General features: G+C 40.5%; 4 protein-coding genes across 5 annotated transcripts; 3 read left to right on the top strand and 1 right to left on the bottom strand.

The window, feature by feature from the left end:
- The first annotated feature begins 15,694 nt into the window (after positions 1–15,694).
- On the top strand, positions 15,695–79,881 carry LOC125902249 (sodium channel protein type 4 subunit alpha B-like). The gene is made up of 27 exons (XM_049598453.1): positions 15,695–15,961; positions 18,850–18,968; positions 21,147–21,236; positions 24,038–24,166; positions 25,591–25,682; positions 25,794–26,036; positions 26,142–26,205; positions 35,199–35,340; positions 37,181–37,382; positions 37,470–37,651; positions 37,742–38,113; positions 38,226–38,355; positions 40,105–40,343; positions 42,719–42,892; positions 44,802–45,158; positions 54,359–54,769; positions 57,497–57,512; positions 61,906–62,016; positions 62,165–62,319; positions 63,492–63,665; positions 69,631–69,753; positions 71,156–71,428; positions 73,333–73,386; positions 73,470–73,611; positions 76,010–76,110; positions 76,238–76,508; positions 77,067–79,881. Exons 1-27 carry the CDS (start codon positions 15,695–15,697, stop codon positions 78,296–78,298), a joined length of 5,865 nt encoding a protein of 1,954 aa, XP_049454410.1. The 3' UTR covers positions 78,299–79,881.
- Positions 79,882–89,058: 9,177 nt separating this feature from the next.
- Positions 89,059–93,646, bottom strand: LOC125902252 (zinc finger protein ZFMSA12A-like). The gene is made up of 7 exons (XM_049598458.1): positions 93,509–93,646; positions 91,866–92,068; positions 91,671–91,763; positions 91,493–91,585; positions 91,279–91,389; positions 91,053–91,185; positions 89,059–90,791 (listed from the first exon to the last, which is right to left on the bottom strand). The coding sequence occupies exons 1-7, from the start codon at positions 93,510–93,512 to the stop codon at positions 89,398–89,400; spliced, it is 2,031 nt and encodes a 676-aa protein (XP_049454415.1). The 5' UTR covers positions 93,513–93,646; the 3' UTR covers positions 89,059–89,397.
- Positions 93,647–93,724: 78 nt separating this feature from the next.
- Positions 93,725–99,413, top strand: LOC125902254 (zinc finger protein ZFMSA12A-like). 2 transcript variants are annotated; one of them, XM_049598459.1, is made up of 7 exons: positions 93,725–93,803; positions 96,255–96,457; positions 96,560–96,652; positions 96,738–96,830; positions 96,934–97,044; positions 97,138–97,270; positions 97,800–99,413. In XM_049598459.1, the coding sequence occupies exons 1-7, from the start codon at positions 93,731–93,733 to the stop codon at positions 99,092–99,094; spliced, it is 2,001 nt and encodes a 666-aa protein (XP_049454416.1). In that variant the 5' UTR covers positions 93,725–93,730; the 3' UTR covers positions 99,095–99,413. The 2 variants fall into 2 exon arrangements, with proteins under 2 accessions (XP_049454416.1, XP_049454417.1); XM_049598460.1 differs by having other exon boundaries at positions 93,743–93,904.
- Positions 99,414–102,182: 2,769 nt separating this feature from the next.
- LOC125902251 (zinc finger protein 665-like) lies at positions 102,183–112,753 on the top strand. Its single transcript, XM_049598457.1, has 7 exons — positions 102,183–102,362; positions 104,428–104,630; positions 104,859–104,951; positions 105,991–106,086; positions 106,213–106,323; positions 106,416–106,545; positions 107,417–112,753. Exons 1-7 carry the CDS (start codon positions 102,350–102,352, stop codon positions 109,285–109,287), a joined length of 2,517 nt encoding a protein of 838 aa, XP_049454414.1. The 5' UTR covers positions 102,183–102,349; the 3' UTR covers positions 109,288–112,753.
- Positions 112,754–118,300: the final 5,547 nt, after the last annotated feature.

A 118,300-nucleotide genomic window follows, 5' to 3' on the forward strand; every position in this document is an offset into this window, starting at 1 on the left:
ATTTTTTTCGTAGGTGTTTGACGCAAAAATCATTGACCAAGCAGCGGTATTTGATGAATTCATAAAGAGACCAAGCTGCTATGCCATGACAGATCTCAGTTTTAGCACTCTATTTTTTGGGATTTGGGAAAGTTATTTTTTACTAACATTTTTGGATTGTGTTAGACCATAGGACTAACCCCTTCTAATTTAAGAAAAAAGTGTTTTGTATTCAGTTTAAATGTCTCTGTGTGTACTGTATTTGTTTCATATTTTGTGCCATAGTCCAGTGGGTAAAACCTTTGTCTCTCATTCTGGGGATCCTGGTTTAAATTCCCAAGAGACAAAAATCTTCAGTGTATATGAATCAAAAGTTTTTATTTTATTCCATTTTAACAGTTTTGTCTCAATAATGCCATATTGGCTAAAAATCAATGTATTTTGCAACTATTTTTTATGGTATGTGAAAGTAGTAGCCTGCTATTGAATCTCAGATTGTAACCTGATTTGAGCCATTTCATTTTTACATGTCTTATAAAAGGGGCAATTGTAACATCTCAAATTGAACCAGTCAGAAACGAGATACAACCATGAAACGTACGTGCTCTGTGATAAAGTTACTTTATTTTTACACACATTTAACAAACAACACTGTGGTGATCCGTCTCTCCTGCCAACTGACAAACTGATGTCTTATACTTGATATGAACTAATTATACTGTTTTAATTAACCTTGAATTGATTGTTCAATGGATATTAAATTGTTTGAACTATATCGATAGTCTTGGAAGTTTATTCTAGTCACTGGTATTTATATGAAGGTATTGAATATGTTGTTACAGTCGCCCCTGCAGGTGAGGGCAGATGTAACATTTGGCTTCTAGTGTTCAAATCAATATTGTGACTAAATATTGCTTGTAAAAGCAGCTGACTGTCAACAAGTACAGCACAGACACAAGTTAAGTTTAGTCCAAATAGCTCAAGAGGTTTTTGAGCAATAATATTAAAACCTCGGTCTCCTCTGCATTTTTAATTGTACAGTAAAACACCAATCTATCGTCTCTCTGACAGGTTGGTCATGTAGCAGAGCACACAGCCTGCTGTATCTCCCAGACCAACCTATTCATGCAATGCCTATAGTTGGCCACTGGAGGGCGCAATAGGAGCCCAACACTGTAGTAGGCCTGAGCTGTATGGTCACCCTGAACCACCACCCTTCAGCTGATTGGAAACACCATGACAGTGCTGACAGCTTGTGTTGAACCACATCCTTTTCACAGTTCATTCAAGTGCAACAGATTTTAAATTCCAAATCAAGTTGACAGCACCTGATTTTATTCATTAATTCCTCTCTTGTTGAAAAAATCAGTTGTTGTAGGCCTTGTTAAGCACATGGCTTGTCTCTGAACTGCAACTCAAATGTGGTGTAAATGCAACATTAAATCCTGTGATCAAAGTCAGAACAGGTTCACATACTTACAGGAACAATACATGTTGTCCATATGCTAAATAACTCGATGCCGACATTAGATTACCTAAAATGTTGACTAAAATAACAGTTAGGAAAATAAAAGCACCTTTGTTTATGTTGGATGAAGTCAGATAGCTTGGTAGATTACCAAGAAAACCAACACTGAAATCTGAGGACTACTTTAAGTGTTACTTTTAGGACTTGTAATGTATCTCTGCTATATTTCTATAAAGAAAATATGTTGCCAGGCAAAATACTGTAGAAACATTGGGCCTTCGAACACATCATGAGCCCTGACATCACTCTGATTACATGTTCAGGTAAAGTGGGACAGTCAGGGGCATAAATACAGACAGTGCAGGCAGAGAGTGGGCCCTTGCAAGTGATCCAAATTGCCACCTTGGAAATCTCTATTTTCTCTAAGTCTCTATTTGTGTTAAGACAGTACATGCTTGATAGTGTGCATTGGGGCCCGTCATAACTTCCATCATAACTTAAGCCACTTGGGACAGTCATGTTTTTTAAACTGTTAAATCAGTTTATCAGTTGAGTCATTTAATGTAACCCGTGGCTATTCATTAAAAAAGATCCAACTGGCCCAACTTTTCAGCCTGAATGACAGTTTTTGTCAATGGAGTCTGGTGGCTTTGACGAGAGTAAAGATGGGGAACTGAAGCTTCCCCATTAGAACAGGCTGTCTAACAATTTAGATGGCTAAAAACATCAAAATTGCTTAGCTTCCATGTCAGACTCCAGCCTCCTTCTCCAAACTGGGGGGCGTGCAGACTGCTACATGCTGTGTGTAATACACTCACTGTTGATAAGCACCTCATACAACCCAGTTTCAAAAAATCTGAAAAATCCCCTCAAGTACTTACTCAAAACCTTTTTCCATAAAAAGTAAAGGATACTGGGAAGACATTTTGATTTTAAGTCAAACAGTTAATAAAATGCAACATCCTACAACCATTTTTGATGTTCTACCCTTAATGTTTTAGCTGCAGCACTCTTAAAAAACAAACAAAAAAGTCAACATGCCACTTGGCTTACCCTGCAAGTTCTGGGACCAGTGATCTTTTGAGTCTTCCACCTGGCCATCCTAGCTATCTCAGACTGGAGTTGTTATATTGGGGGGAAAGTGGGACCGATTACTTAGGGGCCCGATGGGAGGGGGTCAGGGTTTCAAAACAGAAAAGAAAGTAAGGAAAGGAAAAGAAAGCAACTTTGTAAAAAAAAAAAAATCGGAAGGGCCCAACAGAAGAAAGGAAGGGCGGGGGGCACTATGTTCAGGGCCCAGTGGGTATAGCCTATAAATTGGCCCCTGACTTTGGTGCTATTCCCCTGTCTCAGACCAATCATAATGGTTGTTTCATGTAAAGCACATCTGTAACAATGCAATGACATATCTGGTGACTGGCTGCTAACATTTAAAGAGTCCAGGATTTAAAACAATTTTACCTGGTGTCCCTCTTGACCTGACTTCACCCTACACCCATCAGTCTTTCTCGCACAGAATGCTGGGTAAACAAAGTTCAAGTTTCCTCTGATCTCCCTCACTTTTGTTTTGCTATGTGGTGATGCGGTGAAACTGTCATCTCTCTTCCTATAGCTGACATGTAGGAGCGGTAATCCCCTGTGGTCCAGCAGCAGCATCCTCCCTCCCTCATGCTCTTGCTCAAGGGCAAAGCGAGGTGCGCCTCTCCCGCCGCTGCGCAGCTGCTGAAGACAGGGCAGCATCCTCTCCACGCTCGGCGGCTCGGGACCTTTCCTCTGTGGGATGAAGACGGAAGGGCCTCTTGCATGGAAGGAAGGAGCGCAGCTTGCACGACGCACCTGTGGCAGGTTTCAAAATGTCCAACATAAGGTGATGAGACGCCTGGAGTTTGTCTAGAAGTCAGTGTTGTTCGCAAAACTTTGGATTGTGGCGGTGATAAGACGCACTTTTCTGTCCTGTTGGATTGGAGTTTCTGTCCACGATGAAGAGTAAACCTTGAGCAGAAGACATGGATTTTGCGCGGAGAGTTTGGCTGTACCTTCTTCTAAAAACCGAAGAACTCAACTCTGGAAATGATGCTGTAAATCTCAGAGTTTCATATGTAAGTATCCCTGCAAGGGTTTTTAGATTGTTTGTGGAATTAATACAGAGCATGGCCACACAGATAGAGATGCAAATCAGCTCCTAACACAACATAATTTCTTTGCTGCTTTGATGGGTTAATAGAGAACTTCTCCATACATAGAAAAAGGTCATAATTTCCTTTTTTTAAAGTCTTGTTTTAGGGTTAATCCACAAGTTAAAACATTACTAACATGGCATATTTAATGCAGAAAATATAAAAAGAAGATAAACTAGAAAATGCACAATGCAAAATATCAATTTAATGTTTTAATGTGCAGTGTTGAGCATTAAAGGCTTACCATACAGTCATGACATACATTTCCACTGCAAACTTCAGTGTCCCATTGCTTCTGTGACACATTACATAATGCTATGTGAGGCAGTGGGGACACATTTCAGATCCATTTTCCTCTTTTATTGACACTTGACACCTTCATCTTCTTGTCTAATGTAACTGATGTAACTCGTGATTGGTTTTAAGATTCCTCTGGTTTTGGAGAGGGATTCAGTTAAGAGAATCTGTTCGGTCTGAAACTGCAGAGCTCATGAAAATAATTGTCATCAATTTATGGTTATAATTTCACTGCCGTCTCATTTCGTAGGTCTATACCTTCTGTAACCTACGTGTTTAAGCTATCTGGTGCAATTACATTGAAAGGTTTTTGCAGGAGAAGTAGGTCATCAGTTCAGTCCACTGCACCTAGGAGCACAGACGCATAACATGTTGGCACAGTGCAGGTGATATGTGCTGGAACTTTGTTCAGTTAACATTAAGTTTGTTTGTTAATGTAATTTTTTTGTCATGCACAAGTAATCCGGTTGCTTAGTTTGATGGTAAACTTCTGTCAACAACTCCACATATTGATTTTACAGTATAAGATAGTACAGTAGATAGACAATAAAGAAAGCACAAAACTCTTTAAAGACCTGTAATCAAAAATTCAAATTTAAAACATGTGAATATGTGGAATCCTTGACCACTGCAGCATAAACAAAGCAGTCCTGAATGAAACCACTAATTTCAGATGCCATAATCAGTCACTATGAGTGAACAAAGAAATGCTTGTTGTGATAAATCCTGAAATTAACGTCTTTAGGATTCAACCCAATAAATCCTGAAAAACACATAACCCTCATATAAGTGTAAAGGTAAAGAAAAGCACAACAACAATCAGGATACACGCTGTTTGTTTGCATGAATACTCTTTATTACATTGCAAAAGTTTTAGTAGTGGCGCACAAACAAGGTGCTCACACTTCCTTTTCTAAGACACAATCTGTAATATTAAATGCAGGAAAACTCACCGGAAACACAGAGTATATTTTTTTATTCTGGCATTTCAAACATTATAACATTGACCCTGACACCATCAAAATGATGTCAGGCTTATCAGCAACATCAAAATAGATTTTATTCCCCCTAATAATCTAAGAAAAGGTGTTCTGTGTTCATATTAAATGTCTGTGTGTACTGTATTTATTTTATATTTTTTGCGGCATACTCTCATTCTGGGAATTCTGGTTAAATTCCCACAAAGACAATTTCTCATGTTCTCAAAATCTTCATATATTAATCAGACATTTAACTGTAATGTAACTGTATTAATACTGCCGCACTAGCTAAAAATCAATGTATTTTTTAAGTGTTAAACATTAAGAAAAGAGCATTTGGCAAAGACTTAGATAAGAAAAAAGCTAGAGCAACTAACGATTATTTTTAGTCATTCATCTGTCAGTTAGTTTCTTGATTAATCGATTAGTTGTTCTATAAAAGCGTGATAAATGTTGTAATACTCGTATTGGTTCAAGTTAACAATTTGATCATATTTCCCATCTTTGCTGAGCAACATGTTTGTGTAAAAGGAATGAAAGGCATGTCCCAAACATAGGCCTGTTGAGTTCAGCGATTTAAGCAAATATCAGCCACTAATTGAAGTTGTATGGTACACATGGGCTGAAGACCTTGATCACATGGTAATACACATGGGCGGGTTTCACTGTTTTCTGACATTTTACTGACAAAGAGATTAATTGAGAAAATAATGGGCACATTAATCAATAATGGAAATAATCCTAAATTAGGATTCTGTTATGGTTAAAGTAACACACCAATTTGCTGTAGACTCAGAGGAGTAATGCAGTGGTTCACTTCATTTCACATGTGGACCAAGATTATTACAGAAAATAATTAGCAGATGAATCAATAATGAAATGAATCATTAGTTGCAGCCTGAGAAGTGAAGCAGTGTGACATCATATGAGACCATAATCTTCTGTAAACTTGTTCAGTTACCTCATCTAGAGGAAACTGTTGAGCTATACAGCTCAAAATTACACAGTTTCCGTATGCATTTCTTTAACAGCTATTAAAATGTGTTAAGTGAGGTACATCCTGTTTTCGTTCAAATAAAGCATTTTTTTTCTTATCAGTAGCTGCTTCCATAAAATCATCTATTCATTTTGTTTTCATCTTTAATGGAAGTTTACATAGTTTTTTATATAACCAGTACATAAAGGGTCATGTCAGTAAAAGCTTAAAGCTAGAAAATGTTAATCCAGTCACATATACAGTAAAATGGGAGCTTGATGACAGACATAACACCACATGATTTATAAATCCCTCATTAGAGATGAATGCGCTCCTTCATCACAAGTTGAGCCCACTTTAGACATCTGTAGTTGAAACATATCATAATGTTGCACTTTAATGAGACAGAAAATGAAAAGAATCTTTAGAGAGTATAGGTCAGTCAGTGCAGAGCGTTTTATTACTTAAACAGCTACTATCCCCAAGGACAAAATAATGGTTTTACTTCAGCACGTTATAGTTTAATTTAGAGCTATTTCTACTTGCAGAGGCACATTGTGTGTAGGACTGTGCAGCAAAAATTAGCCTTCCTGACTCAAGATAAGATAAGATAAGATAAGATATGATGCGATACGCTACGATACGATATGATAAGACACAATAAGAAGGTTAAGATATGATATGGTAAGATAAGATAAGATGCGTTACAGTAAGATACGATAAGATACGTCACGGTAAGATAAGATAAGATACAATATAAAGATACGTTACGGTGGGATAAGATCAGATACGATATGATCAGACACAATAAGAAGATAAGATGCGATACAATAAGAAGATACATTACGGTAAGATAAGATAAGATACAATACGATCAGACGCAATAAGAAGATAAGATATGATATGATATGATATGATAAAAAGATACGTTACGGTAAGATAAGATCAGATACGCTACGATCAGACTCAATAAGAAGATAAGATATGATACAATAAGAAGATACATTACGATAAGATAAGATACAATACGATCAGACGCAATAAGAAAATAAGATACGATATGATAAGAAGATACGTTACGGTAAGATAAGATAAGTTACGATACGATCAGATGCAATAAGAAGATAAGATATGATATGATAAAAAAATACGTTACGGTAAGATAAGATCAGATACAATACGATCAGACTCAATAAGAAGATAAGATACGATCCAATAAGAAGATACGTTACAGTAAGATAAGATCAGATACGATACGATCAGACTCAATAAGAAGATAAGATACGATCCAATAAGAAGATACGTTACAGTAAGATAAGATCAGATACGATACGATCAGACTCAATAAGAAGATAAGATACGATACGATAAGAAGATACGTTACGGTAAGATAAGATAAGATACGATACGATCAGACTCAATAAGAAGATAAAATATGATACAATAAGAAGATACGTTACAGTAAGATAAGATAAGATACGATACGATCAGACTCAATAAGAAGATAAGATCCGATACGATAAGAAGATACGTTACGGTAAGATAAGATCAGATACGATACGATCAGACTCAATAAGAAGATAAGATATGATATGATAAGAAGATACGTTACGGTAAGATAAGATAAGTTATGATACGATCAGATGCAATAAGAAGATAAGATATGATATGATAAAAAAAACACGTTACGGTAAGATAAGATCAGATACGATACGATCAGACTCAATAAGAGATACGATATGATACAATAAGAAGATATGTTACAGTAAGATAAGATAAGATAAGTTACGATATGATCAGATGCAATAAGAAGATAAGATATGATATCATAATAAAATACGTTACAGTAAGATAAGATCAGATACGATACGATCAGACTCAATAAGAAGATAAGATATGATACAATAAGAAGATACGTTACGGTAAGATAAGATCAGATACGGTACGATCAGACTCAATAAGAAGATAAGATATGATACAATAAGAAGGTACGTTACGGTAAGATAAGATAAGATAAGATACAATACGATCAGACGCAATAAGAAGATAAAATACGATATGATAAGAAGATACGTTACAGTAAGATAAGATCAGATACGATACGATCAGACTCAATAAGAAGATAAGATACGATACAATAAGAAGATACGTTACAGTAAGATAAGATAAGATACGATACGATCAGACTCAATAAGAAGATAAGATACGATACGATAAGAAGATACGTTACGGTAAAATAAGATACGATACGATCAGATGCAATAAGAAGATAAGATACGATACGATAAGAAGATATGGTAAGATAAGATAAGATACAATACGATCAGATGCAATAAGAAGATAAGATACGATACGATAAGAAGATATGGTAAGATAAGATAAGATACAATACGATCAGACGCAATAAGAAGTTAAGATACGATACGATAAGAAGATACAATATGATGAGAAGATACAATAGAACTTTATTAATCCCAAAGGAAATTCTGAAAACCTGGTATGGCCAATGAAGCCCTTTGCCAGGATTGGGGTTTGCCGGCCTAAAGGAAGTATTCCATAGTGTGAAAACCAAAAAAAATATGTACAAAGCTAAATTGTTCTACTAGCCAAAAATTTAAGCAACCAGAGAACTAGAAAAAGTAAATACATATAGAAGAAAACTTTGAAAAAGACACCATATGATGAAGAGCAATTCTAGAAGGCTGATGGCCAGGACAGCACCAACAGTGAACTGTATATCTTTGATAAAAGACGAGGATCTGTCACTTTATTACAAACATTGTGTTGCCTTTTCCATCGTCCATAATGAGGTTTCACAGGTGAATCAGATGCAGTGCACATACAACAAGCCTCAGCAACAGATCCATGTGATTGTAAATGTTGTGTGGTCCACATGTGAAATGAATGTTTCCTTAGTGAACTGCCTTATATTCCTCCAAGTCAAGTGTGTTACTCAAAGTATTCTTTTTTAAGGCCCATAACAGAATCGTAACAATTATTTTCATTCTAGATTAATGTGCTCATTATTTTCTTGATTCATCATTTCATCTGTGCATCTTGAAATGGTATGTTTCATATAGCCAGCAGTCCAAAAATCCAGAACTATTCAGTTTATTATCATGTATGAGGCAGAAAAGCACCAAATTCTCACATTTGACAAGAAGGAAACCAGAAAATATTTGGCCTTCCAGCTTTAAAAATGAATCAAACTATTATTTGACAATCGAAATAATTGCTAATTAACTATATGTTGACTGACTAATCAACTAATGGACTAATCGTTGCAACTCTAATCCTGTCATCATCAGCTCGCCTGTTGGTCATCTAGTTGATTCCTGTCAATATATCTTACAGGCAGCTCTACTGTCTTGTTTATTTTAAGTGATGAAGAAGTGAAAGGTGTCATCAGTGGTGGGTTAATGCCTTTCTCACAGGGTCATTGTTGGTAGCTGAAAAGAAAGAGGAAAATATTTATCATTCATTTCTTTCAGCTGAGTCAGGGCCTCAAACTAGAGCCAGACCAAGGCTCAGCAATAAGGTTTGTCTGATTGCCCTGGGCAAGTAAAACACCACTTCAGGCAAGTAGATGTAGCATCTCACCTGTCCAATAATAAGAATTAAACATGTCGTTTTTTTCGGAGCTGATGATGGAACAGCCGAGGAATGAGCCATCTCGCTTCCATCTTATCTCTGTTGAGAGTTGCACATCTGCAGTAGGCTATCGATCAGGCACTCGAGAGAAAATGGTGGCAGGTTAAGACAAAGTTGATGAGCTGAAGCCCGATTAAGTATTTCAGGGTAGTGTTAGAGTATGTGGCCCAAACTCCAGCTATGTATTGTGCAGTTTGCTGTAAGTTTGAAGGCAAGGCAGATAAAACAACTTCTGGACTTCAACCCTAGAGACCTTTGTTTGTGTCCCATGTGAAATATGACATATGTCACCTGAACGTACATTGCATTAGTAACAGTACGGTACTTATTTCAAGCCAAACCATGATGTTGTTTTTCTAAACCTAACCCCATGCTTTTGTTGCCAAACCCAAGGAAATAAACCTAAACCTTGACTCTAAGTTTGAAAAGAGACAATATGCATTCAACAAGTGTTAACTGTACATTTCTTGGGAAAACACAATGACACAATGCATGTTATGTCATCCGTTAGCATGAAAAACTGCTCCTGGAAGGGTACGTAGAGTGTCATTCTTTGACGTGTAAGGCCACTGACCAAGCACTGATTTTTGACGAGACGGGAGTGAGAATGTGTTACTTGCACAGACCTCCGCTACCATCCAATTCACATTTAATTCCCAACCACTTTTCTCCCAGCTGTTCTTCAATGGTTTGTCCCCTTGTTCAGGCAAAGTAACATCATATAGATGTTCAAAATTCTGACCAGCTTGCATAACACCACCTTAAAACGTATTGTATTTTTTAAAATGTCTTCATCGTCCGTGTCTAGCTTCAACAATTGGCTACACTGCCCCCATGATTTACAGCGATAGTGCCCTATTTCATCCATATCTGTAAGCTTTCAGACAATGTGCGCAAATATGGACATCATGAACGCAGAGTATGGACAGAAGGCTCCGTCTGTGTCCATAGATACTTATCTTATCATGAGTGGATTATGAGACAAAGGGCACCAGGGCACAGATATGCAAAAGGCCCCACCAGCTCTAGTACATAGGGGTAAGAAACAAAGACTTTGCGATGGCTTTGCCTCTTTTTTTGTGGTTGTTTTGCATCTCTTTGTAGTCGTGAGACATCTTTTTGTAGCTTATGTCTCTTTGTGGTTGTTTTGTCACCTTTAGTAGTTGTTTTGTGTCTCTTTTCAGTTCCTGTGCATCTTTTTGTGGTCATTTTGAGTCTCTTCCTGGTCGGTATGTGTCGCAGTTCAAGGGGCATTTTGCAGGTTAAAGACAGAGGGGCTCCTGACCCTTCAGCCCCTGGGTCTGTGCCCAATGTGGGCCTGTTCAGTAATCCATCCATGCATTGAATGTTGAGCATAAATGAGCTTTAACTCTGAACTTTAGTGTTATTTGTTTGATTAATTGTTCAGCTCGCAGTTATGAGAATTTAAAAGGGTTGCAGAACGTGTGTGTATGTGTGTGTGTGTGTGTGTGTGTGTGTGTGTGCGTGCCAGTCCATGGCTCTGCTCTACTTTCAATCTAATTATCATAATTATTTGCAGTGATGATGACCGTATCACATCTGGCTGTTATGTGAATTAAATTTAATTCAACTAAAATACTTTTTCCCCCTCTCTGCATTCTCTAATTCTTAACCTTTATTTTCCAAATCTAAACTGTTCACAGAGACAGATATTCTCTCTCTTCAACCACACATCACATATAGTTTAATTATGTACACGGCAGAGTGTAGAGGTCATTGTCTTAGCTTCTCAGTGTTCTGTGGTGGTTGTTACCTTTCACAGAGGACATGCTGTGTCTGTGTTTCTGTGGATGATTCGTCACATCCTGACAGAAATATGCTTTGAACCTGTTTATCTGCTTTATGACGTTGCAAATGGACCTTAACCTATTTATTCTGATAGCACATGGGAAAGCGCTGGATTCAGTGTATGAGACGAGCTGATCTGAGATCAACCTGGGCCAAATAAGCAGATCAAGTGAAAGCAGATAACTAGCGTCTGGCTGGACGTGTGAAGGGATCAATGCATTTCAGGACAGGAGGAGATGGAGAACTCACGGAGCTTAGTCAATATGAAAAGGATACAATGGTATTTCTCTGTCAAAAGGGGAACAGAGAAATGTAATCCTCTCTTTGGAAAGCTTTTTCAGTTATTAAAATATCAGACTCTGTCACTGGCTAAAACGAGGGGGTGAATTTTTGGGAGTGGAAAGGCCTTTAGTATTGTCTTTATTTAGACAGTGGCTTTGGTCTCTGATCAGATTACCTCCAAACTGTCCTTATGCTTTATTTAAAGACGTAATATGTAACATTTCCGCATGTCTAAAAATCACTCGGACTATGTGTACTTTCATTATCCCAAATGTTTCCAGCAATGTTTAAACCCAGAGAAATCTGTAATTTTATTGAAGTTAACGATGCGTTTTATTTGGTCGTCTCTCAGTGGTGTCGGAAAACTCTTTACCCGCTCTAGTTGCTCCAAGCACAGGATCACTACATGATACGCCACTGAAAATCACACGTGACATCTTCATGTCACAGAATTTTCTCAATAATAGTGATATTGCTTTTTTTTCCCCTCAAAAACTGCAGTTCCTCTAATGGCCACTTGAGGCTGGCTCCAAGAGCAAGGCAATCCCCATACATGCCCATGTTAAAATACCAAACTTTAAGGCAGAAATAAACATGTTTACAGCTTGGTGCAGAAAAACAGTTTTGGTCACTAAAGCTAATTTCCCCATTCATGAAAACTTTCAGGGGGTGAATATTTTTATAACTCACCTGTTTAAATTGTATTAATACTTATGCATAATCAAGGGCGGGGCTGCTTGACTGACAGACTGTTTGCAAGGTGTCATCACAGTCTGAGTCAGATCCACCCCTTGCTCTTTATACAGCACCACTCTCTTGTCCAAATATGATCACTTCTGGCTCCAAAAATCCAAGACTGCAACAGCTGAAATGCCAAACTTGATTCTTCAGTTTGACCATGTAAAATAAATAAATTAAGATTTTAGACATCCACAGGTAGCATATCAAGCTCCTCAAATTATATTCATTAACGTCATTTTTTGAATCAGTCAAAGTTGGCTACAGCCAAGGTTTGACATTATTAACATGGTAGTTTACTGGAAGGTTCCTGGTTAATTACTGGGATAAACTGTCAGGCACCGCTTTAGATTTTCACTTTTCACACATGCACTACATTCAGGAACATTTCTGTCTACCACCTTTTCACACATGCCATGGCAATGCCAGAATAGATGAAGTAAGGGACAGTCCAGCGGAGGGTGGCAATGCAATGCTAATAGATGCCCACTACTATAATACTTAACAGAAGAAGAAGACGAAGACAGGGCAAGGCCAGATGTATGTGTATGTGGCAGGAGAGGAGCTGCTTATGTCTGGTGTCAGTCGTCTTGTAATGTTTTTAATATTTAATAAGTTTGCAAGACAAGAATTGTTTTTTCCAAAGCACTGGCATAAATGCTAAAGTGAACAAGTGAACAAGTCATAGATTCTAAGGCATCATCACTGGAGTCTTGTTACTGGTTCGCTCACTGCAAGTTAAAGTGTCTTCCATCAAAGGGACGTAACCTTTTACCTGCTTGTGCTTGTCCATGCAATGTTACTGCTTTTCCTTGAAATGCTACAAGCCTTGAGGTAGTACAGATTTCCCTGAATATTGAGCGCTGCTTCCGTTCACACATGATCCCAAGCAGGAAATGTCCCTGAACATGTTGAAGGGACTTAATGATCATTGCATATTAACTGTGGTCAATGTCCAGAGAATCAGGTCCAGACATTATCCAAAGTTATTGGAAATACTCTGTAGAGTTTAGATGAAGGGTGGCGTCTGGGTACAGTGTGCAGAAAGCACGCAGATTACACTACAGTCATGTAGAAAGTTCATAATTTGGTTCTAAACCATGGAGTCTCTTGTCATTTCTTGAATTAGTCTGACAATTTTGGCTTTGGCCCCTACCAACAGCAGTTCCAGAGTCTCGTCATCTCTCTAAGTAGACATTTTCATTGGTGTCTTTGTGTAAATGACCCTTCCTCTTCACCTTGGATGTTTGTCTTCTCCGGTTTAGTGCAAGCTGCGTGAGAGAAATGTCATCAACATGCCCACTTGCCCAGGGTGAATCTTCCAGACTATTACCTGTGCTATTCGAACATTGGCTCAATCAGACATTATACAGACTTTGTACGGGGTAGCAGGCAGGGTAAAGTCAATTTAATGTCCAATCCAACAGATTCAGACATGTGTGTTCTTTAATACATCTCTTCTTGGTAATGTCTAGATAATATCAGGTTTTCTGTGCATATGTGAGAGGGGCTTCAGTGATTTTGGTATAGTGCCCACCTCAATGTCAGTGTATGAAACTTGACACATTTTGGAAACATAGAGAGAGCTCGAGTGACATTTTGGCTTTTGGAGGTGCGTTTTTTGGTGTGAAGTTAAAAATGACAGAGTACGTCTTTAAGGTTGCTGGCAGGTCGATGTTCAGGCACAGGCACACAACGAGTGACCGCCATTCTAAATCAGAGCTGGTGAAAACCTCTGGACTTAATCCCTCTGACTCACAACTATGGCTGCCCTAGTTTGACAGAGGCAGTTGGATAACAGGGAGCTGGTGGTCAGTGGTAAGGCTGAAACATGTATCTCATGTCTCTGGACTTCCCCCAATACCATCATCCAATCAGAAAATCAGAGGCAAGCCAGTGACCTAGGCCTTTATACATATATTACACTTAAACACTGTTTAAAAAAGAGAAGAGCATCAGTTATGTACACATAATATGTTTACATAAAAATGTCTCTTAATATCATATATTCATTTTGAGTTTTAAGGCTTCCCACACAAAAGACAATATTGACTATTTCCTGTCACTTAACTGCTGTTTGAATGAATTATGTGTTTTTGACCTTTGACATTTTCATAAGATCCCATTCAGATAAATTTTTACAGAATCAGTTTTAATTGTAGGTACTTTTTTAATCAAAGTCCTTAAAGCTCTGTTTTTGGTCTCCGCCAACTCTTGAGGAAAATGTTTGGCACTTTAGCAGCTAAATGCTCCACTATGTTCATCAGATAGCTGCTAACATTGTCTGTCTGCTGTTTACTGCTGAGCAGGTGATGTACAGCCTTTGCACTGAAATTAGCTGCTGGTTGTGGTTGGAAATGGTGCTAACAAGAGACATATCCTTATACAGTGGTTCATATGATATGTTATGAGTTAGTGCCCCTGTTTGTTATGATAGGTGTAGAAAAAGGATTGTGGTTGGATGACGTAACGTGACAATGTGAGATTATGTACACACATAAAAGAACTGTTGACTTTTGTTTTCACATGGGACACAAACAGAGGTCTCCTGGGTCAAAGTCCTGTATTTGTTCGACCTGTCCATCACCCTGACTGCCTCCATACAGAAACATGTAGAGCAACAACGATACCTTCATTCAGTCCTTTTTGTACCCAGATCTAGAAAAACTTCAGGATGCAAAAAAGATTAATGCAACGGTTTGTAAGATACCCCATGAAAATGTACACACAACAGTTCAAATGATAGCCTGCTAATAAGCACCCCACAAAAGACATTGTGTTCTAAAGTAAAGTTACAGAGGTTAGGTTTAGGAAAAGGGACATGGTTGGGTAATATTAGGTTTAGGCAAGAAAATCTACTACTGAGTTACTACTAAAGTTACACAGTTCTGAACACTCATCTCCCCTGGAAAGTCCGTGGTTTTGTGGCCCATACACCAACCTTACTCCTTGCAAGTCTGCTCCCTGCAGTCGATACTTGGTGCCAACTGCCGATACCACCTGACTTCCTTCTTAGCTCCCATTGCAAGAGGGAGGACAGCCTGCAGCACACATGTCACATGATCAAAGCCTCCTGGTGCTCATTTATGTGGGTTCTTGTATGCATATTTGTTTAACCCTATCTGCATATTCTTGCTACATGTATGTTTTTATTTTGCCTGTGTATTAAGTGTCACATTCAAGAGGCCATGTTCATATATTTCAGAAACCTGTATGAATGAATTAGATGACTTATTCTTTCTATCCCTCTTCTGTCCCTGTTATTCCTGTCTTCACTCCCCTCTTCCTTGCCTTTAGCTGTAAGTAAATTCTAGTACAGGAGAATCAGGATGAAAAGATGGCAACCATGCTGTTACCAACGGGTCCTGATGGCTTGCGGCGGTTCACTCGCGAATCCTTGGCTGCGCTGGAGCAGCGGATTGCGGAGGAGCAGGCCAAGAACGCCAAGGATTGCCAGGAGGCTCACAGGAATGCAGAGCCACCCAAACCCAGGGCCGACCTTGAGGCAGGCAAACAGCTGCCGCGCATCTTCGGTGACATCCCTACAGAACTTATCGGGGTGCCACTGGAAGACATTGATCCGTTTTACTACAAGAACCAGAGGGTGAGAGCTTCTGTGTCTGTGTCTGTGTGTTTGAAAGAGGTGGTTGAGTGGTTGTTGTGGTGCCACATTCTGCACCATTTGGAAGGAACAGGGGCCAAACAAGAAGTCACTTAGAGTGCTTTCACACCTGCTCTGTTTGGTTCAGGTCAATCAACCCAAGTTTGTTTGCCCCCTAAGTGTGGTACATTTGGGCAGGTGTGAACACAGCAATCACACTCAGGTGTGCACCAAAACAACCAGAGTGAGACCTTCTTGAAGAGGTGGTCTTGGTCCGGTTACAAACAAACTCTGGTGCGGTTTGTTTGTCGTGAGAACATGTTCTGACCTCGATCTGAACCAACTGCAGTCACACACATTGTTTGGGTTAAACATGAGCATGTTACAGTCCTGGAGGATTATTAATGTGCACCTCCTCCTGTACTGCCTTAATATGCACATTCAGCACATCCAATGCATCAAAACATTGTTTTCTAGTTGGAGCCGCGCCTCGTTTTCAAACTGTATGGTTTGACTAAAATGAACAATGACAGCAATATAGTCCACGATGAGCAGCGCTAAAATCAACCTGCGTAGTTGTCCCTCCATTGTGACATTAGAAAGTGTCACATTTATCTTGCAAGTGTACTCTTCTTCAACGTTTTTTTACTTCCTGGATTTTTCCCGCATGGAAATTCTGACCAATCAAGAGCAGCTTCTCACACAAGGCATTTTATCTGGTCCGCCTGTTAAATGCTGCCGTAAGAACACAAACTCTAGGTAAAAAAGGCATTCTTACTGGGTCAGCTTAAAGGAATATTTCACCTTGTGTTATGTTGAATTTGTGACAAAAACTTTGTTTTTCTCACATGTCCCCACAGTGAACGATGCATCCAAAAATGCAGAAAAGTCCACATTTAACAACAGCAAAACTATAAATCAAAACATCCGTTTACAAACTCTCACACAACTCATGTAGTATAATCTAAGTCTTATTTATCCAGTTGTAATCTCAATACATATAATATTACTATCTAAAACACTTCTGTATGAACAATCTCATGCATGCATGAGTAATGCACCTGCACTCTTTGGGCAGAAGTGTTTTAAATATTGCATTTTTTGCATGTGTTTGGGAAATACTGAGCGTATGACAGGATAAATGAGACTTAGATTATACTGCATGAGCTTTGTGAGAGTTTGTAAACTGATGTTTTAATATAATTTTTCTGTTGCTTAACACAAACCCCTGTTACTTCAATTCATTAACAATTTTCTCCATTTTTCTATTCTTCAAGAACAAAATTTTCTTCACGTATTCAACCTAAAACATGATGAGTAAATAGCCCTTTTAACACAGGACTGCACTATAGAGCCGCTACAAAGTCCCTTGTTTATGCCATCTTTGCATTTTTACACAGAACCAAACAAAGATGGCATCATGCCGCTCCAGTGTGTGACTTTAGACAGCAAACCGACATTGCGTAATCAGAAGAGGCGTAATGGGTGTGAAATTTAACACAACAGCGTCAGCCTCTAGTGTGACATATGACGTGTGCGTCAGCAGCGCTTTATAAACAATAAGAATGTAATAATACGGGACTAACAATTATTTACTGTCCCTGTTATATGGCAGCTGATCTCGTCCTCTGTTTGGAGGGTAAGGAGCTTCCGGACCTCATTGTGTTCCTAATTTGCAGACATTTTCAACCACTGTTCATCTTCTTTGAGTTAGCTGCTAACTGCTACTTTTTAAATCTCCCGTGGTGGGTTACATACATACATGTAACATGTCACCAAAACGTCACACCTGTGCTGCCCATGATCCCGTCTTGGCAGCTGTCCCGTGTTATACATTTCAGCACGTTTTGGCACTGTTACTACCTCTGTTTTCAGCTCACAGACGAGACAACTCTATCCTTCCATTTGAACTGTTTATACAGAACGGTGAGGCGGCATAATGGCGTGAACTTCCTGGGGCTGTAGATAAACAGTCCCTTTAAGAAAGCTAGTATAAACAGGAGGAACAATTCAGCAAAAACTGTTTCCATGTTTATACCTTATGGGCACCTGACTGAGACAGACTTGAAATATTGTGGTCTTATTCTTCAGTACTAAGACTGATTTTTCATTTCCCACCAAACAGATAGAATATTTATGAGATTCTGCATCTTTAAACATTCGCTGACATGATTTCATCTCAAGAAGTGGTTTATGATGGTAAAAATGTTAACTGATGCTTAATCACTGGCACATGAGCAGTGTCAATGATGGCAATATTTTACTGATGCATGTTCCGGCATGTTACTCGTGAACACGATATGTCACTGATCCTCCTGATCAGCTGCAGGTCTGTGATGTTTTAGAGCTGCTTGTTAGGACCAGAACGACTGCATCTTTTGTGGATGCAGAAATAGGATTAGCAAGTTTTGATTTGCAGAGTTGGTAGATCAAGCTGCTGCCCATTAATGGGCCGCTTATGGAGAGATGAAAAAGGACGTGGCAGTCATTCTCAGGGTCTCTTTGTTTTGGCATGTGATGCGCTGCTGGATGGGAGGATTATCCAAAGACGAAAAAATATTTAAATAAATGCCACATCTGTTGGGGAAAGGTTCAACCCGCTTTGGAGTTGCCTCCATTATCTCAACTGGCCGCGCTGGCTGCGTGTATGTGCACTTGCTGCTTTCTCGGAAGCAGAAGTGCTCATGGTGAAAGTTAACACAGATGGTAGACTGAGCGGTTGACTCAACACTGCAACTATATCATTATTAATCCCTGCAGAGTAAATAAAAGAGCTGTACTCTCTGCAGAGCTGAAGGAAAAGGGGCCTGCTCCTGATGTTTGGGAAATGTTTTTACATTCTGTGATTTTTCTCACTAATGATTTCTGTTTTGTTTCTGTTTTCTCTGCAGACTTTTATAGTACTTAACAAAGGGAAGGCCATCTTCAGATTCAGTGCCACATCTGCAATTTACATATTTAGTCCATTTCACTTCATCAGATCGATCGCCATCAAAATTTTAGTCCATTCATATCCTTTTTTAAGACACTGTGCCTGTGTCTCTTTCAGCTCTGGACATTTAAAATAATCATACAAATGTCTGGTGGAGTGAACCAAGTTATTTCCTGTTGGGCCATATTACATGTCACTTGAATTAGACTGTTTAACCCTTTACAACCTGAGCAAATTGACTTGATTTCTTTGAAAAACACGGGAAGAAATTCAGATTACAAGAAAATTAACTGAAAATTAGCAAAAAGATACAAAAAAAAATACAGAAAAAAGGTAAAAATCCAAAACAAACAAGGAAATGACCTGAAAAATAGCAACAAAAAAAAAGGAAAATAAAATTTAAAAAAAGTTAAAACCCAATAACAAAAAAAGTAAAAATAAAAGATGGGTCACATGAATAACAAAAAAAATAGATAATAACACACACATCCCAAAGAAATATTGAAAGGGTGCTGGATCATCTTTTTACAAGTCTGAGAAAGAGCCTGCGTTGCTCGAAACGTCACTTGACAGAAAATAAATCGGGAGCTCTATCGGTGTGCGGATCATTTTTTCCTTTTTTGATCACATGAATAACACGTCATCAAAATGTTACACTCGTTCTGCCCATGATCCTGTCCTGCTGCCTGTCCAGTTTATACAGACATTTCGGCATGTTTTACTACTTCTGTTTCCAGCTCAGAGGCGAAGACAACTCTGTCGACCCATTTGTACCTTTTATACAGAATGGCGAGACGGTAGAACGGCGCAAACTTCCTGGGGCTGTAGATAAACATCCCTTTAAGAAGAGATTCCTTAATGGCAAGTATAAACAGGAGAAACGATTCAGCAAAAATACTGTTTTAATGTATACTGTATGGGCACCTGACTGAGACAGACTTGAGATATTGTAATCTTGATTTTTCATTTCCTGCCAAACAGATCCAACATTTATGAGTTCCTGCATCTTTAAACATTCGCTGACATGATTCCATCTCAAAAATTAAAAATGAAAGGAAATAACCTAAAAATTGGCACAAAAAAAGGAAAAGAAAAGAAAAAAAGGTAAATACCCCAGGTATTTATGAAAACATTTAAACTGTCATTAACTTTATGGATAAGCTGTTCAAAAGAAAATGTCCTCACCAGCCTATCTCTCCATTCTTGAAAGCTGATTTTCTTTTTTTGGCTTCCAATGTCTCAGCACTTTCCTGCCGCCCATGACGAGGGCTAGTTTCACCCAATAATATACCTGTGTGGACAGGTTAGCCTCGGTTGGCAAGATGCTCAATATGCATAATGCTGGACCCTGGTGACAAGTGCTAACGTCTTGACTTTTTTTGATACCGTGAAGATTAGAATGTGAATCAAAACAAACCAGTGTGAAAAGTTCCCTCCAAAATAATAACTTTAACACTGTAAAAAGTCTCAGTTCCGCTCCTTGCATCTCATACCAGCAGATAAGCCAATTTCCAATATTTACTGATTTCCCCCCGAAGGTTTCTATTGGATTTTTCCATAGTCCCATTTTTGAAACAGCTTTGTAATGGTCCTCTCTGGCATTGCAAAACAAATCCCCTCATATCCCTCTTTTAATCTCTGAAATGAAATAAGAGCAAGGAGATTTCATATCATGTGACGGCTGCCTGTTAGTTCTCAGACAGCCGATTGGTACTTTACATGCAGGAGGGGACATTTCCTCCGGCTCTCCTCTAGATGACACAACATCTATTGATCAAATTATATATTGAATAGTATCTATCAACTGAAACTGATTCTCTGCAGCTTTTTAATAAATAAATGGATAAAAAAAATAATGATTTAAAAAAAAACCAATTGATTTGTAATGAAATGTACATAAAATATTTTAGATTATTGAAAGACACTTAATTTTCAAATGATTTTTCTTTACTCTGATTTTTAAAAGGATTTTGTCTTTTAAAGTTAGCCACTAACAGATCTTTTTTTATTGTTTCATTCATTTGAAGCAAGAATGATACGACTCCCCTGCTTTTTTGTTAAATGGAATTTACTTACATTTTCCATAATCTGCATTTACTGTAGTGCCGTTGACACGCACATTAATGGTTTACCCTAATGGCTATATTTCATAGGATTACAGAGAAACACTGTGTGATACATTGTTGGCTTTATCACAAAAACTGTATTATTGTAAGTTTCTGTTTCACAGAATAGTTTCCTTAACGTCCTCTCCACGTTGTTCAGCTTGTTCATAATGTTCACCATTCTGACCAACTGTTTCTTCATGGCCATGTCCGACCCAGCACCATGGACAAAGTACCTGGAGTAAGTACTCACAGTATTTACACTCAGACTTAGTGACAGATATTGAAACTGTGCTACGTCATGTGTTCTAATGTGGAGCTTTGCTGCGGTTTGTTATTTCATCAGTGATGATTGAAGAGTCAGTTGACATGTAAGTATATGGTGCATGTGATATTTACTGCAGCCACATTTGTTGAAAGAGCATGAGGTGTGGAATGAAACAAGAAATATTGTGATGAGTATGATGTGGCCAAGTTGTCATCATCATCAATAGTGGGTCATGGTCATTTTTAGCATGCAGCATGCTATCTGCACTGACTTAGACTTTTTATTTTTTAATTTACTTTTGCAACTTTCCACGTTACTTTATAGTCAAAGTGAAAAAAGAAACAGTTTGCTTTGTTGATGAGAGTTCGATGAGAAAATCAATACTGCTCATACGTATATGTTCAAGAAACAGTTTTTAAGATTTAGGGGGATTTAGTGGTGTCTAGCAGTGAGTATTACAGATTGCAACCAGCTGAAACTTCTCCCGGTTAGAATTCCTTCATTGTTCATTGTTCAGGGGTTTTTTACTGAGAGCCGCAGAGGTCTCTTCCTCTCTCTCCCAGGAGTCTCATTTATAAAACAATGCGTAGGATCCATATAAAAAATGCACGTACACACAAAAGCCAAAAATTGTGTGTACCAAAAAATATTTGACATTTTCTACACTCAGGCTTCCACCTCACCATGTGCATCGCCAGTTTCCCTTCTCCAAAATGTTCATAAGCATGGGTCAGAGTTTGTCACATCAAGTCTGCTTTTATAGATCAACAACTTCAACAACTACAACTTCTGCTTGGGAAATGGTGTACGCCTCTTTCAGGCCTTGTTTTGTGCGTACACAATATTTATAAATGAGACCCCAGGTGATTTAAACCAGTAAAAACACTGAATAAAGCAGTTTAATGTAAAATAAAAATGTGTGTTTTTCCAGCACTGCTCATTGTGGAGCGGCTGCGAACAGTGGAGGCCGACACAAAAACGCAAAATGCCCTATCTAGAGCCAGTGTTTGGTTTGTCCGTTCTGGGCTACTGTAGAAACATGGCGATCTCTGTGGACAAGGACCCACTCCCTATTCCGTTGTCTGCCAATATATCCCCATAAATCCTACACACTGGAGCTACCTCTCATAGCTGATTAGCTTAGCTTAGCTTAGCTTAGTTTAGTTTAAAGATGGGGGTAACAAAATCTGAATTCTTCTCATTACTTGCAGTTGCCAGGTAAACAACAGAGACTTTAGGTAGTTACTGCTCCCAGCTAAGATAAAATAGTGTGGCATTAAAACTCTGACTGTATGAGATCTCTCTAACAAGCTTTAGAGGTGTTAGTATGCAGATTTTGTTAGGACGGAGCCAGGCTAGCAGTTGTCTTATTTCCAGTCCTTATGCTAACCTAAGCTAACCAGAGGCTGACCTTAGCTTCATGTGACAATCTTGGCTAATGTTACTGCCTTTAAGAGGCTGTGGTGCACTTTCTAAGCTAGGACAAAGGTAGTGGTATCACGTGAAACTGGACAACTTAAGGAATCCAATGGTATCAGCCATGTCATGCTAGTTTGTTGGGAAGGCGGCTAAATAAAGCTCCAAACTGAGGCTAAATTTTAGCAAAGGAAAAACTGGCATGGCCATTTTCACAGAGGTCTTCCTGACCTCCTTTATAGACATGCCCATTTTATGCCAGTCCCATGAAGTTTGGGGCTTAAAAGTGTACATTTCTTTGCATGCTACATAAATGTGTTCTTCCATCTATTCTCAAAATGGTGTGTTACTGCATACTGGGGTCCCTTAAACAGTCTAAATTGCATAAACTGTGTCTGACTGGAAAGCTGAGACTCTTGTGGACTCAAAGAGCCCAGTTTTATTAATGTATAATTATGTTAGCCCCAATTGTAGCCATTTCATTGCAGTGGGAACATTGGACATCACTGCATAAAATGACCTATAGTGACCTCTAGAATAATCACAGCCTTGTGAAACTTTACAGCCACAAACTAAAGACCTCAGGAATTCAGAGGATGTATGGCGTTCATAGGTATATTGACTATAAGGGTGTTTCTAAGCAGTTTCCAAAACAGAAGTGCTCGCCATCCATTTGCTGAAAAATGCAGTTCTTCAAATTTCCAAATGTCAGAAGTTTTTGATATCAAATCACAGCATGGATTTTTCTACAGTGTTTTGCAAGGTCTTGGTGTCTTAATGTGACATTTTAGAGGGGTTGCAACAATTTTTATTAAATCTTGAGTGGTAAAAAATGCTTAAATTTAGAACCAAATGGCGTCAACCCAAAAATTGCTGCAACAAATCATTAGACATAATTGAGCATGTGAATGGCCATCATAATGTTCAAATTGTATCTCAAATTAATCTTCAGGCTCCCAGGTTTCAGACGCTGTATACCACTTCTGTGTGGCATGTACTGTTGACCTGTGGTCTGCTCCTACATATTCCCTGTATCTCACCCCAAAAGAGACAAAAATGGGTCTATGGTGGTTTTCAGGGGTTTAATGCAGACTGTAATAAGGGCTCATTATGTTATTTTAAACACTTCCAGCATGTTACTTCATATGTTGCACACAATCTGTCAGTGACATCACTCCTTTATAGATCATCAGCTGCACAATATTCATTCCTTTATTTTTCAAACTTTGCTTTTTAGTTTTTGTCGCTACTGATTGTGGTTTATTTTAATGCAAACATCTATCCTGAACTTTAGATTTTGTGCAACACTAAAATGAGAGCTAACTGTATTTTCTTCCCCCTCCATGAATATTTTTCAGGTATACGTTCACTGGCATTTACACTTTCGAGTCAGCGATAAAGATATTAGCGAGAGGATTCTGTATAATGCCATTCACCTTCTTGAGAGATCCGTGGAACTGGCTGGACTTCTCCGTCATCGTCATGGCGTAAGTAACTATTTCATTCATATCGGCAATCACCTTACATAAGCAGTGGCTACATGGTGCAGAAACATCTAATTAAAAAGGTTCATCTTAATTCAGTGTTCACAGTCAGTTTTTGTGCAGACTGTAATAGTGATGCAGATTTATTTATTTATTTGTTTTTTTAAAAAAAGCATTTTGTCAAAGTGACTGACTGTAGTGAGTCCTGAGTGGTGACTTGAAACGCCATGAACGATAAGCCTATTGTAGAGGTCATAGATCTGTGTGCAGTGGCTCACAAACCATGATGCAGGTGGCAGATTAGACAGGTGACCTCCCGATGCAGCATTGTCCGAGACCAATCATCCTGATAGGACATGTGCTTTGTTTGAAAACAGCGAGACAAAATCCCTTTTACTGCGTGTAGACACACTGAAAGCTGTCATCACCTTCAGCTGTTAATTTGGTTTTGATTAATTATGGTTCAGTCAGCTAATTCATCTGTCATTTCCTCTCACAACACATGTTGTCCTGTTGTTTTAACTTATAGCTATAATCAGTGTTTTTAGATATATACAGTGGATCACATGACTACTTGTCGGTGAAAGGAGTTGGTTGTAGTGATTAACCCCCAGAGAGTAATCACCCGACTGCAGCTTCACTCAGCTTTAAGGAGTGTTTTAGAGTCTTTGTTCTTTTGGTTTTACCATAAATTTACTGTTTTAATTCACTCTCACAGCTCTCATAGCGTTGATTTTGGGTGATTTCAGCCTTAACAGTATGGCTGTGTGTTGGCAAGAATCTGGTGATATGATGAATATCAGGATGCAGGAATTACGATCATAGACTGTATAAATGATGGACGTAGTGTCCCCAATGTCATTGCCACCAATTGGTTTGTGGACTTCCATTTTGAAGCCTCAAGTTCCACATTTCAGCTGTCGTCACTGTGGTTTTTTGGAGCCAGCAGTGATCATATTTGGATGAGAGGGTGGAGCGAGTGAGGGGTGGATGTGACTCATAGACTGTGGTGACGCGTCGCAGACAGCCTGTCACTCAAGCGGCCCCGCCTTTAAATATGTGTAACTTTGGGCATGGCATGTTTTATTCAAACTTGGACACTGTTGAACTCTTAGCGCTCAGCAATATGTTGCTGGCATTTGTAGCGTTACAATATACACGGCACTCCCATTTCAAAGAATACAGTAGCCTCAGGAAAAAATACTTTGGTGGACATGACCCCTAAAGGATGCATGAATGAACCAAGATGCTACGCCAATAAAAAGACAAATGCACATGTGATTTGATTGAAATACATTTCTAAAGACATGACATACAAACTGTTAAGTATGTCTGAAGATTAATTATTAACCCCAGTGACCTGTATGATCACCAGGGTTAGGCTAAACCACTTGCAGAGGTTCATAACTCCTTGTATCAAATTGCAGATATGTGACAGAATTCGTAGACCTTGGAAACGTCTCAGCATTAAGAACCTTCAGAGTACTACGAGCACTGAAAACCATCTCAGTTATCCCGGGTAAGTCAACCATCAACCATCAGGTCAAACCTCAGATATCTGTGTCAGAATCTGCTTTTCCACATCAACGGAAAACATGTGTTGATATATTGTCTCCTCTCCTCCGTCAAGGTCTGAAGACCATCGTCGGCGCGTTGATCCAGTCCGTGAGGAAGCTGGCGGACGTGATGATCCTGACCGTCTTCTGTCTCAGCGTGTTCGCCCTCATCGGCCTGCAGCTCTTCATGGGGCTGCTGCGACAAAAGTGCATCCGCAGCCTCGCACACTGCATCAACTCCTCCTACAGCTCCAACGCGTCCTTCATCTGCAACAACAGAACCTGGAGCTCCAGGGCAGACTTCCTCAGCAGTGAAGGTCAGCCAGAAAATGCAAGAGAGACTGGTGCTGAGAAACATTTCACACATGCACAATGCTCTGAGAAAAGTTACTTCTTAAACTTGTTTTTTCCTTTTTCTTTAGATAATTTTTACAAAGTTGAAGGAGCAAAGGATGCCTTAATATGTGGATACGGAAGTGATGCAGGGTAAGTGAGTGTTTGCCCTGCTTACTGCTTGTTAATCATCTGCAGGCTGTTACATAACATCAAAATATTTAGTGTCTAATGGCTTTTGATCCCATGCAAGTCATGCGTATAATTGGATACAGTAGCTCGAAGCTCGGCGCAAACAGTTTTCACAGATCGAGAAAAAACAGACGGGACAATAGACAATGTGCTTTAGGCTTCATATTCAAATCTGTGACTTATAGGCATAATGTATGGAGGAATGATCCCATCAGAGGGAGGGGTGTAGCGTGAGAGGGGCTGTGCACAAGACGACATGTGGTGTGGATAATCACCCCGGCTCCACTGGAACCCTTTACAGAGAAACACAGAGTTGCCAGCTGGAGAGAGAGGGGGGGTCTTTGGAGATTTCATCATCTCAAAAGCTCTATGACATGATTAGATCAACCTGAGCGGACCGGATCACTTCGGATTGATATTGTTAAGGGGAGATACTGTACTGAAGTCCTGAAGAAGCATCTGCTTTTGTGTCTCTGTGGAAAGCATCTTTGATTTAATTTCTAACGTCGATATAAATGCGTAGATGACATTTTATCTGCTGACTTTGTTCCCAATCAAAGGCGCAGTGTGAAACCATCCAAATATTGCTACTCAGCCTACGCACTGAATAATCCTATAAATCCAAATGCTTTTGAAACAAGCACAACAGGATGACTCTGCCCATGCCAGGCCCAGTTCAAGGGTTATAGTGAACTAAATACCCATCTGTGTGAATCTGAAATCCTGCAGTTTCGACAAATGGCTTCCATTAGTTGCTCTTGTTAATGATACAAGATAATGGATGATAGCAAATAACAAAAACTGGGGATGATATTAAGCTTCAACAGTGAAGTGCTTCTGTATTGAAACTTTCTATATCTTGATACAGTTATGGTACCCTTAAAAAAATTAATTATACACCCATTTTAGTTAGTTGGTTATTTAATTGACACAAACTAATACCAGTACTGCAAGACGTGCATGTAGCATGACTAAAATTCTTCTATCAGTATCCATGAAGAGTGAGCTCAGGTCAGTGGAGTCACGTCTCAGTGATATCTTGTGTAAGAGGGCACACATTTCTTCATTTTGTATACCAGTCTTAAAGCAACACACATATTGATCGGGGGGCGTACGGCTCCACCTCCCCATTTCCATTCGCAGTCTCTGAGAAGACAATTGGAACAGTGTAAAAGTTATTCTCAGATGGTCTTCAGTGCAGGGTGTATTGCTGGTGAAAAGTTTGTGGACAGATCAGGGTTGATGGTTTGGTAGGTCTTGTATCTTGTTCCGTCTTTAGATCTTAATTTTTCAATTATCTTTCTACGGTCACTCAATATGATCTTGTTCCTCCATTATCTCAGACAAGTCTGAGTTCATGACTTGATTCTCTTTTCTCCTCATTTCTAGAACGTACCACAGGGTTCACCCTTGAGGTTCTTGAGAAATACAGAAAAACTGTTTCCATTTGGACAAATAATAATAATAACTTTATTTGTTTGATAAGGCAAAAATATTTAGGTAATTTACTGCAAGCAGGAAATCAAAATATTATAGGTAAACACACAGATACAGGCACATTGATACAAATATGTTGATTGAATGCAACAACTTTGATGGCTGATTTATTGTTAAAGTCATTTTTCAAGCAAAAATGTTCAACGTTCACTTGTTCCAGTTTCTCCAGTTTAGTGTTAAAGGTAACTTTTGTGTGTGGGGGGGTTGTTTTTTTACCTCTATGTTCCACGTTTTTCTGTCTAATAAGATTTTGTGAAATCGTTCCAGTGTTGAGCAAGACTGCTGCAGCCGGCAGTGGCAAAACATGCTGCAAAGTAACATTAATGGGCAACAGTGCACCATCAATTTATGTCCAATAAAAGTGTTTGTTTTTGCCACTGACAGGCTCAGGTTGTTACTCCAAGTGTCTGACAACATTATGGAAAGGATCCCTTCAGAGATAGACATTTTTGGTAAAGATAGACCCTTTTTGTTTAACCAGAAACAGTCCCTAAATTGCAATTGTGAATCCACCAGACTCACCAGATTTTAGCGTGTATAGAGACAGCATATTTTCACATCTAAATGGGTGAATTAAGGGTTTGTTTCAAACAAACCAAGTTGGCGAGTTTTGAACCAGTGGTAAGATGAACCACGATGGCTTTTGTGAGTTTTATTTTGTTACTGTTGACTTTTAATAAAGTGTGTTTAATGATGATAAAATTACTTATTATTTTAATGGAATCTGGTACGTTTGATGATGGCAATTTTGAGACTGTTTCTGGTTAAACAAAAAGGATCTTACACTTAAACGAGAAGGTCTATCTCTGTAGGGATCCTTTCCATAATGTTGTCAGACATTTCAAACAATAATCTGAGCCTATCAGTGACAAAAACATCACCTTTTAGTGGATATTTACGGTGTGCAGATGGCCTGAGTTGTCACATTGCAGCCTGTTTTGCTGCTACTAGCTGCAGCCCTCTTGCTCAATACTGGACCAAGACACATAAACATAAGAGCATATGATCAGCGTTGACAAATAACCAGCTTCCCTTGAACTGATAACTGTCATGTTCGTGCATCATTTGATTAAGACATAAAATGCTCATACTCAAGAGACTGAGATGGTTAAAGTGCAAAATAGAAAGTCTGAATAAAAATGACTTCTCCCAGCCCAGTTTTATTTGTACTGCACATTTTGGCAACAAGTCAAAGTGCCTCACATTATACAGACAAAAGAACATTTAAATACAATTAAAAATGCCATTAAAGAGCCAAGAGAATGGAAATTAAACAAACTAAAATATACTAAGACAGGCACAAAATACAAGAATGAAAGTTACAATACAGTCTAAGAAATATTTTGATTTAATAGGAGTCAGCCGCAAACAGAAAAGTCTTCAACCTTGGTTTAAAAGAACGTAGAGTTGCAGACTTTCACAGCACTGTAGCTCTGCTCTCCACCAATATGCAGGTCAAAGAAAATTATAAAAGATAGTCTCTTCTGTTCAAATGTATTATTTGCTTTTCATGATGAGACCCTGGACTCCTTTTAATGAGAGATTTAATGTGTGTATAAGACTTTTTTTGCATGAAGCTAATATTGATATTAATACAATATTTTAGACAAAGTATAGACACAATGTGGTTACACATTTTTTATTGGCATCAGCGTTCAGCCGACCCTTTAGCTTTAATCTCACTCTGTAACCTCTCCTCCAAAAACACAGGAGCTTAGTCTCCCAAGAAGTAAAATCTGATTCAGTAATTTGTGATCAAGTCAGAGCGAAAAGAGGATACATTTGAGGGCATTCAGAGGGAAATGACATCATTAAACTCCTATAAGTAGTAGGTCAGTAAGATCAGACTAGCACCAATATGATCTGTCCAGCTGTCCCAGAGTTTACCTACAAGTAACGGCGATTGGACTGTTTTTAGATTTGTTGTTGGTGTTCCTGCCATTTGTGGAGCTCTAATGGTGCACTACTGACACCCGGACTCGGTTTTAATCTTTTTTCTGTGTCTAATGGGAGTGTTAATGGCTCTTAAGACAATAAAAGAAACAGGAGCATTAGTCGTTTTGTTTTATTCTTTAAAGTTTTTGCTGCGTCAGCACCAAGAATGTGGTGTTTGTTGCATTTGTCATGTCTTCGCAGCTTGATTTTAAATTAAAAACAGAATGACCCAGGCCCGCGACACTCTTGACACGTCATAAGTTAAAGTTACCGTGTCTGTGTTGGCAAAATCATCGGCAGCCTTTTGCCTCATGTGACATTTTAGATGGAACTTTCTGAGGCTGCCTGTGGAGACGGGCAAGATATTAAGCAGGTCAGGATGGAGGACGTAAAACATAGAGGATGCTTAATCTTTTGAGTGTATTCCAACAAGTAATCCCTGAGTAGATTTCCAAATTAAAGCTTTGGATACGTTATGATGACACACACACACACACACACACACACACACACACACACACACAAGCAGGCAGGCATGCACACACACACACACACACACACACACACACACACACACACACACACACACACACGCGCGCGTATTCAACTGATATTTTCAGCCGAGATGGTTAACAAGTTTGTGATAAATGATTTGCTGTTTCTCATTGCGGCGCACACTATAGCGTTCAGGCAAACGCTTATCCCCTCACATCTTCAAGCCACTGTGCATCAAGGATTATGACTTTTGCCCTTGACCAGGCTCATGTGGGCATGGAAACCCACCGCCTCAGCCCCGCCCACCGTAGAGGGAAAACACTTTGCACCGATTGACAGATGTTCCTCTGCTGCTCTGTCACACCAACTGCACGACACTGACGGTTCACTCATAAATAATGTAAACATGTTAGCAGAGCTGTCACAGAGCACTAACACACACTGGACTCTGTCGCTTTGGTGGCATGAGATGACTCTTAGACCTTTATGAAAGTTTAAAGGACCATACCATAGTATTTCACAAGGGTTTGCTCCTTCACTACAGCAGTGAGGACTGTGGATTTCTATCAAGTGAAACTTCTCCCGGTTAGAATTTCTCAGTTGTCATTGTTCAGGAGGTTTTCACCAGGAGCTGAATTATCCACAGAGGTCTCTTCTTCTCCAAAACAAATGGATCAGGTGATTTAAACACTGAATTATCCAGTTTCGTGAAGGATATATCCAGGATGTCAAACTGACTCAGCAACAACAACAGGTTAAAAAGACAAAGATAGTTAGAAGCTAAAGCCGAACTATAGGCTACAGATCACAGTGTAAAAGTGAACCACCACATCACTGCTGATCGCCACACAAGACAATGAATATAAGGGAAACTTCACTGATATTGAACCAGCTGTGTGGCATCACAGTGTGTGCAGATGAACAGTGTTTGGCTTCACCCCCGTGCTGCTGCCAGCACCTGGACCTCTGCTGCCGGACGGGCAGGGCTCTACAGGGGAAGTCAAACAACATTCATCTGCACACACTGCGATGACACACAGCTGGTTGAATATCAGCAAAGTTTCCCTTCTTCCCTTCACTGGTTCCTGTACAGCAGGGTCGGTCTTTATTCACTGTTATAATCATTAAAAAGCAAAAGCAGCATGTGTATACATTCAGTAGGCTATAGCTTCAGTAGCTAGCTAGCTAACCCTACACTTTTCAGGGTTTGATTTTGGTTTTGGAACAGGGAAGAAACGTATATCTTTTTCCAACCTCTCCAGGTAACGAGTATCATTAATACACGACGAGCTCCAGACATTACATTTAGCTTGATGCTATGTTATGATTGGCCAGTCTGTGTCCCAGGGCGGGACTTACCGAAGGGTCAATTATCCACAGAGGTCTCTTCCTCTCCATAACAAATGAACCACAGTTTGCCATGATGACACACACCATACCAGCTCTGCTGTTGCGGCTCTTAACAACACATCCACAAATCTGGAAACTAAAAAACTGCCTAAAACAAAGCTCTGAAATCTAATTAATACCTCTCACCCCTGAGTAATACACTGTAGGATGTCCAGCCTCTTCCTAATGAGTACAAAGTAATACGATACAGGATGTACACAGAAAAAGAAGAACACTGGCATGACTACATGTTGTGGTCTCCCCTGAGCAAACCGCCGTCAGTGCCTCATGCTGGCTGTGGATGTAATCTGCGAGGAGGCAGATCAGCTCCCACAGCGAGGGCATGTGTGTAGCAGCCCTCCTTAAGGAGCACTAACTCTGGATAAACCCATGCAAGAGCAGTCTCTGGGGCAGTTACTATAGAAACCTCAGGGGCATTAGCCTGATGAGCGCCTTGTTTTTACATCAGTATCTAATTACAAGAGAACTCTCACATTCATATAGTTATTCGAGTGACAGTAGTATGAGAAAGAAGATGAGCAACCACAGCATTAGATGTAGTAGTCTGTTTGTGTGCGTTGCGTGTAAGGCAGTCAAACTTAAGCAATGAACCTTCACTTAGTATTAAAAGTTCTTGACATTCAACAGCTGCTCAGACCAGTTTTTATTCAGAAAATTAAAGATTAACTGTAGTATTTCTTAACCTGGACCCAATTTCCTATGTTTTTATGTGTTGAGTGACAAATGGGAACAGCTGTTTTTGAAACTGGGTGGCCAGTGATTGTTGGACCCATCCACCACTCCTTCCGCCAACCCTACTCGGACTTCTGCAGCCTTAACTTTTGTTCTTGTCCCGCCACATTTCCCTCTGACGCTACCAGGCACTGTTAAACAATAACAGTGACCGGCTGCATATTATGCCGACATGAAAGGACGGCTATATTTGTCTGTGTCTGACGCCAGAAGTCACTGACTAAGCATTGGATTTCAACGACTTCAGAGTGAGACTGGGTTGCTTTGGCATGTATAGAGCTAGCATACTTTCACATCTAACTGGGTGAATTAAAAGATCATTTCTACTAGGGCTGTCAAGAAATTAAAAAAAATAATCTATTGAATTACATGCTCCGTGGTTAATTAATCTAAATTAATTGCAAACATCAATTTTTGCAGTATTTTTAAAAAAAATTCAATTCAAATTAATTTTGGCAGATGTGTCACAGCAAAGCTGCTGGATTTTGGACACCATCATCCCCTTGTCCTCTTCCACCAAAACTAGTCTACAGTCCATTGCAGTCCATTTTGCAAGGGAGTTAGTTAGTCAGTCTCAGTTTGAACGCCTGGTCGAGTGTGGCTTGACGAGGCTGCCAGCTAGTGCTAGCATCAGAGGCTGTGCTAGCTTGTACCTCCAGGTTCGCTGCTAAATATTTTGCATTGAGGTGATATTTCAGGCTTTAATTATTACAATGGTATGAAAATTCCTTACTGCAGAAACTGCAGAGAACAGTGCTCCTATCAACAGTTCCATCTGGGCGTTTTTTTTTAATGTAAATGTTCCATTCACAGGGCCAAGCAGCTGTTTTGTCAGCCTCCATCATGTGACAAAGCCACTGTGGCCTTCAATGACGCACCAGGTAAAAGGGCACAGCATAACGCGATTTATCAGTGTTAATTTTTTTAACACGTTATTTTTTGCTGTTACTAATTAATCAAAATTAACGCGTTATTTTGACAGCCCTAATTTCTACCAAGTCTGGTGGGTTTTGACGATAGCAATTTCTGGGCTGTTTTTGGTGCAACAAAATAATCTTACACTGAACAAGAAGGTCTATCTCTGTAGGGATCCTTTCCATAATGTTTTCTGACACTTTGAAACTTAGAATAACAATCTGAGTAAAAATAAGCACAAACAGTGGACGTAAATGGTGTGCAAATGGTGTGCAAATGCCCCTGAGTGGTTACATTGCAGCCTGTTTTCCTGCTACTGGCTGCAGTGCTCTCGCTCAGTATTGGACCAGTTTTAAAAACTGTTGTTCCCATTAGTCACTTAGACACAAAACATGGGAAAATAGGGTCCAGTTTAAAAAGACATACCAAAGTTATCCTATAAAGTGGACATGACATTTTGCACAAATGGTAGATTAGTGATTAGAATAGGATGTGCTGAACAAGAGCATGTCACTTGGTATTAACTTGAATATTTGAAGTATTTTGACTGCATTCTTTTCCCCACACTTTATTGGCCTTTTTAGTAGCTTTTATTTCAGATTTATCTATTTATTAATTGAATAATTTTACTGCACTGTGAACTTGTTTTAGACGTGAAACAGTATTTCGTATATGTTTCACAATAAAAATGCTTTGACATTTATTTTCACTTAGAAATATATATATTTTTTCCTTTTATTTCTTATAGAACGATTCATACTTTCCATGCAGCCATTGTTCTCCATTAATTAGATTATAGTATGGAAATTAATAGAGTTGTAGTTTTCGTTATCAATTAATCTGCAGATTATTTCCAGATTCATACAGTTTAAAACGTATCTATAACATAGAAAATGGCTACAGACTACCGACCAATTGTTGACCGACCATCAGTCCTTAACCTTAGGATTTCCAAATTTGCAGAGAAGAAAAGCAGCACAATGTTTTGCCTTTTTGCTCGAAAGGTAACTGAAATAATTCATCTGTTGTAAAAATAGTTTCTCATTAATATTTCTCAATTAATCTACTCATCATTTCAGCTACACATAAAACATTAGAGACTTAAACCTTGGTTAGATGAATCATCCAACAAAGTGAACATATCATTCATTCTTTTATGTTAAAGGCTGACAAAGTGTCCTTGAATACGTAATTTTTTTCTAATTATTATTCCTGTTTATCTGTACCATGTGTTACGCTTTGAAAAGTGGTCGACTGCGATAAAACAACAAGGTACAGTTGAAATATGTCAAACCAAAATTGAGTGAAAGAGGCGCACAGATTGGTGGCAGGTTGAGCAGTGCGGCAGAGGGAAGGAACAGCCTGACAGGAAGATGTCGCTGGCCTCACGCAGCCTCCTCTGTCCTCGCTGCTGGATATTAGTGAGCATTCCTGCTTAGCTGGCTGGTTGGTGACATCTACAGCTGTTGCCGCCCAGCTGTTTCCCAGCCATTACGAAATTATTCTGCACTCAGATTGACGTGGCAGTCCAGCTTGTTCTCAGCTGCCGGACTTAAATATTTGCTGTAATGTCACTATGCTGACAATGAAGATCAGAGATGGAGGGAGGCAGGGAGCTGGAAAAAATTTTTGAACTGCAATTTGATATCCATCTGGCTCAGCGTAATCCCTTTTGCTGCAGTGCATTTTAGTGCTCCTCATGCCTGGAACGAATTTCAAGTGCCCTGTTGAGTTGAAATAATGGTGTTGATAGCAGTGTATGTACTTACTGACTCATCCGCTTCTCTCCCCTGTGGAGTCAAAGGCCACGAGGCTACATGTAGATACTGGAGATGTTTTTAGCTCTGGTAAAGCAGGCCGCACGCTATCTGCCCCATGCTGCCATTGATTTAAATGTGCAAGCCTTTCTGTTATTATCAGTGTTGTCCCATAATCGTCTGTTTTCATCCTTTCGACTGTTTGTTTTACAGGAAGTGTCCAGATGGATTTGACTGCCTAAAAGTAGGGAGGAATCCAAACTATGGCTACACCAGTTTTGATACCTTCGGCTGGGCTTTTCTGGCCCTCTTCAGACTCATGACACAAGACTACTGGGAGAAACTGTTTCACCAGGTGCAGATTTTTTTTTAAATCTCATTTTTAATTTCCCAATATTCTGTGATGATATGCTGTGATTTTGAAATTTCTATAGATCCACAAATACAGTTATACTCAATCAAATGTCAAATGATAATATTTAAAGGAACTCTCTTTTTTGTTTACAATCTGTTTTCTTAGACTGGCCACAGTTTCTGTTGGTTATGGTCAGTTTTTGGGCAGGAAGACATTACTAGTAACGTTATTACTGTACGTACTAGTAACGTGTTAATTTATGTAATAATGTTACTCATCCTGTTAGGGGTCACAGGGGGGCTGGAGCCTATCCCAGCTGACACTGGGCGAGAGGCGGGGTGCACCCTGGACAGGTTGTCAGACTTTCACAGAGCTGACACATAAGTCCCGTTTCCACCAAACAGTATGGTACCTTTGGAATCAAACATAACCCCTCAAACATGGTACCTAGACCCTAGTGTTTCCACTGCAAACCGTACCCTTACGTCACTCACTGCTCCGTCCAGCACTTGCTGTACTTCCTCCTTTATCAGTCTGCACCTCGTTTATCGTCCCCAGAACAAGGTTGCACAGAACAAAATAAAACAGGCTGCAGTGAGAGTCTCTTTCCATGGGATATTTAAAAATAGCGGGTTTGTGCATTTAGTCTTTCTGAAGTAAGCTCAGAGGTTTAGTGTGGCCGTAGCCCACAGGAACTACGCTCAGTGATGCTGTTTTTTCTCTGAGGGAGGATTATAATAAATGCAGTTCACATAATGCGGTCAAGATTAACATATATTTTTCAACGTTTGAATATCCACTCATTACTAAAAGTGTATGTCATCCAAGAGAGACAATAAAACTAAAGTGATGGTCAAAGTTGTCACAGTGAAATTTAAGGTGTGTTGATGGATTCAAGTTGTCACCTCATGCACTGAGTAACATTACTAGTTAACGTTCCACCTTAAAAGTCACCAGCAGTCGGCCCAGGGAATGGAGTTAGTTTTTTCTCAGACTCCAGCTGCTGCAAGAGCCAGCAAAGCATCCTTTCATTTTGTAGTTACAGTTTATTATATGTAAAACTCTCCACAGTATGAACAGTGGTTACATGAGCCGTCCACTACTGGCCAATCAACAGACTGCAGTATTCACAGCTCCATCTTTTGTACCAGATCTGGGTGCTCTGTACCCCAACAGAGGGGGTAACAAAAATGGGGACGGTACGAAACGGTTCCATCGGTACCATCCACAACTTTTTACAGTGGAAACGGGGAAAAAAGCGTATCTAACTGAACTGCTCGATGGTGACAGGGCTTTAGAGACAGAACAATTCATGCTCATATTCACACCTACGGCCAATTTAGAGTCACCAATTAACCTGACCCTGCCTCTCAGCCAGTGTCAGCTGAGATACACTCCAGCCCTCAAGTGGTTACGGAAAATGAATGAATGCATGTCTTTGGACTGCGGGAGGAAGCCATAGTAACCCACACTGACGCAGACAGAACATGCAAACTTGACACAGAAGGCTCTCCCAGTCTGGGGTTCAAATCCCCCATCACTGGGTTTGAACCAGGAACCCTCTTGCTGTTGGTGCTGACCACTAAAAACCACTAAAAAACAATCTGAATACAGACAGGAAGGTTTTTGTTGCCACTCAAAAAATATTTCCAATGTTTTTAAATACACAATGTCTGGAAATTTTAAGGTGTTGGACACTATAAACAATTGATGAGTGTCCTATTTAGCTGTGTAATGAGAACATTTGAGTCAAATGTTGTCCATAAGCGTACATTATGCCAATCTACAAAAACACGACTCTTAAACATGTGAATGACTGATTTCATATCTGCTCCCTCAGACGCTGCGCTCAGCAGGGAAGACCTACATGGTTTTCTTTGTGCTGGTAATCTTCTTGGGCTCCTTTTACCTGGTCAACCTCATCCTGGCTGTGGTGGCCATGGCCTACGAGGAGCAGAATCAGGCGACCATCGCTGAGGCCTGGCAGAAGGAGAGGGAGTTTCAGCTGGCTATGGAGCACCTTCGCAGAGAGCAAAGAGTGGGTGCAATGTAGATTTTTATATTTTCAATTGAAGTCAAGCAAAAAATGATCTCCTGTAACACCTTTTCTTTCTGTGTGAAGTTGGCAGTAAAAAGACAACAAGCACAGGATACAGACTCAGTGTTGTCCCCGGAGTTGTCTCCATTCTGTCTGAAGACAGGCAGCATACGTCGAAGCAGCAGCAGAAGGAGAAGATCGCACAGGACGTTGTCGGAGGAAACAGCAGAGGAAGCTGCTGAAGAGAAGTTTGACCCACTGGATGAACCAATGGTACATCACCCAACAATCACACTGTCCGCCCAGTCGTTGATGTTCTCATGAAAAGCCACAGGAGCTAATGTGTCCTCTGTGTCTTTGTAGCCTCCTCTGTCTCCCCTCCCAGTCCACCCTCTGCTGGCCACGCTCTCCTCTCACCCCCTGAGCACCAGGAGAGGAAGCCAGGTCAGCATCTTCAGCGCTTTCCGGGCGCGGAACAACTCAGAGGCTGAGTTTGGGGACGACGAGTTCAGCTTTCATGGGGACGCCATCAGGAGTCGCACCAGTTCCACAGCGACGCCCTGGAAGAGGAGGACAGGCAGCGTGCGGAGCCACTGCTCCCAGATTTTCACCCCCAGCCTCAACGTCAATGGCAGACTTAACATCTCCCTGGACCACAATGGAGTCACCACTCTGGGCCTGCACACTCCCACCTCCATGCCTGCCTACAGCATGGAGAGGATCAGGGAAGACGCTGTGAGTGATGGGTGTGATCAAAGAATCCTTTAACAGTGAAGAAGGTCTTAATTCGTTGCTAAAAGGGGAGCAAAATCATGTATTTCTTTTTGGGTGTATCTTTGTGTACCAGAAGCCCACCGCTGAAGAGGAGACAGCACCCAGACATCTCCTCCAGCCTTCCCCGACGGTGACTGATCCTCCTCCAGTGCAAAGGAAAAGAGGGCTGAGCTCTGTCAGCTTCCTCAGCGATGCCATGGGTGGTGAGTCCTTTTAGATATTAAAGAAATAGTTTGATTTTTTGGAAAATACATTTATTTGCTTTTTTGCTGAGAGTTAGATGAGAAGGTTCAGTGTTACATTTTGGCAGCTATTTTTGATGTAGTGTTAGTTTTTAGACAACATGCTAGTCATTGTAGTCATTCTTATGCCTCGTAGTTTGAGCCTGAGAAGTCATAATATTTGAGTCTAAATATTTTCTCCTTGTAAACTAATTAGTGCTAACAGGTGACATTGCTCTGGTGTGAGAAACATCCTGGCGCAGACTATTCACTGGCCTTTACCAGCCACTTGGAGCACTGATCTCATACCACTCATACGGCATTAGAAAATAATCGCAAGCACTGCCGTTCTCAGCTTCCTAGTTTAAAACATTTTCTAATGTTTCATGAAATAATTTTTCACTCAGTTTTCTTGTCTCATTGTGAATGTCTGATAGTCCACCACTAACATTTTTGTTAACAAAAGTCACACTGAGGAGGTCAATACTGTTCTTTGTCTGTATGATTTATATGAAGCTCTTACCAGACAACAAAACTGGGAACGGCTAGCCTGGCTCTGTCTAAAGGCATTAAATCAACCTCTTAAGTTAAATAAATCCTTTAAATTCTGTTTAATTGTTTGGAGTCTAAAATCAACACATTATGGTTTTTACAAGGGGTTGTGTGCTAGACTATTTCTTGGTTGGCTTAATTTACTTCCTGGAGTCTTGCCGTCACCATAAACCGTTGTAAGTACAAGGTACAGTAAGGTACAAGTACAACTTGTCATTTTTTACACTGCTGTTTTTGTACTGTTTTTTTTAAGCAAAATGATTTAATGTGTTAATTGGTGAACTTTAGGCGGTAGGTGGATTTTGTTACCTTTGGACGGGGTCACGCCAGCTGTTTGCCTCTGTTTCTAGTCTAATGCTAAGCTAAGCTAACTTTTTTTTTTAACTGTAAATTGTATTTATTTATTTATTATTTATTAATTAATATTTAATTAGAATTTTGTATTATTATTATTATTATTATTATTTATATTTATTCATATTAAATATTTCTATATTAATTTTATTTTTTTATTTTTTTATTTTATTAAATCTTTTTTACTCAATTTTAGGGTTATTACCAAGGCTGTATTTATTTTATTTTTATCTATTATTTTGTCTATTATTTCTATATCTATTTATTATCATTATAATAATTGTTATTATTGTTGTTATTATTATTATTATCTTCATTTATTAATTAAATAATGTATATAATTCATTTATTTAAGTATTTTTTTTACTTAATTTCTATCATCCCTATTACTATCTTTCCAACTCTCCAGGTATAGAGGTATTTACCTATGTATATTTTCTTGTCCAGAAATGAGCATTGAAACTTAAGCACTGAACTACTGATTCATGTATGCCCTGAAAATTTATATAAACAAAACTTAAAAAACAAAACAAAACAAAAAAAACGGGAAAAAAACCTTACAGACACAGGAGTGGTATCGATCTTCTCAACCAACTCTCAGCCAGAAAGCAAATGAGTGAATTTTCCAAAATGACCAATTATTTCTTTAAAGATATTGCCCTTATCTTTAGAGACCTATGACAGATTGAAGCATCACACTCTGAGCTGTACATGCTGGCTCTTTCAGGTTGTATCCTCAAGTGTTAGAAAAAGGAAAAGCAAGCACAGGTTTGATTTTAAGAAGAGGCCTGCACATAAATAGTTCACCTCGATGTCTCTTTGCAGAGCTGGAGGTGTCGAGGCAGAAGTGTCATCCATGCTGGTACACATTCGCCAAGAAGTACCTGATATGGGACTGCTGCCCCTGGTGGCTGAAGATGAAGGAGTGGGTGAAGTTAATGGTGATGGATCCTTTCCTGGATCTGGGTATCACCATATGCATTGTGCTGAACACCCTCTTCATGGCCCTGGAGCACTACCCCATGACTGACGAGTTCAACACCATGCTTTCAGTGGGCAATCTGGTAAGGGGCTTTCAATGATTCGGGTGGGCAGGTTTCCAACATTTAAGACACTTTAACCTGAGTGCTGTTGGGTCAGCAGTGGAGAGGACTGAAAGCTTCTCTAAGAAGACAGTAAAGAGGAAAGCATTCATTCAGATAATGTATTTCTATATCAGACAGCTGAGTTTTTTATAGCCGCTGCTGTGCTGGGCTTAAGGTCAAACAGGGCCCTGTTGATCCTTTGTCAAAGGTTTTGCTTTAGACTATTTGCGATTATCCTTGGTAAGAGGGAGTATTTTTAGCAGGAGGGGGGACTGATTCCCTCATTTGTATTTTGCCATCTCCCTCTACTGGTAAATTCTAGACTCTGCTGGTGTCTTCAGGTTTAAAAACCTACTTTAACAAAGAAAAATGGAAGTAATACTTGATATTTTCTCTTGAACTACATGGACATTTGGGTCCTAAAACAGTCACAGTGCAGAAGTAGCCACTCTAGTGTTTTCTAGTTTTTCATTTTGACCTTTACCTTAACTTTTTTGTTACGGTTTTCTGTCTCATATATGATGCTACAATATCAGATGTTCATGTTAAATGTGGCCTCAGGCTTTAGACCATTCTGAATACTCTGCTTCCAACAAACTGACGTCAGCTTGTGAAGGAATTCTTTATATGGTTACCGGCTCTGGGCACAGTACTGCAAGTGATTACATTACATACACTGCTACAAGTAGCCACATGTTAATGTCAGGGAATAATCTTGGTTGAGGATGTTGATCATTTCTTCTTTCTTTTTTGTTTAGAAGATTTTATGCGTGATTTTTAAAGGGAGAAAGTGCTCCTCCAGTCAGTCATTCCCCAGCTGCAAGGACACTGCTACATGTAGCTACATGTTAATGTCAGGGAAACTTGTAATCTTGGTGGCCGTTGTTAATGATTTCTCCCTGACTTTGGATCATATTCCTACTAGAACATATCTTGTGTTCAGGATATTTTATTGGGGATTTTTAACATGAGAACGTGCTGCTACAAGCAGTTATTCCCCAGCTGCAAATACACTGTTACATGTAGCTACATGCTAACATCAGGGAAACATGTAATCTTGGCTGCCAATGTTGATAATTTCTCCCTGATTTTGTATCATATTCCTACTGGAACATGTCTTGTGGTATTTAGAATACTATATTGGTGATTTTTGACAGGAGAAAGTGCTGATATAGGCGGTCATTCACTCAAGGTCAGTCAAGGACACTGCTACATACATGCTTATGTCAAGAAAACAATCTTCTTTGCTGAATTTGTTTATTTCTCCCTGATTTTGGATCATAATTCTACTGGAACATGTCCAGTTGTTTTTTTTTTTGTTTTGTTTTGGTTTTTTTTTAAAGATTATTTTTTGGGCTTTTGCCTTTAATGTACAGGACAGAGTGAAATGGGGTGAGAGACAGAGCAGGGGGTGACATGCAGCAAATGGTTGCAAGCCGGAGTCGAACCTGCGACAGCTGCAGCGAGGCGTTGTCTCTGTACGTGGGGCGCCGGCACTATCCACTACGCTACCGATGCCCCAAATTGTTTAGAAGCTTTTATGTGCAATTTCTTTATTGGAGAAAATGCCATTATACTCAGTCATTTCCCAGCTGCAACTTAACAGCTACATGTAGCTACATGCTTACATCAGGGATACATGGAATCTTGGTTGCCAATGTTGTAAATTTCTCCCTGATTTCAGATCAGATTCCTGATGGAACATGTATTCTGGTGTTTAGAATAGTATCTCGGTGATTTTTTAACAGGATAAAGTGCCCCTATGATGATTTGTCTAGTTTGTTGTCAAGATGTTAAAGCCACTCTGTGGGTGTGCTCTGCAATAGAAAAGTGTTTGTGTTCAAGCACAATGTTGCACGCAATGGGAAACAGCATACCCCTACTTTCATGTAGAATTTGAGAGAATCATCTTGCATGGTCTTTAGAAGTAACTTATGTTGGTAAACATGAGACATTCATGTCACAGGTCTGCATCTTCACAACCAGAAACAAGGAAGGGAGTTTGATGATGTTGATCGGTGAAACTCAAGGGAAACTACAATGTTTTGTGGTGCAGAGAAAATTGCAAGGTCCTGCTGCTGAAAACAAGGTTGATAAGAGCGGTGAGACTGAACCAAACAGTACTGTATATTTCTGGGCCATAAAATCAAAACAATGAGCTAAAAGACACTAAATGCACATGGAGGGGAACTGCAGAGTTGGGTGTAGATAATTCTGTGGGTCACTACAAGCAACATATTCCACATTCCCCATAGTCCTTATCCATTGTTACAAATATGAGTAAGTGCAACAAGAAAAGCTTTTGTTACTTTTCCACCTGTTACTCTTTTTATGTTCCTTTGTGTCCGCTATAGGTTTTCACAGGGATCTTTACAGCTGAGATGGTGCTGAAGCTGATTGCCATGGACCCCTACTACTACTTCCAACAGGGCTGGAATATCTTTGATGGCGTCATTGTTTGCCTCAGTCTGATGGAGTTGGGTCTGTCCAATGTGGAGGGGCTGTCTGTCCTGCGATCTTTCAGACTGGTAAAACTCTCACTCATGTACATTTTTTTTAAAAAAAATGTGCCTTTTCATTATAACATTTTGGCATTGTTTGCCTTTTTATTCTACCCTAGAAATCCAGAGTTCTCGCGAGAGCACAATTTGAATTTGCTCAGCGAGTCACTCTGGCAATCAGTAATGATGCTCATTACTAGGGATGAACCGAAATGAAAATTTGTGGCCGAAGCCGAATAAAATTAAATACCGAATAGCCGAATAGCCGAATACCGAATACCGTTGTTTAGTTTTTCATTAGTTTTTGCAGATGAACCCCCTCCAGATTAGTGTTGTCACGGTACCAAAATTGGATCCCACTGTACGATACCAGTGAAAATATCATGGTTCTGAGTAGTATCACGATACCACAGCGAAAATGAGGCAGATGTGCCTTTTGTCATTTATAAAAAGATAAATCACTTTTCTATAATACATCAATGATATTTCAATAGAATAAATTACTTATTGACTTATTCAAACTTCAAAAACAGCATCAATGAGTGATTAACATAGGGGGGATCAAAATAAAATAAATAAATAAAATAAAAATCAACCAGCCACCCTCCTCCCCTGACAAGTAAAGAACAGTCCCTTCATAAGTAATGAACAGTCCCTAAAGTGCGGTGAGGTTTGTGGACCGTTACCTGCCACAAAAAGAGAAATGTGAACAGCTCGTTTCTCCTCTGACACATCACATACCTGTGTGCTGCCACGGCTCGGCTGTCCAGGTACTTTTGGGCAGTCATGACGCCAAGAAGAGGACATTATTGGAGCCGGACTTCTCCGTCGTCGGTAAGCCTATGGCCGCTGTATTTGACAGGAATACATTCCTGTCTGTGTCTGTGACCCCTGTTCAACCCACAACCAGCGGGATTCGCCTTTTGTTTCTGCTGCTGGTTGAAATCTGTAGGCTGCTCGCACAGCGTGCTGAATGATTTATTTTGCTTGAACAAAACTATTTTTAGTCACAAATGCGAGTGCAGTGACAGACGGAGTAAAATATCGCCACGCTGCCGACATTTTGCTTCGTCCATCACCACATGCTGTGTGATTGTGTTAACACACACCGCTATTATTCGGCCTTGCTTTTCACTTATTCCACCGAATGCCAAATGTGTGTTTTTTTGCAATATTCGGCCGAATATATTCAGTTACCGAATATTCGGTGCATCCCTACTCATTACCTATGCCCATGAAACCGAGCTGTACCAATCACATCGGTGTATCTGATATAGGCGGGCCAGAGGCGAGCTAAACAAATGACAACAGCGCTGCAACGATGAAGTCCGGAATCAGTCAGTAAACATTGCAAGATGGCTACGGATGAACACTAGTTGTCTGAAACAGCTTTGGCCGCTACAATGAACGAGTTAGACTTGGCTTTTTTTTAAAAAGAGGAACAGAAGACGGCGCTCGAATCTTTCCTTTGCAAGAAGGACGTTTTTGCTGTTTTGCCGACCGGATACAGCAAGAGTCTAATCTACCAGTTAGCTCCACTGGTAGCTAAGCGTATACGTCACCCCGTATATTGTTCTGATTGGTCGTAGTGTTATCCAATTGCGTGCAGTGATATTTTCAAATGCATGCTTGGTGCCGCCCCTCGAGTTGGGCCATTTTCATTACTCATGGAATAAAAATAGCTATTTTTATTCCTTCTAAACATCTTATAATCCATCATCAAATTTAAAGTAACAGACTCCAAAACAAACAGACCAGGTGATTAAAACAGGTAAAAACACTGAATGAAGCAGTTTCACATTACAAATCAGTGTTTTTCCGATGCTGTTAAGCACATCAGTGATGGGCAGCTTTCTCACCGCACGCACAATCCTTTTATAAATTCCCCCAACAGTTTTTTTGGTAAAGATTCAGGATCATTTGTTCTCTTTCTCAGTTACGAGTCTTCAAGCTGGCAAAGTCCTGGCCCACCCTCAACACTCTCATCAAGATCATCGGCAACTCCGTGGGCGCCCTGGGAAACCTGACGCTGGTGTTGGCCATCATCGTCTTCATCTTCGCTGTGGTGGGCATGCAGCTGTTTGGCAAAAACTACCAGGACTGTGTGTGTAAGATCTCCATCGACTGTCAGCTGCCTCGTTGGCACATGAAGGACTTCTTCCACTCCTTCCTTATTGTGTTCCGCGTGCTGTGCGGCGAGTGGATCGAGACCATGTGGGATTGTATGGAAGTGGCCGGGCAGCCACTCTGCATCCTGGTGTTCATGTTGGTCATGGTCATAGGAAACCTGGTGGTGAGTATTATATTGGATTAAATTAGTATTAAACAGTTGCCAGTGGTGTGTGTGTTCATGCGTGTACACCTGATAACTAGTAACCAGCGTGCGTTAGGGCCTGTCACAAGAATGTGCCCTGGGGCTCATCGTAACTACCTTACACCACTGCTCTGTGCACATCCCATAACTAAAATCTACAAGGAACTGTGAAGATTTATCATTATTATGTAAAATATCTCAATAATCCCAGGAAGGTAATCTACAAAATCTATATTCACAAAAATAAATCTTACTTTACATTAACAGGTACTGACTCTGAAGCCAATCCTCTGTGTCAGAGACATCCATTATTGTAAAAAAACATCAGGGAGCTACACCGTTGCACTGAGTGATCCCAGTGATGGCAGTATCAGCAGCAGCCTCAATCGAACCAATTTATTTTGCCTGATTCTGTGGTGTGAGTCTCAGCCGATTCAGGCAACCAGATGTGGTCTGACTTATTTCTTCCAGCATGCCAATGCTGGGCCAGGTCATTTCGGCTACATCTGATGTGTTCCTTCATTAGGCCCTGATCACACAGAAACATGCGCTGCACTGCCACTAGTGGGGGGAAAAAAACGCTTGCTGCACCTTTTCATTGTCGCCAGGCAACCACAGACTCAACTCCTTAATCTAACCAACTAATGTAATCAAGCTACAGTTTATTTATTTTAGTTGTTTGACAGTAATCAGGATCTAGTTCCTAAAATGTTGAGGCAGAGGGAACTTGCTGTAGCTCTGGTTGAGGGTGAGATGCTGTCAGTAAATAGTTTGTTGGGCACAGGGAAACAGAGATCTGTGTGGGTACATGAGACCCTAAAAAAGAGGGTGGATCATGGGAGTTGGTCCAGGAGCTTTGCTTTCATGATGGCTGTTTCCAGGCATATTTTAGGATGACTTGGGGGCAGTTTGACAACCTGCTGTCTATTGTCGGGCCGTATATCTCTGGGTATCCAGCAACTGCTACCACTAGTTTCATGATCATGAAAAAGAGATGATGTGGGGCGCTTTTCTGCTTTGAGTTGAAGTTTTCTCAACTCGAGGAGTTCAGATCACTCCAGCAAAACACCAGGCACTTAGAGCGCAAAAACGCGAGCAAAAAGCTTCATTCTCATTAAAAACAACTTCAAAAAGTTGCTTCCAGCTGCTAAAACACGTTCTGTGTGATCAGGGCATTAGGATCAACATTAGCACTGTTGCTTATCTTGAGTCAGTACTAAGAAAAATACTTCCAAGCACTCAGAATCTGCAGCTGAAAATGTGCCATTAACTCCTGCTAGAGTAATGCTTGCAAAAAAAATACAGAGCCCTGCTGTTTAAGGGGATTATGTAGCCTTTTTTTTTTTTAAGTGAGTTTACATCTTTAAGAGGGACCAATGTCACTTTGGGTTGAGAGCCAAAGACAGACTGGAGATGTTGGAAAGTATTGAAAGACAAATACATTGTTGGGTTAGGTCTTTTAATTTATTGGATTTGACAATAACAAAAATACAGAATAAAACCAGCCTTAAAGGAATACTTCAACCAAACAATTACCATTTGTATATCAGTTACTCAGCATGTGTTCCGCTAAATTTGCGAAAACATTTTTTTCTCCGATGCCTTTACAGTGAACCGAGAATCCAAAAACTGAGTGAAGTCTTGATGAATTAAAGTCATAGGGGTCTGTGTTTAACAACAACAAAACTATATCAAAACATTCATATACAAACTCTCACACAAATCATGAAGTTTAATCCAAGTCTGATTTATCCAGTTGTGTGTCAGTACTTCCCAAACAGCCAGTCCTTTTTGATTAGGAACAAAACAGGAAGTAAAACTTATCTATGCTCACTTCAGTGCCAAACTCCATTGACAAAAACTGTCATTTTACCTCGTTGAACACAGGATCTGTTGGTCTACCACTGCCTCAATTGGTAGTTTGTTTGTGTTATTGTGTGTGACTTTGCTGTTATAAAGCGTTAGATCAAATTGACCAAAGTCAAACAATAAGACAAACTAACTAATCTAGGCAGGTGTAGACCAGCAGCTCCCATGTTCAGTGAGGTAAAATGTCTGTTTTTGTCAGTGGAGTCTGGCTTTAAAGAGAGCGTAGTAAAGTTCGACTTTTTCTTCAGTTTCCTAGCTGTCTGTTTAGAAAGTACTGAGCACACAACTGCATAAATGAGACTTGGATTAAACTGCACGACTTGTGCAAGAGTTTGTCATCGGATGTTTTGACATAGTTTAGCTGTTGTTAAACACGGACTCTTATGACTTCAACTCATCAAGACTCTTTTCCGTTTTTGGATTCTTTGTTCACCGTGGAGGCATGCATGAAAAACTTCTTCATGAATTCAGTGTAACACAGGGTGAGTAACTGATGTGCAAATGATCATTTTGCAGGTTGAAGTGTTCCTTTAAACAGTAAATGATAACAGGAAGTGCTTACAGAGAAATTCAATTGCACGCCACTGCAAACAACTGTAATCCAAATGATGATGTCATGAGTAATCAGGGATTACGTTGCACCAGTGAGGGTTGGTGATTTCCATATTATGAAGACGGGACATCCTCGTACAGTTGTTGGTGCCTTGTCCTGATATGTTTTGCAAACTCAGATATCTGTGTAGCCTCAACAGTTTGTGCATTTTTTTGTCAGCGCTCTTGAACGCACGCTGGTCACTGAGAATGCGGTTGTGTCACAGCATCATGCTAACTGTCTTGCAGATTAGCATTAGCAGACTTCAAAGCAGATCATGTCTGGACGACATAGTATAAACCATCTGTTCTCCCTCCTAAGCAAGATATGTATTATCTGCACATGCTGTCGTGCAAACTGTAGCCTCAACAGACACACTCTCCACTAGGAGCGGCTTTATCGCAGTCTCATGTCCAACAGGACTGAATGTTTTATCCACAGCTAATGAATTAAGCCTTATGGGTGAAATTGTGACCTAAGTACTGTACAAAGGATCAGCCAAGGCCACAGAGTGTTCTCTGTGTCGTTCCAGCCTTTGCAGCAGGTATTGAGTGTCACAAAGGATGAATCGCAGTGTGTACATTATCACATGCAGCTGTTTCTGTGAAAATAATAATCTGTACAACGGCTCTGTTTGTACACAACTGCTGTCGCTCTGTGCCACAGCAAGGATATGTACATTTGTTGGTCCATCCATATGGTGATGTGTTGTCCAGCTGTGTCCTGTAAGCTAACGTTAATGAGAATGGATAAAAAACAAAACCCAGAAGCACAGGCAGCAGTCGCAGCATTTATTTATGGTCAGATTTACTCTGAATGTGGTGTCATTGTAGTGCTGATTCTTGGAATATCTAAATCACACATTGCAGTGTTGTAGTCTGTTTCTGTGATTTTATATATGTATATATTGTACATGTATGTATTTTTAGTATTCAGTTGATTTGCTGTATTCAACCAGGAGTGTCCCATTGAGATTAAGAACCTCTTTTTTTTTTTATCACTTAGACAACTGATTGCTGAAGTCGTAGAAATCCTTCGCCTGGGCAGTGACTTGCAGTGTCAGAATCCAATGAAAAAAGGTGTCCTTTAACGTGAACATGACACATGGCTGGTTGCCGTTATAGTTTAACGGCACCTAGTGGCATCAGGGGGAAACGCGGCGGGACAAGGACGAAAGTTAAGGTGGCAAAAGTCCAACTGGGGCAGGTGGGAGGGGTGGTGGATGGGTCCAGCAAACACCGACCTTCACCTGAGAGAGTGGTGTTCACATCTCATAAGATGCCAAACCCTGTTCTTTTTTCCTAAACCCAACCATGTGTTGTTGTTGTTGAAGGGAAAAAAGTCAATTTGTGGTGTTGTACCAATGCAGTGAGTTTAATTTGAAAGAGACTGTATGTAAATGTTAAATTTCCTGTGAAAACAGAAGTGTATTTTGAAAGAAGACAATGCATGTAACAGGCTGAACGTGACATGGTGTCCCAGAACGTCAACAACCAACACACCCAGGGTACCTTGTACGTCGTATGTGGACGTGGAAAGTCCATGACCAAACGTCCAATATGTCGCAGGGTTGGAGTGAGAATGTGTTGGTTTAACTGAGCAGCAGCAAAAAAATTCCCCCCATGGGGTTCAGACCCTGGTGGTGGTGGCTGCTGACTCTGAGGCTCCTGACTGCTGAGGCATATGAGGCTGATGAATCAAATGGTTAGCACTGTCGTCTCACAGCAAGAGGGTTCCTGGTTCGAACCCAGAGTGGGGGAGCCCTTCTGTGCGGAGTTTGCGTGTTGTTCCCGTGTCAGCGTGGGTGTTCTCCGGGTACTCCAGCTTCCTCCCACAGTCCAAAGACATGCAGGTTAACTGGTGACTCTAAATTATAGTTTGATTGTGTTATTATTATCATGAAGTTTTGCCCTGATCCATTTTCAGCATTTGTTTCATCCTGAGTACATTAAGTCTCTCGGCCTGACCCTCACATAAATTAGCAGGAGATACAGTCTGTATTATGCAAGTTCAAACAAGAAAGAAATGTACTTCCAGCTTGTGGATTTTCCCTCTCATGCTAAGCACACGTTAGAAAAATATTATACAGAAATCAATTCAGTTGTCACATAACTGTTATAAAACCCTGTCATGCTTTTTAAAAAATGGAGCAAGGCTTTGAGTGTGGAGGCCTGCTGGATACGGTTCAAACACCTGTTCCCAGCATGCCCTCTGTTCCCTCTGCCATTAAACGCTAGTTTGTTCCTCACTTAATCCTACGCTCTGAAATGTATCTGTCTGTCGGAAGTGTTTTAAAACCTGTTTAGTTCACTCGAAAATATTTGTTACTCTTTGCCTGGGTGATGACCGACTCTGTTTTGCCTGCAGATCCATAGGTGATGCTTTTTAAACAGTTTCTGTAGATGCACAGTAGCACAGATATGCATTTCATGACACAGCGACCAAGTGTAGCCCCTTTTTTTAAAGGAGCTATATGTAAGAAATCTAAAGCAAATAGTTGTAAAATCATCCTAATATGTCACAGAGACTAAGGAATAATGTTCATATAACATACTGATCTCACCGACAACAACAGTACAGCCAGAATATTCGCATTTAAAAAGCATTTTTACAGTCCGCAAATCATGTTTATGTTTTGAATTTGTTTTGGCCTGTTGTGCCACCCACCGCCGTCTACCAGTCACACAGTCAGTAGAGTCTCAGCATCAGTTACAGTTACAACTGAGCTACAGCAGCACGGCAGCATTAGCAGCTGGCTCCTCCTCAGCTGTATCCCGGCAGCAGCGTTAGCAGTGTCCCGGTACATAGCATAAGCAGCCGGCTCCTCCTCAGCTGTATTCCGGCAGCAGTGTTAGCAGCAGAGAAGCCGGACTTGCTCGAACGGTCCGCTGGAAAACCGACGATCAAGGACGCGGCGACGCAGCCCTGCCACGGCAGCCGCCCACAGGCAGGCAAATCCATCTCCAGCGTGCAGCTGTCCAGCAACCTCGAATCTCTGTGTGTGTGTGTGTTTGGGGGGGGGGGGGTCACGACTTGTGGCAGTAATTTGAATTTGAGTGCAGTAACCGTTTTGGCCACATTCTTACATACAGCACCTTTAACTAAGTCATACTAATCAAGTCATTTTTTAATCACCTTTCCAAAACCAAAAACACAAGCAAAAGTGTAAGGAATGGATTTAACAGTGTGTTTATCTGCTCTTCAACTGCAAACATTAGTATGTTCATTGATCCAATTCTTAGAAATTATGCAATGCTATAATACTAGCTCAGAAAATTTTACCATCCACAACTCCTATCCTCCTCCTCCTCCTGCAACTCCACCTCCCTCCAAAGGCCTACTCCCCCTCCTCCATTACGCCCTCATTACGTCTATGATAGACGTAGGCGTTGGCAAGGTAATGTTAGATACATGGAAGAGGAGAGTGAGTGTAACGTTACAATCAAGACAGTCAAACGCAACCCTGGAGTTTTAAAACTCAACCGGAGTCAGTGATGAGTTTTAGAATAAGGTTACAGTGCTAACGTTAGGTAGTAGCGTTAACATTACTAGTGAGTGGAAACGCACAAGGAAGATAACGTTAATGTTTCAGAGGCTACGCTACAGTAGGCTAACGTTAGCCTATGCAACTGGATGCTGTGTTGTCATATATAATGTTATATTAGAAGCAAACTAAACATAACGTTACCTGTCCTGCACAGTCAAACACAACCCCGGAGTTTTGAAACTTATCCGGGGTCAGTGATGACTGATGAGTTTTATAATATAACGTAAACGCTAACGTTAGATAGTACTGGTGACTGGCAACAAACAAAGAGGCTCAGGCAACGTAAGGCTACAGTAGGCTAACTGTTAGCAACTGGATGCTGTGTTGTCATATATAACGTTGTAGCCTATATTACATAAGAGGTGATGTTACGCGAGCGGTTACGTCAGTCGGAGGCCTCCACATGGGGAAGACAAACAGGATGCTCGACCAATCATTGCATTCGGTCCGAATGCAATGATTGGTCAGAGTTTTCTTAGAACCATATGAGAATGGTATAATTATGAGTTTTTATTTCTGGTGGAATTCACTTATATTTCAGTGTGCCATCAGCTTATTAATAGCATTTTAACCTAAACAAAGAAAAGCGTAAAATTTCCAAGTGTCGCTTTAAATGTGCTTTCACACCTGTCCTGTTTGGTTTGGTTCAGTTAAACTCAAGCTTGTTTGCCCCTTAAGTGCTTTTTGTTTGGGCAGGTGTGAACACAGTGGTCTCACTCAGATGTGCACCAAAACAACCAGACTGAGACCTTCTTGAAGAGGTGGTCTCGGTCCGGTTACAAACAACTCTGGTGCAGTTCGTTTGTGGTGAGAACATGTTCTGACCTCTTCAATGGAAATTCTGACCAATCAAGAGCAGCTTTCTCACACAAGGCATTTTATCTGGTCTGCATGAAAATGCTGCTGTGAGAACACAAACCAACTCTAGGCAATTATGTAACTTTAACAAAATTAGTACCTGATCAGACCAAAGCAAGACAACTCTAGGTCTGAAAGCGCTCTAAATAACAAGCATGCTCACCTGGCTCATTCTAAATTACCTCAACTGTCTCTTACAAGACACGCATATTTAAAAAGAGACTTTCATCTGTTGAGCCTGGAGCACAGGGCAATCTCCTTTCACCTTAATCTTGGGAGCTATGGCAACCAAGCCATGTAGGCACCTTTATCTGGGCAGCTGTACTCCCTCCGCCAGAACTTGGAGACCAAAGATGGATTGCGTTCATAACAAAGGTTAAGTAGCCTGAGCTTAAGGCCTCTTTTAGGCCTTCTCCCATGTCCTTTACTGACTGAGGTTGAAGGCTGTAACACAATAAAATTCCTTCACAGTAACACTAAAGTTTTTAATTACAGTTGAGGAGATAACTGTGGAGAAAGTGAAACCTAGGATCAGTGTAATCAATAATGACTCTTATTCACCTTGGGCTCACTTCTTTAGTTATTAAATATTGAAAATAAACTATTCCCTATTTTTCTGTTGGCTCCCTGAAACTTTCTCACTGACCTCTGGGGGTCACCAGACCCTGGGTTGAGAACCACTGATCAAGCGACAGTTGTCTTTCAGCCTGTTTATTATTCACTTCTTTTTAAAATTTATAAAACATTAAGAATTTCAAGTGTTAGCTGCCATCATTCTATTTTTGTAAACTGCATTATGAGCCATGCCAGAATGCAAAGCTGTACAGGTGGCGAGGCTTAAAAAATGTGCAATCACAACATCAACCGTCTTCTCTCCCTCCAGCAGTAGTGGAAAGTAACTTAATACATTACTTGAATACTGTACTTGTACTACTTCTACTCTCTATTTTTAGGTACTTGTATTTTACTTGAGTATATTTTTTTTTTAAAGAGGAGCCTCTTGTTTGTAATTTCTGTACATTTATAGCAGTCTGCAATGCCAAGAAAGAGATAAAAACTCCCGTGGAGGTTAGGAGTGTGATTGACTACAAGACCCATAAGCCACTGGGCCAGTTGTTGGCTATTGTAGGCTGTGGAGAGGACATGAAAATTTTTAAATTTCTAAATACCCCGGTATACTGTAGATGTAATAATGTGTTTGGACTAAATATTTTACTGGATTTTGATCGTCTGGACATTTGGGAGTTTCTGAGGACTGTTTTTGTTGGTATGATATTGATCTGAAAATTACAGTAAGGCTCCATAGGTGAATTAAAACTGTTTATTTGTTTGATTTTTGTCCAACAAAATTTTTTATTGAACCTGCTGAAGGGGTTGTATCTTGAAATGGTCCACATCAATCAAACCGCAGGGAGTATAGCCTTCGAATGATAGGTTGCATAAGTAAATCACTAAGACACAGGAAATACAGGTGTTTACATATCGTAATCATCAAACAAAATCTTACAAAGCCCTGCGGACAGGCCATGGGACTGTTGCACTCTTTCTGCCCTTTCTGATAAAAGGTAAGAGGTTAAAGGGCTTGAGAGCATACGATGGATTGTCTTGTTTTACAGTAAGATACGGACACCTTCGGTGACCCTGTTGTCTCATTAGGGCAAAGCCCAGATCACAACAGTGCTTCTTATAGAGTTTAATGGACAGAAACCTCCCCTGCACATGAATCGTGGGAAAGCTGTTTATCCAAGGGATTATCCAGGATGCTTAGGGGCGAGAAGGTCGAAGGGCATTCATCACTAATCATCTGCTCATGCTCCCCATCTCTGACTGGCTCAGTGGCTAAAGATGATCCTTACCAACTGTGCACATCACATATGCACACAGGCAGTACACACGCCCATACACACCCACACCCACACGCACACACACACACACACACACACACACACACACACACACAAATGCTGCTGTGCAGAGATGTGCTTGATGCTGCTCTCTAAGCTAGTAGACAGATTACTTGGGAGTTGGATGCTTGGAAACTTGAGCTCAGTGAAGCTGAAAGCAGCTGAAGCCATATGTGCCATATCCTCCTGAGTTTACAATGCAGGATTTCCCAGTGTTGACAAAATATGAGAGAGGTCATGTCATCCACTAGGTGCTCTTATCCTTTAGCTTACAGACTAAACTGTGCTCTGTTGAATGTTGACATGAAGACAGCGTAAACAAATATCTGCCATATTCAGGCTATAAAATTATAACAACGTTCTGACATTTCTCCAAATCAAAAGTAACATGACATTTGTCTGTCTACAGGTGTTGAATCTTTTTCTGGCCCTGCTGCTCAGCTCCTTCAGCTCCGACAACCTCTCCGCTCCCGACGAAGACGGCGATTTGAACAACATCCAGATCGCCATTGCCCGCATCCACTCTGGTGGATCCTGGCTCATCACGAGCATTGTGGACCTCTTCAACCGCGGCATGAAGCGTCGGAAGGAGAAGGCCAAAGACGCCAGTCAGGCCATAAAGCTGGTCGGAAATCATGTGGAAAGCAATGGTGGGATTTTTGGACGTTATGGAGAGAAGTACATCATACCAGAGGGAGACAGCTATATGACGAACCCCAACTTGACTGTCATTGTTCCCATCGCGCCCGGAGAGTCAGACGTGGAGTTTCTCGAGGAGGAGGAGATTTCAGAGTCATCAGAGGATGAAGACAACAAACCGGTGAGTTTTTCAGCTCCAGATATGTGTGTTTTCATTGGACCTGTACCCTCATGGTTTACTGTGGCAGTGGTCTTTGGATGGTATCGTCTACCAGAATACTTTTTGTGATAAAATGATCGGCTAGTGGGAAAAGACTGCTACTGCTGTTTAGGGCTGGGTATTGTGGAAAAGTTAACATACCAGTTTCATTAGGCCCCGAACACATAGAAAGCGTTATGCAGGTTGCAAAACACAAGGTGCACCGCACTGCTTTTTGACGGGGATCTTGGGGAGTACCACCTGTTGGTCCAGGAGCTTCGCCTCCATGATGGATGTTTCCAAGCATATTTTAGGATGACTCGGGGGCAGTTTTACAACCTGCTATCTATCATCGGTCCCTATAGCTCTGGGTATCCAGCAACTGCTACTTTCTACTCCATTGTTTACCAACTGTAAACTTGTTGTCGTGACCACCACAGAAGGCCCGTCTCTCAAATCATCCAATTGGACAATGGAAAAAAATATGATGAAAAAAGAGATGATATGGGGCAGCTCAAGGAGTTTGGAGCGCTCCGCCAAAAACACCAGACACCTAGAGCGCAGAAACGCGAGGTGTCTAGCATCGCAAAAACCCCAAGAAAAAAGGCTCATTCTCATTAAGAACAATTACAAAAAGTTGCCTCCAGCTGCTGAAATGCTTTCTGTTTGATCAGGGGCTTAAAGTGATACGGATATCAATAGCTTGTTTGCAATCACATGACTACTATGGTGGGCAAAATTCAGATGGAGGGCAGCAAATGGACTCAGAAATCGAGGAAAGTGACTGCAGGAAAGGGTTGGATATTATGTAACTTGTTTGAGTGGCTAATGTGTGGGCTGTGAGTTCCAACAACCACACCGTGTGTCTTTAAAGCTTTACTTTGGAACAAATACAGTGCGTTTTCGTTCTTGTTTTTTTAACTTCATTAACATTGTTGTCATACTTCTTTTACAGTGTTAAGACTCTTACAGACATTTGATGTATGCAGACTGTAGGATGACAGCATCTACTGAATCGTAGGGCCACGACTTATGATGCAATAAGAACCGCTGTGTTCGCTGCTTAATGTTTTGCGTTGAGGTGATATTTCAGGCTCTAAGTACTCTACTTTAAGAGAAAGTTTTTTTAAACTGGTTGAACCTGTTGTCCCTGTTTGTGGACACTTTTTTGTGCCATCTAGTGGTAGTAAGACCACAATACATTAATCCATGTAAAAACAAGATGGCAGCCATCTCTGCCAAGTCAGTCTGCAGCTGAACCTGGCACGAAAGTGAACAAGGTCCAAAACCTGATCACATTTTATGGTTCAGACTTGTTTAGTTATGATTAATAGTGTTTGTAGTTTGATGTAGCAACAAATTGGACCAATTTTAGCAACAGGAACAAGATAAAATGCCGTTAATTAGAAAGTACTTGGTTGAAGACGCTGGGACTTTATTATCATCTCGTTTGAGGACATTGCGACTTTATTGTCGTTTTGTTTGAGGACATTGGGACTAAATTGTCATCTTGTATGAGGCCATTTGGACTTTATTGTTGTCTCTTTTGAGGACATCAGGACTTTATTATTGTCTCGTTTGAGAACATTGGGGCTTTATTATCGTCTCGTTTGAGGACATTGGGACTTTATTATCGTCTTGTTTGAGAACGCTGGGACTTAATTGTTGTCTTGTTTGAGGACATTGGGACTTCGTTGTCGTTTTGTTTGAGGACATTGAGACTTTGTTGTTGTTTTGTTTGAGGACATTGGGACTAAATTGTCGTCTCTTTTGAGGACATTGTGACTTAATTGTCATCTTGTATGAGGACATTTGGACTTTATTGTTGTCTCTTTTGAGGACATCAGGACTTTATTATTGTCTCGTTTGACAACATTGGGACTCAATTGTTGTCTTGTTTGAGGACATTGGGACTTAATTGTCGTTTTGTTTGAGGACATTGGGACTTTATTGTCGTCTCGTTTGAAGACATTGGGACTTTATTATGGTCTCATTTGAAGATGTTTGGACTTTATTATCATCTTGTTTGAGGACATAAGGACTTTATTACCATCTCATTTGAGGACAATGGGACGTAGTCTCATTTAAGGACATTGGGACTTCACAATCATATCGTTTGATGACTTGGGATGTTATTATCATCTCGTTTGAGGACAATGGGACGTAGTCTCATTTGAGGACATTGGGGCTTCATGTCGTCTCATTTAAGGACATTGGGACTTCACAATCATATCGTTTGATGACTTTGGGACATTATTATCGTCTTGTTTGAGGACAATGGGACGTAGTCTCTTTTGAGGACACTGGGACTTACTTATTGTTTACAGTGTTTAATTTTTTATGCCTATCAGGTCCTACTGATCCCAAATAGCTAGGAGAAATTGAAAATGCACACCAAACAAAAGTTCAGGTCTCAGGAGGTTATAGATAATTGTGTTGCTTAAACAGATACAGATTATCATGTACTGGCTCATCCCTCGTGAGTTGTAGACTGACTAAATCTCCATCAGATAACAAGCATGTGTGTCAGAGCTATTCAGTTTACCCATGACCATAAAAAAACTAATAAACTAATAAAATCTCTTAGGTACAGCAGCAAGGGCCGCATTGTAAATGGGGGATAAGTGGTGTTACAATGCGGCCCTTGCTGCTGTACCTAAGAGACTGAACAACAAAGACTGCCCGAAACTAACCTCAAGTGGCTCAAAGAAACACAACGACAGTGGTTCACTGGTAACCAGTCAGACCGATGCGTTGAGAACTGATGAAGCCGCTTGGATAAGAGGCGAAACGTCTTCTAGACAAAATCAAAGTCCAGTTGCTTACGATTTAATTGTTGCCAAAATGGAATTGACCTGGATAAATGAGAATATCCATAGACTTACAGAGAAATACAAAACCGTACTAATGAAGCTTCATTAATATAGGCTTATATTTTATCTACAAGTGCATGTCACACACTGAGCGAGCCGCCTGTTAATGATGCTGTCAGCAAAGCAGTAATGATTGTGCTAAGTGGCTAATGGGCATGTAGCTACTTCCATGTTTCAGATGATACGTCATGTTTGTAGTCGACCAATGAAGATGAGTTTGCATATCACCTTGGGTTCTTCACCTTCTCAAAATGATCCCACACTTTGGATTTCCTGCCCGACATGTTATTAACTAGCCTGTGGAATAACCACAGGTACCAGCCCTGGAAATTGGGGGCCGTACACATGCTGTGTCTTTAACCACCTGGAAAATGCAAGGTCGGATACTAAGCACTACTCTTGCGCCTTTTTTGTGCCAGCTTTCAAGAGCGCGGCTACAGGTTGCATCTGAGGTTGCTAAGCAACCTTAACAAGCACCATATAGCCTATTGACCTGAATCCTGAGTGCAGAGCTGATCTTCTTCCAGGTGTTGTTTATAAGTGTGTAGGCCTATCGTCCATGAGACAGATGTAAAGCTCTGGGTAGCCCTGCACTAACATGATCAACTTTTCTGTATTTATCAGACTGAATATTTACAGAAGAAGGGAAAGATATCTGTTGGCTGTGATTGGTTTGTAACATGACTCCTGTCTGACTGCTGAGCGTGGCCTCTTCCTGTGTCTGTCCTTTCAAATTAAATTCATACATGGTCCAGTCATATAGGTTTGGATTTATTTTGACAAGGCGCATGTTGAGTCAACCCTCCCTTTTTATCAGCCTCTCCTTATCAACCTTCCTGTTCCTTCCTCTTGTCTTCCTCTCATTCACCCGTCCTGTTTCTCCTGGACTCCTCTGTCAGTGTCCTGTGGGTCAGAGGTTTGTTGGGGTGGAGGGTGTGTCGCTCCTGTCCTCTCTGGCAGGCAGACAGCAGCAGGCCAGATGTGGAGCCAGGCCCTGCAGAGCAGATTAAAGTGACACATCTGAGCGGAGCCAGGCAGGGCCAGGCTGAGCTGAGCGGGCTGCAGTCTGGCGCTCTCTCTCCCTATTTCCCTGCCATGCTCCGCTCCACACCACACCAGAATTAGGCTTCAGGGAAATGGAAATGAAAAAAAAACAGCCCTCCATCAGCTTAGCTGGGCATCAGCAGCTGCTCAGCTGTAAAGATGGGTACATTTTACATGTGTAGAGCTTTGAATACACACTGAAAATGGCAAGATTGTGGTTTTTAATAAGTTAGTTATGAATAAAGTGTTACTTTACACACATCTGTAAATCTCCTTAATGAACAATTAGCTTGTGTGTGTGCATGTTTCACAACTACATACACTGTCCTATGCTTTTCTTTATTTTCTGTCACATATAAAATGTTAAAATGTCGAATATTCATGTTAAACATAGCCAAAGTTTCAAATAAATGTATGTGAAAGTAATCCCTCTGAGCAAAAACCCCAGGCTTCAGACCGTTCTGAATACTTTGTTTCCGACTTTGTTTTCCTACTTTATAAACAAGCTGATATCAGCTTGTCAGTTTTCTTTATATGGTCATTTGCTCCAAGCACTGTAAAGGTTTACCTTATATACACTGCTACATGCTAACATTAGGGAAACATATTATCTTGATTGCTGATGTTGTTACTTTCTCCACTATTTCAGATCATATTCCTGGTGGAACATATCCAGTTGTGATGAGAAGCTTGTGTTGGTAATTTTTTTAGGAGGAAGTGCGGCTTTATGCGGTCATTTCCTGACTGCAAGTAAACTGCTACATGTAGCTACATGCTAATGTCAGAGGAACATGCAATCTGGTTAGCTGATGTTGTTAATTTCTCCACAATTTCAGATCATGTTCTGTTGTGTTAAAAAACTTTTGTTGGTGATTTTTAACAGGTGGCTATACCCTGTTACAATCATTTCCTGGCTCCAAGTACACTGCTAACATACATGTAACTTCTTAATAAGGTCAGGGAAACATGTAATCTTAATTGCTCATGTTGTTAAATTCTCCCCATTTTTGGATCATATTATTGCTGGAACATGTCTTGTTGTATTTAGGAACTTTCATTGGTGACTTTTAAGAGGAGGAAGTGCTGCTATACGCAGTCATTTCCTGGTTCCAAGTAAACTGCTACATGTAGCTTCATGCTAGCATCAGAAAACTTTCTCCTTGTTTTTGGATCATATTCCTGCTTGGACATGTAATGTTTAGAAGCTTGTACTGATTATTTTTAATAGTAAAAAGCACAGATATATGCAGTTTTTCCTGCTCCAAGTAAACTGCTGATTTTTAATGGTAAGTGCTAACATCATGGAAACATAATTGTGGTGTATAATGTTGTACATTTCTCCCTGTTTTTGGATCATATTCCCACCTGAACATTTCCAGTTGTGTTTAGGCGCTTTTATTTGTGAATTGTAATGGGAGAAACGTTGTTACAAGCAGTCTTCACTGACTGCAAGAAAACTGCTACATGTAGCTCCATGCTAACATCAGGGAAACTATAATCTTGGTTGACAGTGTTGTTAATTTCTCCACAGTTTTGGGTCATATTCCTGCAAGAAAATGTCCTGTTGTGTTAAGATGCTTTTGGTGATTTTTAGCAGCAGAAAGTGCAAATATACACAGTCATTCCCCAGCTGCAAGTGCACTGCTACATGTAGTTATGTGCTAATGTCAGGGAAACGAAAAATTCATGCCGGAAATGTCCAGTTGTGTTGAGTAGTTTTTATCAGTGATTTTAGATGGGAGGAAGTGTCGCTATACTCTGTTACAGTTATGTAGTTAAGTGCTTACATCAGGGAAACAACTTGATGCTGATGTTAGTTTTGCACCCAATTTTGGAGCATATTCTTGCTGGAACAGCTTTTGTTGGTGATTTTTAACAGTAGAAAGTGCCGATGTACAGTCTTTCCCTGGCTGTATGTGAACTGTTACATGTAGCTATATGCTAACATCAGGGAATCATGTTATCTTGACTGCTGATGTTGTTAATTTCTCCTTTTTTTAAGATCATTTTCCTGCTTTAACATGTCTGGTTTTGTTTGTTTTATGGTTTTTGTTGGTGAGTTTTAACTTGAGAAAGTGTCGCTATACTCTAGAGTTATTGCCTGGCTACAAGTAAACTGCTACGTGTAGCTACATGCTAACATCAGGGAAACATGTAGTCTTTTGGTTGTTAATGTTGTAAATTTCTTCCAGATTTCAGATATTTTTGCTGAAAAACATGTCCAGTTGTGTTTAGAAGCTTTTATTAGTTATTATTCACTGACTGCAAGTACACTGCTACATGTAGCTGCATGCTAACACCAGGGAAACATGTTATCTTGGCTGCCAATGTTGTTAATTTCTCCTTGTTTTTGGATCCTATTCCTGGTTGTGTTTATGATCTTTCATTGGTCATTTTTCACAGTAGAAAGTGACATTCTTATCTTTAACAGTCATTCCCCGGTTGCAATGACGATGCAGAGACGTGAGATGCAGAAGACCTGGAAAAGCTGACCAATCAGGCAGACTGGGGAGGGGGGCTTAAAGAGACAGGCACTAAAACAGAGTGTCTTAGACAGAGAGTGAATACAGGTCCACCATGATAAAAAATAAAGTGTTTGTTTAACAGTAAAACACGTAGACATGTTCTATTAGAAGTGTGAACCTGAAAATGAGGACAATAGGTCCCCTTTAAGATGTCATCAGTGCCGTTCTCTCTTCTCTGTCTTTGAGCACGAACACTGGTAATCTGGTCTTCAGGTCCTGCGGATGCTCTTTAATGCTGGATTAGATTTTGTACCAGTTTAAAGGATTGATGCTGCACCTCTGTCCTATAAATCATGTTAAATATGTTGCTGTTACAACACGTGGAAATCTCATCAAAATTGTATTAAGGCTCAAAAGAGATTGAAAGGCAAGGCAGTACATCGAAGTGAGCTCGCTTTGATGGGATGAGTCCATGCTGAACACAGGGCAGGAAATGCTGCTAAACTGCTCTGTTTGGTGTAAACATATTGCACATAGGGCCACACACCCCAACTAGTGATGTCACAGCAGGTGTTTAGCCTTTAACAGCTGATGGAAAACGTCAAAATCCACCTGTCTATATTCTGTAACATAACTATGTGTAACTCAACTCATTATTGGTTCATGCACTGTTTAATAAAAGGATAAGTGAGAAAGGGGTCAGTAACAGTGGGATTTGTCACTACTCAGGAAAAAGTCAGCCTATCAGAGGGCAGCACGGTGGATCTGAGGAGGCCTGGAGAAGAAATAGACAACCTATCAGAACTAGCTGACGAGAGTATGGAGCCAGAGGACTGCTTCCCAGAATGTAAGAATCGAGTATAAAGTTGTGACCCTATAAAATGATTAACAGAAAATATGATCACGGTTTTTAAAACATTCATTTAATATGTTATGTGTTGTTTGTGTAGTCTAATTTCTTCATGTGTTGTAATCTGTGCTGGTTTGTTTGTCAGTGTGCATGAGGCACTGTCAGTGCTGTGAAATCGATACCAGCCGCGGTCTGGGCGAGTTCTGGTGGAGGCTGAGGAAGACCTGCTACCAGATTGTGGAACACAGCTGGTTTGAGACTTTCATCATCTTCATGATCCTGCTCAGCAGTGGAGCTTTGGTACGGCAAACTCTATTTATTATTTATTTATTAGAACACTTTTAATTTTGAAATGGATTTAAAGCACTTGTAGTTTTATAAACCAGTGATTCCCAACCGGTTGTACTTGTACCCCAGGGGTACTTCTGTAGTTGCCAGAGGGTACCTGGAAAAATTGAAGGGTAGCTCAGCTAATTAAAAAAATACAAACAGCTTTAAATTTGTAAATGTTGCAATTGAGAGTGTGTGAAATCTACTTAGCAAGCTGTTCCTGTTGTGCTGTTAAACAATCTACACTGTTTTGGGGTGAGATGCTGAGTGCTGGAGATATTGGCTGTAGAGATGTCTGCCTTCTCTCCAATATAATGGAACTAGATGGCACTCAGCTTGTGGTGCTCAAAGTGCCAAAAAATACATTTGAAAAACTCAACATCAATGTCTCTTTCCAGAAATCATGACCTGGTTACTCAAGATAATCCACAGACCTTGTTGTGAGCAGTTTCATGTAGGCTGTGTGGGTACTTCAGACAAAAAAAGGTTGGGAACCACTGACTCAATACTGAAACAACTGTAAGAGAGTAAAGAGTTAACAGTGAGACTGGATTACATACATGCATTGTTTTCTGCAAAAAATTAAGCGCATGAATGGCGGACTCCGCCACTAACAGTGAAAATACAGACAGGAATGTACTAAATGTAAACTCAAAAAAAGGGCCGTAAGACAGAAAACTTTTAGAAGTTGGAGTACAATTTCTGATTTCTTCTCGTCTGATCCCAGGTCTGTCTGGTGCCTGGTTACAGTATAATATTAAACCCACAGTACTGAAGCTCAGTGGTTGAACTTTAATTAACAACAACCTTTCTGCAGTGGTTGCCAGCAGCATGTTTTCTCAGAGTGGTAAACAAACTGTAATGCATGGTTTCTGAGTTATAATTGTGCCTTCAGAAACATTAAGGTTCAGCTGAAATGTTATTGTTTTGTGTGTTCAGCCAACAGTAGTGATGTGAAAGTGCCAGGCAACTATGGTTCAGGAATTAGACTGGGCCATCTACAAGTCTGCGGTTCAATTCAGGCGGCACTCTGTATTAGGTGAATGTGTCTTGAGTGGTCAGAAGACTACTCAAAGCGCTTTCACACTACAAGTCCATTTACCATTGTGTTTTCTCACACCGCTGTCCCTCCTCTGCTGCAGGCATTTGAAGATATCTACATCGAGAAGAGAAAAGTCGTAAAGGTGGTGCTGGAGTACGCCGACAAAGTCTTCTCCTACATCTTTGTGCTGGAGATGTTCCTCAAGTGGATTGCATACGGCTTTAAGAAATATTTCACTAACTACTGGTGCTGGCTTGATTTTCTCATCGTGGATGTAAGTAAACATTTTTGCGTATTTTTGTTGCACTACATGAAAGGATGCTGGTAATTAAAAATCATATGCTGAGAATTCAGTAACCCCTCTCATTGTAGCTGAATGTTGCTTTTCCTGTGTGTGGGATTTACAGCTCGGTGAGTGTCACATTATTTACAGGAAAGCACTTGACAATTCATAAATGCTGAACAACAACCGGCCACCTTCACAACTGAAACCGTGCTCATCAGTTACTCCTGTTTAAAGCAACAGTGTGTAAGATTTAGGGGGATTTAGTTGCTTATACTGGTGAGGACTGCAGATTGCAACCAGCTTAAACTTCTCCTGGTTAGGATTCCTTCAGTGTTCATTGTTCAGGAGGTTTTTACCAGGGGCTTTATTATCCACAGAGGTCTCTTCTTCTCCGAAACAGAGCAGGTGATTTAAACTGGTAAAAACACTGAATAAAGCAGTTTCATATTACAAATCAGTGTTTCTTCTACACTATTTGGCACGGCACAGACAGGCCGCTTGCCCAGCACCTGCTATGTGTGCTCACCTTTTTTCTCCTATAACTGAAGATCCAGACGTTGGGGAGATTTTTATCAGGAACTGAATTATCCTCAGAGGTCTCTTCCTCTCCAAAACAAATGGACTTGTTGATTTAAACTGCACTAAGCACTAGGGCTGCCCCCGACTGATCCTAGTCGACCAATAGTCGTCATTTATGGCTATTCGTCGACTAGTCGCTGCATGTTTACGATATTAATTTATTTATTAAATTATATGTTTTGGAGCGGGGCGACACAATGGTTTGAGTTGAAGGTGTGAGAAAGAATAGTATCAGTAACATTGTTAACACTGTGCTACATTACAGAGAAATACAAAACCGTCCTAATGAACCTTCATTAATATAGGCCTATATTTTATCTACAAGTGCACGTCACACACTGAGCGAGCCGCCTGTTAATGACGCTGTCTGCAAAGCAGTAATGATTGTGCTAAGTGGCTAATGGGCATGTAGCTACTTCCATGTTTCAGATGATACGTCGTGTTTGTAGTCGACCAATGAAGATGAGTTTACATATCACCTTGGGTTCGTCCTTCACCTTCTCAAAATGATCCCACACTTTGGATTTCCTGCCCGACATGTTATTAACTAGCCTGTGGAATAACCGCAGGTACCAGACCTGGAAATTAGCCTGACTCCTGTCTGACTGCTCAGCGTGGCCACTTCTGTGTCTGTCCTTTCAAATTAAAGACACACGTGGTCCAGTCATAGGTTTGGATTTATTTTGACAAGGCGCAGCTCCTAAAAGTTTCACATTTTGTTTGTTTTTTCTGCGACTAAGCGACCAATGAAATCTTGCTGACTAATGACCTTTCTGGTCGACTAACGTTGGGTCAACTATTTGGGGTAGCCTTAAAAAGCATGAAATAAAGCAGTTTCACATATAAGAAATAAGTGTTTCCCCCTCCTCTCGTCACAGAAGGGCTGACATGAAAACACAAACAGCCTTGTAGAAACATGGTGGTACAACATGGCGATCGCCCTATGTCGAAATAAACAGCGCATTCTAAGGTGACAAGACACATCAATTTTTATTTTCAGGTGATTATACACCAAAGAAAACGTAGTTATTATTATTACTATTTCTACCAATATATCCCCTAAATCCTACACACTGGACCTTTAAAACAAACTCCACACAAGTTTTTTACAACCTAGAATTTATTAGAAACAGATGGATAAATCACACACTAAATATCTGTACAGCTCTACATTTGCTGTAATGTCAGGATTTTGCCAGATAAATTAAAAGAGAGTGCTCCAGTGGAGTCATGTTACGCTTCATGAAAACTGTTGGGTAAAATGGGTGTGGCTCTGTAGTGGTGATCCAAAGTGGCCGTGGCGTGCAGCCCGAGGCCTGACTTGACTTCCTCTGATTTCACCTGCTGTTACACAGATTGCCACAGACCGCTCTATTGTTAGGGTAAGTTGTAGTTAGCAGGTCCCAGGTGAGTATGGGCTCTGGGATTGGAAACGTTACATCTGCATCACAAATGCCTCTGTGTTTCTTCACTCGTAAGTGCTTTCTGTTGCGATATCAAAAGCCACTGTCTTGTTTCCAAATGCACGTAAATTTTTTTTACTCAGCAGTCATTCTTTGAATCAGTTACTTCAGGACCTTGGCTTTTATATCAAGAATAAATGCAGTGCCATTTACGCTCAGGTTTATCTACAGAAGATGTACTTTATACAGCGTGTTAAACCTATAAAAATGTTGCTTAACAGACATTTAGTTGATGTAGAAATGCACCAGCCGAGGTCATGTCTAAACTGTCACGTCTAATTCTTGTACTAAGTGTTATTTGTTATGTCTGTTTACAAGAAAAGACAATTCCTGTTGATAAGTGCAACTACCTACCCTTCGTTTCTCGCTATGAAAGCTACCACCTTACTTTCTTTTACAGTATTTTTGTATTCTTTCCGTCTGCACTTCTTTTGGAGCCAAAAAATTCACAAGTCCAGAGAATAAATTCTGAGTATCTTCTTTAGATATATTGGACAAACACATGTGTAAATAGACTTTTATAAAGAAATTCAGATCATTGGGACCTTATTAGTCCTAAATTGTTTTTAATGAACTTATTGGATCTATTGGATGGAAATTGGGAAACAAATTTGGCAAAGATAGACATAAATTCTTTATAAAACTCACTCTATTTGATATATATACATATTTTATATGCATATATAGCTGAGTATGCATTCATGGACACCATTTGTCCATATGTGCATACTGGTCTGTGTTTTGTCATCATCAGTCATGACATGGATTTCTTTCATTTATATCACGCCATTCTCATTCACAGCTGTCATCCATGGGTCATTCAACAGCGGAATACCATTTTGTTTTGTCCGTTTTGGATGTAGAATAGAGTGGAAGTCTAAATTTGCTAAAAGATGACACAACAAACAAAACAAATGTAAACCTCCAAAATTAAGTAATTGTGTTCCTAACTGTGGAATGTCCCAAAATACACAAAAACTCTAAAAATGGCTCTTCAAATGTTTTCTTCCTGTCTTTGATGGTCCTTTATCATGTTTTTTTCCCCTTTTAAATTATAGAATTGCAACCCAATCACCAGAAAAAATGTTGGCAATGCATACTTCTGCAAACCACTGATATGTTACATTATGCTGTGGTTAGTGTGTGGTTAGGTTTAGGCACAAAAAAACACTTTGTTGTGGTTAGGAACAGATCATGTTTTAGCTAACATACCTGGTGTAGGGGGCCCAATCCTGCCTAGGAAAGTGACGATGTCTCGGTAAAAAACAACCGCTTTCATGCCACTATCCCAGCAGGAAAAGCAACATTGCCTCTGTAAAAGACAACAAATTTTTGTGCCACTATCCCGGCAAGAAAAGCAACAATGTCTCCGTAAAAGATAACCAATGTTTGTGCCACTATCCCGGCAAGAAAAGCAACAATGTCTCCATAAAAGACAACCAATGTTTGTGCCACTATCCTGGCAGAAAAAGCGATGATGTTTTGGTAAAAACAACCATATTTTGCGCCTAAAAAGCTGCTGGAAACTCAGCAGTGGCTTCCTAAATTACAATCACTACACACCACGGTAGCTGTGGCTCAGGAGGAAGGGGCACGCCGTTCACTACTAGGAAGATCAACGGTTCAATCCCTGGCTCCTCCAGTCCACATGTCGATATATCCTTGAGCAAGATACTGAACCCCAAATTACTCCTGATTCCGTCGGTGCGTGTGTGTGTGTGTGTGTGTGTGTGTGTGTGTGTGTGTGTGTGTGTTAAAAACTGAGTAGCAGGTGGCGCCTTGTATGGTAGCCTTGGCCACCAGTGTGTGAATGTGACTCGTAGCGTAAAAACTGGAGGTCCATTTATCATTTTGTTGGTCATTAGGGGCCGGGCAGCCTAAGCTGCCAGGACCCTATTGTTATCCTGCATGTTCTTCTTCTTCTTTCTTCTTCTTCTGAGGAAATCCTACTTCCCATGCGCGAAAAATCACCAAACTTTGCACAAAGGTCCAGTCCCATGCCAGATTGCCTCAGCTGCAAAAACAGGCCAATAGTCCTGATGGTGGCGCTACAGCAAGCCTCTAAAGTTCAAAATTTTGAAAATTCACAACAAATCAACCATGTGCTACAGATTTGCAACTTTCACCAAAATGTAGCCCCAATACTGAAGAAACTTTTATACATTTAAACCTATTGCAAATTATGAAGTCCATCACTCTTTTTCAAAAACTGTAAAACCTATTAAACCTATCTCCTCCCACAATTTTTGCTCAATTGAAACCAAACTTGCTACAGAGCATCTTCAGACCGTCCTACACAACGATCGACACAGATTTTTGATTTATCGAACATTGAGCCTACAGTGCATCACAAGGTTTGACTGTAAATGGTATTGTAAACATATACTTGCAAATTCTTGCTAAATACATTTTCAATGTTCATTAAAAAAATGACAAAATTTTGGAGTCATGGTAGATGATGTTTGGAAAATATCAGAATTTTATCTCAGAAACTGAATTTTTTTACAGCATTTTGAATTTCGCTCTCATGCGAACAATTGCAGTCAATGCAAAAATGGCATTTTAAACATCAGTTTTTCACTTATGGGGCCAATAAATCATTGTTAAAAACAAATTACCAACATCTCCATGCTGTCTAGATGCAATTTGTGTATTTTCAGATTTTTGTCTTAATAACTGAATTTTTGACAGCTGTTTGAAATCTGCCTTTACACACTAACAGCTGCTGTCTTGCACACAGGTGACTGGCTTAGTCAATTTGTGAAGCTACATGTGACATTTCTGTTTGCCAATTAGCTCAGTGAACTAGAGGATGGTTCTTGGTGTTGAAGATTGTGAGTTCAAGCCTCCGCTCGTGCAACATTTCCATATGAGAAATCTACCCAATCTTTTCATAAAGGTCCAGTCCCATACCAGATGTCCTCAACTGGAAACACAAGACAATAGTCCTGATGGTGGCGCTACAGCAAGCCTCTAAACTTCAAAACTTTGAGTTCAAGCCTCAGCTAAGGCAGAACGGACATTCTAATGTGAAAGTCCTATGTTCAGGTATCATGCTATGTGGATTAGAGACTACTAAGATTAAAATAATTATGATCCAGGCAGTTTAGTGGAGAGACAAATACTCATTATCAACACTTTTCCCTGTTATCCCTTGTCTCTTTTCCCTGTTTATTTGGCTTAGCTATCAGTCAATATGCAGAGTCTATCCAATAGCTACTTTTACATTTTAAAAAATGTTTTCATCTTTGTCACCATGGATAATGTTTAGCTTTAAGCTAGATCAGGCCAGTTTGTTCATAATTGCTAGCAGTTAATGTTATTCTTACTTTCTTGTTCTTGAGTTTTTTCTTTCCTTTGTATATTATGAGTCTGATCACTTCAGCCACTCATCCACAATTTGAAGGGCATGCCATAATTATATGATGTAACTTCTATGTTGTGACATGCTTTGTGTTAGTGTGTGTGTTGCTCAGAATTGCCTAATTTTGCCTAAAATTGCCTGGCCCCGACCATTGCTGCGCAGCAGCTATAATTAATATTAAGCGTCTTGCCTACTGTAGGTGACTCACCCTCCAGGTGACAAAGAAATGTTTATGTGATTCGTATGAAACGTCCAAATGTAACATATTCATGGTTTGCAGAAACGTACAATGCCAACATTTTCCTCAGGTGACTGGGCTGAGAATTGTTAAAAAAAAATATATGAAGTTTTTCGGCTAATGTGTTGATAAGACTAAGTATATGATTTTGCTTTAATTCAAAATATTATGTTCTTCCTCTATTATTAAAAAAGATACTGCTACTTTCCCTCCAGGTTTAAAGCTTTAAACATCAACAAGAATTGACGAATGTATTTGAATCCATTTTCTGATTCTCACAGTACACACGTCTCTCTGTTCTCCATGTAGGTGTCCTTGATAAGCCTGGTGGCTAATTCACTGGGATACTCCGACTTTGCTGCAATCAAGTCCCTGAGGACTCTGCGGGCTTTAAGACCTCTCAGAGCTCTGTCCAGATTTGAGGGCATGCGGGTGAGAAATGCGTTTTCTCAACTATACTGATGTCACATTTGCTTTTTGCAATATAGTTTCTTATGAATATTAACTTGCTGATAAATCTCAGGATTATTACCTCCACCATGGGGGGCCTGTTGTCACCATAGTTTGCTTATTACTCTGTAAGTGGACAAAATCCAAGATTATAAAGATTGCATTAGATATTGTTCAAACTTTACGTACGTGCTATTTGAGACAACAACAAAAAAACACAATTATTTGTGTAAAATATTTGGGCTGAATTTTGAGAACTGCATATTGTTTTGCTCCTGGAAATGTTATTTTTGCCCTTTGAAAAACATCTTACTCTGGAAACACATCAAGCAGTGGTGAAATAATTTCTGTTTCTGCATGTTCACGTGTTTCAGGAGGAAAAAATTCTATATATCATAGGTCAACATGTCACAGGAGTCACAGGGCTGTCTGTTTACTGATTGGCTTCGGGTATTCTCTGGTTGCAATTTGCTGCTAAAAGTTCAAATATCCCCAACTTTTAGTTTGGCCGCACTTTGACGCAGAATCAAACAGCCGCGCTTGAACCTTGTACCTAATATGATGTGCAGACACAGGGTGTTCAGGAGTCAAAGAGCTTGAGGAAAGAAGCTGTTACAGAACATTGTGGACCTTGTCTTGATGCTGCAAAACCCTCTACCTGATGGCAAGAGGGCAAACAGACTGTGGGAGGGGTGGGAGGAGTCCTTCACAACGGAGGAGGCTCTGTATGTGCAGCATCTCTGAAAAATGTCCTAAATGGAAGGGAGGGAGACTCATTCTTAGGATCAGGAAAATTTGTCTAAAAAGGGGTCTATATGTGGGCATTTTGTGTTTAAAGTTAAAAGGACCTTTCATGCTGTCTTGCTGATGTTAAAATTGAGCAAGATATGAAGCTTATTATGTTAGCTTATCAGTCATGGAAAATATGAAATCTGTTTGGCTTTTTAATCATTTGGATCTGTTGTGCACCATTTTGTCTGTACCCCGACCAAATTTCATGGCTCTAGGAGTTATATTTCGGAAGATATTGAACCCTAAAAATGACAACATTCCCAGGGGCCAAAAACCATGCAATTCTTAAATTTCAGTCAAAATATCGTACAGAACTTATTCAACCCAATTGCCAGAGGAAATGTTGACATTGTACATTTTTTCAAGTCACAGATATGTTACATTTCAAGTTTTGGTTAACGAGTGGTTATGTTTAAGCACAAAAACCACCTGGTTATGGTTAGGAAAGATGTTTTGGCTTAGAATACCCAGTTCTGGGCTGTATGCTCTGGACTGAAATTGCGTATTTATAAGGTTTGAATGACATCTAAAACACAAACAAAAACCTTCAACTGTCTGTCATTACGTGTCTCTGTCACCTGTTGTTCATCAGGTGGTCGTGAACGCACTCATCGGAGCCATCCCCTCCATTATGAATGTGCTGCTGGTGTGTCTCATCTTCTGGCTCATCTTCAGCATCATGGGGGTCAACCTGTTCGCTGGCAAGTTCGGGAAGTGCGTGAACAGAACAGGCTTCATCCACAGTGTCTCTCTAGTAAACAACAGGACAGAGTGCCTCATGATGAACGACACCCAGTTCTACTGGACAAAGGTGAAGGTCAACTTCGACAACGTGGGACTTGGCTACCTTTCCCTTCTGCAAGTGGTGAGGTTTTTTTCTGCTCTCAGATCCTTAAAACACACTTTTATTTTAGGAATTATGTTGAAGAATAAAAGGAACACTTCATCCACAAAATTACCATTTATATATCAACTACTCACCCCGTGTTACATGGAATTTGGGAAGAAAGAAAATATTGTTTTACTCGCATGCCTCCACAGTGAACATAGAATCCAAAAACCAAAAGTCAGACTCAATTGACAAAAATAGTCATTTTACTTTGCCGAACACTGGAACTTCTGGCCTACCATTGCCTCGATCAGTTAAGCCCCTTTCCCACTGTACAAAGTAAACCTCTAACGCCCACTTACATCTGGCTTTTGTATTTAATGGGAAAGGTTACAGTCGGAATCACTCCTGGGACAAATGACTCTGCAGCACTCACAGCTTTTTATCGGCTCTAGCTCCGATCGGCCATGATGGAAATAAAACTCCCAGGTAGATGTGCTGATTTTAGCCCCTTCACCAGTGCAGTGCAATGACTGGCCACCACAAAATACCGTCTGTCTCCAACCAAGCAGCACTCGAACATCATTCTAAATTTAGTCTGCACTGCGTTTGAAAGACTTCGTTTTTTGAAAGTAACCACTGTAACATTCTCACTGGCCTCCATGCTGCTTTACTGTTTTCTGGCCTGCCCCTTCATGTCGAACATGACACACCAGTAAAAAAACAGAAGGGCATTCTCATCTGCTGCAGAGCTGTGTACATGGCTCTAATCTACTGCCAATGGGAAAGAAGTCTGTAGCCTATTTTTTGCAGATGCCTTTAGAAAATGTGCATACACGCACTAATTTTGGTGGAAAAGGGGCATCATCCAGTCCGCAAGGGGCCTCAAGCAGAGTTTATGAAGCCTTCTAGAGAATCTGCCTGAGGTGCAGACCCCAGCAGACTTCACCACAGTAACCCACAATTCATTGCAATACGACCGTGACGTTGTGGGGTTTTTTTATGTGCTGAAAAATTGGCCAAAAAACAACAAAAGAAGGTCTTCTAATGTCAGTAATGCTCAATTTAGTGAGTTATAGTCCTGTTCCTACTTAGAAACATTTCTGTTTTTGAATGTGTGTAGCCTGTATGTTATATAGAGATGTATTAATACATTTTTGTTTAGTCACAAAAAAGGTTATACATGTGATTTATATCTTGTTATCTCTAGGTAAAGATGAGTAGGCACTGTTCATCAACTTATATATGACATTAATATGACGGCAGTGATAGCTGAACGCTTCCACGGCAACGAGTAAAACAGTCGAGGACTGTCTATCAGCTGCTTGCAGTCTCTGCCTTCGCAGACTTTATGTGATGACAGTAAATACATCACACTACGTACAACTGAAGTCCGGGAGGGCTCAGTCCGCAAGTCCAGAGGGTGGACATTTGGATTCAGCCAAAGCAACAGCATCAAGTGCTCAGGGTTGTGTTTGCCATGACAATAGACAAGTTTCACTATCAGTTCAGTTCCCCGTCTGAGTGGGTTGTCCGTTTGGGAAGTACAGAGCAAACGACTGGATAAATGAGACTTGGACTATACTGTACGAGTTGTGTGAGATTTGATAATTGGATGGTTTGATATAGTTTTTCTGCTGTTGAATGTGGACCCTATGGCTTCAATTAATATAAAAATGTTCTGCGTTTTTGGATTCTTCGTTCACCATGGAGGTATGCAAGAAAAAACACTATTTTCTTCACAAATTCAATATAATACAGGGTGAGTAATTGATATACAAATGAACATTTTGTGGGGTGAAGTATTCCTTTAATGTGACCATAATATAAGTTGAGGCCATTTTTGCAATGTTTCTAGTATTCAGTAGATAAAGTCCATGATTCACAATGCAATTCAGTGCCTGCGCAGTAATGTTGTGTGATATGTTGTTGTATTTCAGGCGACATTTAAAGGATGGATGGAAATAATGCATGCAGCTGTTGACTCAAGAGGAGTGAGTATGTTTATCTATTTCCAGGCCCAACATCATAAACATGTTACAGTAACCAGCTGATCTATAAAACTGTTTGGTTTCAGGTGGAGGAACAACCCATCCGAGAAATCAACCTCTACATGTACCTCTACTTTGTCGTCTTCATCATATTCGGCTCCTTCTTCACCCTCAACCTCTTCATTGGCGTCATTATTGACAATTTCAATCAGCAGAAAAGAAAGATGAGTATTGAAAATACTGACTTCAGGCATGAAACATTTGGTAAAACCAGGAGGGTGGGCTGAAAAGTGCATAGGCGGACCATGAAACAATGGTCGAATTTGACCAAATGTGATTTATTTTTCAACACGGTCTCCCCTGTGGTCTGCATTCTTCCATTGGTGTTGCAATGCTGGGATCCCCTTGGTATAGAAGCTCTCATCCAAGTCCTCAACAGCAGATATGACCTCATCTTCAGTCCGATAGTGCTTCCCAGCCAAGTGTTACTTCATGTTGGGGAACTAGAAAATAGTCAGAATGGTGCCAAATCAGGAAAATATGGGGGGCGATCAACCAGTTCAAAGCCACAGTCATGCACAGCAGCCGTTGCACCCACAGACATGTGTGCTGGAGCATTTTCCTGATGAAACAAGACCCCCTTTGTCAGTTTCCTGGCCGTTTTGTCTTGATTGCCTTTCGCAGCTGCCTCAGCAAGTCGGTGTGGTACTGTCCGTTATTGTTTGGCCCTTCTGGAGGTAGTCAATAAACACCATGGGCTCTAGTTTCCCGGCGCAGCGCAGGTGGCACAGGGTGGCGAACCCTGCACAGAGCTAGTTTCGAGCAGCGCAACCCGAGGCGCGCTTAGTTTGGTAGTTTGGCAGACTGAGGTGCACTGAGATGGGTGTGGCAGCACAGCAGGGGGAGGTGTCGACAGATCCAGCTTGGTGCAGTGACAGTTTCGTGCCAAAAGGCTTCACCAAAGGTGTGCTAAAAGCTCGCCATCTGAAACCAGGTCAGCACAGGGGGAGCGTAGCCAATGTAAGCCGAAGTTTGGCTGACCGGCGGACAGTGCGCACACATCACCAAAACCTCACAGGCAGGTTTCCAGAATATCAGGCACATTAACAATGCTATAAATACCCACAAAACACTATTCAATGCAACTATCTGCAATCAGCACATAAATGTATCTCTATATCGACTGTCCCATCACATCTGATGTCAGATCAAAGGGGATTGGCACCGTTTGGCATGCGCAATGGAAGCCGAACCTGATTTGATTAACACAGTTGCAAACTGAGTTTACATCCCTCTCAGCCAACCACAAACAGCCACAGCATCAGATAGGGAGTATATATTCAGCATCTGTCATCTTAGAAAAGTCAAAAGAAAAGAAACAGAGTGAGACTGCGAGAGAGAAAGAGAGAGTGCGCGCACACGAGAGAAACGCAACATTGATTTACGATTGTGGTGACCTCCTCCCAGGCTACCTTTGCATCATCAGCCCGTGGAGGTCTGTTCGCAGTTCCGTATATTCGGACACTGCGAGCTTGGACCTCCCGGACCAAAACATAAGTTTCCTCCTGGGAGAAGTTTGGCCGTCTGACGCTGCTGCTCTCTTCTGCCATGGCGAATTGAGTAAACTCTCATTACGCTCATTAAGGGCGAGAAGAGGGGCTCATTTGATTGGTGTGATGTGTGTAAAACCCACTCCACGCCTTCTCTCCTCCCTCTTTCCGACTTGTGCCAGTAGGAGGGATGGAGGTGGGAAAGAGGAGTGGCTGCGCCAGGCGCACAGTGTGCTAAACTTACAAAATCCACCTGGCCACACCCAGTTGGCGAAGCGCAGGTGCGCTGCGCCCCTGCCGCCCGGTTTGCGAAACTAGAGCCCAATGCCCTTTGCATCCCAGAGAATTCAAGCCATCACCTTCTCTGCCGATGACACCAACTTGGCCTTCTTTGGAGGGGGTGAAGAGGGTGTTTCCACTGCATGGATTCCCTTTTGTCTCTGGCTCAAAGTAGTGGACTGGGTTGGGAAATTTGGGCTGCAACATGACCAGCCTGGTGTGCTTTTGATCAGGGGTCAAAAGCTGTGGCACCTACTAAGCGGAAACCTTCGGCATGCCAAGTTTGTTGTGCAGAATGTTCTCTACTCTCATCACCATGTGGTGAACACGATCAGTGTTTTCTTGGTCGGTGGCTGTGGCAAGACGTCCAGACCTTGGGTCATCTTCAAGGCTCTCCCTACCCCTCTTGAATTCAGCTGCCCACTTTTGCACTGTTGAGAAAGGTGGAGCATCATCCCCTTATGTAGCAACCATGTCAGCATGAATGTCCTTGGGGGCTAACCCCAGGGTGCCAAATTTTGTCCATATTCATGAAATGTCTCCAGTGCTAATTTTCAAAGTCTTAAATTAGCTGTCAAATGTAGGTTTACCTTGAAGGAAACAATGCAGTTCATATCAGTAAAGGTTGAATTTAATGCATGCCAAGTTTCGTTGCTCTGACAATACTCCTTTTTAGTCAGCCTATCAAATCCTATGCAAATCCTATCTGACCCAGTTTAGACGGAAATAGATTGTGCCCTCTGTTGATCACCAACATTTCATTAAAAATAATGTAAGGTGTTTTTGTATATACTTAGGTGGACAGGATATCTTCATGACTGAGGAACAGAAGAAGTACTACAACGCTATGAAGAAATTAGGATCTAAAAAGCCACAAAAGCCAATACCAAGGCCTGCGGTAAAATAACACTCAAATATAACAAATTTTTAGACATTGCTAGAGTTATGTCCTGCATATTGTCCTGCCTGTTAACATTGGTGTTAATATTGTACTAATAACAGCCGTTTGTGTTTCCCAATCCTAGAATATTATCCAGGCCTTCTTCTTCGATCTTGTGTCCAGGCAAGCCTTTGACATCATGATCATGATGCTCATCATCGTCAACATGGTGACAATGATGGTGGAAACCGACGAGCAGTCGGAGCGCATGGAGTCCATCCTCAACAAGATCAACCTGGTCTTCATCGTCATCTTCACCACTGAATGCCTGATCAAGATCTTTGCCCTCCGTTGCTATTTCTTCACCGTAGCGTGGAACATCTTTGACTTTGTGGTGATAATTCTCTCTATTGTGGGTAAGTGAGATACAACATTAACTAGTGCCTCTGCAACAGTGTGATCGGGACCTGATAACATTGCAACATGCATTGCAACTTTTTAGAAAAGCTGCAGTGAAATCAGGCATTTCAGGCTGCAACAATCACAAAAATACCCCAAGATATCCTGGAGGGACTGCTCAGTATAACGTGACGATGTGATGTTACATATGAACAAAACTTAAAGTATCTCAGTGTTAACTTTTGGTTTCACACGGGACACAACTTCAGTCTTCTGGGTAAAAATTCTGTGTTTGTTTGACCCATCCATCACCCTGACCTTCCTCCCTATGTGGACTTTGTTGCTCTTCATAGTACGTCACCTGACTTCCTCCTTTGCTCCCGTCATATGACGGTTAACAGCCTGTAGCCTGTGGGTGATCGCAGCCTCCTGGTGCTTGATTATGTGGTTTATATATGAATTATAATGAATTACTTTTCAGAGGTATAAACAGTAAGTGAGACCAGCCTGATTTTAGTGTGACTTTGTGCAAAGAGATGAGCCTCCTCTTATCTTGTCTTTGTCTCTTATTCCAGGGATTGTTCTTGCAGACATCATTGAGAAGTACTTTGTATCTCCGACCCTGTTTCGAGTCATCAGACTGGCGAGGATAGGACGTGTACTTCGACTTATACGTGCAGCCAAAGGAATTAGGACTCTACTGTTTGCCTTAATGATGTCCATGCCAGCACTGTTCAACATTGGCCTCCTGCTTTTCCTCGTCATGTTCATCTATGCAATCTTCGGTATGGCGAACTTTGCCTATGTGAAAAAACAAGACGGGATTGACGACATGTTTAACTTTGAGACCTTTGGGAATAGTATGATCTGCCTTTTTCAGATCAGCACCTCGGCAGGCTGGGACAACCTGCTGAGTCCCATCATGGCCAGCCCCCCAGAGGAGTGCGACATTAACTTTGTCAATACTGGCACCAACACCCGGGGAAACTGCGGCAGCCCATCAGTGGGCATCGCTTTCTTTGTCAGTTACATCATCATCTCTTTCCTCATTGTGGTAAATATGTATATAGCTATCATTCTGGAGAACTTCAGCGTTGCCACAGAAGAGAGCACAGAGCCGCTGAGCGAGGACGACTTTGAGATGTTTTACGAGGTTTGGGAGAAGTTTGATTCGGAGGCCACGCAGTTCATTGAGTTTTCCATGCTGTCGATCTTCGCTGACACTTTGTCTGAGCCGCTGCGTATAGCCAGGCCCAACAAGATCAAGCTGATCTCCATGGACCTTCCCATGGTCAGCGGGGATCGGATCCACTGCCTGGACATCCTGTTTGCCTTCACAAAGCGTGTCCTGGGAGAGTCGGGTGAGATGGACGCCCTCAAGCAGCAAATGGAGGAGAAGTTCATGATGACCAACCCCTCCAAGGTTTCCCACGAACCCATCACTTCCACGCTGCGCCGCAAACTGGAGGAGGTGTCCGCAATCATCATCCAGAGGTGTTACAGGAGGCATCTGGTGCGTCGGCAGATGAAGCAGGCGTCCTACCTCTACAGACAGATAAACTACGAGACTGTAGTGGATGTGGAGAACGCTCCAGAGACGGAGGGGCTGATCGCCTCCATGATGCAGCACTACGGACTCATCGGGGAGGAGATTGCACAGACAACAGAGGACGCTCTACTGTCCTCGCCACCATCTTATGACAGCGTGACCAGAGCAGCCAGTGAGCTCTCTGAGGTCGTCAGATCATTATCCAGAGACTCTGAACTCGGGGAGTCTGGTGAAAACTATGAGGAAACTTTCCTTTGAGACTCGATTGTGTGGAGAGTGTTTGTGTGGTTTTTGACTGTTTTGTTTACAGCAGAGAATTTAGCTAAAAATAACTCACGGTCAAAGAGATGAACCTTTTTTATATATCAGTAAATGCCGAGGAAATATGCAATATTTTTAAGTAACTCAGCCTCTGTTTAAATTAAACAACCCAGAAGTCAATTTTGTTACACAGTTTAGACCTCTGTAAGAGGAAGTTTAACTCGTCCCCACACCTTTTTAAAAATTAACATTTGGCAGATAGTTTATAAATCAAGATAGAAGAGAAATTGCTTAGTTTTATGTATATTAAATATAAATAACACAACACATGAGTATGTTTGACATACAGACAGAGAATTGTATGAAAAGTTCCAAAAAATAACAAGAAAACTCATCTGATGCAACAATCACAGGAAATAATCTGCCAAAATTCATCCACACTGCTCATTTTAAACAAACTTCCTGCAATTACTCCATTCTCTGTTTGGGTTAGTTGTAAAGTTTATCAGTTCCTCTGTACTGTTTTTGCTATGCATTGAATACAATATGAAATATCCATAAAATATGAGTCACTTTACTCGATGATAGAAAAGGGATCCCTTAAGGAAAAACATTTGGAACCACTGCACTAAATGAACCGGTTATCACGAGAAAACAAGCTCGTTATATTGAGATAGGGCTGGGCGATATGGACAAAAATTCATATCTCGGTATTCACAGGCTAACAAGGGGGATACACAACAAACATCTCAGTATTTTCTATGAAATGAGCTACATGTTCAGCTGCAAGTCAAGCCACATTTAAGATGTCACACACACTTTTATGAAAACAGACTGTGATTAAAATAAAATGCAAAGACAGCGATTTTTTCCCTGTTTGAAAATATACAGCTGCACAACATGTCAATGAAATATGATGTAAAATAGATAGCAGGGTTTTACATTAACTTTTTGCACACACCACTGGAGCTCCAGAGGTTAAAAGGTTTGCAGCACAGGACACAAAACATAGAGTATAAAAGAATCAATTAGGTTTGAAACAATTAAAAGTCTTTGTGGGGGAGTAAAAAAGTCATTTTCCATCTGTTGGCCTTTCACATGAATCTATTGCTGGAAAATTATTGTCTCAGTCTCAGAATGTCAGAATGTCTCAGTGTCACACATTAGACCACAACTACCAAGAAGAACAGCAATGCGCTATGATACACCTCACACACAAACTAGCAAACACGCTCGCCTGACACGATCAAGCAGCTCTGTCTCCCACACATGCAGCGCAGCGCTGTACTGCACATGTGCTACTGCGGCCATTTCATCCATCTCACAGACTGATTTAGCGCAGCACGTGCAACATACAGACCAATGAACAGACAGATTAAACAGAGGAGCAGCTCTGTGTCTCTCCGAGTGCTGCTAGAGAACTTGTGAGTGATATTGATATATTGTACACAACCGTTATAACGCCCAGCCCTATACTGAGATAGCCAAATACGTAATTCGTTATCTCAAAATAATGGCTTTAATAGAAATTATTGCAACACGCCGTTCTTGGCCTCCGTACTAATGAAGTAAAGAACCCAACAAGTAAAGTAACGAAAAATAAACATGAGCAATATTAATTCCAGAAAACAAATTTTAGAGTTTGTCAGGACAGATTCAAGCAGCTGTGACTACTAACCTGTGTTTGTGATCAAAACACTATGTTTGAAAAACTATATTTATAGCTCCTTTTCCACTGCATGAAAAACCCACTTACATCTGGCTTTTGCATGTAATAGGAAATGTTATAATCACCATTCACACCAGGGTCAAATGACTCTGCCGTAGTCAAGGTTATTTATCAGCTCTCAACGGCGCTGATGGAAACACAACACTTGGGTGAACGGGCTAATTTTAGCCACCACAAATTACTATCTGTCTCCACCCAAGCCGCGCTCAAACATCAATCCAAATTCGTCTGCACTAAGTTTGAAAGAGAGACTGAATTAGTAAGAGATATATGAAAAGTGACCACTGAAAAGTTTTCATTGGCCTCCATGCCACTTTCTACTGTTTACTAACCTGTTTTCCGGCCTGTCCGTGACATCGAACATGGTGCACCAAAAAATAACCACACACACAGAAAGGCTTTGTCTGCCGCAGAGCTGCGTACACAGCTCTGGTCTTCTGGCAATGGTAAAGGAGTTTTCAGACACCTTTCTCAAATATTTAAACCTTTGAACCCTGGGCTTATTGATGAGGTTTCTTTCAAAACTATGGGGAAAAAAGGCAATGAGCAACTTGGTAATAAATGTCTCACAAATTGCAAAAAATAATAGATTTAATTAATTTAAAAAAGAAAAAATAATAACCAGTGTAAAAAAAAAAAGAAAAAAGCTAGGGCAAAACTATATTTGTAATTATTATTATGACATATTTAAAATTATTAAGCACTCTTTCCAGGTCATTTCCTTGTTTTTTGTTTTTAACTTTCTTTCTTTCTTTTTTTTTAACTAATTTTCTTGTTTTGAATTTTCTCTTTTTAATAATCTCTTGCAATTTTGGGGGGGTCACTTCTTCTTTCATTGCTCATTGCCTTCTTCCCATGTTTTTGAAAGAAATCAAGACAATTTGCTCAGGTTTCAAAGGGTTGTTTTGGTGCAAAAAGGTAAATCATGTGAGAAAAATGAAGCTTTTTCCTCAAGTTCATTCATGACTGTAGCTGCAGTGAAGCTCTTATCCAGGTGTTACTAACATGATTTTAACCAAAGCTAACATTTGCTCATAACATTTTAAATATTTACATTTTAAATTTGAAGGAAAAACATATAACTAATTTTATTAATTTATAGTAATTTCTAATGTTTGGGATTTCTTTATTTATGAGTGGTCAGTTAAATAATTCCTCTCATATGCATTTTGACTAAATGGAGGTGCTTCATACTGTGTGTGATGACAGAGATATATCAGCTGGTTAACAAAGCTTCAGGTGTATTCAGTTCATGACACATATACATTAAGAAAAGCACAATGTCTTGTTACCTTATTATGCAGTGTATACTAACATGACCAAATATACTGAAATGGTTCTGATGAGGAAAAACTATATCTAATTCATTTGTCAAACAGCACATCATTAGTTTAACTTGTATCGATAACAAAGACGAGCTGTGTGTCCTACTAATCCCTGAATTATGTGCCTGATTTTGACTGTCGTCCGCACACTCTCTCTGAATCTCTTTAGGCCGTTTAATTTGACCTGATGGATGTGGATCGTTGGAGCGTGAATGCACTGAAAGCTCATTTTGTAATTAACTGTGTAAAGTACTCTGAGGCTGTGTAATGTATGTAAAGCTAATTTTTACCTATTTTTTGTAATGTATTTATATTGAAAGACCGTTTCAGTGACTCTCATGACGGCCATAAGAAGAGATGATCAAATTATATAAATATACTGTGTTCATTTTTATATAAAAGACTTTCCTTGAGAACCTGACTGTCTGTATTGCATTTAGGTCGATCATTTCATGGATTGTTTTATTAAATGGTAATAAAACTCTTTTCCATATTAAAAACTTAGCAAAGCTTTTCAATTAGGGCAGGGTGATATGGAGAGAATCAAATATCTTCTTTTTTTTATCACATACCTTGATGTTGTTATTGTGATAGTATTGTGGGGTTAACCCTTGGTGCTTCTGACAAAATATTAATACAAAGGGAATTTTGATAAATAATTATCAGTACTGTGGATATAATGACTAAGGATGCTCTCACACCTGTCCTGTTTGGTTCGGTTCAATCGAACTGAGGCCATGTTTACACGAAAACGATCCACTGAAAACAGAATTGTTTCTCATTTTTGTTTTAAAAAAAGTTCCACGTTTAGATGACAATGTTTTGATAGCAATCGCCGTGCACATGGATCTGCAAAAATGACCAAAAACGCTGCAGTATACATGCCAGGTCAGTAGTTGGCGGTGTGACGCTTACGCTTCCTTCTACAGAGCGGCGATGTATAAACAAACAAAATGGCAACCGCACAAACGTTTGTCTGGACGGACAACAAGGTGGAGTTGCTACAGTAAATCTACACTATGATGGGGAAGCATTGATAAATTCAATAGGGTGAGCAGCACAAACAGAGCTCGGGAGTCCGCCATTGTTGTTGTGATGGTCGACTTCATCGCGCGTGCCTAGTGACTGGAAGCGTAACGCGCATGTGCGAAAAGTCTCCGTTTTCAGAGGAACTGCATATTGCAAGTTTATATGACAACGGAGACGGTGCCGTTTCCAAAAAATTGCACTCTGGAACATTGCATTTTCAGGCACCCAAAACGCCGCTGTTGTGTAAAGAATCAGCCAAAACGCAAAAAGTTTACAGTTTTCGGTTGAAATCGTTGTTGTATAAACGGGACCTCAAGTTCATTTGCCCCCCAAGTGTGGTTTGTTTGGGCAGGTGTGAACACAGCAATCGCACTTGGGTGCGCACGAAAACAACCAGACCGAGACCTTCTTGAAGAGGTGGTCTCAGTCCAGTTACAAATGAACTGTGGTGCGGTTTGTTTGTGGTGAGAACTACTGACTTCAGGGGAGTTGTGATGCTCAAAAAAGCGTATCCACGAATTTACAGATGTCTCTTTTGCCCAAGTCAAGGCTACAGGGCATCACACGACAATGTAGTTACACTGTTTGGCTTCTATGAAAATTGGCTTCAAAGCCTAGCGCACTTCCGGCAGTATTTGACGAGTTGGGACAAGAATGTGTTGAAATAATAGAACAGCTGGAACAGTCTGGTCAGTTCAGAAAATGACATAATACAACCTTTAAAACCAGGAAAAGACCACAAATATGATATCCAAAATCAATATAATAGCAGTTGCCCAGCTCTACTTTATAATCATTAACACATTGCCATTATCTTATTTTAACCATTAACAGTTACGGATATGTGAATGTATTTTATTGTACTGAAAAACAAAAGCTAAATTCAAATCTGTGCAGCATCCCTCCATTTTCACATGAGGAACCAGTTAGCTGATTTGACCTCATTACAAGGCAGGCGCTGTTAAATCTCTCTCTCTCTCTCTCTCTCTCTCTCTCTGAGTCCATGTGTATAAAAAAAAAAACAGGACAGATGTGCACAAACCTCTGCATCTCCATGGCTGTCTGTCCCTATGAGTGTATTGCCCTTTAAATCTGTGCTGATTCATATGTTGGAGAGTAGAGGATCATACACAAAGAAGTATCTCACAGTAATTCTGCTACGTGATTAACCACCAAAAAATTCTACTGATAATAAATAGTGCACAGCCGTAAAAAAAAATCAGAAAAACCAAACACGTTTTTTAGCTTTTTGGCCTGTGTGTGTTTCCTGTCTCTAGGATTGCCTTCGTCAAGACATCAGTGAATTGTTTTACGAATAAAATGTTTAGATTTCAGTGCCGAATTCAAGTTAATAGTTGAGCACTCCCACATTTTCAGTTTGGAAAAAAATCATCAAGGGTGCCAATTTGGATTTAGCCCCAAAGAGATTTCCTCTCTCTGGTTGTCAGGGTGGTCAAATCCAACTCTGACCAGCTGGGATAGAGGGATAATCTGTGTGTAAAAAAAAATCACTTGTTTTAATTACACACTCACAGACACACAAATGCACGCACTCTTTCTCTCTCTCTCTGTCTCTCTCACACACACACACACACACACACACACACTCATACATACAGTACACATACATGCATTAACACAACCACCACCACAAACACACACACACACACACAAACACACTATACTTCTGCCATCCATCCTCATAATAGACAGATGCTTACTTTGAATTTAATTTGGGTTTGCGCATAAAGTGCCAGGAAAAATGTGACTTGACTGAATGTGACTTGGTAATTGATCTGATTTTTAAGCGTTTGGACATGTGGCGGAGATTAAAGCTTCATCAGAGAGAGCAAACATTTTTAAAAAGATTAAAAAGGCACTATGTCTAATTACAAAATGCACCCAGCAGCACACAGTAAAACGCAGCAATGTCAACGTAACGCATCACAAATCGTCTACATATACTGTAGGCATGCTAAACTCTAATACATAAGACATTTGATGAATTGCATGTTCCGTGTGTGCCATTTATTCAAATGACATTTAGTTAAACGGAGGTCATGAGTCATCATCAGTCAGAGGTCGGAGGGAATGTAATTCATTTTTATTTTTCTACATGATGATCTTTATATCTGCCCGTCGCTGCAATGAACTTAAACATGTTAAATATGTATAAACTGCTCAGTCTGTCCTAATCATTTTATACATTATTAATATTATTATTTAAAGACTACACGTAAGAAAAATTACCTGTAAACATTAAACCAGTTTGTAATGTTTTAAGGGGACGCAGCCATTTGTGGTAGGCGAGTGGTTTGTATGGAAGCCTATTGATGCCAAAAAAAAGCACATAAAAGTAATAAAAAAGTGTGCTTATAAAATTTAGAATTAGTCAAAATCATTGCAAGTCAAACGTTTTATTTTTCTACTCTTTTAATAATTTTTATATTTACTTACTCATAATTTTGACTTAACGCCTCATTTCCACTTTGTATGTGACTGGTGTCCATAGATCTGCAACTATACGAATGATGCCTCTAGTGTCCTACGCAAGGAAGTGCATTTCTTTACAGATGGATAGAAACCTGATAGAAACTACCTTTAGCCATGGGGTGGGATCTAATTTGTCCGTTGTTCACCGCAAAGTAGTTTGAAATACGTGCTAGGATCATTTCCGGGACAGACACAGGGCCTGCTAGGTACACGGCATGTTTTGTGAAAAATTGAATTGAAAAGACGAATAACCGCCTGAAGAAGTCATCACGACAGTCTGACTGTATTATATATAACCATATTTTAACAGAACAACATAACTCAGATTCACAATGAACAGGCAACTGAACTTTAGAGAATTGTCTGTTTTTGTTTGCCTAATGTTAGCCAGTTAGCTGTTAGCTAGGCTAGGACATTGTCATACAGTCTCTCTGAAATCCACCGCATTAGGTCAATTGTTTTTATCATACTCGAGGCAGAGTCCAGATTGAAATAATATGACTGCCGCTTCATTTGTCTCCGTACACATATGTAAGTGGAAATGAGGCGTTAAGTCTGCAGCAACTGGTTTTAAGTTCAAATAGAAAGCGCAACATTAGCATTCAGTCTATTTTTTTTGGACACTTGGCAAATGTAAATCCAGTGTTCACTCTTCTGCTTTAAAGTGGAAACAGATTACTTGTAAGATTTTCCGGACTTGCGTTTCCAAGTAGTATTATTGTTAGCACCGCTGTCACAAAGACAACCGGATCGCCATCCATTTTCCTTGGAGCCAAAGATGAAAAATACGAAGACAAGACCTTGTTGTTCTTCATGGTAGCAGCCCTGTTGACCAGCTTCCCTCTGCTGTGTGCCTTCTTGTGATGGAAGTGCAATAAATTATATAGGGCATTAAATGTAAGGTTGCAACTTTTACTAAAATCCAACTTTTAACTTAGCCTTCATACCAGTTGTTGCAGCTGGTTGCATGTTATACTGTAGCTCTGTGCTGCTGGCTGGCTGATTGTGAGTGGCAGAGTAAAAATCGAGGTTAGTCTCACTAAAAGGGTGAGTCCAAAATAGAGGAAATAGCCTTTTTAAGTACAAGAGGGCCCTTCTGTCAGTCAACATGCACTGCGGGGATTTACTTGGTGTCATGGTGGCTAACGCTGCCCAGATGGTCTGATGAGGCACTATCTAATTACTTTTCCCATGGTTCCTCTTTTTCTGATGAATACTGACAGGGCCCTAGCTCTTAGAAAGCCATCACTGCCACCACCAGGGGATTCACGCACCTACAGCAGCTCCAGGTGAGACTGGTGTGTAAATCTGGAGCCAGACAAAAGGCCAACAACATGAAATACCTAACATCAAACTGGAGAGCATTTGGAGGAGATTTCAGAGGACATAAATGAGTTAACATTTAGGACAAACATCGATCCACTGCATTGTTAATGATGATAATAATAATAATGATTACACAAACATGTTTGTACCTTTGTTAATTTTACTATATAAAATTCAGCATAATTTTAATATAAAATTCTCTATGTAGTTCAGTTTGATCTCAGGTTTTACATCAGTCTCACAGATTGCAGGTCAAATGTAGATTGTAATAGCCTACATGATTATACACTGGTCACTTTACCAGGTTGGACCCCTCTTGCTTTCAGAACTGCCTTAATTCTTGGTGTCATAGATTCAATAAGGTGCTAGAAACATTCCTCAGAGATTTTAGTCCATATCGACATGATAGCATCACACAGTTGCTGCAGATGTTATCTTAGATGTTATGTTAACTTTTATTTTTTTTGGACTGTTTAGAAGACCTTTTGTTTGAATCTTGAAAATGGATGTACTGCCCATTTGAAGTGCTCTTTTTCCATTAATTGATTTTCGTTATACATTTTGCAGTGGCAGCCTGACAGGGATGGACGATCCCTAAGCACCCTGTAGCAACCTGAATTTAGCCACAGCAAGACTGCGCGCCAGGGATCTGATCCTGGACCACTATCTTGACTGCCCCATGTACCTACAGCATCAGCAAACTTTCTGTTGCTGCCGTTACACAGGTTAGGCCCATATGCAATGGAGTTGCTCACCTGGCACATATGCCAAACAGTTTTCTAGCTTCTGGGTTTACGTCCACCGAATATGCACTCGTGTTTCTATCGCTGGCTCTGCCCACGAATTCTTGCTTGGTTCATAGACTTCACATTGTGATGACATCACAGATTTTTAAATTGCTTTTCCCGGCCCCAGGAAAGTTTTACAGAAACATAGAAACATTCATAATTGACCTTGTTTGCAGTCTTGTCACTTTTACAATGGTGGTCCGTGGAGAATAAGCTTTTTGGGACGCAGGGGATTTATGCGCTACAACACAGCGAGTGGCCACTGGAGATACCTGCTTCAAGGCTAAGTGGCATTCCTGGGGGTCTTATTAGTCCCTGAACCCCACACCTGGGATCTCATTTAGAAAACAGTACGTAAGACCCATACTAAAATGTACATACCAAGAGCCAAAAATGGTGTGCGCCAAGAAATATTCTATAATTTCTCCAGTCAGGTTTCAGCTTCACCACCTGCATCTGCAATTTCCCGTTGCAAAAATGTTCGTAAGCATGGGTCAGAGTTTCTTGCAATGAGTCTGTTTTCATAGATCACAACTGTTCCCTGAGAAGTGGCGTATGCCTCTTTCAGGCCTTGTTTTGTGCGTATGTAAAGTTTAGAAATGAGCCCCCTGGAGTTTGCACTGGTTGAATTCAAGTTTCTACAGCACCTAAGGTCCGAGCTGCCGTCCACTCCCTTCCCAGAGAAGTGATGTTAGCGTTTTAGAAGAGGGAGTGAGGCGGAGGGTCAGTGGGCTAGCCATAAGATATGTTTCCATCCAAAAGTGATTCGAATCACTGGGAAATGCGCATTAAAAGAAATACAAATCCTGAGTGTTTCCATTAAATGTATGGACTTTGGTAAAAACTACGAACTTGCGCGAGTTTTCTGCAGAACCAGAAACAAAACAAGTCTCGAATTCTTCTTCTTCTATGTTTTCTGGCGGTTGGCAACCAGCTTGTAAATGCATTACCGCCTTCGCGACCCGGAGTGTGGATATCACCATGGAGAGAGCTGCACTACGTCAGACTTAATTTGAACATAACTGTTTCCATCCCCCCGTTTTGCGAATCAACATTTTTTCGAATCAACCAAAACCCGGAAAAAGCCAGCGTATTTTCGTTTGTGCGAATCAGGGGATTTTAATTCGAATTTTGGCGTTTCCATCATAATTTTCTGATGCGATACTTCTAAATGCGCATCTAAACAGGCTGATGGAATCATGGCTATGACCATAAAAGGGGGCTAATTAGCTAGCTAGCTAATTCTCATCTTATTTGTGGTCTGATAAACAATAAGTTCATCAAATACAGTACCCCATAGCATAATATCAGTGCCTCCTGTGCTGAAAAGAAATCCCAGCGCTACAGGAACCACTTGCATTTAAAATACATTCTGATATGGTGGTTTAATCTGGCTATTGTTAGCTAACATTAGCTTGCTTGCTGAGGCGGAGGAATTGCTAGCTAGCTAACATAGTAAAATACTCAAGTGATTAACGTCATTTGATTAATCTAGACTGCAGGGCTAATATGGATGGTAAATTAGCTAGCTTGCTGTTTTCAAATTAATTTATCAGCTAACGTTATTTAACAAACAAACGCCACATCCTCGCAGTGTAGCTTACTTACAGCTAGCTGGCTAACGTTTGCTTGTTTGCTCGCTAACGTTAGCCTAGCCTAGTAAAACTATCTGAGTGGATTTATCAGTTGACTAACTTGCCAACTTACTTTCCCAGCTGACATAATCCATGATACTAAGTTATATTAAAACAGTATTAATTTAGCCAACAATAAATGATTAATATAATGATGATAATGATAAATGTAACAGCGCAAAGCACCTTCTTCTAGCCGAGAGCGATGCAGCAGCAACCTGCAAGGTAACAAGTTTTGTATAAATACTTGTAAAAACTTTTTTTTTTTTTAATAAATTGTCATTGAAAACTTTAAAAATTTCTTCTTGGAATAACATCCACAAACCTTGCTAAGATAATAGAGGCTCTTTTTCTTAGTGTTTATCTTTTAAATGTCAATTATTATGTTTGTGATGGACTCAAGTACAAGTTCATGTTAGATTTATGTGCAGTCTTTTATTGTCAGGAGCAGACACATTGCAGTTGTAAGCAATGTATTGTATTGTTTGATGTGTTTCTTAAAGACCCTTTTAAAATATGTTTTAGGGTTTCAGAGAACAAATAATGTCACTGTAGAGGGTACACTATGAGGGTAACATAGTGCTTACACGAAGTTAAGTGTGAAATCTTTTTACATACCACTATCAGTACAGGCTAGTTGCATCAATACCCTTAAATTCAATTCCCTTCTGTGTGTGGCATAAGAGCAGTTGCGCCTGAAAGCCTCACCCTGCTTCTATTTTCAGGAATACAATCATAATTTGATAAAATTGGCATTTGGTAATCACATGAATTAGACAGTCTTGTTCTGCACTACACTGTGAGTTTTCAAGTGTCTCTTCAGGTGATTGAGGCATGTGTAAGTCTTTGCACACAGCTGACAAGCGTAGGGTCTCACCCCTGTATGGTTCATGTTATGTTTCTTTAATTCACTGCCACGTGAAAAACCTTTCCCACATTCAGAACAGATGTAAGGGCGCTCTCCAGTGTGAACACGCATATGAAGTGTCACTTTACTCGCCATGGTGAATCCCCGCCCACATACAGTGCACTTGTATGGCTTTTCCCCAGTATGGGTTCGTCTGTGTATCTGCAGCTCGCCGGCTGAAACAAAAGCCTTGCCGCAGTCGGAGCACAGATACGGTTTCTCTCCAGTGTGGGTCCTTATGTGTATGTTCAGGTTTCCTGATACAGAGAAACGTTTTCCACAGTACGTGCACTGAAACGGCCTCTCACCTGTGTGACTGCGCATGTGAAGGTTCAGGTCATGCTTGTTTTTGAAGGCTTTGCCACAGCGCACACAAATCTGTGTTCTCTGTTGTCTGTGGCGCAGCTCATGGGCTGTCAAACAGGCAACAGAGCTGAAGACTTTCCCACACTGCATGCACTGATTAGACAGCTCGGGAGGATGAATCTTCTGGTGGGTTCTCAGCTCACTCATAGTGGGGTATACCTCCCCACACTGTCTGCACGTGAAGACACGGTTCTTAGTGTGAGTCAGCTCATGCTTACTCAGCAGATGCATTTTCGTAAAGCTTTTTCCGCACTGAGAACAGTCAAACTTTTGGACGCTATGAACACACTGGTGTCTAAATTTGTCCTGTATTGATTCAAAGCTATTCCCACATTTGATGCAGATATAAGCTGCTTTTGTGCACTGCGTCCTCCTGTGAGTTGACAGGTCAGAGGTCCTCCTGAAGGCTTTTCCACACTGAGAGCACTTGTAAGGGTTTTCTCCCGTGTGCAGCCTCTGATGCTCCAGAAGTTCGTAGCGGTAAATGAAGCACTTTCCACACTGAGTGCATTTATGTGCAACTCTCTGCCGTGGAGGGCCCATCATAGAGCTGGACATTACAGGACTCTCAGCAGATGCAGGGGGAGCTCGGCAGGTGTCTGAAACTCCGTCATTATTCTCCTCTCCAAAGTTCACATCAGAAATGTTGTCAATACATTTCTCTACTGTTGTTTGTTCTGCATTGCTGCCATTCTGAATGTTTGTTTCCTCCTCAGACAGCCATCTTGCATCCTGTATTCCCATATCTCCTGCATCCTGAGGAGAAATCCCCTCAGATTCTCTTTGGTTTTGAAATGTTTGTGTGTTAGAATCTGCATCTTTGGCGTTGGTCTCTTGCGGTAAAGGAGGGAGAGATAATGATGAGAAGAGCCGCTGCTCTGAGGGGGAGAGCACTGTTGGAAAAGGGAAATACAAAATGTGAGACAGTGATTCATTTACACTCCACCATGTAAAGGTGATAACTTAATCCAAACCTAAAGATATCAATTTACAATGTAAAAAGAAAAAAACCCTCACATTTAACAAGCTGGAACCAGCAACTGCTGCTTAAGAAATCACTGTCTGATGATCTGACTCATCAGTTAGTTGACAGATTGTTTCAGCACTAATATGCACATAAAAATCTGGTTGGTATTCGAGGCAGACTGACTTACTGCTGGTATCCATCTTGGCCATTTTATCACTGTGGGCTTTGCTTCTGAGCAGCACTTTGAGGTCGTCTGTTTTGGATACACACTGCATGTACTCTTCCAGCACAGAGGGTGTATCGCTGATCCACACTGCAGTCTGTCAAACAAACAAAAGTATCATCTTGATGAACTGGAACCAGACAAACCAACCTCTGGAAATGCTTTGTAAACTGTGTCATTTTGTCTTTACCTGCTTAAAGTCTGGTATAAGCAGCAACTCTTCTAGTCTGGTGAAGAACTCACAAACCAGTGTCTCCAGAGCTGTATCAAAGTCAGACCCATACTCCACAGGAAACACATTCTGTGTGGTGGAAAAGATCAACCCAAAGCATGGATGTTACACATCATCTTACTGCATCACAATAAAACAAACTGCTAACGATGAGGTGAATGCAGAGACACACCTTCAGGAAGTGCTCTCTCCCTTTCGGGTCCTCCAGAAGTCTTTGAACAAGTCTGACAAAGTTGGCCTCAAGAGCTTCATTTCCTGCATGAGCCTGTCAAGTAAAACATATACACCCAAAATAAGCACAACGTTTCTCAAACAGACATTTAATGTCCAGGATTGAAGAAGTCACACACCTGTTTGGAGCTGGATGGCAGGAGGCTGTTCAAGCACGATTTTACACCTCTGAGATCCTCTGACTGTTCAGAGCTTAACATCTGTAACGTCATCTGGAAAAGCCATTTAGACATGATACAAATATTAATTTCTAAAGCTCAAGTCTGCTGATAATTAAGCAGCATACTGATACAGAGTCCATCTGTACCTCTCACCTTTGCTCTTAAGCCCAGAGTGAGCAGTCTCATCTGTCTGTCTGTCAAGATGTCAGGGATGGCTTCAGTTATCAAAGACACAAACTCCTCCACTTTCCCATAATGCACAATGTTCCTCAGACGAACCACCTTCCACATCACAGCCGACATCATCCGCAGAGGTGGAACCAGGAGCCTCAGTGAGGACAGAGGCAGCGGACCCTCTGTAAGGAGGAGCAGAATACTGCACTTAAAATATATGTTCACAGCATCTTTACTATAATTTACAGTCTCAACTGTATTTGCAGAGACAACAATTGATGAACACACAGTTCATACAATCACACTTCAGACACACCAACAAAGCGGTCTGTTCATCTTTTTGCACACATATAACATTCTCTATGATCAAGCAGTGATCATATAAACCACACAAGGTGTAACAACAATAGAAAACAATGTGTGTAGCATTAGTTTTTATTGATCATGGATATTGAGTACAGAATATGGAAGTTTTCTGAGCCTGTTGATGTGTTTCTTGACCTTTAAAAAAGAAAAAGACTTTAAACTCAGTGGAACTTTTACTAAGTTAGTAAAATTTAAAGAAGAAATGAAGCTAACTAAATATATCACTTAAGGTGCCAAAAAATAGTATATTTATATTCCACATTATGCATTTGCATTTATAACATTCATGTTTACATTTAGCTTATTCATTTGTATATACTTTCTACTATAAATTTACATTTGATTTATGTCATTATCCCTATATTTTAACTTGCAATATTTTGTCTTAGATTTTAATTTTTTTTATTATTTATTTATTTTTTTCTTCTCTCATTCTCTTATTTTGGGCATATCTAATAAGAATTGTTGAAGGGAGCCTGAGACCCAAGATTTTCACTGACAACTACTTCTGTACTTTTTGTGCATACCATGATACTTTGTTGTAATATGTGTTAGAGCAAGACATGCGCAACAAAAACTGCCCCTCAACAAAGCAGAAAAGTTAATTCTTCTGTTCTTTTTATGCCCCAAATTAAATGTATATAGTAGTGATAGAATGTAACTAAGTACCTTTCCTCAGTACTTAAGTACAAATTTGAAGTACTTCTACTCAACTTGAGTATTTTAAGGTCTTTACTACATTTTGGAATCCAACATAGTATTTTTTTACTCCACTACATTTATTTGACAACATAAGTTACCATTTACTTTGCAGATCAGGATAATTAATACAAGTATATTCAACAAATATGAACACATTAATGTATATGGAAAACTTAGCTGTTCCAGCTACCAGCTATGAGTACTTTTTAGTTTTTGCTATTTGAGTATATTTTGATGCTGATATTTTTTCACTTTTACTTGAGTAAGATTTTGAATGCATAACTTTTGCTTATAGCAGAGTATTCCTGTGCTGTTGTACTGCCACTGTAACTTGTACTGTAAGATCCGACTATTTCTTCTACCACTGAAATAAAGTAAAAACTGCCATTGCTTCTCCTTATAGCGTTACATGTATCTAAAATACCTCTAGGTTTGATCATGACTGTTATTAGTTTGAAGTCAAAAGTTGCTGCTAGCAGGTAAGCTAATGTTAACATCATCACAACAAACAGATATAACCCCAGGGATAACCCCAGGGAAATCCAAAAAATTACCCATATTGTTCCCCCGAGGAGCTATGATAATTGAATTAACACTGACGAATATTTTCTTATGAAGAAAATCCTCTTTCTGCAGTTACTAGCCCTGAAAGTTAGCTTCCAGCTAACCAAGCACCTCGCTATTTGTTGTCAAATGCAGCTTCCTGCTTCTACTTCTTCGTGTGGTGTTTTTTCTGTTAACATCCGGTTTCTTTACCGCCACCGTCTGCCACAAACATGGACGTGCTATTAGAACATGGCTACTGTCGCTGCCCGAGCCCTGCTTATGACCAGCGAGAAGCAAACAGAGGTGCCTGGTTAGATTACACTAGAAGCTCATTATCACAGAAAGAAGAGTTTATTAAGTCAGTCTTAATTCAACTATCGTAGCTCTTCGGGGGAACACAATGGGTAACGTTTCGTATTTTGCCTGGGTCATATGGGTTTGTTTTGATGTTGTTAGCTTGCATGCTAACAGCAACTTCTTACTTCTCCTATCAAACAAAAATAATAGTGACAATAAAACCTGGGGTATTTTAGATAAATTAGATAAAACACAACAGAGAGAAGCCACTGCAACTTGCTTTGTGTTAGATTTATTTAATATGGGGCATATTATATCCAACTGAAGTTTCCCAATTTCATTGAGAGACTGCTGCAGTTGTGCATCTGTAGTCCCATTTAAGAGCAGCATATTCTATTCAAGTCATTTTAGTAAAACGTTATTTATTCCAATTGTGCCAGAGAATGCTTTAAATTACAGTAACACAAAATACAGTAACAATAATTAACATTCACAACTAGTAACAACCAGAGCCACCAATGGGTCACTAACTGAGTTTTAAATATCAGGCAGAATATTCAAAATGTACAAGATATAAAGTGTTTAAGGAGCAAAAAACAGTGCCTAACAGAGTAACAATAGATACAAATGAACTAAAATGGTGAAAAAAATGCAGGCTCTGCCTGATAATGAATGTTATATTGAATTTGATATGACAATGAGAAGTAGTATTGAACATAATTTTAAGAAAATTACATTGCGCCACACTGACAAGTGATAATGATATTGACAAGTAATACTGCACAAGATATTAAAAAGTATCATTGTACATCACATACAGTAATAGTGCCCCAAATGTAGGTGAATATTGTTGTTAGTGTCCTTTGTCTCAGCTCTCCTCCCTACAGGAGTTAAGAGTTACACAGTTTGATGTCCACAGGTAGAAAAGATCTTCTGTGGCATTGTGTGGTGCTCCTCTGTGGTCTCAGTCTGTTGCTAAATGTGCACTGATATGACTCCAGGGTGGCATGCAGGGGGTGAGAGGAGTTGTCCAGGATACTGAGTTGTTTTCTCAGTATCCTCCTCTCTGACAGCTCCACTAGAGACACCACTTCCACTCCCCGGACAGAACCAGCTCTCCTGATGAGCTTATTAAGTCTGTTAGAATCATCAGCTACCTTCACCCTGCACTCTTCCGCATAGAAGATGACGCTGGCTTCCAATGAGTGATAAAACATCTGCAACATGGTTCTGCAGACGTTGAAAATCTGAGTCTCCTGAGAAAATACAGGCTGCCCTGACCTTTCTGTTATAACTAAGTTTCAAGTTCTATCAGAAGCATTGTCACTGAAAATCCTGGGTCTCGGGCTCCCTTTAACAATTCTAATTAAAAATGAAACTAAGACATAAAGTAGCACAAGTTAAAATAAAGGAGTAATAATGTAAATCAGGTATAAAGTAATTTAAATCTGTAGTAGACTGTATATGCAAATGAATAAGCTGAATATTAAACAGGAATATAGTAAATCAAAATGCATAATGAGGAGTATAAAAATACTTCTATATTACTGTGCTCTATTGTGAATTTTACACATCCTCTAATTAATATTTTTGCACATCCGACACTAAACTGCAGCTTTTTAATGTTCTGACACAGCTGTATTATAAATAATTTTTATGCTGTGGTACTTTTTTAAACTATCTTTGCCATATTTTGATTTTAAATTTTCTAGTACTTTGCCTTAGTTTTATTTCCTATGAATATTTATTGTATTGTATTGTATTGTTTATTGTATGTTTTATCTTTGCACCAAGAACCAAAGTAAATTCCTTGTAAGTGACAAGGAAAATATAAAAGAAGGAACGGTCATGACGACAGTAACAGTGTTCGAAAAGCCAGACTTTGGTGTCAGTTCTATTAGAGTCAATGAGCTGGGCACTGCAAATCACACTTTAACCCATCATATCTTTGTTGTTTTACCTTTGGCTGAAAAATCCTTCCACCAGATAAAAAACACTTATAATGTGATGTCAACTGACCTTTTTTTAATCCATATATGCATGTTAGTTGTACTTGTTATTGGTCTCCTTCCAGATCATTAATGTGTCAAGCAGCTGGATTTCAGCCTCTGCTGAACAGAGCCATGATCTGTTTGAGGCTGAGACTTAACACATCCAAACACATCAACAGGCTCAGAAAACTTCCACATTTTATATCCATTATTGATAAAAACTAATGCTACATGCAGTATTTTCTGTTGTTGTCACCCTGTGTGGTTTATATGATCACTGCCCGATCATTCAGAATACATGTGTGCAAAAAGATGAGCAAGCCACTTTGTTGGTGTGACTGAAGTGTGATTGTATGAGCTGTGTGTTCATCACTTATACTCTCTGAAAACAGAGTTAAGACTGTACATTATAGTAAAGATGCTGTGAACATATATTTTAAGTGCAGTATTCTGCTCCTCCTTACAGAGGGTCCGCTGCCTCTGTCCTCGCTGAAGCTCCTGGTTCCACCTCTGCGGATGATGTCGGCTGTGATGTGGAAGGTGGTTCGTCTGAGGAACATTGTGCATTATGGGAAAGTGGAGGAGTTTGTGTCTTTGATAACTGAAGCCATCCCTGACATCTTGACAGACAGACAGATGAGACTGCTCACTCTGGGCTTAAGAGCAAAGGTGAGAGGTACAGATGGACTCTGTATCAGTATGCTGCTTAATTATCAGCAGACTTGAGCTTTAGAAATTAATATTTGTATCATGTCTAAATGGCTTTTCCAGATGATGTTACAGATGTTAAGCTCTGAACAGTCAGAGGATCTCAGAGATGTTAAAACATGCTTGAACAGCCTCCTGCCATGCAGCTCCAAACAGGTGTGTGACTTCTTCAGTCCTGGACATTAAATAACCGTAGAAGGAACGTTGTGCTTATTTTGGGTGTGTATGTTTTACTTGACAGGCTCATGCAGGAAATGAAGCTCTTGAGGCCAACTTTGTCAGACTTGTTCAAAGACTCCTGGAGGACCCGAAAGGGAGAGAGCACTTCCTGAAGGTGTGTCTCTGCATTCACCTCATCGTTAGCAGTTTGTTTTATTGTGATGCAGTAAGATGACGTGTAACATCCATGCTTTGGGTTGATCTTTTCCACCACACAGAATGTGTTTCCTGTGGAGTATGGGTCTGACTTTGATACAGCTCTGGAGACACTGGTTTGTGAGTTCTTCACCAGACTAGAAGAGTTGCTGCTTATACCAGACTTTAAGCAGGTAAAGACAAAATGACACAGTTTACAAAGCATTTCCAGAGGTTGGTTTGTCTGGTTCCAGTTCATCAAGATAATACTTTTGTTTGTTTGACAGACTGCAGTGTGGATCAGCGATACACCCTCTGTGCTGGAAGAGTACATGCAGTGTGTATCCAAAACAGATGACCTCAAAGTGCTGCTCAGAAGCAAAGCCCACAGTGATAAAATGGCCAAGATGGATACCAGCAGTAAGTCAGTCTGCCTCGAATACCAACCAGATTTTTATATGCATATTAACGCTGAAACAATCTGTCAACTAATTGATGAGTCAGATCATCAGACAGTGAATAAATGCTGGTTCCAGCTTGTCAGATATGAGGAATTTCTGTTTTTCCTCTCTTAATTTTTAAATGTATATCTTTGGGTTTTGGACAAAGGTTGTCAAACAAAACAACCAATTTTAAATCCATTCATGAGGAGTATTTTTGGAACATGCAGCAGCTGCTCCTCTCATTTATCGATGTGATCGGATCTGCTTTTAATCGGATCAGCGCATCAGTTATCCCTGCGACTAGAACTCCACAAAGTGCTGCTAAGTAAAAAATAAATTCACCGGTGCTGCGTTCATTGACCTACAAAAACGTTTATGTAGTGATCTTAAGTTTTAATAGCAGCGACAGTGTAGAAATGATAGCACCACTTTGAAAAGTAACTCTCTTAAACAATGGAATGTAAATGAATAATTTTCTCACTTTATACATTTCTCTTTTCAAACAGTGCCCTCTCCCTCGGAGCAGCGACTCTTCTCATCGTTATCTCTCCTTCCTTCGCTGAGAGAGCCCAAACATGCAGAATCTAACACGCAAATATCTTACAACAAAAGAGACTCTGAGGAGGTTTCTCTTCAGGACGCAGAAGCAGCGAACAATGCAGAACAGGAAGCAGGAGAGAAATGCAGTGACGGAGCTTCAGACACCTGCCGAGCTCCCTCTGCGTCTGCTGAGAGTCCTGTAATGTCCAGCTCTATGATTGTTCCTCCGCGGGAGAGAGTTGCTCACAAATGCACTCAGTGTGGAAAGTGCTTCATTTACCGCTATCAACTCCTGAAACATCAGAGACGGCACACGGGAGAAAACCCTTACAAGTGCTCTCAGTGTGGAAAGGCCTTTAGGACGACCTCTGACCTGTCAACTCACAGGAGGACCCAGTGCACAAAAGCAGCTTATATCTGCATCAACTGTGGGGATAGCTTTGAATCAATACAGGACAAATTTAGACACCAGTGTGTTCATAGCGTCCAAAAGTTTGACTGTTCTCAGTGCGGAAAAAGCTTTAAGAAAAAGTGCTTGCTGAGTAAGCATGAGCTGACTCACACTAAGAGCCGTGTCTTCACGTGCAGACAGTGTGGGGAGGTATACCCCACTATGAGTGAGCTGAGAACCCACCAGAAGATTCATCCTCCCGAGCTGTCCAATCAGTGCATGCAGTGTGGGAAAGTCTTCAGCTCTGTTGCCTGTTTGACAGCCCATGAGCTGCGCCACAAGCGACAGAGAACACAGATTTGTGTGCGTTGTGGCAAAGCCTTCAAAGACAAACACGGCCTGAATCTTCACATGCGCAGTCACACAGGCGAGAGGCCGTTTCAGTGCATGTTCTGCGTGAAACGTTTCTCTGCATTAGGAAACCTGAACATACACATAAGGACCCACACTGGAGAGAAACCGTATCTGTGCTCCGACTGCGGCAAGGCTTTTGTTTCAGCCGGCGAGCTGCAGATACACAGACGAACCCATACTGGGGAAAAGCCATACAAGTGCACTGTATGTGGGCGGGGATTCACCATGGCGAGCACACTGACAATTCATATGCGCATTCACACTGGAGAGCGCCCTTACATCTGTTCTGAATGTGGGAAAGGTTTTTCACGTGGTGGAGAATTAAAGAAACATGCTATGAAGCACACAGGTTTGAGACCCTACGCTTGTCAGCTGTGTGCAAAGACTTACACATGCCTCAATCACCTGAAGAGACACTTGAAAACTCACAGTGTAGTGCAAAACAAGACTGTCTAATTCATGTGATTATTTTACGCCATTGTATTAATGTTGTAGTCATGCAATGAGCCTGTCCTGTTTGCGGTGTTGACTGTAAACTGTGTAAAAGGTTTCACACTCACCCTCTTGTAAGGACTATGTTGCAAAAGCTCTTGTTTGTACCGATGATTCCTTATCCTGTGTTGTCAGATCTGTCCTCATTGTACCCTCTACAATGACATCTAAGTGTATTACTTTTGTTTTCTGAAGCCTTAAAACACATGTTAAGAGTCTCTATGAAAACATACAACAAACAATACATTCCTTGAAACTGCAGTGTGTGTATGACTCTTGACAACAGAAGACTTTGTACTTGAATTCAACATAAAAATCCTGCAGTGATCTTGCACAATATTTGTGATAAATGTAACATTAATAAATTAGAAAACAGAAAGTTACACACTTAATGCTCCTGTCATCCTGATAGGGGTTTCTAGATTTATTACATGCAGAAATTATAATGTTAGTGACAAATTCTTCGAAAATTTATGTATTACCTTAGAATTACACTTTAGGTTTTAGTTTTTTGAGATCTATGACTTTATGCATTCAATAGATATTTTTCTCTCAAAATTTGGCAGCAAAATTGTTAAAATCTGTGTTAGTTAGCTCATCTCTATCTCCAATGTGGTTGTGATTGTGAGGCTGGTTGGATGTGCTGCCAAAATAACGGAAATAACTCTTTAGGCGGCTTATGGTAGCGAAATGAACATTCAGTTCACGGGCAACAGCCCTAGTGGACATTGGTTATAGTAGCAGTGAAATGAACTGAATGTGAAGTCGTTTCTGTTCATTTGGCAGTACGTCCAACCAGCCTCACAACCGCAACAACATTGGAGATGGCTTATGGTGGTAAAATGAACATTAAATTCACAGGCAACAGCTCTGGTGGACATTCCTTATAGTAGTGAAATGTTTATTTTATTTAGAAAGGGACAGTGCACATCAATGAACATGATCACCTAAGTCACGTAAATGTGCCAGATTTAGCCATACAGCCTAATTTTCATCTGCAGTCCCTGGCAGGTTGATGGTGTAAATGGTCTGAATGTGAAGTCATTTCCCTTAATTTGCCAGTACATCCAAAATGTGCAGAGTCATCACACAACACAATGTCACAGATGCCACAAGTTTTGAGGAAGTATGCCGTTGGTATGCTGACTGCAGGAATGTTAACCAGAGCTGTTACCTTTGAACTGATCATTCATTTCACTACCATAAGCCGTCTCCAATGTCATTTCTGTTAATTTGGCAGTACATCCAACTGGCCTTACAACCTCACCTGATGAGATGCTGTTTGGTGACATTTTGTGCAGAAATTCTTTCTCTGTGCAAACCAATTGTTGCACCTGCTCCTCAGGTCGCTGGTCTTAGACCATCTCTCAGGTGAAGATGTGGGATGTGGAGGTTCATAGCTGGTGTAGCTACATGTGGTTGTGAGGCTAATTGGATGTTCTGCCAAAATAACATAAATGACTTCATATTGGGTTCATTTCACTACCATAAGTAATGCCCACCGGAGCTGTTGCCCTTGAACTAAATGTTCATTTCACTACCGTGATGCTGGGTTCACATGATATAATATCAGCCCAGTTATATCCAGATGCAACGTCACATGGTGTCGGCTCTGATCATGAATGACAAAGAATGTTGTACGTGATAATCCGTAATTTCATTTTGTGTAGTGTCATAGTAAACAATCAATGCCACGTTCAGGACGCCTCACGATGTCCCGATAGAAAGTCTAGCATGTTTGGTTTTCTTTTTGGTGTTGACGACTTCTTCCACAACAGCCTCCACTTTGACCAATAGAACCACAGAGAGATCTGCTGCCGTAGACAACTGTAGGACAACAACACCCTGATTTTATTGATATTTCTTCTAGGCATGCTACCATGACACAGTAAAAAAGGAAAAATGTCGTTTCCAGTAATTTGGCAGTACATCCAACTGACCCCAGTGAGGACTCAGCATGCAGTTGAAGTTCCCTAAGAGGGTTTGTGTGGATATTCTTCAGTTGTGCAAACCAGTTATTGCATCAGCTGTTCAGGTGGCTGGTCTCAGACCATCTCTCTGTTGCTTTTGAACTGAATGTTCATTTCACTACCATAAGCTGTCTCTAATGTTGTTTCTGTTAATTTGGCAGTACATCCAACCTGCCTTATAACCACAGACCACATGTAACCACACCAGCTCAGGACTTCCACATCCAGTGTCTTCACTTGAGACATCATCTGAGACCAGCTACCCGAGCAGCTGATGCAATAATTTGTTTGCACAACTGAAGAATTTCTGCACAAAATGTCAGAAACTGTCTCAGGGTTAGTGTTAGGTTAGGGTTAGGTAAGCTCATCTGCATGCTTGTCATCCTCACCGAGGTCTTGACCTGACAGAGGTTAATCATCTGAACTGACTTGTGCGGTTGTGAGGCTGGTTGGATGTACTGCCAAAATCAGGGAGACAACATTGGAGATGACTTATTGTAGTAAAATGAACATTCAGTTCCAGGCAACAGCTCTGGTGGACACTCTGCAGTCAGCATGCCAACAGCACACTGCCTCACAACTTGTGACATCAGTGTCAGTGTTTTGTCTGATCAACAGCACATTTTAGAGTGGCCTTATATTATGATCATCCCAAGACACACCTGTGTTGTAATGACGCTGTTTAATCAGCATCTTGATTTGCCACACCTTTCAGGTGGATGGACTACCTTGGAAAAGGAGAAGTGCTCATTAGCACAGATTTTAACAAATTTGTGACAAAAATATGACATAAAAATATCTGTTGAGTGCATAAAAACAGTCTTAGATCCTTAACTAAAACCTGTATAGAATGTGAGTAAAAACAAAAGTGTTGAGTTTAAGTTTTTGTTCAGTATATATGATTTGAAAACATTAAAAAACATGATGGATATGAGAAAACACTGTTTATCAAGTTTAAACATTACTGTAAAGGTTTACTTATTTGACTGTCCGGAGGGGCGGTGCATGTCACATTGACAGTACACAGTGAATGGGACTCGTCTCATCCGGGTTGCCCCGTGATAGAAAACGAACGCCGCTGTTACACACTAACACTAGCTGGGCCAACGCTCCCCAGAATGAACAACGTGTTTCAGGAAGAAGTTGGCGCCTGAAGCCCCGTATGCGGTTAGCTAGCACGCTAACCGAAAGTATGAAAGATACTCCACTGTAATGATTTTTCTTCCCATCGCTATTAAAGAATTCCAATATGAACGACACGGGTACGTATTAGCTTGTGGAGCTCGGTAAAACTGTGTGTATATCGCCTGTCCGGCTAGTCGAATAGCTAAAGCTAAGGATTAGCCGGGGCTCAGCAGGCCTCGACTAATCCCTGGAACAAGAATTGTTTTTCCCAATAATGAGCCGGTTTTACCAAGCAACATCGGCGGCCTGGTGGCTAGTCTAGTAGCGGTAGCTAATGCTTTGCTCTTGCACAAACAGTAACGATGATAAAACGGCTAAAGAGGTTTTTAATGTATGAAATGACCCCCAGCGGCTCGCTCTTTTTAACTGATAGTTTGATTTGATAAAAAGTGACAAACGGTAACGTACTTGCTAACAGTTAGCTGGTTAAAAATGTTAACTCTTCATGTCTTGGCTACTCAGCACTAAACGTTACCCTCTTTGTCATTTTGCTCAGTGTGGGGTGAAGTGGACTGTCCTAATGTTTAGAGCTGCACACATACAATGAGTGGTTGGAGGTAGATGTATGCACACATCCCTGGTGCTTCAGATAACGTGCCCTGCAGTGTTGTATTTCACACTAGCTGGTGCACCATATGAATGGATGCTACAGGAACAGCCCATGGCTGTACTGATTGTAAAGTGAGATGCTGCACTGATTAGGAAATGCATTTCCAGTCTGTAATTAGCACAGGAGTCTATTCAATTCCTCCTAAAAATAAGTGCATAGATACTTATAAGCAGTGTTGAGAGGGTTACTTTTAAAACGTATTCCACTGCAGGTTACTGAATACATGCCTTGAAATGTAATTTATAACGTATTCACTCAGATTACTCAAACTAAGTCATGTATTCTAGATTGCTTTGAGAATACTTCATATTAAGGGTGGGCAATATGGCCCTAATATAGTATCACAATATGTGACTTGGGGATATATATATATCAACAGGTGACTTCCTTCTTTTACTAAAATCCTAAATGATTGAGTTGTTTTCCACCAGGACCTTTATGCTCTGCCATTTCTCCTCTAATCATCACACTATAACCTGTGACAGGCTGTTATGATACAATATTATGCACATTCACATATATTACATCACTAAAGGTTTATGACAAAATCACTTGACGACACCGACTAAAAGAGTCTGAGAAGTCCGGGGCTGTTCACAAGACATTCAGGACGCGACAGTTTATTCCACACTACTGAAGCTGCTCCTCTTTTTGGAACCACCACGGAGTCAGTAATAATTTCGCTTTCAGCTGCGTTAGTTGTTGCAGTGCACAACAGTATGACATCAATATTTCAACAAGTCGAAATATTGCGAGTATCACAATATGAATTTTCCAGATCATATTAAAATTATACTGGTATAATGGCAAACAGTATGCACAGCTCTACTTCAAAATCATCTTGCTGCGCTAATTTGTCTGGGTCTTAAATTTTCATGCCAAAAACATGCCAGTGTCCTGGCTGTGCATCTCTTCTGCCAGATCTGTTCATGGGAAAGACGCTGTGTCCTAACAGCAAGCAAGCGTTGCTTTCCATCCACACTGAATATGATAAATATCTACTTCTGTTACTTCACGTCGACTTCACAGCTGATAGGTTACCTATCAGCTGTCTGCTCGACCAAAGACATAACCACTTTAAAGATGGATGAGTAGTTTCTATCTTTCTATGTTTGCACTTTTTAAACATAAAGTACAGCCAACAGCAAGTGGGTTGTTACGAGCTGTGGTCATTTACCAGAAACTTCCAGCTCCCTGGAGAACTCGCTCCAGACAGCTGCCATCTTACACAGGTTTTTGCAGCTAAATGAGGAGATATCATAAAGATAATTACTCATTTCAGCTTCACAAATCAGACGCTTTTTCGTCCATTGTGGAGCTTTCAAAGCAAGCAAAAGTAATAAATTGAAACAAGGCAGTTAGGACACAGGTTTACACCAAATAAAACAAAAATAAAGTAATCTGTACAGTACAAGACAGTAACTCTATTCAGAATAATACAAATTTAAACTAATTGAATGGAATCATATTTTATATTCTGAATTTGTCCTCGCAACCCCTTTGTTTGACCCACTCTTAATGTCTCTTTGAAGAATTCAGCGTCCCTCTGTCCTCACTGGCACTCCTGGTCCCACCACTTCGGCTGATGTCAGCAGTGATGTGGGAAGTGGTTCGCCAGCGGAACATAAAGCACTATGGGAAACTGGAGGAGTTTGTGTCCATGGTAACAGATGCAGTTCCTGAACTGATGAGTAAAAGAGAAGGGAGGCTGCTCTCACTGGGCCTGAGAGCAAGGGTACGTGTTTTAAAATGTGTAGATCCGTTATGTGTATAATGAGAGCTATTCAAATAACAGACCTGAGAAAATGGTATCATGGAAAAGAGCTTAACTTCTCTGGGAAGGTACATGGGGCTCATTTCACTTATTTGTGACATTTTATAGACATTGATTTATCGATAATGAAGAGAATCATCAGTTGCAGTCTAATGTCAACAGTAAAATCAGGGATTCAATTTCTTCTAGACAACTCTGGAGCTGCTGCGTTCCGAACACCCGGAAGATCTCAAGGCTGTTGAAAGCCACCTCAGCAGAATCCGATCTTCTTGCATTGAGGAGGTGAGTATTTTTATTTTATTTTTTTGTACAACTGAAGTGAATCATCAATGAATCCATTAATTGATCAGTAGAAAATGAATCTGCAAGAATGCTGACATTTGATTAATCGTTTGACTATATTTTAATGCAAAATTGCCAATACACTGACTGGCTCCAACCTCTCAAATGACTTTTATGTTTTATAAGACAGTAAATTGCAGATTGCAGATTGTTTTGATTGTTTGTCGGACAAAACGCTCAAAAGACGTGGCTCCAGGCTCTGGGAAAATGTGTGCATTTTTCACTGTTTTCTGCTTGCTCTGCTGCCGTTCAGTGGCCAACAAGCGGAGCTAACTGCTAACAGCCACCGCTGCAACTAACAAACTCCTCCATCCACAGTCAGACACACACGGCTGATTATTTACTGCTGAATTGCAGCTCACAACTCGCAACATCGGCTGATGCTGCTATGCTGTCAGTGTTTTTGTTGGCTAGCAAAACATCTTGGCACAGACTATTTACTGGGGTTTGCCAGCTTGTCGCTCATGCGGCATTTGTAGGTAATTGTAAGCACGATCGCTGTCTGCTTTTAACGTCCGAAAGTCCACCACAAACTTTTTTTTTCCACGTCTTAACGAAAATGAAACATAGATTTCATCTTAGTTTTCATTGTCAAGTTCTATATTTAGCTCGCTGCCGTCTCATTTTCGTCGTATAGTTTTATAGTTTTCATCAACAAAATGAACACAGATTTGATTGCATTTCACAAGTAGTGATTGACATGATTGACAACTGCATTAGAGATTCCTTGGCTCTGATTGGTTGTTTCTAATGTGCCGCGGTCTGATTCTAGTGAATGGAATAAGAGGCAGTTTGAAGAGGAGGAGTGACATGTAGTTCTTTTTGAAAGTAGTGACAGTTTCAGCAAACATCACACAGTTATTCTACAAACTTTAATCAATAATGAAAATAATTTGTGCCCTAATATGTTGTTCTATATTTTCTTCCCATTTCATTTACCTGTAATCATCTGACTGTGATGCTTTGTTTTCTAACCCAGACCAGTGATGCTGTAATTGAGGCACCAGAGGCGAACTTTATGAAGCTGGTTCAAGGCCTCATTGAAGACACTGATGGCAGAGAACACTTCCTCAAGGTAAATATTCATTTGATTAATAAGGTGCTCTAAATAAACTCAAATGTTATAAATCAATTAAATGTAGGAATTGCCCGTCTGATCATAAACGATATTGCCATGTGCTGTATTTTTTCCACGTGACAGAATGTGTTTCCAGTGGAGTACGGCCCTGACTTTGACACGGCACTGGAGACTTTGGTTTGTGAATTCTTCAGCAGACTGGAGGAGCTGCTGCCAATACCGGACTTCAAACAGGTGCAAGGAGGATTTCTGAAAGATTAGAAAATAAAGTTAATAAATAAGGAGACATTTCAACTTTAAAGTCAAACTGTCTTTTCTTTTTATAGACCGCATCCTGGATCAGTGCTGCCCCCTCTGTGCTGGAGGAGTATATGCAGTGTGTCTCAAATGGAGAGGACCTTAAATTTCTTCTCCAGAGCAAACAGTGCCACGGGAAACTGGCTAAAAGTAGTGTTGGTATGTGCACAATTTACATTTGCTAAAATATAGTCAAATATCGTATTATGTTAGCCACACACTAGAGGATAACTGTGCAGATTTTGGGTCCGATGAGCCCCTCCCAGCAATGACGGGTGGTGACAGATTCATGGCTGGTCTGAACAGATTACAGGGGCTCTGAGAATCCTTAAAAAGTCTTAAAATGTCGTAAATTCAATTTTATAAATGCTAGAATTTGAAAGTCAATAAATAGTCTTAAATTTGAATTTGCGAGGTCTTACTTGCCACAAACATTTATCTCTTTTTTTTTCATCCATCTTTTATTTATTTATTTGTCAAAAACAGTCCAGCTCCTCTGCTTGTATGTCCACATTTCTTTAAATCTACCACTGAGCCTAATAATTTTTTTACTTTATATTTGCGCTTACCTGATGGCAAAGTGTAGATTAAGCTAACTTACTCTGATAATCACAGTGAACGTGGTGCAGTGGTTACTTGCTCACAGCAAGAGGGTTTCAGGTTCGTATCCACTGGCTGGCTGAGGCCCTTCTGCACGGAGTTTGCATGTTCTTCCCATGTCAGCACGGGTTTTCTTCGGCTTCCTCCCACAGTCCAAAGACATGCAGGTTAATTGGTGACTCTAAATTGTCCGTAGGTGTAAATGTGAGCATGAATGGTTGTCTGTCTCTATGTGTCAGTCCTGTGATAGATAGAAAGAGGTGAATTTTGGGTGTTTTTTTTTGTTTTTGTTTTTGTTTTTTTTCACACTAGTCTGAAAGTAGACATGTTACAGAAGCAAAAGAAAGAATCCTCTAGTGTGCACCAGGCATTAAATGGAAAAGAGGGCGATTGTGGTATTAACATTTTTTCTTCTCTTATTTTCCCACAGCTCCGTTTCAGTCAGATGATCTTCTCATTCCCTCTCTGTCTCTTCCCCCATCGCTGGAAGTGGCCATCGCTTCCCACCCGAGTGCTTGTGACGATGAAAATAATGACGTTCCTCAGATCGTCATGTTCGATGAAGAACTGTCGACAAACCCTTCCACTTCAGCAGATTTTCCCGAGTCACCGAAAAGGACTGATAATATACCGTCATCTCCTCGCAGGAGACAGCAGTCAGGGCTGCATAAATGCCCCGAGTGTGACAAATGCTTCAAGCATCACTCTGTCCTCATCGAGCACCAGAGAGTCCACAGCGGGCTGCAGCCTTACAACTGCTCCGAATGTGGGCGGGCTTTCAGAACAGCCACTCTGCTGGCCGGTCACAGGCTGCGCAAATGCAAAAATGCTGCATATTTGTGCATTAAATGTGGGAACAGTTTTCCAACCTCACTGGACAAATTCAGACACCACTGCCCAAAACGGGGCCGCAACTACGACTGTGGGCACTGCGGGAAGAGTTTTCAGAAGTCAAGCAGCTTAAAGGAACACGTGCTGACTCATGTCCAAAGCCGCCTTTTCAAGTGCAGTCATTGTGGGGTGGGTTTTTCAGGAATCGGTGACTTGAAGTATCATCAGCAGGTAGATCATGACAAGCCTTATCAGTGTAAGCAGTGTGGAAAGAGCTTTATCTCCTCCAAGTGTCTGACCAAACATCAACAGCGACATGAAGAGGTCGGCGAAATGGAGACCGCCAAATTAATGAGTGGAGGTAAACATAGGAAGAGTGGCTCCACTCATCGGATTTCCTCGGCATCCAGGAAAACATCTGTCAAAGCCGTCTACCCTCGAGGACGAGTCACACATAATTGTCCACTGTGTGGAAGGAGCTTTAAATATCGGTTTGAATTTCTGGAGCACCAAAGGTTCCACACTGCAGTGAAGCCTTACAAATGCTCTCAGTGTGGAAAAGCCTTCCGCACTGAAGCTCACCTCTCCAGGCACAGGAAGAGAAAGTGTAAAAACGCCTCCCACATTTGCACCAAGTGTGGGTGTCAGTTCAGGTCTCTGCACGAGCGGGTCAGACATCAGTGTGTCCAGCTGCTGACAAAATATGAGTGTTCTCATTGTGGAAAGACCTTCAAGATGGCCCACCTGCTGAGGAACCATCAGATGAGTGAGCACCAGCTCCCCTACAGCCCCAACCACCGCTTCAGGTGCAGATACTGTGACGAGACTTTCCCCGGCATCAGTGAGCTGAAGTATCATCAGAGAGTGGACCATGAGAAACCCTACCAGTGTCAGGAGTGTGGCAAGTGTTTCCTGTCTGAAAAATGCCTGGCCAACCACGAGCTGCGCCATAATGATGACAGACCAGAGAGCTGTCTTGTCTGTGGCCGTGGCTTCAGAAACCGCTACGACCTGAAGCAGCACATGCGCACTCATACCGGAGAGCGGCCTTACCAGTGCACTCACTGTTCACAGTGTTTCTCCACAGCAGGAGGACTGAGGAGTCACACCAGGGTCCACACCGGCGAGAAGCCGCATGTTTGCCCAGACTGTGGTAAAGCGTTCTCCCAGATGGGTGCAATGCGCACCCACAGGCTCACCCACACTGGAGAAAGGCCTTTCAAGTGCACAGTGTGTGGCAAAGGATTCACAATGGCGCACAAGGTGACAGTTCACATGCGTGTGCATACAGGAGAGCGGCCGTACGTGTGTTCTCAGTGTGGGAAGGCCTTCTCAGATGGAAGTGTGCTGAAGCAGCACATGCTGAACCACTCAGGTGTGAGACCATACCACTGCCAGCTCTGTCCCAAGACCTACACCTGTCTGAACCACCTGAGGAGGCACCTGAAGAGCCACTCTAACATGAACTGAAGGCAAACTGCTGCAGAACATTTTACACACACACTGACACGCTGCATTCAGCAGTTAGGACACTACAGCTGCAGTGGACCAACTAAAACAAGCAATACATGAAGGACTGTAGAATGATGCTGTACAGTTGTTAAAATTAAAATGAACAGTTTCCTCTTTAAATGTAGTTACACTAGCCAGTTCTCACAGACTATTTAAACATTTAAAGGAATAGTTTCCAACATTTTGGGGAATGCACTTATTCGCTTTGTTGCTGATAATAAGTTGAGAAAGTCGTTGTCTCACATCACCTGTGTCTCAGGAAAGAAGTTGCTCTTGAACGCACTGCAAAGACTCCAGTCGGTGGCCAGCTAGTACGTACGTTCTGCGCCTTAATGAGAGGAAATGACTCTCCACAGCAGCAGGTGGCGGTAGTCTGTAATCATCATTCAAAAAGGGAAACCAGAACACTAATAGGACAGATTTAAGACACTAGTTAGCCAGTTAGCACATTAACAACACAACTTATGTTCAAAGGACAAAATATATTCACCGTGCGCTAGCGGCCAATACCACAAACAATTATGAACTAACTTCTGCTGAAGAGCTCAATAGCTACAAAAATATTCGTACCTGATATAAAACTTTGTTTTAGATCTCAAGCCCATTTGTTTGCTTTCCTTACTTCAGTTTCTCTGCACTGAGCTGAGCTGCCAATCAGAGTAATTTCATTTGCAGATACCAATTCAACATGCTAATTTGGCCAAAAAACAACCAACGAGGGCTGACTAAGGCCAACAGTGCGGAACACACCTCAAAACTACTATTAAGAGAGCCATTATTGGCTAAAAAGAAAGAAAAATTGTCAGGAGCCACAGAGCATATTTGTATAAAGGTAACAGCCTAGTCTAAATTAGCCCATCAGCATTACGAATAGGTCTAAATGAGCATTGATTAATATGATTTACTAGAAGGTGGCTGCTCTGCAGTGGGCTATTTATCAGTATTTAGTGCTTTAATTTTGCAGCATTGGTGAAAGCAAATGAATCCGTCCACACACTATTAATTTCCTTCAAGACATTTCCTTTTTTGGATTTGGAATCCATAGCTAGCCTTGTTAGGGAGACTCCAGGCAGCCACCGCTACTAAGGTTCATCAAAAGAGTAAAAGGTGCCAGGTTGTAGGCGTATGACGCATTTTTTAATTCGATGTATAGGCTACACATTTTTACAGTTGTAGAATGCAGTAATCACCCCAGGCCTACAACAATGACAAGTGAAAACCTGAATGTTAAAAATAACCGTTATTCATTTCCATATAATTTTATGTCAGAGCCACAGGGAGCCAGTGGAGAGGGTCCAAAGTGCCACAGGTTGCCTACCACTGAACTAATGTGACAGATGCTCACCGATGGCCAACTCTCGGCTTGGTGTGTCAGGGCCTTTAGCATGAAGACGGGAAGCCAGGGGAGACAGATAGCCTGGCTCCATCCAAAGGTATTCAAACTCTGCCTGTCAAACAAGTAGTCCTGTTACATATAAAACAACAAGATATAACATGCCAGTTAGTGAGCTTTGTTGGCTGTAGCTTCATATTGAACGGACAGATATGAGAGTGACATGATTCAGTTCATTGTTCTATTTGTTGCGAAAATTTGCAATACGAGACTAAATTTTAAGACACATTTGCTCCTTACATTGGAGGTACCTCCCCAGCTGTCGCCACTCTCTGCCTCCTTTCTGGCATTTGGAACAGTGGCTACACGAAGGGGCTGAGCTGTCCTCCATCTCTGTCTCCAAACTGTCGCGCTCTCTGCATTTGTGTGTGGTCTTCATCCTGAGACAACCAGGCAGAGAAAACGACTCGTATTCAAGGTGGACGACTTCACCGAATTTGTTTAATTGCATTTCTTTTCCTGGCAGACTCCTCGTCACCTTCATCCACCTGAATATTAATATCTCAGCTGTTGAAAGTGGCTATCTGAGTTTTGAAATGATACTCTGCGCCCTGTCCTTCTCTCTTGTTACAGGTTAACATCACATTTTCTGCACTGCCTTTTGGTCACACAACTGTCTAAAGTTTTTTGACAATCTGAAAAATCACGTATAATCCAACCTGTTCCAAAAAGTTTATTGAAGGACGAAAGTTTCAGTGTGTCAACAAGCTTCACACATCAGGTCGTGCATATTTTTAACATCCAGTAGTTTAAGACGAAAAATACAGACTTGGTGTGCAAAGGCCTCAACTCAACAGGAAAATAAATAGGTGTATTTTACAAAATGTCGAAGCATTCCTTTAACATCAGCACAAGCTCGTTCTCATTCCCCATCAGGTTATTCCTTGAGCTTATTTTTTGTTTCCCCTCCCCCCCGTACATCAATTTCCTCTGCATGGATATGTTTGGATGTTATTCTGGACATTGTTTGAGTGAGATGCTGTAATTTTGGTGAAAATATATTTTTTGGAAAGGCCTCGATAGTGATAGAAATTAACTGAAAAAAGGCTCTGTAAATACGCTGGAAGACAAATATTGTGAGAGTGCAAAGTTATAATGATGACACTGTTTATTTCAACATGACATAACGTTATTCCTGAAGGCCTTTTATATCCCCACAGCTATGGTTTGCAACGTTTGTGAATTTCAAATTAAATTACCTTGGTTATACTTTGTGTATGTTGATGTAATTTATTTAACAGAGGGAAACATCTGGGAGCGTCCTCAGGAAAGGTGTGCTGGAAGTTATAACAATTCTAAAAAAGTTTCATTTATATTCAGTTGAATGCAGTATAAGGAGAAGATACTTAATGCTGAAACTGATGAAATTTAATATTTTTGTAAATTACACTCACTGAGTTTGACACCTGCAACTCATTTCTAAAAAGTTGGGTCATGTTACGTCACCAAAGTGTTTGGGAACTGAGGACACTAATTGTTAAGGATGGGTATCATTAAGATTTTAACGATACTACTACTCTTACTGATACTGCTTATTGATCCAGTACTTTAATGGTACTCATCAATTCTTTTGGGGGTTTTTAAGAGAAAAAAATTAAACAAATTAAGAACAGAATTAACGTGGCTTCATTTTTTTTATGTATGTCAGTACAGTATATAAAATAATATTCTGCAACAGCATTGTTTAAAAATGAATTTCAATTTTTAATTTTATTTATAAAGCCCCATAGCGGCAGTAGCTCAGTCCATAGGGACTTGGGTTGGGAACCGGAGGGTCGCCTGTTCGAGTCCCCGTCCAGACCAAAATATGGAGCGTGGACTGGTGGCTGGAGAGGTGCCAGTTCACCTCCTGGGCACTGCCGAGGTGCCCTTGAGCAAGGCACCGAACCCCCCAACCGCTCAGGGCGCCTCACCAAGGGCTGCCCCCTCACTCTGACATCTCTCCACTTTGTGCATGTATAGGTCCTGTTTGTGCATGTGTGTGTCTTTCAGACCTGTGTGTAACTGACAAGCAAGAGTGAAAACATTGAATTTCCCCTCAGGGGGATTAATAAAATAAATAAACTATCACAAATCACAGTTTGCCTCAGTGGGCTTTATACGATGTCCCTCTGTCCCCAGACCCTCACAGTGAATAAGGAAAAACTCCGCCCAAAAAAACCTTTAACAGGGAATTAAATTGTAGAAACCTGAATGAATTGCTATTATACACAATAAGATTACTGAAGTGGATGTGGTAACAGGAGATGAACTATAAGCTAAGCGGTTGAAAACGGTGCATGTTTATGTAACCTAAATAAACAAGAAGTATATCTTCTGAATGTCTCCAGTACTGATAGCTAGAACCATAAACGTCTGAGCTTATCAATACTACGGTCTGTAACAATTTGGCCCCAGTGATTGTTCAATATCAGGTTTCAGTACCCATCTCGACTAATTGTTGAAGTTCTGAAAGTGAAATTCTTTCCCATTAGTGCCTGATATGACTTAACTTGCCCGACAGTCCAGGGTCTCTGTTGTTGTGTTTTGTGCGTCATTATGCACCACACATGTTCAATGATAGACAGGTCTGAACTGTAGACAGGTCAGTTTAGTACCTGCACTGTTTTACTACAAAGCCACGCTGTTGAACATGTGCAGAATGTGTCTCATTGTCTTCCTGGAATAAACAGGGACTGAATTAGACTTCGTCCGGATGGCAGCATATGTTGCTCCAAAACCTGTGTGTACCTTTCAGCATTCATGGTGCCTTCACAGATGTGAAGTTACCCATGATGCCATGGGCACTAACACACCCCCATACCATCACAGATGCTGGCATTGAACTTTGAGCTGGCAACAATCTGGATGGTCCTTTTCCTGTGTAGCTCAGAGGACACAACGTCCATGATGGACTCGTCAGACCACAGCACACTTCTCCACTTTGTGTCAGTCTGTATCAGATGAGCTCAGGCCCAGAGAAGTCGGTGGTGTTTCGGGGTGTTGTCGATGTATGGATTTCACTTTGCATGGTAGAGTCTTGCATTTGTAGATGCAGAGATGGGCTGTGTTTACTGACGATGGTTTTCTAAAGTGTTCCTGAGCCCATGTAGTCATATCCTTTATACAATTATGTCGTCTTTTAACCCTTTGAAACCTGGAGCAACGTGACTTTTCTTGTCAAAGTTTTTTTTGCTTGTAATAAGAAAAAAAAACTTGCTCCACTGACAGATTTTTCTACTTATTTCAAGTGAAAATTTACTTGAAACAAGTGAAAATTGCCTAAAAACAAGTAACTTTTTAGGTGATGAGTCTTATTTTAAGTGTAATGAGATTTTTTTTGACTAGAAATGAGACATTTTGACTAGAAATAAGACAAATATTCTTGGTAAGATTTTGAGTTTTTGCAGTGTACTGCTTTCAGACACCTTTCACAAGTATTTAATGCAGAGCTGTCTGACAGGTTGAAGGTCATGGGCATTCAGTACTGGGTCTCAGCCTTGCCTGCAGAAATTTCTCCGGATTCTCTGAATCTTTTGAAGATATTATGGATTATAGATGGTGAAATCTCTAAGTTTCTGAAAATTGTGCGATGAGAAACATTGTCCTTAACTGTTGGACTGTTTGCCCACAGAGTTTTCACAAAGTAACTGTCCTTACTTGTGAACAACTGAGCCTTTCGAGGATGCCCCTTTCATATCCAGTCATGATACCATCCCCTGTTAACAGTTCACCTGTTAACTGTGAAATGTTCCAGGTGTTTTTTGAATGTTCCACAACTTCTCCAGTTTTTTCTTGCCCCAATCATTCAGAATGAGTGTATATTTTATATAAACAAGGAAGTTTTCAGTCTTTGGACTGTATTCAACTAAATATAGGTCCAAAAAGATTTTCAAATCACTGCATTGTTATTCATGTTTTAAACAGTGTCCCATCTTTCTTGGAGTTGTACATTTGCTGTTAAAATATAAGGAGCTTTCACTAGAGGGCAGTAGGTGACTAGTAACCACGTCCCCCCCCTTGCTCTTCTTGTGTTGTCGGGCAGTGGTGATTGTAGCTTTTGAAACTAATAACACAATTAATCAAGTATTCTGCTTTTTGGAGCAGACGATTCAGAAGATGTCTGTGGAGAGTAGGGGATGATAATGGGTAATGCAGAGGAAGTTTGGCCCATTTCCTGTCATTAACTTTGATGTGGTTCAGAGTCCTGATTGGCCTGTAGTTTCCTGATGTTTTGAGTGGCGCCTAGCATTGAGTGTCTGAGGTGGTTTAAACCATGACAAAGACATGTTGTTGTGTTTGCATGGTGCCACTTAAGCTAACAGCAAGGTTTGATCTGGCCCACCACTGCTCCCAGCACTTTGTATGTTAACTTGAACCTCAAGCAGATGAAGTCTTACGTCATATGTCTAACAGGCACATTGTGATTAATCTCTTCCATCTGTGCTGCGCAGACTTTCATGTTTTCACTGGAAGAGAGACGTTTCTTTTTTTCTGAAACCTTCCTTGTTCCATTCTTGTCTTGCATCTCATCCGTGGTCAGTTATGCATAGTGCTTTTTGAGTCATTTTCTCTAAAACAAACAAAAAAACTACACCATTCACAGGGAGATCGACTCCAAAGATGAATGTGGTGGTGTGTTAAATGTTGCAAGATGTTGAAACCACAAACTGTTTCAGAAAAAAATAAAAAAAAGTCTGTCAGGAGACACTGGCTGTACTCAGCACTCTCCCTTCTTTCTCTCTGACTCAGAAATGCTGCTAATCTTCTCCACTGAGCGTCAGGATCCTGTGGAAACTCGTGCTGCATCCTGTCTGCCAACAGGCTGTGCCCAAGACATTATGCAGAACCGCTCGGCTTTAGGAAGTATGTGTGTTCTCTCTACATGTAGCTGGAGTTTATCTTGACCTTTTTGAGGACATGTTTGTTTGTTGTGATTGTTTCCTCGGGGTAAAAGATAATGAATCCCTAATGAGGTAATTAAGTGATCTTGATCCCACATGCCGGTCTTAGGACTGTAAATAGCAGGGGGGGACTTCAGTCACTTGACTTGGACTCGATTCAGAGTCAAGTCTTAAATTTGACTTAAAGGGAAACAAAGGTTTTTTTGAGCCTGGACTCTTATTTTCACATGTTTTTGTGTCTTAGTGACTAATGAGGAAAACAGTTTTTGAAACTGGTTTTGGAGGAGAGTGCTGCAGTGGGCAGCGGTGAAAACAGGCTGCAATGTAATCCCTGTGGGCAATTGTGCACTGTCAGTGAACGTCCACTAAAAGTGCCGGGTTTTGCCGCTCACAGGCTCAGATTGTTTTTAGAAGTGTCTGACAACATTACAGAAAGGATCCTACAAAGAAAATGAATCTTTTTCCGTACTTTTCACTGGTCTGTAACAGTGGAAACATTAATGAGAGTGAGAGAAAGTTGCCGGCAGTTGGCTCAGTAAATTAAGCTATGTTTTTTTGGTTCCATTGGTACCATCCACAACTTTTCACAATGGAAATGGAAAAAATGCCCACCAAACTATACTGCACTGTACCAGACTGCTTGGTGAAGACAGGGCTTTACTGTTACCTAAAATATTTTTCAATGTCATGGCTGAATATTCAGCTGATTACGACAATGTGGAAACGTCCATGACACTTCACAACAAGACTTCTCCGTCAACGAAAACTGGTTACACACAATAACAAACAGACCGGATCAGCAAAAGGTAGAGAAAAACGTTACATTTCATTGTAGGGATCCTTTCCCCAGTGTTGTCAGACACTTACAATAATCTGAGCATAATTGCTCATACATTGCAGCCTGTTTCGCTATTGTGGCTGCATCTCTCTTTCAATACTGGACCAATTTTAAAAATTGTCTCCATTCGTCACTTAGACACGAAAACATGGGAAAATAGGGTCCAGGTTAAAAAATACCAACACATTTTCACTCCGACCTCGCCACATCTTAACATTTGGTCATGGACATTCCATGTTCAGATTGGACGTGAAAGGTACCCTGGGTGTGTTGGTTGTTGACTTTCTGGGACACCGTATCATGTTCCGCCTGTTGCATGCATTGTCTTCTTTCAAGATACACTTGTAAAATGTAACATTCACACACAGTGTCTTCCGAAATAAATGCACTGCATCGGTACAACAGCGCAAATTGACATTTTATTTCCTTCAACAAAAGGACATGGTTAGGTTTAGGAAAAAAGAACAGGGTTTGTCTTTAAAATTCTGTGGGACACAAACATCCCTCTCCTGGGTGAAAGTTGTGTTTTTTGGACCCATCCACCCACCGTGTTTCCCTCTGACGCTGCCGGTGCCATTAAACTTTAAAGGCAACCGATCGCATATCATGCCAGTGTTGGAGGCTGTTATCGTCCATTTCTGACGCCCAAGTGCCAGATTTCGATGACTTCAGAGTGAGACCGGGTTGAAAATAACAAGTGATGACTTGTGACATAATTTGGACTTGAGTCTTTTGACTTGAAAATACTGGATATCTTCCCCCAGCCCAAAAATTATATGTATCTTATTTAAAAAGTGTGCCACAAATTCTTTCGTGTGCCTTCATTTTCTGAATCAACTAACGTTAGCGCTGTTCAATCCCAAACAGTCAACACTTTTTTCACAATTCTCAACTTTGTTTGAACCAATCAGACACCGTCCGAATGCAACGTATCCTCATACAATGGTTTGTATGACATCTAACAAATTACCACTCCACGATGACATTAGTTCTTAATGTACAGTTACATAGATTAGGTTTAGGAGTAGACAAATGGAAACGACGTACCCCAAAAACAACTCAAAGTTAATTTGGTTTCATTCATTCCCAAACTCTGGTCTCCTAGGGGAAGTTCCTGTGTTTGCTTACCCCCTCGCATGGACTTTTCATCTTCGTGCTACTTTATTCTTTACTCCCATCAGCGCATTGGTCATGTGATGGCAGCCTTCCCGCTCGTGATTAAATGGGTTACATAAAATTTGTGGTGCATAATTTTTCGTAGGTACACATAGGAACAGTGAACAAGAACAGCCCGTCCAATTACGTTGCAGGATAGAACCATGGAGAACTAACGTTATGTTACAGAGTACCAGTTGAAAAAAATTGATACCAAAAATAGTTTTGTTTGTGAACAAAATCTACGCTGTGGTCAACAAAAGAACAAAACAGTCTGCAAAATGGACCTCCAACTTTGTAGTTGCACAAAAAACAGAAAGTCAAGACTTTGCTTGGCCTGCTGGCCCCACCCAGCCCCGGATAAGCAGATGAAAATGGATGGATGATTCTCTGTCCAGTTTCATTTTTTTGTCAATATTGTAGATAAGCCAGTGCACACTGTATGATAACTGTCAATTTTCATATATCACTGCAAACCTACTGATAACTAATAATTTTGGTCACATTAATCGTGACATGAAATTTTCATACTGTTTCATCTCTGGACTTGCCTGTCTTAAATTGGGACTGGAGCATAAAGACTCCAGACTTGTGACTTGTAAAACAATGACCTGGACCCACCTCTTGTAAAAAGGCCCAAACGAGATGAGAGGTGCTTTCCTTCGAACAAAGTCTCCCAATGTAACTGTGAAAACCGAAAAC

The sequence above is a fragment of the Epinephelus fuscoguttatus genome, linkage group LG15 (genome assembly GCF_011397635.1).
Source record: "Epinephelus fuscoguttatus linkage group LG15, E.fuscoguttatus.final_Chr_v1".
NCBI classification, from domain to species: Eukaryota; Metazoa; Chordata; class Actinopteri; order Perciformes; family Serranidae; genus Epinephelus; species Epinephelus fuscoguttatus.

What these genes read in the sequence shown, in the direction of transcription:
- LOC125902249 (XM_049598453.1), top strand. Translation starts at nt 15,695, where the DNA reads ATGGCAACCATGCTGTTACCAACGGGTCCTGATGGCTTGCGGCGGTTC. An exon ending in AGAGGACTGCTTCCCAGAAT is followed by an intron (nt 62,017 to 62,164) that starts GTAAGAATCGAG and finishes TTTGTTTGTCAG; the next exon opens with TGTGCATGAGGCACTGTCAG. An exon ending in ACCTTTCCCTTCTGCAAGTG is followed by an intron (nt 71,429 to 73,332) that starts GTGAGGTTTTTT and finishes GTTGTATTTCAG; the next exon opens with GCGACATTTAAAGGATGGAT.
- LOC125902252 (XM_049598458.1), bottom strand. An exon ending in CTCTGGGCTTAAGAGCAAAG is followed by an intron (nt 91,764 to 91,865) that starts GTGAGAGGTACA and finishes TGGCTTTTCCAG; the next exon opens with ATGACGTTACAGATGTTAAG. An exon ending in GGCCAAGATGGATACCAGCA is followed by an intron (nt 90,792 to 91,052) that starts GTAAGTCAGTCT and finishes CTTTTCCAACAG; the next exon opens with TGCTCTCCCCCTCAGAGCAG.
- LOC125902254 (XM_049598459.1), top strand. Translation starts at nt 93,731, where the DNA reads ATGGACGTGCTATTAGAACATGGCTACTGTCGCTGCCCGAGCCCTGCT. An exon ending in CTCTGGGCTTAAGAGCAAAG is followed by an intron (nt 96,458 to 96,559) that starts GTGAGAGGTACA and finishes TGGCTTTTCCAG; the next exon opens with ATGATGTTACAGATGTTAAG. An exon ending in TTATACCAGACTTTAAGCAG is followed by an intron (nt 97,045 to 97,137) that starts GTAAAGACAAAA and finishes TTTGTTTGACAG; the next exon opens with ACTGCAGTGTGGATCAGCGA.
- LOC125902251 (XM_049598457.1), top strand. An exon ending in CAATACCGGACTTCAAACAG is followed by an intron (nt 106,324 to 106,415) that starts GTGCAAGGAGGA and finishes TTCTTTTTATAG; the next exon opens with ACCGCATCCTGGATCAGTGC. An exon ending in ACTGGCTAAAAGTAGTGTTG is followed by an intron (nt 106,546 to 107,416) that starts GTATGTGCACAA and finishes ATTTTCCCACAG; the next exon opens with CTCCGTTTCAGTCAGATGAT.